The following is a 106,612-nucleotide window of genomic DNA, read 5'->3' on the forward strand; positions in this document are numbered from 1 at the left end:
ATTAAAATCAAAACTATGCTAAGAAATATATCCGACTAAGTGAATACAATAAGCTCATACCAAGTGCTTCATGGTCAAAAGAATTGCAAGAATGACGGATCCCATTACAAAAGGAGGCCATGAAAACTACAAAACAAAAAACCTGCTGCAGTTAGCAAAGAATTGATAAGTAAAACACAAAGCTTCAGTAGATGAAGCAAATAAATGCATATCTGGTTCAAGTATTAGAAGAAGGATAGGGCACATATATGTAAATAAGGTTAAGTGAATTCTTAGGTATGTAATAATCAGTTATTAAAGGGCATAACGGAAGTTAAAAGCATGGTTGCTGTGCAGATTGTTACTGGCAAAGCGATGGTGCCAAAAAAACTCATCGAGCATAGTGTACAAAATAATCTATAAGGGATCCAACAGCTTTTCTTCCAGTTTCCCACTTATTGGTTTCACTTTCATGTCCTGACATCTGACACTCCATTTTCAAAACCTAGAATATGGTCGATTTTCTTAGAGACTGGATTGTATATCCAATGTAGAGGGCGCTTGGACTAGTCTCAGTTCAGGCATACCAAGACATAAAACATTATAGCATGTGGTAATCTCTATAAGAAAAACAGAAGTTGTCACCTAATTCCCACTAGAGAGAGAGAGAGAGGGAGAAAATATCTTGAATCACTTCACAAGGTAATCGTATCAGACTATTAGTACTTCAGATGACAGATGAAACATGATGCATAACATGCATTAGTTGCATAGCATTCTGATTGTTGATCATGGGGAGATACATCCGACAAGATGACAATATTTAATGTTCTGCTAAAGTGCAGAAGCAAAATTATATAATTTATCATATTCGCAAAAGATTATAGATCATTATTTAAGAAAAATAATATTGACAACAACAGTTGGTTGTGAAGGGGGTAAATTAACAAATAATTGCAATACTGCTTAAGAAATTCAAACTCAAACCCAAATATGACATGAAGGTTATACCACTTGGGCATGCAAGCAAAGCATACCCCATCGGCTCCAGCTATAATACTCTTTATCAACGGCACAATCTTGCTACTTCGTTCTATATCATATCCCAAAAAGTATTTTGCTTGAGATAAGGCAATCACAATGGCTGAAGCAGTTGTAAAGCCAGAAATGACAGAGTGGCTGATGAAGCGGATAATCCATCCAAGCCTGGACAAGCAGAGAATCTAAAGTAAATGAAACCAAAATACAACATCAAGGTAGCAACTAACAATATCCTATAGCTTACAATACTTTTCACACTCCAAAGTCGCTTTTCTCGGCACAAAAAGGATCCCCCACCATAGAGTATGAAATTCATTTTTTATAACTCTACGACTAGTACAAGGTAGAGCTAAAGTGTAGTAGCATGACAGATAAAGCACCAACAACATGATCAACAAGTTTTCGGCTTTCACTTTTATAGAGCTCAAAACACAATGCATCCAATTTCTGATCGCATAAGTACATGTCCATGCTGTATCCATGAGCATGCACTTAAAGAGGGGAAAAGCAGACGTACCTCAAGAGCCCCAAAATGCATTCCATGACCCCAACCATAAATGCCAGTAATATAGCCAGTTCTGTGTATAATGCGTCAGATGAATCAACAATGCTAGTTAAGACATTAGAGACCAGGAGAGAAACCAATGCTACTGGACCAACGGCCAGCTGACGAGATGAGCCAAATATGGCATACACAAATAAAGGTATAAAACCAGAGTCTTCCTTGCAAAATCAAACAATCAGAATCAAAACATGCAGATAAATCAACAAGAGAATTTGTACAGTGGTCGCCCTATTCACTAGCGGTTTGGAACTTACAGAGTCCGTATATTGGTTCAAGTCCAGCCAATTTTGCATAAGACATTGCCTGGAATTCCACAACAAACGGTCAACAGAAGAAACATACCGCATTCAGTATGTGGATGAAATATTTAATCTCAAACCGGTCTCATTCCAAATCACGAATTAGAAATACCTAAAACATGTCACATTCAGTATTTACTATAACGTAATTTTGATTTAAAATTTTAACAGATGCATCTACGGTTTACAACCGTATAACCAATTTGTTCATAACACAATATGCATTCAAAGTAAATGTAATTCTTTTAAACCAATATTATATCGTTTCTTTAAACAAAAAATTGCACCTAAATTAATTAATTATAATGCCATAAAACAGTATCATATTTCTGTCTAATCACCACGTCTTTAATTGCCTGGCCGCTAAGAAAATCAAATCATAATAACCACAAAATCTCACGACAACGGATAGTAGTGGACAATTTGCACACGGGACCGATTTATTACGAGTACGCCTAATTGCTACAGAGAATTACAAATCCGTCTGGTCATAAATAGTGATTACATATACAGACAAAATGAGAAAAAAGAATGTGATTGGAGAGAGCTTTCGTGTTTGGCTTCCCAGAAAATGAAGGAAAATGTAAGAAATTTATGCCTTAGATCTCAAGATTTTCCATTTGTTTAAAAATCAGATTACGATAAAATAGCACTAATTACAATTTACAATTCAACCTGATTCCAGCTTAATTGGTTGCTTGTGTTTCAAAAAGCAGCGTTAAAATCGGTTAATTAACGTCAGAAGATTAGAAACCACAAAAAAAAGAGTATTTTCTGTTTGGTTGCTGAGAAAATTAAATATTCAGGCGACGAACAGGCCTTGAATTATCAGCTTAAGAACCAGGAACTTCCAATTCGGTTTAAAACAAATACAAAAAATTATAAAGAATAAAAAGGAACGAATTGCCGGAATTGAGGAGAGCAGCAAACGCTTCGAATTTTCCTTTCCTTTTCTTTCATTTTCTCGGCAACCAAACAGAGAACGAAAATTAAAAATTCTTACCTGAGGAACGAGCATGACGCCGACGGTGATGCCGGACATGAGATCGACCTGCAAATACTCGCGCCATTTGTAGGTCCGAATCCAGCGGGAGCAAGGCAAGAAGAGCGCCAGCCATTCGACCCAGGTCATGCTCTGGACCTTCGATTTCCATTTCGACAGCGCCGCCCACGGCGACGACGAGGAGCTCGACGACGTCGTGTCGGGGTGCTGGAGGGGGATGATTCGAACGGGTCGGGCGGAGGTCGGCATGGAGGATCCGGCCGCGAAGTCCGTGTAGCTTGGAGATGCGTAGGTTATCTCCATGCGCACCACCGGCGCATGTGAGTTATTTATTCCGCGGTTTTGTGCATGCGCGGCGCTCGGTGGCCGAGAGAAAATGATGATGTGATGGGAATTAGTGGTCCACTTAGTGCGATTAACATGGTATTTAACAAAAACGGGAGATTTATTAATCGTTATTTTGTGGGGGTTAAGATTAAATGACTTCTATACACGCGAACTTTCAATCAGCCGCCGCTTTAGAAAATAAGTAATTAAAAAAAATTTTAAAATGAAGAGAAAATAAATCGTTGCGTTGATTTGACAAAAATTAAAGAAATGTCAATTTGATTGCGGACATCATCAGCTTTTAAATTTGGAGAAATTTTTTTTAAGTACTGGTATTTAAGCGGTATTTTATATAATTTTTTTTATTTTTTGGTCAAACAAAAATTTTCGTTAAATTAAATGTTAAATTAATTATTAATGAGGTGACAAAAGGCATTTGCATATATTTCCTCTGTTTATTTTAAGATACGTGCACCACCCGCTTATTCTTTATTTTTTTATTATTTCCTTTTATTTACATTATTTTGTTGAATTCTTTTTATGTACTTGAAATATGTACTTTTACCAAAACGTCCAGTACTGGGTGACAAGTTTTTGCCGCCAGAAAGGAAATTTCCAAGCAAGGTAAACGTATCAGAATAGGGTTGGAGATGGATCATGTAACAGAAAACGACAAAACTATCTATCGTACCGACTTTGGGTTAAGTCTCACAAAAATTTGAGATCAAGTTCGCCATCATCATAACAGTGGCAATTACAAGTTTACATTTTAGCGAATAGTAAGAATAAATTGCGTATTATAAAGTTAGTGATTATGAGAGATGAGAAAGATCTACAAAAAAAACGACAAAACAATAAATTATTTTGAAACTTTAAAATTGTCAACTATTATTGAAATACTTAAAAAATTTACGTGTACTGATATAAGTAAATTATGAATAATGAGCACACATATTGTAAGACCTACTCCAACCCTGGGCTAAATGCCAAATATTTAGCCCAAAATTCCCCCCAAACACCCCCCAACCCAAGCTAAAATATTGGGCTAAAAGGGGAATGCTAAAGTTGGGCCAAATTCCCCCCCCAAATTCCCCCGGGCTAAATGCGAAATGTTTATCGGAATTTAAATTTTTTTAGATTAAAATGTTCATAAAATTAATTTACAATAATCTACATATTTATTTTTTAAAAAAAAATTGATTTAAGAAAAAAATTTAGGCTAATTTCATTCTTTAATAATTCCGGGCTAAAATTTTAGGGTAGAAGGGTTGGAGCATAAAAGATGTTTCTGGGCTAAAAGCTAAATTTTCCGGGCTAAAAAATTTGGCTTTTAGCCCAAGGGTTGGAGATGGTGCTATCGTACCACTCAATTGTTTCCCCCGTGGAAAGGTGGGGTGAAGGGGACGTACTAAGCTGTGATAATAATTACGAAGTTTCTTAAATCAATGGAACATAGGGGGATTCAACCAATAATATATTTAAAAAATAACCAAATAAAAATTGAAAATACAGAAATGGAAAGGGTGTGGGTTTTGGATGAATGTGGACGAGAGTACGTATAAGTTCAAGACCGCATGATTGAGGAGGAGGCGTAGGTGATTGAATCCACGTGACTCAGGTGTAGGCGTTGGGACAGCTCAGAGCTCACCATGTTGTGTATCGGGGCTCGCCTGATTTACCAGTTTTCAGATACTTTGGTTATGTGTTAATAATGGTCATTTAAAAAAAAAAAATTTATTAAGCGTTTTTTATATTTGTTTTTCTCTGGCAATTGCTTCATTGAAAAGTGCTTCTATGGAACCAGATCCTCTCTGGATTCAAAGAAATTGAGTTCAATGATTAAATGATTCGGACCATTAAAATTTGATCTAACGGCTATAATTATTATCATTTTTAGAGAATCTACTTATTGTAACCGTTGGATCAAATTTCAATGACCTGGATCATTTAATGAGTAGGCTCAATTCTTTTGAATCTGGAGAGGATCCGGTTCCGTGCTTCTATGCCCAAAAGCACAGGCAAGGAAGGAGAAATTCTCGTGTTTAGAACTTAAGAGGGGGAAATTGTGTGTCCGCTGAGAGGACTACGTCATCTATACGCTCAAACGCAACCAAACAGAGCCCTTGTATATTAGAGTTGGTTAAAGCGAGTTCATGCTAAAACTCATTCTATGTAAAGATTCGTTTAGAAGTGTTTTTAAAATAACTGAAAGTAATTTTGTGGAAGTATTTTTGGGTTCGAAAATCACTTGGAAGTGCATTTTAGAAAAACACAGTTCTGTATTTTTTTCCGTAAGTGTTTTTTCCATAAAGTACTTCAAGTGTTTTTTCAAGATTCACTTGCAGATTGGTTTCAAAATAACTTTCATCAAAAGCGCTTTCAGTTATTTTAAAAGCACTTATGAACACACCCAGAGGCGGATCCACAGTGAGGTCAATGGGGTCGCACGACCCCTTGGAAGCCATGGAAACAACCTTAGAGACCCCTTGGAGCTGCTGGTGCGACCTTTTTGGAGCTGCTGGTGAGACCCCTTGGCTGCACACCAAGTTTCGACGAAAGGTCTGAAAGAACCCCTGCCATGCTACTTGTCTTCCCGATTGTCCATACTGCAGGAAACCTCAAGGTAATTCTTGTTGAACAATCACCAACACGAGTATTGTGTTTTTCATGATTTGTTATTTTCATTTTTATTGTTGGGAAGGCGGCCATGCCAAAGGAGCTAGAGCTATGGATCAGGAAAAGTGGGAAATTGGCACGTCTAGCTCTCACGATCCTTATGCTGGAAAAGAATGCAATGGAGGCTTGAATTTGGAAACTGGTTATGAAGACCATGATGATAAATCTGTCGAAATCTTGGATGATCTGTGCCCGAGAAAATCAAGGGATAAATCACTAGTAATGCCCAAGTTGGAAGAAACTGATAAACATGATGATGTTTCTAATGAGGATATTAGTAGAGATTCTGATGAAGTACAAGACGATCCAACAATACCTGAGGAAGAAGCAACAATACCTGAGGAAGAAGAAACAGATTATGAAGATGATGAGTCGGTCGAAATCTTGGATGACTTTTCACCCTGCCCGAGAAAACAAGGGAGAAATCTCCATTACCATGTCTTCGGTGACACAAGAAAATGAGAACATGTTCGAGTAGTAAAGCAAGCAGAATGCAACACAAGACAGCTGATTTGTCTCTGCATCCCATGAGCCTTCTCCAATCAAAGTTGTATTGGGATCGAATGGCCTTCGATACCAGACGATATGCATGCCATTTCTGTTAAAAAAAATTTGCGCGCTACGCGCTATCCTTATTTACCTCCCAAACATTATTTCCTGAATCCACCACTGAACACACCCTAAGACCTCCAACACGAGAGAGGTCAACTAGTGAGTTATTCTTTTGTAGGCGGTTGAAAAACATGCGAGTTTCTCAAGAAGTAGTGATATACAGTAACTTGAAATTGCTGGGTCTCACTATAAGGTGCATGCGACCCCGCCATACAAATGATGTTTTCCCAGTGTTACCAGAATCCCAACTTGTTCTTGACGCCTACCAAACATCTACATATTTTCAGTTTATTACTGCCTTCGATTCGGGATCGATTCTAGCGTACAAAGTTGAACACAACAACAAATAGAAATATCCTCACTTTTATGAGTGCGACTGTGCGTGCTCCGGCTTGTGGCTGAACTCGTAATCTAGATGAACAAAGGCGCGCTCGATTTCAGGCAGGAGCTCAAGCTTCTCCTGCAGCGTTTCCCCTATGTCATGAGCCTCTTGTAAGGGCATGTCTGCCGGCAGGACAATGTCAACCTCGACGAAGTAGTGCGAGCCAAAGGTGTAAGCCCGGACTGTATCGATATGGCGTATTGCCTTGTGATGGTTCCAGCAAAGGTACGTCAATTTTTGTAGATATTCGGGAGCAGCTGATCTTCCAACTAGCGAGTTCACATTTTCCAGCACAGTCAACGACCATGTGCGAATGGTGTACAAGGCCAGCTGCAAAAACCCAAGGTCACAACCCCAATAGCAAAATAATGGACATAGCATCAATTGAAATTTGAGTTTAACACAAATCATATGATAATCAACACCCAGGAGATGTCGGTTATTTGTGAACAAATGTTTGACAACCTCTCATCTAATATCTCGTTTGACTGCTATGTACTTCATAAGATTTACCATCCCTCTACTAAATTTGAAAGTTTCGACACTCTTAACATAGAGTTCCCTATAGTTATTTGTGGGAAGGAAGGGTAGACGAATGAAGAGAGCAGGAAGCCACTTACAATGATGGCTCCAACGGGGTCCATCCAATCATCAAAATAATTAGCAAGGAGCACAGCAACGAGACCAATGATGTTAGTTATAACATCAAAGAAGTGATCCTGGGCATAAGCTTTAACAATTTCGTTCTTGAAACTGCGGCAGTAAAGCATCAGAAGGAATTTTACCAAAGTCACCGAGAGCATAATGCCCACGACCCATCGCTCTTGATCCTTGGTCAAGCTGAACTCATGCTCCTAGTCAAACATATAAATTTCAAAGCCAAGAGAGTGTTTATTTGAACAATCGATTGAAAAGATCATTTATTCAAGCTTCCAAGTGAACAAATATCTTAATCTGATTAATAACAGCTCATAATAACTTACATCAGAAACTAGTGTGCGCAATGACTCCAGGATGATCTGCAGTCCCAGGGTTGCCATGACAGAGGCAAAAACAAGGATTCCCTGCATTTTTTTTTTTTCCCAAGCTTCAAATTTGAGTATGATAGACATTTCACCAACTCCTCAAAAACAGATGAGAAAAAATATGACCTACAAGAATTCAAGCTAAGTATATCAACTGCTATATGTAGAACAAGCCATCTACCTCCATATCTTTAAAGCAATGGCAGATAAACAAACCAAGCTATGGAAAAACAATCCATCTACCTAGAGAACCTGCTTGGTGTAAAGCTAAGGAAGAGTGCTTGTTGAGCCACACGACAAGTAGGGTTTTTGACAAACCACCCAACGAACTTAACAGGGATTAACCCGTTAGACTTGCTAGTTGGCACAAACACACACTTACAATGTATGATCAACTTCTAAGTCCTAACATATGACAACAATTCATCACATACAATATCCAAAGGCACTATAGAGTGGCAGGTAAAATGAAAATATTTCTCCTTGAAAATATAGCCTAACTTACAGAAAACAAAGAAAGACAAAAGAAACCATTATAAGCTCTGATGGAAGAAAGCAAAGCGGCCAAGATATGCCAATGAAAACTCCATATGGGAAACAAGTAAGACAATGGTCAAGCATATAGACAACGATATGAGGCAGCATGAATCAAGAAGGTATGGGAAATGGTTAGAACTTTGCTGTTAGTGCTTAGATAGAATACATTAAACATGGATTAAGAATAACTGTCTAGCTATTAGTAAAAGTGGGATAAAAGCACTACCATGTACAAGTTATACAGATAACTTTCATCTTCACTCGAAAAAGAGAAGAGAAGATAGAAATTGTATCCAATCTCAACAGTCGAGGGCGCCCAGTATGGGTGAACCCCAAACTCATTAATGGTTTAGACTGGAGAGCCACATGACTATTTAAGTTGCACGACTAAGCTAGCAACCATGCTTTGGTGATTAAACCTATGATATTATATAACACTATAACAGTAATGTATATCCCCACAAAGAGCAGAAAGACAAAGAAAGGTCGTGGTGTATAACTTTGAAGGCCACATTAAACACAGAAAACATCATAATACAGTTTGAAACTACGGCTATAGCTATCATCAAGAATAGTACAGACACGTACCAACGGCTGCATTCTTTTCTTCCCAATAGGATACTGATATGGGCTAGGGGTTTGCATGGAGAATGCAGTAAACCACAAGATGAAGCCGGACAAAAGATCAAGCAATGAGTCCAATGTGGATGCGATGATGGCCAATGAACCACTTCTGACAGATGCATAAACTTTAGCTGCAAAAAGAACCATGTTTGCAATATTGGATATTCTGATGGCAAAAGTCTCGCTTTTTGCCAACTTTTCCTTCTCTTCCTGCAACAAAACTCGTTACATTTCAGTTTAAGTAATTCGAGTATACTGAGAAGAAGACAGAAAACATGATGCTATACAAACCTTTGACATTCCAGGAATAAAACCACGCTCCGCCAAGGCATCCATTTCAGTAAAGCCCTCGAGCATTTCTACCTGTTGTTGGTAATACTCCGCCACAGTATCCTCCGTCCCTAAGGCCATCAAGCAGAACAATTAAAATGGTACCTCATATGTTAATTGCATATATGGTTTTAATATAAAGAATAACTACAAACAGTCTACGCATTTGCATAAATCCCTTTGCCCCTTTCACCCTCCACATAAACGGAACATATGAAACCCCGTTCGCCCTCCACAAAGATGATAAAACCATAAACCAGGTCAGCAGCAAGTACTCAATACTCCCAACCACAATCTGAAAATGCTTTATTTACCCGAAGATCGACAACATACATACAAACAGGTATAAATAAGTGAACTTACACTCTCACAGTCAGTCTCAATGATCTAGCAATACCAAGGACAGCATACTGAAATTCAAGTAAACCCCATAAATTCTAAAGTCCTCAACTCCATCATTCCCCCCCCCCCCCCCAATGTTTATAATTCACCTCTCCTTCGAGCTTTTCGATTACGAATTTATGCATAGCAAATTGAACCCTCCATCTGAAATCATATATTCATATACAGAAAAGCAAAAGCTAAACTCCCATCACAAAAATTAATACGAATTTTTTAATAAACCAAAAACAAAAAACTGAGCTTCCAAAAACGAAAAATTCTCGGAGACCAGAACACTCAACGCAATATTCCCATTTCAGACCATACAAAGTAAAAAATAAAATTAAAAAAAACACAAATCACAATAAAAAAAAATTCCGGAGAAGGTGCGGAAAATTACCTAAAACCCCAAGGCAGTCATGGATTCCGCGCGGAGGCTTCTTCTCCTTGTGCTCCGATGACACCTCGAAGCCGTCGAAGTTCAACCGCCACGACCCGTCGACAATGCTCGACTCCTGCAACAGCGAGCTCTCCTCGTCGTAGCAGGGCGTCACAGGATCCACCATTATCCCGGTCACCGTGAGTTAGAGAGAGAAAGAGAGGGAGAGAGAGAAGGCTGGGTTAGAGAGAGAGTGCGGGAGGAGCAGGGGAGCATTCGAGGGGCAGGAACTGAAAACTCGATGAGAATCCGAGGGGTTTTTGGGAAACGGGAATTTATATTATAGCTCTGTTGTGGACCTTGTGGTCTGCATACTCGGAGAGTTAAGCGCCAGAGGAAAAGTATGTGAGTTACGAAAACTGAAAGTTCTGATCGCCATCTGATGCCACGTGGACGGTGACGAGGTGTTATGTCAAAAGGTTGATAGAAATGGAAGGGGGATCTCTTCCATCAAAGCTTACGGATCAAGTAATCCGAATTTTTAAAATTTGATTTAACTGTTAAAATTATTATAATTTTTAAATTACCTATCTTTTTAACCGTTAAATCAAATTTTAAGAATCCGAATCACTTGATCTGTGAACTTTGATAGAAAAGTGGGCTTTGATAGAAAAGATCCAGAAAGGATCTGTACCCGATAGAAATAGACGGTGTCTCTGTGTCTGTGTCTGGGCCAGAGATTCTGGTTCACGTTGAATTCGGGTCATAGTCAATGCGGGTCCCAATTCTGGATAGGATTCTAGATTTGGGTTATTAGTGAGGCGGAGGCGCAGGTAGACCTGCGCTTGAGGATCGTCGGATGGCTATCAGGTAGCGATTAACCAATGAAGGCGCACTTGATCAGAAACTCGCAGAGTTGAAGTATGCTGAGTCAGAGTTGGTAGGCTGTTTGGTTTCGTGAGAATTGGGAATGAGAGATCGCAACATGTGCGGATTCGTTGGCCCACTTGCTGATGCATATCTAAACCAACGTTATTTTTCCACTGTGCGTGCGTGGCAACATGTCATTTTAACAATGTCTTTTTTGGAAAGTACTTTTAAAGAAAGTGTTTTCACAAACATCTTAGACCATCTCCAACCCTTAGGCTAAAAGCCAAATTTTTTAGTCCGGAAAATTTAGCTTTTAGCCTAGAAACATCTTTTCTGCTCCAACCCTACTGCCTTAAAATTTTAGCCCAGAATTATTAAAGAATGAACTTAGGCTAATTTTTTTCTTAAATCAATTTAAAATAAATAAATAAATATGTAGATTATTGTAAATTAATTTTATGAACATTTTAATCTAAAAAAAATTAAATTCCGATAAACATTTGGCATTTAGCCCGGGGGGAAAGTTGGGGGGTATTTGGCCCAGAAATAACATTTGGCATTTAGCCTAAAATTTTAACATGGGTTGGAGAGTGTTTGGGGGGGTAATTTGGCTTTTAGCCCAGGTTAGAAAGTGTTTTCACAAACATCTTAGACCATCTCCAACCCTTAGGCTAAAAGCCAAATTTTTTAGTCCGGAAAATTTAGCTTTTAGCCTAGAAACATCTTTTCTGCTCCAACCCTACTGCCTTAAAATTTTAGCCCAGAATTATTAAAGAATGAACTTAGGCTAATTTTTTTCTTAAATCAATTTAAAATAAATAAATAAATATGTAGATTATTGTAAATTAATTTTATGAACATTTTAATCTAAAAAAAATTAAATTCCGATAAACATTTGGCATTTAGCCCGGGGGGAAAGTTGGGGGGTATTTGGCCCAGAAATAACATTTGGCATTTAGCCTAAAATTTTAACATGGGTTGGAGAGTGTTTGGGGGGGTAATTTGGCTTTTAGCCCAGGTTTGGAGATGGTCTTAAGGTGGTTTTTATAAAAAAAAAAACATTAGTTATGTATTTCTTGCAGAAATCTTTTAAAGTGTTTTTTAATATTCATTTGCATTTTTATTAGAGACTGATTCTAATATTTTCATTAAAAACGTTTTTAATCATTTTAAAACACTTCTAAATGAGCCCAAAATTTTTATAAAATATATATATATGTATGTATGTATAGAGAAGAGAGAAGTTTGAGAGAAATGTGAGAGAGAGAGAGAGAATGTGAGTTTTTTTATTTTTAATTTTTTAAATTAGAGATACTATGATGACATGTAGATTAGATTTGAAAAAAAAAAGATATTTGGTATGTGTAAAATTACATTATTACTCATATTTTATTTTGTTATAGAATATCATATTGTTTTTCATCTTTATTTTTTTGTCGATAAAAATAATTTTGTTAATGGGTAATTTATATTTTGATGAATGGTGACCTCACTTGCATAGAACCATGTAGTTGAATTTTATGTACAACTAGTCGCTTTGTAGTTTGTCTATTTCGTATTACATCAAGCGCTAATTGATAGTGAAAAGTTTGAATAATTTGTTCCTCAATAATTTTGTTACGAGAAATGTGCAGACCAAAAAGCACTTTTGTTAGCTGAGCTAAACTCAAATATGCTCAGACATAAAGTCTTAAACTTGAACTTGTCTAGTAAAGTGGAGATTTGGGTGTCAATATATTAAATTGTATGGTCACTAATTTATGATACAACTTAGAAAAAATGCAAATAACATGACGTGTAAATTAGGAATACCATTAAACTTTAGTATTAAGAGAGAGAACCCTAGATAGCCATGGAGGGGGGTTTTGCCAATGATAAGAGAGAGAATCGACATAGAGAGGGTAGATGTAAGATAATTGTTGTTAGAGTAAATGTAAAAATGTAGAAAATAATTCAAATAATAACTTTGAGGTACGACTTGAATCGTTTCCTTAAAATTTTATTTGCCCCCACTCGAATGAGTTTGCTAAAGGGTTCTTGACAAATCACTTCCAGAATACAACAAAATATGAAATATTTGATTAGCAAAACCGAATTGTATTTCCTTATAAATAATTAGAAAGAAATTGTATAAATATGATGAAAAGATAAGAGAGAGCAAATAAATTGTATAGATAACAAATTACTTAATTGTGTGTAAAACATTATGCCACAACATATAATTATAGAAATTAAAGCACCCATTCATTTTGGTTGAAGGTATACAACTTTTATTAAGAATGTTGACCCAAAAAAACATGTCCAACTTCAGAAATTAATATTGACTGGTTGCATCCTTTTAATTTTACTCATACTGTTTGAGTATAACAATCTCAAAAGGTACAAGAGTAAAAGGGTGGATTATACAACCTTTATAAAGGTTGCCACACACATGCTACGCACGCAGCACCATTATATATATTTATTTATGACACACCCTGACCGAAGTTGAGGCGTCGTCACCCGAAGGTGACGTAACCAAAACTATAAGTGATGAAAGAATGTGAATAATTTAAAACTGAAACTATAACTTATTTAACTAATAAAGTGAGTGCACAGTATTAGGTAGAACCCATAGAGTACAAATATTTAGAGCCTAGATGACAAAAGAGTGTGCAGTCTAAGCTAATTAAAGTGCTTAATACACAACTGGGTAAAGACCCTACATTTATTTAGATATGTCAAAATCTGACGGAGTTTCCTCGTATGCCACAGAGAATTCAGCTATCTAAGACTTGGAGAGGCGAAAAACAGAAGGGTGAGTGGGCACAAAAACAAAGGTTTATCAAACATATTTATTTTCCGAACATCCTAACCCCTCACTATAAATCATGTATAGTTTCCAGAAAATCATACTGCGTATAAGTATGAAAACAACTGTAAATAACAATGATGCCAGAAATACTCCAAACTACAATATCTCAATAATAGCATAATGAAAATAGGTTGCTCATTAGTCTACGCTAGCACACGAGTTCATGCAGATAGTTTCTAACTTGAACAAGACTTTGATGTAATATATAAGTACGCTTTAGTGCTACAATCACGTGAAGACTAGCGATAATTGCGGTCACCTACGAGTCAGAGTTGCTTAATGCAACCTGTACAATAAGACTGACACCTACTTGAATCCAAGGCAAGCGTGCGATACAAAGGTGAATATACACGTGAAATACTAGCCCTGGCTTCGGGTGAGCACTAACACTAGGGTGCAGCAATGATGAGTTGACTACATGCATAAATATAAACATGCCATAACCATTCAATAATTTTAGTCAACATAATAAACGTACTTGTGCATCCCGTACGATTATTTTGGCATTTCACAGCAATATAACATTTCTTATAACATATTTAATCATGGCATAATAGGCGTAATATCAATCTAAAAACAACAGTGGCATGATATGCATAAATCAATTCAAAAGCATTTGTGGAAACTATAAGGTTTATATATATATATATATATATATATATATGAAAACAAAAAGCCTATTCACTGATACGTGGTCGGATCATAGGCTCCTTGCCTTACTTGACCTTGTGTGTCCTTGGGATAATTTTCACTATATTTGAAATAACTAAACTAATAAATTAAATAGGACATATTAAAAAAAGGCTAGGTAAATCTCCCATACTTTGCTCAAACGAAAGGTTTGAATATACGATAATGATCTACACGAAATTACGAACCCGTATGCGTTATGCACTTGCCGCCCAGAGGCCGGACACGCCCTCACACGCCGGTTAGCCCACGGCCACACGCACCCCCCATGTGCAAGGCATGCAGCTGACAGAGACCGACAGACGTTAGGAATATTCCGTTAAATAGTAACGGTATTACTTGACACCGTTAGAATATTCCGTCAAAGTTAACGGAATATTCTTCGTCTTCTCCGGTGAGCCACATCGTTTGGTTCGCCGGAAATTGGGAAAATTTTCAAAGCTTCATATCTTCTTCATTTCTCCACCATTTTTCGTTACAAGTTCGATTCAGGTCTAATCTGCGCTCATGCGATCGTAACGACGAGTACTATTTAATTACGCTACTAGGAAAATAAAATAAACGCTAAATACTACATCCACATCACATTGCTAACCAGGGCAGAAATGTCAATTTACACACTCAGGGATAAATTACATAGAAAATTAGGGACATGTCGTCACATATATATATATATTATATTTATTATTGAAATCTTTGGAAAGAGATCCTCTCTAAATCTCTTCCACCAAAACCCGTTGATCAAGTGATCTAGGCATTTGAAATTTGATCAAATGGCTAAAAACAGAGGGCACTTTTAAAAGTTATAATAATTTTAGCCGTTGGATCAAATTTCAAAGGTCTAGATCACTTGATCCGTGGGCTTTGGTGGAAGAGATCCGGAGATGATCTCTTTTCGAAATCTCTAACAACTGCACACCAACTAATCATGTTTGTAGTTTGTACCAACTAATATAGGCAAGATTCATATAAAAACTTTAAATCAATTCTTAAAGGGAAGATTAATATATAAAAAAATATTCTTAAAGGAAAGGAGAATATAAAAAAAAATATTCTTAAAGGAAAGGAGACTCCAAATTCGAATCTCCTTTCCACACACAATGAAAATTAACAAAAAAAATAGGGCTGGCAGCAGAGGGAAGGGGGTTGAGTGAGGAAAAAAATAGGACCAGTATAATAACATAAACGACTGATACCATATAAAAACTTTAAATCAATTCTTAAAGGGAAGACTAATAAAAAAAAATATTCTTAAAGGAAAGGAGAATCCAAATTCGAATCCCCTTTCCACACACAATTAGAGAAAATTAACAAAAAAAAAATAGGGTTGGCAGCAGAGGGAAGGGGGCGAGAGAGGAAAAAAAATAGGGCCAGTATAATTACCTAAACGACTGATACCATATAAAAACTTTGAATCAATTCTTAAGAGAAGTCTCAACGAAACATTCATGTTACTGTTTACTTTTAACGTTAAGGACATTTAACTCTAAAAAGTCACTTTTGATACTATTCACTTACAACATTTTTTTGTCATTTTGGTTAAAATTCATAGTTTCAAGTCATTTTCGTTAGTTTTCCTATTATTTTAAGGGGAGGATTAATAAAAAAAAAATTCTTAAAGGAAAGGAGAATAAAAAAAAAATCTTAAATGAAAGGAGAAACCAAATTCGAATCCCCTTTCCCCACACAATTAGAGAAAATTAACAAAAAATTATAGTGCTGTAAAATATAATAATCTCCGAAACTTTTAGCGGTAATTTAAAGTTATCATCTATTTGCATTTTTTGCAGCCACCAAAAGTGTAACCGCGGCAATAAGTTCGTTGATATTATGTCATAAACACAGCACTCACAGAGACAATAATTCCCCAACAAAACACTATCATAGTCTATCATAGTATAAACAAAGAGGGAAGATAATTTAACCTCAAAGATTTCACCTTAATTAAATCATCATCCGAATTATCCTCACCATCAACTATCAACTGAGTAATGTTATTCATATCATATTTTTGTACCATATTTTCATACCATGTGGTATGAAAATTTAAAAATCTGATTAATTCAAATGATCTGGATGCCCACGGCAAATCGTAGGTGATAAAAATATAGTATAAAAACATTGTATAAATAGCATTAATCTCGCAAACTTCGGTTTTTTCCTCCCAACATCATCAGATGGTCCAACTACTCCACTCTTCCGCTGCCAAAAACATCAAGGTTCTGATCCAACACTCAAAACCCTCAGTCCAATTCCTCTGAAAATCCCCCGAAAATCATGTCCTCCTTGTTCCTGAGCCTGTTTATAATCTCCCATTCCCTCTGTGTTTTGGTTAATTCAGCCGGCGAAGTCAACGACTCTCTGACGTTGTTATGGCCGCTGCCGGCCGAGTTCACCTTCGGGAACAAGACCCTCTCCGTCGACCCGGCGCTCTCGCTGGTTGTTGGCGGGAACGGCGGCGGCTCCGGCATTCTGAAGCTGGGTTTTGATCGGTACAGAGAAATTATATTCAAGAACAATCATGGGGTTTTAGCTTTGAATACACTGAGGGGAAGTAGACAGAGTTATGATATTAGTAAGCTGAGAATTGTGGTTGAATCGGCCGACGAAGATGTGAGTTGGGTTTTTGCTGAAATTTGTAATTTGTTTCTGTTTTTGGGGAAATGATTGTGGGTTTTTGGTTTTGATTGTGTGTTTTGTGTTTTTTGCAGCTTCAACTTGGTGTGGATGAGAGCTATACTTTGTTTGTGGTGAAGAATGATGGCAAATCGATTGTTGGCGAGGCGACGATCGAGGTAAATTGATGATTGGATGTTGTGGTTTTTCAATTGTTTCGTGTTTGATGGCAATTTGAATCGGAAAAAGATGATAATTTGTTGAGCATTTGAAAGATTAAATGGTTAATGCTGCATTACTGTGTCCCGAAAAGCTTAAGCTTGAACGGGGAGCAATGTATATAAAGCAGAACACGTACATGCTGTCCCCGCTTGCATTGACTGCACTGCATGGGGTTAACAGATGACTAGGGTTTTGAACCGTGGAATTGGAACTCTTGTACCATGTTAGACCGTTGTGTATTGCAGTTCTGTAGTATTTCCTGTGGCTTTGACGAGTATAGGTTGCATTAAGATCATAATTAATTAATCATGACTTACATTTTAGATTAATTGAATACCAAAATAATGGTATGGTTGTGCTGCAGCTCCGCGGATGTTGATTTTTGTTCCCATTTTGGTTGCAGGCGAACACTGTGTATGGTGCTCTGCGGGCTTTGGAGGTATGCGTGCTTTTTGCTAATTTCATTATGAATTAGGCATGTTCATGTACACGCTCAAGTACATAAACAAGAGTGTTATCTTTCATTGTGAATTGGACATGTTCATGTACATAAATAAGAGCGTTGTCTTTCACTGTGAACTGGACTGCAACATGACTTCCAATTAGGAAAGCGAGGGAGTGGTAGTGAAAAGCTAATCCATTATCATCCAATTAAAGGATAGAAGTAGAATTTGCACAGATGATAATCACGTTTCCTCCTCATGCTCTTTCGCACTGTGGTGCACGAGGGGTCACTTAGCTGAACCTTTGTTGGGTTTGTAACTGCCAGTAAATGTTACTGGGGATGCTGTTGATTGTCCTGCAATAAGAGTAAACAGTTATGCATCCATTGCCATAACTTGTTCCTCTCACTGGTGTCTCCTTATATCAGCTTAGCAATGTCATGTCTTAGCTTCCATTCCTATAACGTTGGAGCTTTTTCTATGGTTAGATGGGTGTAATTACCGTACTTGAAGCCCTGAATAGCCGATGAGACCCACCCACATGATAGGTGCTCAAGCTGTGCCATTTAGAAATGGTAGAATGATGTCATATGCTCCTCTGCTAGGTCTGGTGGTTGAGAAAAGACTTGCTTGAATTGATACGATATATGATATGTAGTGCTTGAGTTATAGAAAAACTAGAAGACATAGCTGGTCTGATAATTTGTATGCATGATAGGATGCTTAAAAATTCTCTCATTTTTTGTAAATAGGCATGGCTTTGTCTTGTTCGGTCTCTTCCTTATTCATTCTTCTCTTCTGCCATTTTCTAGACATTCAGCCAGTTGTGTACTTTTGATTATGGGAGTAAATCTGTACAAGTAAATAAGGCACCCTGGTACATAAAGGATAGTCCAAGGTTTGCATACCGAGGGCTTTTGATTGGTAAGCCGCAATTTTTCACGTGAAAGAAGGATTTCTATGCAAAGTTCATGAATTAGTTTGTCCTATAATATTTCTGAGTGCCAATCTTGTTGACACTTTTCCAGATACATCAAGGCACTATTTACCAATTGAAGTGATTAAGCAAGTGATCCAGTCAATGTCGTATGCTAAACTTGTAAGATTTGCTACTTGGAAGGATTTTTCATTTGTTTTACATCCCGATCTGCTTCTCTAATTTTTTGACATGTGATACTGATGTTGGGAATTACATTAAGTAGAATGTTCTTCATTGGCACGTCATAGATAGAGAGTCTTTTCCTCTAGAAGTACCTTCATATCCAAAATTGTGGAATGGTGCGTACACAAAATGGGAGCGCTACACGGTTGAGGATGCAATTGAAATTGTCAAGTAAGGTTTCTTTACTGTAGATTATGCAATCCTCATTAACTTTTGAACTCTAAATGCTTTTAAGGAAAAGAAAAGAAACCCTTTATCATGCTTATCTTATGTGCAGTTCTTGCTTTCTTATTGTTACATATACTAATTTTGTGTTCTTTCCATATTTTGACATGTTAATGTGAAGCTTTGCCAAAACAAGAGGTGTGCAGACAATTGTTGTTTCCTTACTGGGCCACAAAACAAGCTTACATTCTTCATTATTCCATTTTGTTTATATAGCCTGGCTGTGGGACATTATATTGCATAAGGGGTAAAAGGATTTTGCATATTTTACATGATCATTTTCGATGTTTTGTGGCAGGCATCAATGTTATGGCAGAAGTAGATGTCCCTGGTCATGCAGAGTCATGGTAAAAACCTTTCTTAATATCAACTGTTGTCAAGTAGCTATTTTTTCTGATCTAGAATTAGATAGTTAATTAGCGTGGTCTCACCAAATGAAAGGACCTTAGCTTACTTGCCTTTGATTTCTTCAGTGATTATTGCCTCATGGCTTTCTAGGAACTTTGGGAGAAGATACTTCCCTTTCAATATTTTAGTCAATTTTTTTCTGTATAAAAGGGTAAACCTTTTCCTATGGAGGTCATACTGTAATCTTGATTCTTGAATAACTCCCTCTGCTAAAGGTTAAAATGATTTTGAGAGAACAATAATGTGTGTACTTCATACCGCCATCTAGTTTCATCTTATGGAGAAAATTTTCTCTCATTTACTACTTTGTCTGGCTGATCTGAAGCTTTTTGTCTTTGGTAATTTATTTTTTTGCCTTTAGGCTTTACCACATGGTGTTCACTTTCTGGGAACTTAAAATTAGAATTAGCAAAAAGATTCGAACTTTCTACCTTGCACTCTCCTTGAAGAATTATGCTTTTCGGTTATCTGTTGAAAACTACTTATTCTTGAAAGATCTACCTGTTCTTGATCCTCATGTGCAGGGGCACTGGGTATCCTGATCTTTGGCCTTCCCCTTCCTGCAGAGAGCCACTTGATGTTTCGAAGGACTTAAGTTTAGATGTGATTTCTGGAATTCTGACAGGTTAACATCGTGATAACATCTCTCTCTCTCTCTATCTCTCTGTAAGTACTTTGGAAAGTTTTGCCTTTATCTTGCATAAACCTATGAAAGTTTAATTTCTATTGTACAGATATGAGAAAGATTTTTCCCTTCGAGCTGTTCCACTTGGGCGGTGATGAAGTTAATACAAGTAAGTTAAAAGTGACATTTGTTCTAAGCTAAGTTTCTGCAATCATGTTGTTTACAAAGAACTAATATGAAGTGAACTAGTGCTTTCTTCTTTTACAATCCATGAATACAAGGGAATAATAAGTTTAATTAAACAGAAACGAAACAATTAATGTTTGTTATCCTTCCAAGAGTTTGGAGTACAAAATGTTCATATCACCTACATTGAGATACTGTTACTTGTAAGTGGGCGGATGACATTCTGCCTTTTGAAAAATATGATGGATATGTGAGAGAAGGGATTAATATTCTAGGAACTGTAACGCAAACTTGTGTGGTAATATATTTTCAATGTTAGGGCATTAGTGTTGTGGCTTTTAAAAAATTCTTTGCTGTTACATTGATTTCACCTTTAGGGTATTTCATTTTGGGAAATGATTTCCGGCACCCTTTCTCCCCTTGATCACCCCTGTAATTATATGTCATGTGCTTAATCTCTCTCTCTCCCCTCCCCCCTCTCTCCATCTGTTTATACCATCTGATGTTATTTCACTATTGGCAGCTTGTTGGAACACCACTCAACATGTGAAGCAATGGTACGTACTTTGTTTGTCTTTATTCATCATCTTTCAGATCTTATACGATTGATTACTATTTGCATGTAACTCTTGTACCTTTCAAACCATGATAACTTGAAATCACAACAAAATACTCGAACAACTTCGTCTTACAGTCACACAATCTCAAACTGGCTAAAGTTTCTATTGAGCATGTACTGATTTAATTACAACCATCATGGCAACCTCAGATGATTTGTTTAGCCATACTTGATTTGTGTTTGATATGTTTATTGGACTTTATATCTGTAGGCTTGAAGAGCGAAACATGACTACTAAAGATGCATATCAGTATTTTGTTATTAAAGCACAAGAAATAGCAATTTCAAAGAAGTGGACCCCAGTAAACTGGTATGTCCAAAATCATGTCCTTGACTTGTTACCATCCTTTTAAATTTGTTTCTTTTTTCTTTGCATTGGCTTGCATGGAAAATTTGAAGCCAGTGTTTTTTTCTCTCTCGTAAGTACTTGCCAAAGGCGAATTTGAACCACATTGTTGCTAGCCCATTGTGAGGCTTAGCCTACCCCCTTCCCTTTAGTGTAGATAAATAAAGGGGTTAAAATCCAATGAGTGTTCTTTGTTTTTGTTTCTCAATACCGTAATGAATCACGTAACAAATGTAATTTTCTCTACGCAGGGAAGAAACCTTCAATACCTTCCCATCGAAGCTCAATCCCAAGACCGTAGTGCATAACTGGTGCTTTTCTTCCCCATGCACATTTTCTGTGATGGCATTGAGTGACGCTCTAACCGTTTAAAGCACTTTCTTCTAAATCCAATAGGTTGGGCTCAGGGGTTTGTCCGAAGGCGGTTGCCAAAGGTTTCAGATGTATTTTCAGCAATCAGGGTGTTTGGTATCTTGACCATCTAGATGTCCCTTGGGATGTTACGTACGATGCTGAACCACTTGAAGGAATTACTGATATTTCTCAGCAAAAGCTTGTTATCGGAGGAGAAGTATGCATGTGGGGGGAGACAGCTGATACATCAGATGTTCAGCAAACAATTTGGCCTCGAGCTGCAGCTGCTGCAGGTAAGTAGTGAAATTTGTTACACCATAGATTTCATTTGATGCCTGTCTTACCATTTTTTTTAATCTGATTTGAATCATTTGAAGACTGTCAAATTTGATTTAATGGCATTTCGTTTTCCTTGTAGAACGCTTGTGGAGCAGGAGGGGGGTAACATCTCGTGGAAATAGTTATGCAACAGCATTTTCTCGGCTACAATACTTTAGATGTCTCTTAAACAGACGTGGAGTTCAAGCCGCTCCAGTAACAAACTTCTATGCTCGAAGTCCGCCAACTTGGTCTGGATCATGCTACGATCAATAATACTTCCAATTGTTATAGGATGGTTCTATTCACACACCCATTTTTACTTTCCCACGCCCTTGTTATGTGTTGGCCATTGGTCTTCAATTCATTCGATCTAACGCCCGGAAATTGAAAGGGGTGTGTGAGAAGTAGAAATGGGTGTGTGGATAACACTACCCTTGTTATATTAAGTGATTTCACGAGTGGTAAGATTCCCTTCCAATGTTCTACTAATAAACGAACCGTTACAGAATTCAGTGTTTCTCTTGCTTGAACATGCATTGCCTACTTATTGTATGATAGCTATTGTTGTGAGTTTGATCAGCCAGATTTGAAGGTTTAGAATCACAGAATACGGTCATTGTATTTGGCAAAATGTGTCGTCGTTGAGTATAAATTACTAATATGATTGAATTTCCTACTTCTTCCTGTCTAGCATTTCTGTGTTTTCGTGTAGTGACAGTCCGATCACGATGGCATCGGGTCGAATTATATTAGTCATATGATATCTGTGATGTATACCAAATTCTCATCACACACGGGTTTCTGAAGGTCATATATACTGAGCTTAAGAAATGTGTGAATTTTGGGGACTTTTTAGGTTCATGTCTTCATGATGTCGCTTTCCTCATTGCATTGAATGTGAAAATTAGCAAAGAGTAGCAATCGTCCGTATTTGAATCTCTCGTTTCCCACTTATAGAAAAGCGTTCGTGAATCTATAGAAAAGCCGAATATCCTCTTCACTAGGATATTGGATCACGTGCAAAAAAATTTTAGGGCTTTTTGAATCTCTCGTTTCCCACTTGTAGAAAAACGTTCGTGAAATTACGGCAATATGTTTTCAATCATTACATTTTGTGGTTGTGATCGATAAGATTATAATTGTGGTCGCTAATTTCTGAGAGCGAACATGTTAGACACAATAATTGTTATCAAATAAGTCCAAGCCCAATATATTATAAGTTTATAAAATATAACCATCACATTAGTCCAATTTAATTGGATTAATCTAGTTCAGGCCGAGCCAACAAACATAGCTCTATCGACTACTCTCATTCCTCATGTCGTTTTGTATATTAAAAGAAAAAAGTGGTCAACTATTCACAACAATTGTTAGGCATCCGAGTCCCACATAAATAAAATGACCTACAATAATTCATACACGCGTAAGCGACTGATACTAACACAACTTTTTGAATAATCGTTTCTAAACAGATCATTTTGAATGTGCAATTTCAATTTGGTAGGTAACAATGGCTTTCAAACTTCGACCCATATTTTGAATCTAACTTTTATGATATTACCAAATACCAATGAAAGTGGTTTCCATTCTAACTTGGAATGCAAGGATTTGATCATCTGAATCTTACACTAGTCAGTTATCTGTTGATAGTGCAGTGGTCAAAATTCAAACACTACCAATTTTGGGAGTCGTTTTTTTTTTACTACCAATAACCAATTCTTTTGGACCAACCAAGTACCAATTTTAGAATTCTAAATCTTCACCATAAAAATATAACCAAAACAAGAAGAAAAACACAAAATCAAATATGGAATCCTCATTGATTAATTAATAATTGTAACATGAATATTATATATTGTACGTTGTAGGAGATGATCGTGATTCAATTGGTTAAAAATACTCACTGTGCATTCGATTTTTAAATTCAATTTCCTCCTTGTATCCTTTCATGCACCCAAACTCCCGCGTTCAACTTTCTCTCTCAATTGGTTAAGAATATTCACTTTGTACTCGACTTTCGGATGCGATTTCCTCAAATTGTTTATATCATTCCTCCACCTTGAGCTCCCGCATTCAAGTTTCTCCTTTAGTTGGTTAAGAATATTTTTATTTTTTTAAAGGGAGACAACTTGTGGCAAGCCACGGTTATCCACATATTCCGGGGCTGGGAAGACTCACTCACAGAGGCCACAAGTCTGGCTTTTACACCAGCAACGAGTTTCAAACCCGAAACCTTCAATTTTTAGTTTGGTTAAGAATATTTTAGTTGCATCCAAATTTTGAGTTCATTTCTCCGTTCACATACTATTTATTTCCCTTCTACATCTGAATTCTCGAGTTCAATTTTCAACTCCAACACTTGTATCAACAAATAATATTTGTATGGTCTTTTCAAAAAGAGATATTATTGTAGAATTTTTCAGGTTGAGGGCCGAGAGCCCACTCCAACAATATCGATACTGTTCCCACATAACCACCTGCACAATCCTCAGGTGTGGGGTTTTATAACAAAAGGTCTCGATGTTAGTTAGAGTGGGGTAATTCTATACAAATGGGTTCTCTTCTTCCCTCCTGGCCAATGTGGGACAATTGGAGGTTCCAACACTCCCCCGCTCGTGAGACCCCATTTATGGGTCACACGTGAAATTCCACACATCGGCAACCACTTGGAGCCATGTCGAGACTCATCCAATCGCACGGGGTCATTGGGGACCCACCCAAACACGTGGTATCTTTGGCCTACGTGGACAATTACACAGGACCAATGGAGATCCACCCAATCACGTGGTAGTATGAGACCGCCCCCTGACTCTGACACCATGTTGAATTTTTTATATGAGTTAATGGGTATACATTGGATGGGTATAGAAAATGGGTCTCAGTCTCTGAAACAGTTAAATAAACAAAACAAGGAAGCAAATTGAAACCCACTGCCTTTTTTTCCACTGTGAATCCTTCTTCTTCCCCCTTTTCCCTCCTGTGCTTTTGCCTCCCTCTCTCTCCTCCTCTACTTCTCTATCTCTTCACTCCCAAGGCTTCTCACTCCTCCACGGCTCGGCTCTGCTCTGCTGCTCCTCCTCTCTGACATCTCAATCCGTAAGTCTCAAATCCAATCTCTATCTCTAAGTTTTGCATCACATAGAACCCTAGAAACTCAAAAATTGCATCGTTTTCGATTCGTTTTGATTCAGTTTCTTCTTCCCGACGAAAAACTCAGGAGTCTGCTTAAGATTGGGATTTCCATTCTACTTGACGAATTTTACCGGCGAAAATTCTCTGTATTTTTGGCGCCTATTGATCTGATTTACCGCTAATTATACATGGAAATTTTGATTTGGTGTTGATTAATAAGATTAGTACGATTTTGTGTTCTTCTTCTTCAGAGTGTGTTTGTAGCTGATGCTTGATCTGATTTGGTGTTGATTAATAAATCAAAACCCCACGCTATACTTCGGAGCGTACTGAAGCTAAATGAAATTAAATTAGGAGGTTTTTCGGATTTCTGGGTTTTTTTCACTAAGAATTTCAATTGGGCATGGTGAGTAAGGAGGATGCCTCCGCTACTTCACGGCCACCGGCCCAGCTTTCGAGCTCTCGGAAGATGTTCTGGCGCTCAGCGTCGTGGTCTGCTTCACGGACCAACCCTGAGACTGAGGAAAGAGACATAGCAGATCCAAATGTCATTGTAGGAAACAGTGTCCAAAACCATCGTAGGTTTCCTGTACCTTTAACCCCTCGGTCCCAGCAGAATAGCAAGGCTAAGTCTGGTTTGCCCCCCTTGCAATTGCCCATTGCTCGGCGTAGCTTAGATGAGTGGCCCAAGGCGGGTTCAGACGACATTGGTGAGTGGCCACAACCTCCTACCCCGAGTGGCAGAAGTGGTGGGGAGAGGTTGAAGCTTGATTTGTCAACGATTCAGCGAAACCCGGAAAAGAATTGTGGGCTTGTGAGGAGGGATAAGATTGCTTTCTTTGATAAAGAGTGTTCCAAAGTGGCTGAACACATTTATGTTGGCGGAGATGCTGTTGCAAGGGACAGGGACATACTTAAGCAGAATGGGATCACACATGTTCTGAATTGTGTGGGTTTTGTTTGTCCCGAGTATTTCAAGGCGGATTTTGTGTATAGAACTCTATGGTTGCAAGATAGTCCGACTGAAGATATTACAAGTATTCTATATGATGTTTTTGATTACTTTGAAGATGTGAGGGAACAAGGTGGAAGAGTTTTGGTTCATTGTTGTCAAGGTGTGTCTCGGTCCACATCATTGGTGATTGCGTATCTTATGTGGAGGGAAGGACAGAGTTTTGATGATGCATTTCAATATGTGAAGGCAGCAAGAGGTATTGCTGATCCAAATATGGGTTTTGCTTGTCAGTTATTGCAGTGCCAAAAGAGGGTACATGCTTTCCCTCTTAGCCCGAGTTCATTATTGCGGGTGTACAGAATTGCCCCCCATTCACCATATGATCCCTTGCATCTTGTTCCAAAAATGTTGAATGATCCTTCGCCATCTGCCCTGGATTCTAGAGGTGCATTTATTGTTCATATACCTTCTGCCATATATGTTTGGATTGGTAAGAATTGTGAGGCCATCATGGAAAAGGATGCAAGAGGGGCAGTTTGTCAGATCGTTCGGTATGAGAGAGTGCAAGGTCCAATAACAATAATCAAGGAAGGGGAAGAACCAGCTTATTTTTGGGATGCTTTTTCAAACATTTTACCTTTGATGGATAGGTCTGGCAATGAAGGGGAGGCTGGGGAGTCAATAGTTAAGATTCGCCCGGGTGAAAGGAAATCGGACATATATAATATTGATTTTGAAATTTTCCAGAAAGCTATTAGTGGTGGTATTGTACCTCCATTTGCATCCTCAGAGAACGAACACGAAACCCATCTTCCTGCTAGAGAGAGCAGCTGGAGTGCCCTCAGGCGTAAGTTTGCCTCTGGCAATATGAAGGACTTTGTGTCAGCACCAAGGATATCCCTCTCCAGGGTCTATTCAGATTCTATGATGTTAGTTCATTCAGCTAACAATTCATCATCACCTTTATCAGCGTCCTCTTCGTCTTCAGCATCCTCTTCTTCTTCACCTCCATATCTTTCACCAGATTCCATCTCTTCTGAATCAAGCACTAATTCAAAGTACTTTTCAGAATCCTCTACAGATTCACCATCTGCAGCTTCATGCTCTCTTCCAGTATTTTCAACATCGTCAGATGATTCTCACATTTCTCTCCTCTCAGCTAAATCATCAGATCAGCCCATGTCTAACACTCTAGAAAATGTTGTTTCCAGTTGTAGTTCACAGCCCTATTCTAGATCAACCTCATTACCATCTAAAAAAATTTCTTCGTCACTTGCAGAGCGCAGAGGTAGTTTGTCTCTTAAATTACCTGTAATGAGTGATGAGATGAGGCTGATGAGTACGACATCAAAATTTCTTCCCAGTAAAGAAGATGGTGTTAGGATAAATGACAGTACTTGTTCTGTAGGCCATGTAGATAATATTGACAATGCTGTAGAGTCGAAGGATGATGTTCAAAATGAAGGGGGAGATTCAACACATCAATGCAACAAATCACCACATTGGGGTGATAGTATTGGCTTATGCCAGATGGAGGCTTCTTTTATTAAACATTCCACTGAGGCTTGGAAACCTTTGGGTGAAGGTACAAAATTCTCTGCCTCAAAGAAGATTGTGGAAAGTTGTCCAGCACAATGCAATTTTATGCAACCTTTTGTGTGCCACTGGCCCAGTTTAGAGAAGATAACAGCATTTGGTGTGAGAGAATTAGATTCTAAAGCTGCTTACACTATTTTCTCACCAAACACAGGCTTTGGAAAAAGTGAAGACAGGGTTTTGTACCTCTGGGTGGGGAAATTTTTCGACAATGATAAGTTTTCCATTCAATTAGATAGTGGCAGAGAGAGAACTGATGTAGAAAAGACTGACTGGGATCAAGTTGGTTTTCATGTTCTTATCCAAATGGGTCTGCCAAAGGATACAATCATTAAGGTATGCAATATTTACCTCTTCTTTTATGTGATTTCATCTATTTTTTGGTGCTTTTGTCTTTAGGATTAATGTGGCTTCTTGTAAATTTGGTATGTTTGCTATAAGATTTCTGTTGCCATCTACTGTATGTATCCTAGCTATTTTGGGTCTCAGTCGCTCTTACTTTTGATTAGTGGGTTACATGACAGCTGTTAGGTTTTTCCTTCTCTTCTAAATCTGATTTTTCGGCATGGTTCAGTTGCAGTTTCTTACATATTGCGTTAGGTCATCTCTTTTTAGGTTTAAGTTAAGATCCTTTCTCTGCTGCAATCTGATTTTCAAACATGGTTTCATTCTTTCCCTTTTATGCTTTAACATAATTTACGCTCAACCAAAAGATCTATGGTGCTCTTATTGTCTCTGACTTTCTTTTGATTATTAGCCTGATGTCATTAGTTCATTACTCAGCAGTGACTAATTATGTTTCTTCGATAATCCGTTCATTTTTGGCTCATTTGGGGTCTAATGTATTTATTCGATTTGCTTGTGTTCATTCATTCAAAGTATTATTTTCTGTTGGATTAAAGCCTGTGAATGCATGCACTTGTGAATTGTTGTGAAAACTATGGTGTTTCTAACTGTGAACACTGATTGCTGTATGAACAGATTGTTAAAGAAAATGAAGAACCAGTGGAGTTTCTTGAATTATTGAGCCGGTTGTAGTGCCAGTGCAATTAAGGAGAGAATCTTTATAGTCCTCTTGCCCAAATCAATTTTCTGTTTCTCCAGCTGACTTAATTTGCAGTCCAACATTTTCCAGGCATCAGTATAACACCGGCGGCTAAAACATTAAGGTAATGAAGTAGTTGGTTACCATTATTCTCCTTCATATCTAAGACATGCTAGTCAACTATTTTTCCAGTACCGCAATTGGGATAGTTGCTTCGTCTAGAAGGCCTTGTGTGGCATGTCACTAGTGAACCAACCATCTTAGTATGACTGTTTTGCTGCACTAAATGCAAGGTTTTACTAAACGGCCCATGCACGCACCCTTTGCCCACTTCACTTGATTTTATTCCAGCTGCAGTAGTTGTCCCTCGAAGAGTCTATTAATGCCCATTTCTTGAAAAATCTCCCACGGGGAGTGAACTTTGATTTGACGCTAGCTTCTGCTACTGCTAGATCAAAACGGAAACAAAACTAAAGGAAGATTTTGCATGTTTGGCGTAAACAAAACTAATAGAAGAAAAAGTTGATAACCAACGGAGAAATCCAAACATATGAAAAAGGCTCCATTTCAAAGTAGTTTGTGATATTTTCTTGATGTCATATTCCTCCGATCCAAGTGAAGGTGAAGTTTTTATAATATAAGAGTTGTGTGTAGCTGGGTCCATAGGAATTCCAGATAAGGACCGTTGATTGTTGTTTTCGTTTACGAGTGCTTACCTTTCTGGTTTCTTTTTGTAATTCCGAATACTGACATGGAATGCTGTGTGCAGGACGCCGCTCTCTCTACACTCTTAACTGCCTCGTTGCTAATCTCGACTGGTTGTACAGTGACTTAACACCCGCCCTGGTAACTCGTAATCAGATTTTTCTTGTATATTCACTAATACAAGGATCAAATCCTGAATGCCTTCAACGGCAATCTAGCAATTTAAATTAAACGTTCCATTCGGCATGCTCTCTCTCTCTCTCTCTCTCTCTCTCTCTCTCTCTCTCTCTCCAAAGAAAGAAATGGTTGTAAGTTGTAACCATTTGATTCTGCTGCATTATATAATTTTTCCTGAATAAAAGATAGAGCCACCTTAACTACTTGAACTCGTCATTCCTCGAACCAAATAGAGGTTCTGTGTTGCTAGACCTCACCTTCTAAAGCAGCTTAAGGACGCATACAAACACCTTTGTTATAAGGGAGACCTTGCCGAAGCCTGGGATGTCTGTTGCCGGAGCTGACTCCTTTCGATTTTTACCAACGGCAATCCGAAGTCCGAGGAACCTTAGACGGATTTTCTCCAGGCCATTGAGTGAAACTATATCCTACAATACGACATAATAATAATGTCTTAACACAATGGCTATTTTAAAGTGTAAATAACAGCTCGTATAATTTTAATATTGAAAACATACTAGCTTTAGCAACAAATTTAAACGACCGAAACCGTCAAACAATTAATATTTTTACTACTCAATAAATAAATTTGATCAAAGAAAGGGTAACTGTCTACATAATCTTCTAACTCAAATATTGGAAACATTAATGCTAGTTTGTAATATATAACATTTCACCCAAAAAAAGATTATGAATGTTATATAGTTCTCTCCTTTCTCTCTCTCTCTATAATAACAATAATTATCATTTTTTTTTTAATAAACGATATTATCTACATCAAAAGGAAGGAGGTGGGCTTAGCCTCACAATATGCTAGCAATAATATGATGTACAATAACTATCATTCTGTACACAATATATAATCCACATCGTAATACAAGCAAGGGCCGACCCATAACTGGTGCGACCAAAGAGGGCCCAGAAAAATAAAGGGCCTCTTTTATATATCCAAAGCCCATTCAGTCAATATTAAGTTCTTTTTTCTTGCCTTATGACCAAAGATTTTTAGTTCATAGTCTTGTATGTTCGAATGAAGGGAGTCCACATCCCTTTTAAGCCATTTAGCCGTTTGCTTGGTTCTTGATTGATTTTAATGATAACATACCCATTAAACTAACCATAACCAGATGCAAATGAGACTAGGAAAACAAGTGAATATAACTTGAATACATACTAGAGAATGCATTACGTAATAGATCTACAAATGTAAATACAAACACAAGGAAGTCGGGCAAGATTTCACCTTGTCTGTCAAGGTTGAACTTCTTGCAGCCACTTCTCTTTGAGTTTACAGAGGTTTGTATGCTGGAAAGGGATGGATGGTAAACAGGTTTACACAAGGGAATCAATATTACGCCACTGAGGGACATATTAGAGCTTTTAACTAGAGAAATATAGGTTTTCTAAGGAGATCTAAACAAGAGATAGCTTGTTGCTAAAAAATATGAGATATGGGCTGATTATAGCTTTTGGATGCAAATCTGGCTTGAGAGTAGAATTTGTATGTTTGTTTGTTTGATTGGTTGAGTGCCCTTGTCTCTGGGGCCTCTTCCTCCTTTTATAGACCAATTAGCCCGATTGTTGTGACCTTACTCTTGCCCGAAAGCATTTGGAGGGTAGTGACTCATCATCTTTTTACTTGTATTGCCAATAAAAAGTGTTTTTTAGCTGATTGTGAGTTAGTCTTCATCACTTAGCATTTAAATCATAGACACATGGTCTATGCATTAATGGGGAGGCGCTAATTTATCTCTGGGCTTGGTGCTGGGCTTCGAGCAAGTCTTCTTTTAATTGGCATCTCTGGACTTCTTCACACTTGCAGCCCAATGTTCAAATATTAAACCAAGCAAAATGTGTTTGATACCATGTTTCCTGGCCTTCAACATTAAGCTTCTGAAGAATTTGAATTTATGTTCCATACCAAATCTGGCTTGCAACCTGCTTTCACTTGATGAAAAGCAGCTGCATCCTGGAGAAAACAAGTCTTTGCTGCTCCAGCCATATCTGACTTTTGCCGGTCATCAAAACGGTGTCTTGCCATTGCTGAGCAACAAGTATTCAAAAACAGACTTTGAATCCGATTATTCCCTTCCAAAAAAAAAAAAAAAAAACATGCAATATGCATGTATGTCAATATGAAGAAGATTACATTTGTTGAGAAGGTTGTAAATGTATGCCCAGACTGTAATGGTGTCATGAACAATAGGATGTATCATGTCAAATTAACATAACAGCAGCAACCATTAGTATTGGAGGAGTGTATGTATTTAAGCATCCATTATACTCCATCACCGATGATCTACAGATCCGACCCCTAACCCATAACTTCCTTGTCAGCTTAAGTAGTTGCTGTTATTACTTATGCAGATGATTGGACATGGTACGTCCTGTCGTCCATGGGATCGTTGCAGTCTCGGCATGCATTTCCAACCTTCCAACCAATGTATTTTTTTTTTCAATATTGTCATACATGCATGTTGTATATGTAGAGTGGTTTTCTTTTCAATGGAATAATCTGATTCGAAGTCAGTTTCCGAATATCGTTTCTCAGCAACGACAAAGCACGGTTTTAAGGATCGACATAAATCGAATGTGGCTGGAGCAGCACATACTTGTTTACTTCTGGTCATTAAGCGAATAAAGGTCGCAAGACAGATTTTGTATGGAGCCCACATCTAGATTCTGGAGATGCCCAATGTCTAAGGCCAGGAATCCAAACATGGTATCAAACCATATTTTTTCAGCTTCTGCAAAGATCATCTTGTTAGCATTTTTGTCAACGAATAGTTTGATGTTGCACCCAAAAGGTTAAGCTTTGAGTCGAATACAGCTGATGCTTGCTCCACAACTTAGGGCTGAAAAATTATGAATACAAAATTGAAACATAAACATGAAGGAAGCACAAAGATTGGGCTATTGCATAATGAATATAAACATGAACACAGAGAAATCAAGCTGTTGCATTGTAATTTTGTTTCTACGAGTAGTAGTGGAGAACAAGACAAAATTCCGCAAAAGCACATAAAATACAAACTTAAACGCAAAAGTTACATCATTGTATTTTCTTGAGATTTTGATTGATAAAAAGAGTTCTATTAATAGATTATAATTTTTTTTTTTACTTTTTAATTTCTTTGTAGTTATGCACATTCTGCGTGTGCTCCATCTAGTGCAATATTACTAAGGGAGTCATAACGAAACACTCCTGATACTGTTCATTTTTAACGTTAAGAACATTTTTACTATAAAAAGTCACTCATGATACTATTCACTTACAACACATTTTTGTCATTTTGGTTAAAACTCAAAGTTTTCAAACACTTTTCATTAGTTTTCCTTATTACTAAATCATACGATGAAACACAAGTATATTATTAGAAGTTGCTTATGAGCTCTTATTACAAAAATTATGTGGAATAATTGGGAATTCTTAGCATTATCTCGTCTATGTTGCAGTCAATATATTTGAAGTTTAGTTTTGGTGAGATACATCTTCTCATTAAACCTTGGTGAACCCTAGGATACTTTGCTGGAGCTAAAAACCAAATCATAATCTAACAATATCGAAGTTGTGTTTGTAGTCTTTCCTCGTTTCTTAATTTCGTTAGGGATGAGTTTATGATGACTATTTTGGAGTGTGAATAACAAGCTCCCTTAATTTATTATCGAAGAGACACAGCATCTGAGCAACGAAAGGGTAACTGTCTAGATATTCTAGTAACTCAAAGGTTGGACACATTAATGCTACTGTAGGAGTTGGAATTGCTCAAGCATCCTTAATCCTTAATGAAGCAAAGCTTAGTTCTCTCTTGTCCTCGCTTGTTTTTGAAAGAGGTCATGGCGTCGTCAACACCCTTCTTAAGGGTTCTAAAGTGTATGTGTGTTTGTCACAAGATCCCGTCATTGCATTAAACCCAAAGGAACTCGAAGTTAAGAGAGCTTGGCTTCCCTAATGATTTTGTGTTTGGAGTGTCTACTGCAGCAGCACAGATAGAAGGATCAGCAAAATCAGCAGGAAAAGGACCGGGTGTTTGGGACACGTTTGTTAACAATTCCATGTAAACCTTCTCCTAGCACATGCTACTGTCTCTAGACTCTACAGAAACAAGTACCAGAAAACACAAGGTGGACAAATTGTAGTATGTAGGACAATACGTCGAGCCCTTTTCAGACTCAGCAGAAGACAAAGCTGCATCAAAGAGAATTTTGGACTTTGAACGTGGATTGTATGGAGCCATTAGTATATGGTACATGGAGTCGTTTACAAAATTAAAAAAAAAAAAAAAGCTTTCCAGTTGCTTCTTTTTGAACTTCACACATCTATCATAGAACGGGGAGGTGAACAAGCAAAAGCCTAGATGCTTTTGTTGAGAGTATCAAGTCCACGTCGGGGAGAGGAGGGACCTTGCATATGCTTATAAGTAGTTGGGCTACTCCCTATATTGCAATTAGTTTTACGATTGAATCTCAACTTTCTAGTGTGATTTTGATTATGAACGTCAAGCTTTGAAAACAAATAGTTCTATAATTAATTTGGTAACCCTCTGCCTTCTTGTCCATAATCGAGGTCCTTCAGTTCTGAATCTTCTGATCAAATCAAATGAGTCATTTATTAATTAACACTCCGCCATCGTAACCGTTTCGTTCTGAAAAAGCCGTGCTCGCATGAGCTTGAAGTTGAAATGGTTTAATTCCAAAGCCTATAAATTGATAGGTCTGTCTAAGGCTTAGAAATTATATCGCATGCCCTTATATATCCTCCTCTACCGTCCTTATATTGTATCAATGGCAACCACCAATACCACCAGTGTGAGTTTGAAGCTTTTGATCGATACGAAGGGTCACAAGGTTCTGTTTGCTGAAGCGATAAAGGAAGTTGTAGATTTTCTTTTCACTCTCTTGACTTTTCCCGTTGCCACTGTCATTATGCTCCTCTCGAAGAATGACATAGTTGGTTGCTTAGGCCAACTTTGTGAGAGTGTTGAAAACCTTAGTGATGCATACTTGCAACCCAATTTTGACAAAGACGCCCTTCTCAAACCCAATGGCACAGTTGCTGGTGCTAATATCTTTCATTTACTGACCAGCAGCAATGACTGTAATCCAAAACAGTTGTACATTTGTACCGGTTGCAATCGCTGTATTTGTGATGTGTCTGGAACAACATGTCCACAGTGCCCACATGGTGGTTCTGGTAATTATAGAGCCATTTCCACCCCCGTGACTTATGTTGACCCGCAAGCACGTACTAGTACCAACGCAGCAACAACGTTGTCCGTTGAGCAGTGGCGAAGCCAGGATTTCTCGGGGGGAGGGGCGAATTTAAAACAGTGCAAGGTTAAAAAAAAATAGCAACAACTAAATCTTTGTATATAATAATGTCTTCCATAATTAATCAATAAAAACAAATTACAATTGTTGTCGACGAGGTTTCATGTCATGAAAACATCGCATTTGAATGAGGGTTTTAGTTAGTTGAATTGGGGTTCATTATGTTAATGTATATATAATGTATCAGTCATATTTTATGTACTTCAAAAAAAAAATTTATATTCAATAATCAATTAGGAGTGGATGTGCAGTGTGCAGTGTGCTCGCAGTTCAATAATAAAAAAAATTCAATAATCAATTAGGGTTTGAAATAAATTAAAAATTTTACCTTAATTGGAATTTGGAGTGGCTGTGCTGCTGTGCAGTGTGCTTGCAGTTGCAGACTGATGTGTCTGCCAATGGAAAGTGAAATCTGCAACAAGATAGAAGGTTTTGTCGTGTGGGGGGGGGGAAGGGGGGGAAAGTTGGGGTGGGGGTGGGGACTGACAGTATGGGAATGGGGAAAAGGGTTAAGGGTTAAGGGTTTTGTAATTTGAAATAGAATGGGGATGGGGACGGGGACTGACAGGATGGGAATGGGGAAAAGGGTTAAGGGTTAAGGGTTTTGTAATTTGAAATAGAATGGGGATGGGGACGAGGACCAGTGGTCCCCTGTTTATATATATTTTTTTATTTCATTCAACCAAAACGACGCCGTTTACCAAAAAATTTTAAGATTTTAAAATTAAAAAAAATTCCCTCCGGTCATCTTCCCCGAGAGCTATCTGTTTCTGGTTTCAAAACCCAGTGCTCCCCAGTTTCCGGCCGAACCAGGGGGGTTCAAGCGTTGCTCCTGTCTTTATTTTCCGGCGAGCGGAGGGGCGAACGCCCCCCTTCGCTCCTACGTAGCTTCGCCTATGCCGTTGAGGGAGGGTATGTGAAGGGTGTTGGTACATATATGATCATGGACAATTTAGAGGTGAATCGCATGTCTACTATTTCTAGTATTACTGTGCTTAAGATGTTCAATATTAAGGAAGTCGGTGTTCCTGAAGAGAAGATGGTTAATCTTGGCATGGTGGAGGTCTGAATTCCTATATATTTCTTTTGGAAAATGCAAGAGAAATCATGTTTTTAGACTATATTTGTTGACTACATGATATAACGGTTGATGGTTGGATTTATTTTTTAAATTTGAAAAAGAAAGTCAACATCAACCGTCATATGATGTGTTATACAAAATCAAATTCAACTGGCTAGTGTCTTTAGCATCACCCATTTCTTTCTCTTCACTTTTTCTTTAGTTTTTTTTTTCCCCTATCAACTACTTTTCTTTAGTCATGTCTTATTTTATTCTTTCGTAAATGATTATACTCGGCTCTACCATATGCTGATAAGTTTACATGCGCCCACCTCTTTTTTGTTGTATTTTTAGGGATTGAAGCTTTTGAAGGCGTCATTGGAGTCCAACACTGTTATCTTATCACCAATGTGTTTCTTGGTAAAAAGAAGACATAAATATTTGAGATTGTTGTTGCTATAGAAAATTAGCAACGGTGTTTTTGTGAGGTTTCTTTACTTTGATTTAAATACCTTAAATAAAATGAGCGTCCTTAATTGGACTAGTTAAGCTAGAAGAGTGGGTTTACATTTAAGGTTGCACATGATTCTCCAACATATTACTGACCTAAAATTTTTGTATAGTAAGAAAATTTTACGTAAATGTTTTGAATAATTTAGAGCAACTTCAATCCCTAACAATTGTTTTAGTTAATCAGGTTACTTAAGTGTTTGGCACATTGAAAGCCTAACCATTATTGAACTTCGATCTAACAACCATGTCTTCAGGTTCTAGAACCTAGAGGTCGGTCGTGATCGCTCGAACACAAAAGTCAGCCACGCGTTTGACACCACTATCACATCTATCTTACTTGCCGACTGAGCTCGGTCGCGAATTGGCACATCCGCATTCACTAGAAATGATGTAGCTAGCTCATAAATACTCGGCCTTTAGGGTCAACAATAAATATATTAGTAGAACAATCAGTTTTATTTGACTATGTGTATTAGTTTGATGAAACTCAACCACTGTGTATCAGTGATATATTGATAAATTGGTGGATTCAAATTTTTTTTTTTTTAGTATATTTGAATTGGGTAAATATTCTGGTTGGTTTTGGTATTATCCATACGGATCCCATTTTTTCGGTGTTTTTCGTCAGATGTTTTGATTTTATGAAGTAAATGTCGGGTTACTAAAGCAAAAAGTTTTGGTGAGTAATTGGTCGATCGTTTCGGTTTTTATAGTAGAAAATGATAGACCTAAATGGGGACTATGTAGCTAGCAACACCAAATCATAATAGCAATCTTCTGATGATGCCAAATATTGTTTTTGGACTAGTAGCTTTGGAGGTTGACATACTGTATCAGTGAGTGGAGGAAGATGTTACTACTACTAGTTGCCAAAACTATACCTTGTTGGAGAGGTTGACACAGGTCCTCTATGCATACTTGTTTTTGTGATAGCTATCAGATGATAATTAATTGGAGTTAATTACAAGTTATCATGTCTGTTTTGGGAATAAGATCATATGTTAATTGTAAATGGGGACTTGTAGTGAGTGCTCAGATCGAGACGCATGCCAGCTAAAACCAACGCATGACCCTAATGAAACAGTGTTATTAATTCAACAATGCTATTCTTACCACATTAATATACCACATTAGTATACTACATTATGTGGCATCTGATGTGACTGTCCACATCATCTAAATTAATTATAATTTAATTTAAATTAAAAACTATTTAATAAACTAATAATAAATAATAAATCTGAAATTAAATGTTAATTGGCATAGGAAGAGTCTTCTGATTGCCTAAAAAACCCGTAGAATTCACACGTCTACTTCATCTCCTTCGCCACGCCGTCAATCTCAAATTGCTCCAACCTAATCGAGTAGTCGAACTCGTCGTCAACCTCCACAATCTTGACGTCGGCGGCTGGCTGTCTCGTTCTTCCAGGTCGAGTATCGCACGCAGCGGTAGTGTCTCGAGCAGAGCCTCCACAATCTTGACGTCGGCGGCTGGCTGTCTCGTTCTTCCAGGTCGAGTCTCGCACGCAGCGGCAGTGTCTCGAGCAGAGCCTCCTGAAGAAATCTGAGGTCATCAAGCTCAATTCAGACTCTAGAGTACGAGACCAAGGCGTGTCGAGCTTGAGCAGCGCAAGGTCGCGATCAGGGACAGCTTCGAGGAAACCGCCTTGACGATGTCATCTTGTCGTCGCACAACGCGAGGTCACAATCTGGGGCTTCTTCAAGTGACCGTGGAATTCGCGGGTTGGGATTGAACGATGGGTCAGATCCAGTACTCCGAGAAGTATGATGAATTTACGAGTACATGTGCGCTCGTTTCTGCTTCGTTTTCTTTACGAGTACACCACCATGTTTCCTCCACGAGTACACCACCATGTTTCCTCCAAATATCCGCCGAAAGGCACTAGTTTCGGCTTAAAGGTAATGTTTTTGAAATCTTGTTATTGAACACTGGGCTCTAGTTGAATCTTAACCTTAATTAGGTTCTGTATATTGTCAATTTTAACTTTTAATTAGGATTTAATAATCTGGCTTTTGTAAGACATTTCAATTGGATATTCCCATCATTTAATTGGATCTCTTTCGCTGGAATATGCTTGAATGATGTTGTGGTCTCTTAGAATGCATAGAATCTCCCCCTTCCCCACTGTTTGTTTTTATAACAGAGTGTCAATTATCTTATGTATTTTCTTTTTAGATTTGTTTTATTTTGATGCATGAGCATGGACTAATTGTAGAAGGGAAGGTTTGATAAACACAAGTGCTACTGGATCATATGTTTGTTATCTGCAGGCAAGGCAAACCACACAAGTTGGTGATTTAATGAAGCTGTCGTCAAAACAGTTTATTTCCACAATTTGGGATTCCCTAAATGTGCCGTTTACAAATGGGGAAGATAGCAAAATTCTGATTAGACTTGGAGGAAACATGGTGGTTTTAGGTTGCAGGTAATTCTTTATCCCAGCTGGATACATCCTTCCATTGTTATGCATTCTGTTGAGCTTTTGGATTGGATTTGTATATAACCATTGTGGAGTTGTGGAATCAAATTTGTAGTCCTCGGTTGCGTTTGCTGTGTTTATATTTTGTGAACTCTCAGCTTCTTTTGTTGGTAATTTTGGTAATCATAATTGTTTAGAACATTAGTCATAGTGAATAAGCATGTTCCTTAGTTTTCCCTCAATTTCTCAGTGACAATGCTTTGTTTTTCTCAGTCACACTGATTCATAGTCTCACAATCAGCATGATCATTCGTTTTCCATCAATTTTATCAGTGACAATGCTTTGTTTTTTGAATTACTAGCTCATTTCACTTTTGTGTTGTATTGCATTGAAATAGTTTGGACATTTATGCTTCTGCAATTACAAGGCCGTACCTTTCTGAAGCTTGGGAGGTTAGGGAGAAGAGGAAGATAGAGAAGCCATTGATGAATTGGAGGTTTCCTGCATTGGAGAATGAAATTGACATGAAAGACAATCTTAAATGGTGGGCTTATACTGTTGCTTCTACAGTTAGATGACGAACATTATGGTTCTAAGATTTTTTGTACTTTTTTCTGGTTTGGATTTTGCTTCAATTTTTTTGACACTATTTGTATACAGTAGATGATCTACCAGGTCAATCAATATTGTTCTACAACTTGTAAATGTGAATAAAAAGTATAAACATTTCCATGATCAGATTATGAATATTTGTGCTTAACTTCGTCTGCATTCTTCCTGAGCTATAAGCGTTGCTGCAAGATTGCAAGATTGAATCTTGGAAGAAATTGGTTTCTGGTTTATAGCTTTAGAAAGCGGTGTTATGATATAGGCATTTCGTTTTTCAATTTCGTTGATTAAACATATGCTCCTTTTAAGAATTTGATTAAACTCCGCTTTCAGTACAACAAGAATTAGAAGAGCAACACGTCTGCATACTGGTTGCTGTTACAAAATATTTGAAATGCATTGAAGTCTATGTTTAGAAGACATAGGATCCAAAACCACAAAAACTCAAACTGCATAAAGAAATTGCTTTCATTATTGCTTCCATTGCTTAGTTGAGCTCTTGGTCATCATTTCCTCTTGAAGTAGAGCTATGCATATTGTACATACTATAACCTCCATTCCAGTATGGATATTGTTGACCCTAAATAAAGAGAAAAAAAAAAACCATAAGAACTACAGATAGAGCATTATACTATGTGATGTAAATAAATATTTAATTAATTTCAACAAAAGGATTATATGCATCCTCTCAATGTTTACCTGGACATAATTTCCATGCATAGTAGGATAACTTATATTTCCAATCTCAGACTCTTTGTACAACGGGTTTGGATGACTACCTTGACTGAGTCCCAATAACAAAGCCATGTTTTCCTACAATAGGTAATATTTTTTCAATAGCTAACACAAAAGCAATTCAAAATCACTATCAATAGAACAAAATGCACAACTTACATTAGTATGGGGAAAAATAGGATATTGGTTTGCAGGCATTCAATTACATCATCTTTTTCAATACTTTCATTAGAAGTTTCTATTGTATGAACCCCATCGCTTTCTGTTTCATTACAAGAGCTCACTTCAGCTACATCATCTTCTTCAGTAAATTCATTAGAAGAACTCCCTGTTCCTAAAACATAAAACATAATTATACAAGTTTATATATTACACCATACTATCAATGTAAATACACTAGCCATATGTGCAAGTCTCTTAATTCTAGTGTATGCACTGCAATGGCTGAAAAAACAAACCTAACAACAAAATTAAGTATTTTAGATAGAAAAATTAAATTATACAAAATTAGAAAGTGAAGAGTCCTTGTCGTAGGAGTTCGACGGTGCACCGAATCAAGCAAAGAGAGTAGCTAAAACAGAAAGTTTCCATGCGGAAAAATAAAATGATGAGAAGTTCGTACGAGGCGAATACAGAATTCATGGAACCTCTTTGTTGACAATCACTAAGGAGGGCATTGGATAAGCTCATTAACAGCCTATAGGTATAGACTAATATCTCATAAGACATAGAAAAAATTGTAACTTGCTTAAAATTATTATGCAGTAGAAATTTCAAGGAAAAGAAGAATTTAAACACAGGCAATGGAACACAAAGATCAAATAATTAGATACCAAGATTTTGAAAGAGTTGCACAACAAGGTGACAATATGACCGAGTAGCAGAAAAAAACAAAAAAAGGAAATCTCAATTGCTTACAAATTTATAAATATTGCACTTCTTAAAAGTTTTTAAAAGTTATATCCCACTTCGTTGAAGTTTTTAGAGATAAAAATATGTATGTGCTTGTTTGTATGCATGGGGTATATACATTTATATCGAGTGGGTTTCATTCAAACCGTTCTGTTTACTCTATTAATCTCAGAATTACAGACCTCCAGTAAATGGTATATACAAATTTTCCAAGCCTTTCATAAAAGAAAAATGAAACTAAAACTCCAATTTCTTGAATCAAATTAACAGATACGTAGAACCTAAATGCCAATAAATAATAAAAATAATTACCTTCATATACGGGGCTGCTAATAATCATTACGTGGTTAGTGTCCTCCAATTTTTCAGGTTCGTCTTCAACCGCCAGTGTCATTGTTCTTCAGGAGGCTCTGCTCGAGACACTACCGCTGCGTGCGAGACTCGACCTGGAAGAACGAGACAGCCAGCCGCCGACGTCAAGATTGTGGAGGTTGACGACGAGTTCGACTACTCGATTAGGTTGGAGCAATTTGAGATTGACGGCGTGGCGAAGGAGATGAAGTAGACTTGTGAATTCTACGGGTTTTTAGGCAATCAGAAGACTCTTCCTATGCCAATTAACATTTAATTTCAGATTTATTATTTATTATTAGTTTATTAAATAGTTTTTAATTTAAATTAAATTATAATTAATTTAGATGATGTGGACAGCCACATCAGATGCCACATAATGTGGTATACTAATGTGGTATATTAATGTGGTAAGAATAGCATTATTCTTATTAATTTCCCAAACCCTAGTTAATCGTAAATTACCCGTCTGTTCCGGTTCCCTTTATGTTTTTACATAATTTCCAAACGTTTACAATTCTCCTCTTCTTAATATATATACCTTGTCAGATCTGCTTGCCCTCCTCACTGCATATGTGAAAATGGCTAACTCCGAGTCGACTGTTAGTTTGAAACTCCTAGTTGATTTAAAGCGTCACAAAGTTTTGTTTGCCGAAGCAGGCAAAGACTTTGTGGATTTTCTTTTCACTCTTCTATCGTTGCCTGTAGGGACTGTGATTAGGCTCCTCGCCAAGCATGGCATGGTTGGTAGCTTAGGGAAACTCTACGAGAGTGTTGAGACTCTGAGTGACACATACATGCAACCCAACCTTGACAAGGACACTCTGCTGAAACCCAAGCCAGCGATTGGAGGTACCGATGTCCTTCACTTGTTGGCCGGCGATGAAGCAACTAGAAAGGTCTACATGTGTCGCAACTACCACCGCTATGTAGCTGATGATTCTCGAGCCATTTGTCCCTTGTGCAACTCCGCTATGTCAACAGAAGTGCCTCATGTAGCACCGCATGTTGCTTCTGGAAGTTCCTCCGGCGAGGGTGGTGGTTATGTGAAAGGTCTTGTCACATACATGATAATGGATAACTTGGAAGTGAAGCCCATGTCTACCATTTCAGGCATTACAGTGCTGAACAAGTTCAATGTTAAGGAGGTTGGGGCCCTTGAAGAGAAGGTGGTTCATCTTGGCATGCAAGAGGTTTGACACTTTCAACAAAATTTTCTATCAACTTTGTGATGTCAATTTATCAAATAATTAATCTGGATATTTTTAGTATGCCAATAAAAAACGATCAATGTTGTGTTTCTTTTTGTAGGGTATAAGTCTGCTGAAGGCATCTCTCCAGTCAAACTATGTTCTCACCAGTGTTTTTCTGGGTAAGAAAGTGGCGTGAAAATTTGGCTTTTCACCTGAAGTGGGAACTGAAGATTGCTTTTGAAGTTGGTTTTGAGTTGATTTGTTTTCCTGCATTGTTACTTTGAATCTAGTTGATGTAATTGCACTCATGGATTAATTTGGATTTCATCAACGATCTTTTTGGACTTTATCACTACTGGTTTTTTGCATCTTTGTTAATTAAGTTGGAATCTTCTAACTTAAATTGGGAAGGGGTCAAATATAAACAAGAAATCGGTTGTAAGAGCCCTAATCAACAACAAAACCAACAAAGAATTTGTTTCACTTTTTTTTTTAGTACAACGATATATTTTACATTAAGGAGATGAAAAGTTCGGCTAAGTCTTACAATGGGCAATCTAATTTGATATCGAATTTGTTTCAATTTTGAAATCAAAGAATGAAATATGTTAATTTGACTAGATAAACTAAATTTCGAGTTTTGTAATCATGCCTTTAATACAAATTAACCCTAGCTAGTTTTAGTTTTTACGTCTCTTAGTCATTGTTCTTGTGGAAAATGGATTCTCTCCGGATCCATTCCTCCTAATGCACCAAATTAGAAGATTAATGTCATTAAAATTTGATCCAATGGTTGAAGTTATTTTAACTTTTAAAGTAGATCTCTGTTTGTAACCGTTGGATCAAATTTCAATGACATATATTCGTTAATTTGGTGGATTAGGAGGAAGGGATCCAGAGAGGATCCCTTTCCGTTCTTGTGCAACAAACAAGTAAACTGCATTCTTTTGTTCCCTTGATCACTCATTGCACATGCAAGGGTTTTATTTCATTTTTTATTCTCTAAACAAATGTTACATATCACATTTTGTAGACAATATTTTTACCTCTTTTCTGATAAAAGGCTAGTGATTAATTGGTACAAAAGTAGAGAATGGAAAAGGATTTTCTTCGGATCTCTTTCTCTCAATCCACCAAATTAGGAAATTCGTATCATTGAAAATTGATTCAACGGTTGAAGTTATTATAACTTTTAATGTAGGCCCCTATTTGTAACCGTTGGATCAAATTTCAATGACACGGATTCCCTAATTTGGTATAGTAGGAGAAAGAGATCTAGAGAAGATCCCTTTCCCTTTAGAATTACACCCTCTATCATGCCCAACAAATAAAGAATTTGGATTTCATTGGGATCCAAATTGTGGGATCTTAGGAATTTTCGCATCTTAGCCATTTATCGTGCATTGTATGATCATAAATTATTTAATTTTTTTATTTAAAATTAAACACAAATAGCACCTGATAAAAATTGACTGCACGATGAACGGTTAGGATATGGGGATCTCTAAGATCCCCACAACGTGGATCTAGAGATGATCATCTTCCACAAATAAATAGCAAATCCTATCAAAAAAAGAAAAAAAAAAGGGAAGAGGATCCTCTTCAAATCCACTTTGTGGGATCTCTAGCCCGTTCATCGTACATAGTGAGGCCAGTTTTTGTCAGATACTATTTGTGTTTAATTTTAAGTAAAAAATCAAATAATTTCCGATTATACGATATACCATGGATGACTAAAATGTGAAGATATTTAGAATCCTCGTAATTTGAATCAAGAAGGAATCCAAATCCAAAAATAAGGGCATGGGAAATTATTTATCGTTAGTTCATTTTTGATTGAACGTGTCCTAAGAAAATACTTAGGCCCTGTTTGGCACATTGTATAAGGCACCAGATAGTCATAATAATACGGTGTACGGTGTTTGGTGGCTGTTTGGATTAAATAGGCACTGGATTAAATAGTCCGGGCCTACCTTTTTTATCCGGTGTTTACCTGCTTGCTTATACTGTCCAAATTCACGGTATAATTTAGTCGGCCTTGCTCTCACTCTCTGCTCCCGAACTCGACCCCCTCTCTCTTGCCTTCTCTTGGCGTCATCGTCCTCCCCATCACCTTCTCTCGCCATCGTCGTCCTCACTGTTGCCTTATCTCACCGTTGCTTTCTCTCGCCATCTTTGCTCTCCTAGTCCTCGTTGCCTTCCTCATCACCTACTAGCCGTCCTCCCCTGCAACTGGGTTTTCTGCAGTCGGGTTTTCTGCGGCGGAGAGATGATGTCAATTTGCTGTTTGAATTTATTTGGGATTCTTCTGCAGTCGGGGAAGAAGAAGAAGAAGAAGAAGAGAGAGAGAGGGAGGGAGTTTGGGGGTGCGGCGGAGAGATATGGGGAACAATTATTTGGGATTCTTCTATGGTCGGGGAAGAAGAAGGGAGAGAGAGGGAGGGAGTTTGGGGAGTGCGGAGAGATCTGGAACAAGATTTCAGTTTTTTATTTTTTTATTTTAAGTTTAATTTTATTTTAAGTGTGATTCCTCCTATCCGATATAATACCAAACACAGTATAAATAATATGGTCATTAATCCGATACTGCACCAAACGCCCGATTAATTTTGTCAGTACTATCCGGTGACTATTTATCCTATCTAACAAAAATAGTCAGTACAGTCCGAGCTGCCAAATAAGGCCTAAATGTTTACAGGATAGGTGTACTTTGTACCATCCGGCATTCGGTGCGTATAGGCACATTTTTTATTAATTTATTAAATCTGATAAATAAAAATAAGAGGAACGTGAGAGGATAGAAGTATTAAATCAGCTGTAATGATTTAATTGAACTAAAAAAAAAATTTATATGCATTCGAAAAGGAGTTTGATTATATAGTTCCTGTTCCCGTATTATTCATTTTCATTTTGTCTTTAGTTTAGGTTCTTTATTCAATCTTTCACCAAATTTATATGCGTGAAAATGCTAGTATTTTTTCACTTGAATATTCTCGATTTCTTTTTTTATATTCTATGATATTATTTTATGATCAAAACTATCTTTTTTTTATATCATGCTTTGAATTCACGTTCATAAAAAATAACCAAAATAGAATTATTAGATTAACATTGTCAAGATTAATTGAGTTTTCTATTTATTGAAAATCGCTATATGACTAAATAATTTTGGATACACTTTTTTTTTTTATAATAATCTTTAATAAGTGATCTAAAAAGTAGACCATTTTGTTAAAAAAGAAAAAAAGACCATTTTAATTGTTTTTATTTTACTTTTTTTTTTTAGTTCAAGTACAATATTTATTGAATGAGAGAAAATAGGTACAAGAAAAGATAATAGAATGCTAACAGCGGATCTCAATAAAAAATTTATCAAAAATTTTAGTCTTGCATGAAATTTGAACGCAAACAAAGGAAAAAAAGATTATTCCGCATCAAATTGTTAAATGAAAAAGAGAACTAAAAATGTATAGGGTTGGTTCCTCCTGGTAGCATTTATCAATGATCGTTTTCGTGTCCAATGAGTAAACATATAGGCAACAAAAACATCATTTCGCTGAAAATTGAGAAGATCTTCCATCAGTCATCAAGGGCCGTGATCTACGAGTAGGTCTGTGTTCTCAGATCATAGACCTTTGACTTAATTGGCCTTAACAACAGGTAAGGCTACCGCCATTTTCTGTGATTATCTCCTTCAGATTTCTTCACAAGAAATACAACATAGAAAGTAAAAAGACGACAGGAAATCTGAATCCACTGTACTATTGAAATTTTTTTTGTCATATTAATTGCATATTATAGAACAGGTTTAGGATTAGGGATTTGGAATTCTTTTTCTTTCAAGTTATGAAAAGGGAAGAACCCCGGAATTCAAACCTGCAATTCATCAGAACCCAATATTTGTTTACCATTAGAACTTGCCAAAAGAAAATTCCATGATGGATAGGGTGAAGAAGATAAAATCGAAGAGGACATGTTCCGAAGGTACGGATGTAAAAGAATACGAAGAAGTGGGCAAGTTCTTTTTGCGTCTAAGCTTATGGGGCGTGAAGAGAAATCAAACCGGCAAAGGAAGAGAGGAGGAGGAGGAGGAGGGGGGGGGGGGTGTGGTGTGGTTTATGGATATCTCCCGTCCTTTAAAATTTTAGCAAATATTTGACCCTCTCGCTACACTTAGACATGTGTAAATTAAAAATCTTAACTGATTATCTATGAATTTAAATGTATTTCTTTTTAAAAAAATTAATTTTAATTTTGATTATATGCGATTTCAAAATTAAAAAATGATAATTGATTACATCTTAATTTTAAAGTTCACTAAAATTCTATCAAATTCTAGGGGTTGTTTTATTGGCATTTTATATTTTGTTGATTATATCCCAGGTACTAAAAACACCTTACATCTACTTTTTAAATTACAAAATATCTTAATACATCGCACATTCTTTCCTAAGCTACCCTCACACCCTAAACTCCTCACATACACCCCACATCAAACCTGCGTATTGTCTTCACAAACTTGTTTCCTCCAGTTTTCTTTTCAATTTTCATATTAGTAACATATTTAATTCTTCAATCGTTCTTTTAGTCGAAATGAGTTTTCATTAAAGTAAAGACAAAAGGACAAGTCTCACCCAAACTGACTCGAGGGCAAAATGGTTTAATTCTTGTAGTTGTATGTATATAATATTGAAGTGGTGGAGTTTCACATTGAGTTTTCAAACTTTTACGGAAAATCTGTTCATTCTTTTCTGGAAAAATAGTCATATTGCTTATGTGAGAGCGTAGAAGTAAATTATAAGCATTACTCTAAAAAGAACTTGAGGTGTATTTAAAATCTTCTTTTTAATTTTTAGAATATTTTAAAGCTTAAATAGTCATTTTATGAGCAATTTAATATTAAATTATTATGTGAAATGTAGTAAACAAAATATGAGGGGTTAATAAAAAATCCAATTCTAATTGCACTACAAATTCTCTTCCATTTGAATATCAATACAACACTGCATCATTACAGTACAGTGATCGGTACCCACAAAGGGTTATTACTTTTTCATTTTTCTCCGTGATATTTTCTATCAATCACATCCCACCTTGGGCACAATAAAATAAGAAAACTTCAGCAAAGCAAGGGTAATCAATCGTCATCACACAACCCCTCGTCAATGGCAACTTCCAATTTCAGTGTGAGCATCCAGCTTTTCATCGACACAAACCGTAAGAAAGTTTTGTTCGCAGAAGCCGGCAAAGACTTTGTCGACCTTCTATTCGGCCTCCTCTCTCTGAGCAATGGCGACGTCATTAAGTTGCTGTCCGGGCACGGCATGGTTCGATGTCTAGATAAAATTTACGGCAGCCTCGAAAACTTGAGCCCGAAATACACTCTCCCTAATCTCGACAAGAATATCTTGCTACTGCACCCTTGTGTGGAGGAAGGGTATGTGAGGGACTTCACATACATGGTCATGGATGATCTGGAAGTAAAGCCTTTGTCTACAGTTTCCATCCTCGACGTGCTTAACAAGTCCGATGTAAAGGATGTTGGTAAGCTTGATGTGGTGGTGGTTCATCTTGGCTGGCAAGAGGTCTGGATTTATAATTAGGGTTTTCTCATCTTCTCCTTTTATGTTTCTCTTAACTTTATGAATTATTTGATAATTAATGTCTTTGTTTTTGTGAATTAGGGTTTGGAATTGCTGAGAGGGTCGTTGTTATCGAACTCAAATCTCACTGGTTTGTTCCTTGGTGAAGAGGTTTGACAGTTTAACTAGTTTTCGAAGCGTCAATCTGAGAATCTGAGACTTATGTGAATGTGATGTTTGTTTTTTGTATTGGTGGCATCATGCTTTCCTTTCCATATGTGGTTGGATTTGCAGGTCCTACCGACTCTCCTCCTTGTCAAATTAATGGGTAATGATGTATTAAGTAATTTGAGTTTCAGACTTCTTTTTTTTGTCTGCGAAAAGTTTGAGATCTTTATTAGTTGCTTCTTTTTACTTTCGAACTATGTAAAAAAAATTCTGAGATTAAGGTCTTGTAAAAGATTTGTTGAGCCTGTAAAAGATTTCAATGGGTGTTCTTATTACGCTATTGCTTTCTAACTTTTTAGGAATAAGTGCAAAGGCCAATGCTATTTACTTTTTAGACAGCACTGGTTGACAATATAATTAGTAATTTTTAGGCACTAGCCTATAATACTTACAAATATGTAGTAATTGTTTTTTAAAGAAGAGTTTTAAATAAAGGAAAACTAATGAAAAAGGTTTGAAAACTTTGAGTTTTAATGATAAGGACAAAATAAAGGGTAAAATGAATAGTACCATGATTGACTTTTTAGTGTAAAAATATGGTTTTTCGTTAAAGTAAACAGTACCGGATACTTTTCGTTAAAGTTCCCAATTAACACTTTTGGTACTGTCTATATTTAACAAAAAACTACATTTTAATCTTTTTCTTGTACTATTCATTACATTTTTATTTGTTATTTTTTCATTAAAATTAAATTTTTTCTGAACTTTTTTTTAGTTTTTCTTTTTTTCAATCATAATAGTTCTTGGATGTCAATACATATTTGACTGTCAGATGGTGATTGTATGAAGTGCATGGAAATGTTGTGGTCAAATCTCATTGAATAAATGATAATATTGCAGAGGGGTGACGTTTGGTTATAAAATAAAGGGGTGTGTTATCTATACATTCTAAATTACTTGTCACACTACTTTTGTTAATTTTTATCTGTTGATTTTTTATTTTCTTTAATTCATTCCATCCGACGATCGAAAATTAAAAGGATGTGTGAGAAGTAAAATAGGATGTGTGGATATCACCTCTCTAAAATCAATTGAATATATGGACTCAACTACTTACACCAACAGATTCTTTTAGTTTTTTCTATGTAAGACTGTATACTCTTAACATAATCTCACATATGACGAAATTTTAATCCTAATATATGCACGTGTGGCATTCACAAACTGAACAAGCAACTCTTGTACTATAAAATAAGTTGAGGATATGCCATAAAAATCAATACAGTATTTCAACTATTTATAAACATATACAAAGTTTATTTTTATCTAATGTGGATTCATATTTTCAACATATCTTTTCATGTGTGATAAATACTTTAGTCTAACAACAGACAACAAAAAATTAATGGTGTGTAACATGTGGTTGTTAGACTTCATACTCTCAATATGTCCCATCACGTATGTCAAATACTCAGGCACTCCAATAGCTTAACATCTTTGGTAAGTATGGTGATCACTGTGACCAGTGTATATGTGACACACACTTCTTTTGACTTTTCGCATTCTTATTAATTTTTGTTCATGAATTTTTTTTCAATTTATTTAATTTGGTGTTTAAGAATTAAGATGTGTGATAAATAAAAAATTGTGTGAATATAACCACCCATTCACATATTCTTGTTAACGAAAATGACGAACACCTTGTTCTCCACTTTCGAAATGTAGCCGGAAGCCACGACAGAGCAAGGTAGAGGGTAGAGTAGGATCGTTGAGTGAAGGCTGGACTTTAGAGAGAGAGAGAGATAAGGGTCAATGAGAGAGTGGGTGACTGAGTGCGTGACTGTTGTTGAGCAAGAATGAGGATCCTCTCGGGATCACTCTTTGTGAAGATTCCGATGATTCTCAAATTATATCTGTTCATTGTAAATCGTGTGGTCAGAAATTATTTTAAATAATTTTATTTAAAATTAAATATAATTAGTATCTGACGAAATTAATCTCACGATGTACAATAGACGAATATGATTTGAAGATCTTCGAAATCCTCATAAAAAGAATCCGGAGTAGATGCTCATTCGTTGAGGAGGAACCCTAGAGAGGGACGTTACTGCTACGTAGCAGTAAAGAATAACGGTAGTTTTAAAAGTGGGCCTAGAGTTGAGCCCGCTTAAGTTTCATTTTTGGTGAAAGAGTCCATTGAAGCAAAAGGGTAGTTAGTTACAAATACAGAGAGAACCGACTTGCAGAGCAATTATATTTTCATCAACTTCTTCTCCACTCCAAAAAAAAACTCTACACCCCCCTTACTCTGCTGCAAGCTTCCCTTCCTCTCTTGGTAAAACTCTATCTCTCTCTCTCTCTCTCTGTGAAGTTTTAGTTTAATTCTTCATGCTTTTTTATTCAAAAAAAGAAGAAGGAAATATTGACGAAGCTAGTTTCCCGAACTAATAAATTGATCTGCATTATTTATCATATCATTAGGCTGCTTAGTTCAGAAAAAAAAGGTCACTGATTTCTTCAAACAAATAAGAATATATATATATATGTGAGTATTTGATCACTCATATATTTCATGCATTTATACCATCAATTTCTAAAGTTTTTGTGATGTTTTTGTGTTAAAATTGTATCATTTTATCTTACCTTGTGTTAATGTGCAGTTAATTTTGTTTTAGGATCAAAGAAATAAAAAAAGAAAACAAAAGAAATAAAATAAGCAAAGGGGAGTGCAGCACTGGCAGGAAGAAAAAGAAAAGAAAAAAAATATATATAAGAAGATGGAAGTGGAACAAAAAGCAGGAGAGGGAGTGAAGAAAAATAGAAGAATTAGAGGGTAGTGGAAGGCAGAAAGCAGAGAGCACAGCAGAAAAGAAAAGGAAAAGAATAAGAAATGGGGGACACGGACAGAAGATGACAGAGAGGAGAGAGGAGCACGGAAGAAAAAGAATAAACTGAATAATAAGAGAGACAGGGGGGTGTCAGGAGAGAACCGACTAAGAAGGAAATATAAGAGGAAGAGAGACTGACGCGACAAGGGAGACGACGCAGAGAAGAGGAAGCAGGAAGAGACTGCAGCAGGCAGAGGAAAAGAAGTCAGGAGCAAACCAAAAACGGGTGTTTCCTTCTTGTTATTTTTTTATGGATAATTTCTTATGTATGAACATAATTATGTGTAACTAATTTTATTATGCTAGAGTGAGGCCATGAGCCGCAACATGAATACGTAGATTTATTTTCAATTGCTTAAGTATTGTTACATGCTTGCTTTGATATTTTCAATCACCGAATTAAACTATCTATGTACCTTGATGCTTGATCATCATTAGGATGCTTATAAAAGTTATCGGATGCAATTTTGAACGAATGTCACGTTAAAATTGGTTGTGCTTCTTGTGATTGAGGATTGTATTCTCCTAAGGTAAATATCATGCTCTTAGGGATTATATGGTTTAACAAAAGGATTTTCACCAAGATTAATGAATCACTCATGTTTATATTTAATCCAAATGTCATGGATAAGTTGCATGTAGTGGTATGCGTTTTAGCTTGAATGTCACAAGTAAAACATACACAAGGAAAATCCAACCTTCAAAGCATGTGTGTTTTCAATTATTTAAGCAATTGGAATAGCTACGTAGGAGTGTTGTTGGTAAAGGTTGAACTCTAGCATATTGTTAATCTATTTTTCTTAAATCATTTATTTTATCTTGAATTTCCTTATTTACTTGTCTTGTTTAAAGTTGAATCATTATTCTTATAAATCAATTCCCATTTTAAATATTTGTTCACATCCAGTAATATTTAGTTTCGTCAAATTAGTGTAATTTTTAGAGTTAAATAAGTTAAATACACAAAAACTCGTAAATTGTTTATATCAGTCCCTGAGGAGATCGACCTTGCTTGAGCCATTCTATACTACAAACACTTGTTCTCTTGCAAGAATTTTTTATGGTTTAACCCTTTGTTTTACAAGTGGTAAAAACGCTATCAGTATTCTCTTAAATTAGTTGTTTTTTGTTGGGTTTAAGATGCATGCAATGTATAATATAAAGTGCGACCTCAAGCCAACAAGGCTTCTCGTTTTGTAAGGGTCGGGGAAAGTCTATCGTACACAGCCTTACCTTTCTTTGCAAAGTGGCTGTTTTCACGACTCGAACTCGGAGTCTTTTTTGTCACAAAGGAGCAACCTTTTCGGTTCCTCCAAGAGTTGAGCCCCTTTAGGTTTGTATAATCTGTACCAGCAAAAAAAAAATTAAAAGAATTACATTGTATTTCGGTTAATCTCTCATAAGTAAGAGTGTATGACTAAATGTGCTTCCTTTACCATTGGATTGTAGCAATAGCTCGGTTTATTTATGAATTTAAATATTTAGTTTATGCCTACAGGTCTTAATATTCTGAAATTCGATTTTAACTGCATCAATGGCAACCACCACTGTGAGCTTGAAGCTCTTGATTGATACAAAGGGCCACAGAGTTCTGTTTGCCGAAGCCGGCAAGGACTTTGTGGATTTCCTTTTCACCCTTCTGTCTCTGCCGGTTGGAACTGTCATTAGGCTCCTCTCTAAGGACAACATGGTTGGTAGCTTAGGCCGACTTTACGACAGTGTCGAAAATCTAAATGACACATACATGCTGCCCAATCTCAACAAGGACACTCTGCTGAAACCCACGTCCCCCATTGGCTGCGCTAATGTCCCACATTTGCTGACAAGTGATAGATCAACGGTAAAAAAGGTGTACATGTGTGGGAGCTACCACCGGTACGTGGCTGATGACCCTAGGGCCGTTTGTCCACAGTGCAGATCTGCTATATCTACCGAGGTGCCTTATGTTGCTGCTCCGGCTACCGCTAAAGGATCCTCTGGTGGCGGAGCAGGTTTTGTGAAAGATGTTGTGACATACATGATTATGGATAATTTGGAAGTGAAGCCGATGTCCACCATATCATGTATTGCTTTGCTCAACAAGTTCAACGTTAAGGAGGTTGGCGCCCTTGAAGAGAAGGTTGTTCATATGGGCATGGATGAGGTGTGAAATCCTAAATTTCTCTGCCATTTTTTAATGTGATTTTTCTACGCATCTTGAATTCAACATTTTAGCGTATTGTTTCTGTTTTCATTGCCTTTCGTATTGAATGCATTGACATAAGCAGTCTGATTTTGTTCTTGAAAGACAGAGAAAACGGAATTTGTATCTCATAGGATTGGTTTTTATGTTTTTTTATTGGAAAAGTTTGATGAAACTATGCCTTTCCAAACATACGTATTAATAGAAAACGCTACTTTTCGTCTTTTAAGCAAATAGTTTCTAAATCATTTCCACCTACGTTGAGAGAACTGCTTTACATTCCTGTTTCGATCTTTTAGCCTTTTCGTTTCTTTGCTTTTATGATTTGAATTGGGAGGCATGTCATAAGGTTAATGGATGTCTTGATCTCAATCAAGTAATGCACTTTCTACTCTACACACCTGATCAACAACGATAACCATCATACGTTTTTCTGTAGGCGTGTAATCTAGCTAATGTGCCGCAGTTCTTGTGTTTTTTTCATCGAAAGTAGTGTTCTTTTCGCAAAATGATCATTTTCTTTTGAATAATTCTCAGGGGCTGAAACTGCTGAAGGCATCATTGGAATCAAACAATGTTCTCTCCAATGTCTTCCTTTGTGAGAAAGAGGAGTAAACACGTCAACTTTGCGCGTGGTCCAGAGCGTATATGGCGTTTTGGAGCTTAAACGAAGTAGTAGTGACGAAATATCCAGCTAAACCTTTTATATAATCAGTTGTAGATCGACTTAATCAACGTTACCGTGCTTCTTTTCACGGGGCGTTTTCTGTTAAGGTGGATAACCTTAGTTTGGCTAAAACCGCATTAGAAATTGCTGAAGTTGTGTGGCTATAACTCTCCACTATTGCATATCTAGGCAGGTTCTTTGACTGATTTGTTACGCCTTTTCTTCTGTTGGATGAATCGTTTCTTCTTGTTTGTTACCTTCATACAAATATGCTGAAACTTAGAAACGTGCTAACTTCCAAATTTTGTTCGAGTTAGAAGATAGAACGTGAATTAATTAAGGGTTAAGTTCCTTTGTAGCTACTTCATGTTCTACCTTTGACTCGAACAAAATTTAGAGTTGGCATCCATTCTTCATTCAACATACGAAATGATCCTAGACGCCCAACGATGCTCTGTTATCGATTGAATTCTTCACAAAGAAGTTTCTTGTAAAATAATATGTTTCTATTCTAAAAGCTACTTGATATTTGTTATACATAATATGAGATAATATTAAACTTATTACCCTTGAGAGCAAGGGTGGATGTATATTTGGAGGTTCTTTAAAAGTTTGGTGTGGGTCCCATTTGTGCCACTTGGTGCTTAATGTAATGTCTATTTCTATCTAAGAAACTTGGACTTCTAACATTCAGACCTCAAAGTTTGAATCTTAAATCAGTCACTGTCTCAGAATATGAACAAATCTCATATTAGATCCTTAACCATTGATGTTGTGTATCGCTGTGGTTAAGTTCGTATACAAACTGTCAAAACATTCGCCTCTTACATGTCAGAAACTTAGAGAAGCCACGTAAAATCAATGACGTCGTTAGTTTTGACAAAATTTATTGAGAGATTTGACGATGAAGAGAAAATACGCAAAAGATTGATCAAAAGGGAAAAGTGGATTATTAATTATGACTTCCAGGGGCAAAGTAGAATTTTACTATAGTTTCAGGGAACTATTATAATTAAGCCTTATCACCACAAAAACCCTAAATACCAATTTGTATAAAATCGGCCCAATCGAGGCCCAACAACATATTGAAAGTAAGGACCCCAAACCCAAAAGCCCAATAGCGAAAGAAGGGCACTTGGAGTAAATAAAAGAAAGTAGCTATATAAAGAGTTGAGATTCATCTTCCCCACTAGAAAAACCCTACACCTCGGCCGCAGCTGCTCTTCGTTTACAGGTACTTCTTCCGAACTCCCCTCCTTTTACCGCTGTCTGTTAACCCTAGGGAAATTTTCTAACCAGATACCTCCAGTGACGAAGCTTAAACGAGTTAGATTTGCACTTAAGACTCTGTATTTACCCTAATTTTTTTGTTAATTAGTTTTGTAGATTTTGTCTCGTTTGTTGTGAGTCTGTGGTTTCTGTGCCTTTTGGTTAATTTTGTACTTCTTGTTTGTTTACGAAATGGTTGTCAGGTAGGATCGTTTCCCGCAGAGCTTGGAGCAATGGCCCCTGTTAAAGGTACCTCCTTTCCCATACAACAGATATACATATATATTGTTCAGTAGCCAGAAGGGGAAAAAGAATTAATGGGTTTAATTGATGTAGTCGATTATATTGTGGAAAATGGATTTTGGGAAAAATGAATTAATTGGTTCTAATGGCTGTATTTGATTGCTTTGTGAAAATTTGTTTATTTGATTCCGTGAACCCTTATTTTGCGGCTTGTATACTTCGTGTCGTTTAACTTTGGTAGACAATCTACTCGTAGGTGTATGTCTTTTCCGATTTGTGTATAAAATGGGCAATTTTGCAAGTCAGTGGCATAATTGAATGCCATTTTGTGTCGTTATCTTCAATGTATGAGGTGAAATTTTGTTTTGTTTTGAGCTTCTATTATTCAAGTGTTGCGTAACTTTTCTTTTGCGTGTTATTACTTGTTTGTGAAACTTGCGGAATAGGATTTGTTCACCTCTTAATTAATGCCAGAACGGAATTGTAACCATGTTTTTTCGTTAAATTGTAGTTCCAGTCCACGAACATCTAAGTTATAGGCTATAGGCGTACAATTTCACATGATTTGTTATGCATCCTTAATTGTAATATGTTTCTGCATGCAGTTGACAGCAAGAAGAAAGATCCCAAGGCCCAGGCCTTGAAGACTGCCAAGGCTGTGAAATCAGGCCCTGCTTTCAAGAAGAAGGCCAAGAAGATCAGGACATCGGTCACATTCCACAGGCCAAGGACATTGAAGAAGGAAAGGAACCCCAAGTATCCCCGCATCAGTGCAACACCAAGAAACAAGTTGGACCACTATCAAATTCTCAAGTATCCATTGACCACTGAGTCTGCAATGAAAAAGATTGAGGACAACAACACACTGGTATTCATTGTTGACATCCGAGCTGATAAGAAGAAGATCAAGGATGCAGTGAAGAAGATGTACGACATTCAGACCAAGAAAGTGAACACCTTGATCAGGTATCCGGTCAATATTTTTGTATGCATATCTGTTTCATCGATGTTTTTTGTTTGCACACCTGTGTTATCGTAAGTTCGTAAACAAATTTTCCTTCTGGAACCAAGAAGTTAACTTTTTGCAGCTTAATTGAGGATTTCGCCAAGCTTAATCTACCATATGACTTGTGTTGTGCAGGCCTGATGGAACGAAGAAGGCTTACGTCAGGTTGACACCGGACTATGACGCCTTGGATGTTGCCAACAAGATTGGAATCATTTAAGTTAATGTTGTATCGTCTTTTATCCGGTTTCAAGAGATTCCATTGTTGCTATGACAGTTTTGTTACTAGTTGCACTGTATCAGTACTCCTGCATTAGTTTGGTTTTCTTTAATTTGTATTGGGAGCTATATTTGCTTTTTATGGCAATGCGATGCGTTTAAAATTTAGTTCAATGTGCCAATACTTAATCCAGTCTTTTACAATATGCTTATTTGCTTTCGTGTGTGTTACTGCAACCGAAGTTGAAGTCTTTTGTGATGAGCAATTCTACTTCGACAAATTCACAGTTTTGGTACATATCTTGTTTTGATTTCTTGTGTCATAAAATTACCATGCCAAGTTAAACATGTTTGAACGGTTTTGCTAGTCTGTCTAGAAAAATTTCTATCGACATTAACGGATGTTTCTTTCTTGATCGATGGTGGGAGAGAGATTCAAACTCGGAACTTGTTCTGGGAGGAGAGGTCGCATTCGAATAACGTTGAGACGTTAACAAATCTTTTCATATATGAATGATTATATTTCTTCACAAGAAACAAGGATTCTCCCCTTGTCCTACCCTCTCAAAATACAAAATTAAAGAAAAATTGGAAAGGAAAAAGAGAAGAAAGCAAAAGAAAACTGTTGAATAAGCAGATACACAAGTACCGACTAGAGTTTGGCCTTTTATCAGTATTGACGTGAGCTGTTCCTCTATCGAATTGTTAATCGTAGACTTTGAAAAGCTTGAAGGAATCGACGATGGTGTGTAACTTGTCTTTCATCTTGTCCCACCTCCTCTCGTTAGCCCCTGTCGTCAACGTGTAGAAGTTGCCTGCATTGCAATGCAAGTCATAACCACCAAACACAAAATACTGATACCTGCTATCTAGCTATGAAGTAGAATAAGAAGCATTATACTATACAGGTTGCATTTCACAGTTCCGTACCATTGCCGATAGCTACTGTGCTGAGAGCGTGGCGAGTAAAGTTTGGAGCCTTAGCAATGAACTCAAACGTGTAATATGTTTTCCCATCGATGTCGTGCTGCACCATAGAAACAAAAGCAACAAATCAACATAAAGCACATATCACAGCAGATTCAGTTCCATCTAAGAAGGTAGCTAGTGCATCTGCATCGCTGTTTTATGCAACACCGATCGATGAATCCAGCAGCCTTATCAAACAGAATGCCGTACGATACTACTGAATGCCTAGGTAGGACGTTTGAATCGTTGATTTGCAGTTTTGTCGTAATTTTACATATGTACTATCAGTAAAGTTCATTGTTTTGACTCAAGCTTAACTAGCTGAGTCTCCCTCTTACTGAAAGCACGGAGACGTTGAACTGAACGCCTTATGTGGCTATGCCAATGTTTGACGCACAAAAAAACATGTAACAAACCTCTACTGCCTCAATCAGCTTTGTTTTCTGGGTAGGAGGAGACAGAACCTTCTTGATCAAAGTTTCAGCCACCTGTTGCGGGGACCCGAATTCTTTGATGTCTTGCTTGACGGTTGGGAACAGAGTCACACTTGCAGTCTCTAACGGCTCAATGACATCCTTGAATACCTTGTCTTGACCTTCAATGGTTACTTCCTGTCCGCACCTCGGGCGAAAAACCCATCAAAAAAATTGGCGCAATAGCAAAGGATCAAGCACATGAGCCCGAGGCTGATGAAACACAAAAAACTCTCACCTGCCATCCAAAAGGGTAGACAAATTCGTATCCATCTTTCTTGTCCGTGACAGGCAGAAATCCCTTGATATTTTCTGCAGCAACTGAGCCATATCAAAAGTGTTCTTTTAGGATATCGGTCAATATTAATCAAGGGAAAGCAACGCACTTCACATTACGCACATTGTTGCTACTTAAAACACTGTCTAGGATTCAATGTGACATCTAGAAAACTTAGTACTACAACGCTAAACTTAAAAGGTAGAGTGCAGAACAATCGAAACCGTTATAATTCCTTACATGATACAGAATGTTGGTTAGTTAGAAGAGCCAAAGAAGCAATTGTTCCTGCTGCTAGCACTTGGCGTCTCCCGGATATATCTGCCAAAGATAAACACCCAACCAGATGGAAACCCAAAAGCGAAAATTGATGAGTCTAGCCAATTGTCATATTCTAGAGGCGGTCTAGTGGCTCACTACTGAATTAACATCGCTAACATTCATTACTTTTTGTATTTCATTTTGTTAAGTTTTCGACGCGGGATTTTAACATTCTCCAGCACCAATATCATTAATCAACCAGAAATTGATGAGTGATTACAAATGTACAATAGGGCAGTAAAAACTAACAATGCAGGTTGATTTCTACAAAGAGAGTAAAATTAGAAAGCAAGAAAGGACCTTGAGAAGGAGAGCATGTAGAAGTTGCTGAAGCCTGCTCTGCTCTTACCAAAAAAGAATTGCTTTTTCTACAGCAATGGAATGTGCTTTGCTTGTGTAACTGATTGCCACCCAGGTGAAAAAAAGAAAGTAAATTTAAACACAGGCATTGAATTTTGGCGAGTTACAGCAGAAAAAGGAGAGAGAGAGAGATACCTTGGTGAAGGAGTTGAGGACAGGGGTCCTGTGGAGGGAGGGTGAGTTCTGCAGGGTCGCCATTGTTAGTGGTTTTTGGTGTTTGTGAACAAAAGTGGACTCCGTGTGTGTGTGTGTGTGGATTCTTGTGGCGATGACCTTATCTAGTTCCTTCTTTGTTTAGACGACTTATCCGTTATGCTTGTTAGAGGAGACACTTATATTGGTTGTTGGTCGTTATGCCTTTTCTTGCCACGTCAAAAAGAAAAAAACCTTATTAATCGAAAAACTTAAAGTTAGATCGTTTGATCACGTGACTAGTTAAACACTCTCATAAGTGGAATTTTTGTTTATTGGTAACTATACCTATATGAAGCTGGAAGAACTCAAATATAACGAGCTCGCTTCTTTGTGAAAATAGTTTGATCAATTAATCTACTCAAATTTTATTTATTTATTTGAGTGGTAAAACTTAAGTAGGGCAATTAACTTCACTTGGTTTGACTTTGCTCTCTCACACACACACAATCCTCTTGTATTTTTGTTCATTGGGCCCTATAAGTCTTGCCTTTAGCAACATAACTAGTTGTTGGATAGTTGAATAAGCATGATTACGTGACGCTCTTACCAATAGTTGTTTTTTGCTAGAAATAGATAACATGAAAAAACAATTTTGATATCAGTCAAAATATAATATATCATTCGTGTGTTAGCTCAAGTGAAGATGGAGATTAGAAAAATGAGTTCAAGATTAGAACAATAAAATGGTCCAAAATTCCTTCCAAACGTGAAAAAACAAGAAATTCTTGAGTGGAGCTATCATGCTTATAAAGGATGAAACCAATATACAAAGAGTTACACTACATTAAATGTAGAGTCGCATATAGCAATCGTACCTTAGAATTCGACCTTAAAAAACCCTAATTAAGTCTAAATATTTTCTTCTTCCTTTTCTTGTTAAAAATATTGTGTTAAGCGAGTCTAAGCTAATCTTATTTTGGTTAATCCATTAATAAAATGTAGTGAGACTGATCTACTCAAATTTTATTTATATATATAGGTGTTTGAACATTAGTCCTTGCAAAAGATTAAAATTTAAAAAAAAAAAAATTGGTGCTAGATTACATATTCAATTTAATCCCTTGAAGTGTACTTTTATCAAAATTTATATTCAATTTTTGTTATTTAATGTGTATTTTTATTTAATCTCTCAGCATTAAATTTAATTTTATTAATATGCACATATTTAGTTCTTTAATTATAAATGAACATAAATGAGAAAATATTAAAAGAAATTTGTATTACAAAAATATATAAATACATAAATGTGCAGAAATGACTGTGGCGAAATACATAAAATTGACTTTTTTGTACCGAAATATTTGTACCTACATAATTGTATCGAAATATATTATAATGAACCTAAATGTATGTACTGAAATGTATTATATTAAATTAATTTACCTAAATGTCAATACTGAAATGTATGTACCAAAATATACGTACCGAAATTGACACACCCCGATCCTAGAATCAAGGCGTGTTGGCCGTCACGTGAGCGTGACGTAACCAAAAGTGCGATGCGGAAGCAAAAGATAAGAGAAGTACGAAGGAATAAAAACCAACTACTAGCAATAATATTCAACTAGCATGCTAGAGTAAGTTTAAGTGTGAAACACACAAATTCAAAGCATAAGTACTAGGTGTAGTCAAGTAGGACCATAACTAAATTACAACACCCGCAGGTGAGTCCTACATTTATGTAGTCTGTCAGTACGCCGTGGGAATCCTCGTGGGCCACCAAAGCTGCTAACTAGAACCTGAAGGGGCGCAAAACAAAATTGAGTGGGTCAGTAAAACCAAAATTTTTCAAAAACATTTCATTTAAAACATTTCTAACCTCTCGTTGTAAAACCTGTATACTTTCCCAGAAAATAACATAATACGCATATACTTCTTCAAACATCTCAAATCACCAATCTTTATCAAAACCCAGAAAATATGTCATGCCATAAATGTCAATAACAGAATATGGATGCATCAATATAACAGGTGACATAATGAATCAACCGGAGACCTTGCAGTTGGTCCTGTATGGTTAATTCCATAGATCAATATCCAAACCAACCGAAGTCACCACGGTGGCATGTCGGAACCCTCTCATGGTCTGTACGACATGCACCTACTTGGATCCAAGGTGAGCGTATGGTGCAGGGTGAATAATATAAGAACTAACACCAAGGGTGCAGGTTATGAGCTTTCAACACAATTCACATCATCAATGATTCACATGAATAACATAAAACTCACCTGATACTCACATGTGCGTCCACAACACCAATTCACACACACATATATATATATATATATATATGCATCAATTATCAACTCATATAATTCACAATATGCATGCATGGCATTTTAAAACATACTTTCATATAAATTCAATTTCTGGGAAAATCAATAGTATATAGGTATAAATAGAAAACAACTGTCCACTCATTGATAAGTCGAAGGGTCGTAACCTCCGTGACGTCCTTGAATCCGCTCGTCCTCGGGATAGGTATCACCTATATGCAAAACAACTAAAACAACGTTATTTAAAGCACATAACCGACAATTCGTAATAACTTCTCATACGATGCTCAATTTGGGTATATGAATATACCACAGTGACCTACTCGACGTCACGGACGTCGAGGTATTTTTAGAAAAAAATTTTGAGGCCGCACGCGGTGGGAGGGGCATGGACCTACGCGCTCCACGCGCGTCATCTTCTTCCTCCAGTTGCCGGACTGGTTTTTTCGGTCATCGGAAAACTGGAGATTTTTCAATCTCCTTGTTCTCCGTCATTTCTCTACCATTTTTCACGCATTTTATATCAAAATGAAGCCCTAAGCATGTAGAATCACGATGTACTAGTTTAAGGCTCTAAAAACTACGAAATCTCACCGGAGAAATTCCAAGAAAACCGGCCAACTTCGAACTCAACGATCCTGACGTCCAAAACCTTCAAACTAAGCACTCCGAGCTTCCTTAGAACCTCACTAAGCTCACTGTAAGCTTAGAATTCCCTGAAATTCAACAATTCACGTGTGCATGAACAGTGATTTCAAAATGGGTCACGGGTTCGACGAGATTTCTAAGGTTTCCAGTTCTAAAAGTAACACCATTCAAATCAGGAGGTTAAAAGGATGAAGAATCTCACCTTATTGGCGTCGATCCGTGGTGATTCGAGGGTTTTGTGCTTTGGTCCATACAATTCGAAGGGAGAGAGAGAGAGAGTGAGCTGCAAGGAAAGAGAGAAAGGGCACGGGGAAGGAAAGGTTTGTCGCGTGTGTGTGTGTGGTCCACCAAAAAACAAGTCACTCTTAATTCCCTAACCACACAAATATACATACATCCTTTAATCCAACTTAAATTTTCCAAAACTTAGGAAAATATACATTATTCAAAACATGCCATACACATACCTTAGTAACCGTCAAGGGTACTTTCGTCATTTCACAACCTCGATAAATAGAATCTCGGGACGGGATGTGACAGAAATATAGTATATTGAATTAATGTACCTAAAAGCCAATACTCAAATGAGAGGTATTAGGTTCGAATATCGTGAATGACAAATTCGATACCAAATTAAGTTGTCTATTGTGTGGCATAGCCGAACTCTCCCTCGCCTTAGTGTAAAATATATCATTGTACTAAAAAAAAAAAAAATCAAATGTGTGTACTAAAATGTACGTACCGAAATGCATGTATATGTTTGTATCAATGTATTAATGTACCTATATATTTGTATTAATGTACCTATATGTTTGTATCGATGGATATACCGAAATATTTAAATGCATTAATGTACCTAAATGAAGAACATACAAAATTGTTCTCAGACTATATATTATAAAAAAAATTAGTTGCCTAAATGTAGACATGAAAATATATTATGATAAATGAAATGAAAATTAAATTTAAATGTACTTAATACATTAAAATAGGAATAAAAAGATAAATAAAACATCAAAATATAACTAATAAATGAGATAATTAAATGTACTAGGGACTAAAATTGGATTTTAATCTTACACAAGGTTATAGTCTAAAACTTATCTTTTTTAAGGATTAAAATGAAGTTTTCTATTTAAGGGGGAAAACTAAGTAGGGCAATTAACTTCACTTGGTTTGACTTTGCTCTCTCTCTCACACACACACAACCCTTTTGTATTTTGGTTCATTGGGCCCTATAAGTCTTGCCTTTAGCAACAAAATTGGTTGTTCGATGGTTGAATAAACATGATTACCTGACGTTCTTATCAATAGTTGTTTGATCAATTACATAGTGAGACTGATCTGCTCAAATTTTATTTATTTATTTGAGTGGGAAAACTTAAGTATGGTAATTAACTTCACTTGGTTTGACTTTGTTCTCTCTCACACACACAACCCTATTGTATTTTGGTTCATTGGGCCCTATAAGTCTTGCCTTTAGCAACATAACTGGTTGTTGGATAGTTGAATAGGCATGATTGCATGACGCTCTTACTAATAGTTGTTTTTTTGCTATAAATAGTTAACATGAAAAAACAATTTTGATATCAGTCAAAATATAATATATCATTCGTGTGTTAGCTCAAGTGAAATTCTTTCAAACGTGCTCATAAAGGATGAAACCAAGCCAAAATTCCTTCCAAACGTGAAAAAACAAGAAATTCTTGAGTGCAGTTATCATGCTTATAAAGGATGAAACCAATATACAAAGAGTTACACTACATTAAAAAACCCTAATTAAGTCTAAATATTTTCTTCTTCCTTTTCTTGTTAAAAATATTGTGTTAAGCGAGTCTGAGCTAATCTCATTTTAGTTAATCCATTAATAACACGTTACAAACCGAGGGTTATGTTATGTGGGTTGTGATAAGTGAATTATGACTAGATGGACAATCACGTGGTTTCTTGTGTAAGGAACAATTATCATTGCTCTTTTCTTTCATAAATCAATAAATCATGTCTATTTTTTTTCCTTTATCTTCAACAAAAGGTTTCCCTTTTTACTGTCACACCATCGCAATAGATTGTGATTACATTTGCGTTCTGATCAGTTTAAATATGGTTTCTTGATTAATCAATAACATATATGAACTTATGAAGATAATTTAAATATGTCAATTAGCATTACAGTTTATTAATATATATTTTTACTTATAAGTGTAATATCTTATATTTGATTCTTGTAAACGACAAGTTTGTAACCAAACTATTAGCATGGTCCTTATTCCGTAAACCGATCGTTGGTTTGGTTGTCGAACCCCAAACAGTCAAACACGCGAGCGCCCAGCAAGAAAGGAATGCATGGTTTGTATTGCCTTGCACCTACTTTCTCACTAGAAATTAGGTGCTTCAATTAGTTTGGAAACTTTATATAAACTTGTCGTTGTCATGGGTGTCGGTTGCTTGTACTTTTATACATTAGAGTAGCTAGATGTGATGTGAGATGTGATGTGAGGTTACATTGCTTAAGTCTTATTAACAAACTCCATTAAGTGACAATTATAGCCAAAAGTCTTTGTATAAAATTTTCTTAGGATTCAGTAAACACAAAAACTATTATTTCATCGTAATTTGCGCAATTTAATACTAAGCTGACATGATTGAATTCTTTGTGAAAAGTTAGTTTGATTTGATAAATCTAAATTTAGTTGATACAAGCGAGCAACTTACAGTAATTTAATTGAGTGCTACACAAAAAGAGTTGCAATCCAAGAATAGTTTGGATAAACTACTCGAAACCACCATAACATGAAAAAATAAATATACTTAATCATGGTAGTCTTGACAATTGTTAATATTGATAAAAAAAACACTTTAATACACAAAGTATATGCCTTTGTTAAATAACTGTTTATTTCATGTACAATAAACAATAGTGCGCATGATAAGTACAGGAAGAGGACTGCTATAAAATTTGTAGATTTATAATTTTATATGGAGAAAGAGAGATTACTTATCAATTTATGCTTTGAAAAATATTAAAGTGATTAGTTGCCTGCATTTTAAGTTAACGGGACAAGAGCCAGTTTATTATTATTTATGCGTTCAAATCAAATTAAACACGCTGAAAATTAGTTAAATTAGCAGGACAAATTAAAGAATTAGGAAATTAAGAACATGAAAGATCAATTGCTAAAACAATGTAACATTTAACTTGTCCATGAACATATTTCCTCCAACCATTTTGTCTCTTTGACACAAAAGAAGGAAAGAATGGAAATTAAAATCAATAAAAATAAAGGAGAATAACAGCTTAGCAACATAACTACAAATGGATTAACAAATGGTACCAGCTGGGAAAGCAAATGAAAAAACAATTGAGAAAAAACAGATGAGATGGACTGTCACAAAAACAAAAGCTCATCCCTTTCCAATTTTTCTCAATCATGAGTTTTTTTCTCTGTCCCGCTCCTTACACGCCCAATAAATTATAAGATATATCGCATCCACTGCTATTGTGGCAAGGGCCATCTCTTAGATTTTGGTGGTCTGTACCAAATTTATAAAAAGGTTTTATCTTAATTTAAAAAAAATATAAAAAATATATGGATGTTAGAAATTAACAACTTAAATTAAAACAAATTTTAGGTATAGTGATATTCATCTTCATTTGTAAGTGAGTCTTAGGTTTGATTATCAAATTTCTCGTCAAAAACAAATTTGAACCCCATTATTGCTAGTTGATTGTGAGGTTTAGCTCACTCTCCCACCCCTTAATGTAGTTCGTTTAGAAAAAAAAAAAGAGCTACAAACATAACCATGACTAAATAATTAAAAGCAGTTCAATCTTAAATAACCAAATAAGAAAAAAAAAACTCTAAAAACTCTAACTTTAAAGTTTCACTTGAATATATATCATTATTATATAACAAAATAAGAAAAAAAAAATCTTTTTAGGGTGTTATTTGGCACTCCAAATTTTTATATTGAAAAAGGGACAAATTTACTTATAAAGAGTGCGCAGTAAAATTTTAAAATACTAATAACAATATTTTTTTAAATATATATATATATATATATATATATATTACGTTATTACATATAAATATAAATATTAGGTGACAATTTTTTTTTGAAGACCCTTTCAAATTTGGCACTTGTACGAGTGTTTCGCTTCCTCCAAATTCCTCAGATTCTAGCGCTACATTCTAATTACATGTGAAAGAAAATTTACATTTCAATGTGAATCCAATGCATTATTAGATGACGAGTAATGCTAGAGAGACTCAATTTGAAGATTAAATTTTGAAAATCAAAGGACAAGAAAGTTGCTGATTGATTTATTACTTAACCGTTGATAGATGTGCTTATTTTTATTGGTCACACATCATTTAATTTACAATTTTAATTTTCAAGTTTAATCTCTCTAGCATTACCTTAGAGCAAGTCCACCAGGAAAAAAAATGTCCCAGCCCTCAATCCAAAAAACAAGCTGGCCCTCAATCCATTTGCTCCAGCCCGTGGAGTTGCCTGGCACCCAGCCCATGCCAGGCAACAGCCCAGCACGTTTTGGACTGACGAAGAAGCTGACCTGTTTCTCAGGCGCGTGCAACACAAGCACGCAAGGCGCGAGTGGGTTTCAAGCTTTCCTGAAAATGTGTTAGCCCACTTGGGCTCAGCGACGTGGCGTTATAATAGCCGTTGGATTTCCAACGGTAAAAAAAATTTAAATTTTACTTTTAAACTGGACCGTCTGATCAAAGATCAACGGTCCAGATTAATTAACTTAATTAAAATTTATTAAAAAATACAGAAAAATTATTAAAAAATACAGAAAATTAAAAAAAAATTATTTTTTTCTTTCTATAGTTTATTTGATGAGTTTATGTAATTTTATTTTAGTGTGTTTTTTTTAAGTTTATTTGATGAGTATGTAATTTTATTTCAGTGTGTTTTTTTTTTAAGTTTATTTGAAATTTTATCCAAAATTGGTTAAAAATCATATCCGAAATAAACTTAAAAAAAAAAAAAACAAACCAAATAAATGCGCTGGGTGCCAGCGCATTTTTTTAGGGATGGAGATGCTTTGGTCTATTACTGTTCACTAGGGTCTATTATTGTTTACTTGAGTGAATAAATACGCTGGGTGCTGATACAAAGTCCTTAAGGGTGGACTTGCTCTTATATAAGAACACAACATAACAACGAACAAGTTCCATTAAACTGCAAATATAACCCCCAAAAAACTTTTAAAATAAGGAAAACTAATGAAAATGGCTTGAAAACTTTAAGTTTTAATGATAAGGACAAAATAAAGGGTAAAATAAATAGTACCATGATTGACTTTTTAGTGTAAAAATATGATTTTTCGTTAAGGTAAACAATACCGGATGCTTTTCGTTAAAGTTCCCTTTAAAATATTTCAAATTCAATTAAATAGTATCGAAAACCAACCATATCACCGAACCAACGCGTGTCGGCCTCCCGCATCCCAACCCCAAGGACTCTACCGTAACTTCCACCACCCTCACAGCTGTTCACACATTTACCAACACAATCACTCCGCTCCAATATTACAAAAATACTCCCAAGTGTCATCGGCGGTCGACCGTTAAACCCCCAAGAATTACTGAAATATACAAAAATTCATTTGCTGCATTTTCCGTTTTATTTTGAATTTTAATTTAATTTAATTTCGGGTTTTAATTTTGCGAGTTTGGGAGTCAATATCTCCTTCCTTGCTTGTCTTTCTCCGCCTTGTTTGACCGAGTCGCCAACCCATCGCCGACTCGTTGAAGAATCGTCCCCTTCCTCCTTCGTCTTCTTCCTCCCTCTCTTCCCCTCTCTGCTTTTCCGAAAAGCGGAAGCACAATTGCAGTAGCAGAAGCAATCGAGAACCGCAGAGAAGCCAAAAGCGTCGAGATTTTTCCTCTAAATTTAGCGGATCTGTGCTAAATTTAGGGGAGAGAGAAAAAATAGGTGAAATTAGGTTTAGGGTTTTTGGCAGGGAGGAGAGAGGGTAGGAGGAGCGAGGGAGCCGTAAATTCGCCGGCTCCGCCAAGATGATGATATCTCGGGGGCTGTTCGGGTGGTCCCCGCCCCACGTACAGCCCTTGACACCGGTCTCAGAGGTGTCGGAGCCGCCCGAGTCGCCGTCGCCGTACATGGAGCAGAGTATCGACGCGTCGGCACAACCGATGGAGCAGGAGGAGGAGATGGATGAGCAGGAGGAGATGGAGCCGCCGCCAGCTGCCGTGCCCTTCTCAAGGCTGTTCACCTGCGCGGACCGGCTCGATTGGGTTCTGATGACTGTTGGGTCGATCGCCGCGGCGGCTCACGGGACGGCTCTGGTGGTGTACTTGCACTACTTCGCTAAGATTATTCATGTACTATGGATCGGCCATAACCCAAAAGGGGAGCCGCCACAAATGAACGACGAACAGTTCCAGAAGTTTATGGATGTGAGTTATATCGGTTTCTCAGAACCCCATCTTTTTTGTTTTCCGTTTAGTTGATGAAGTAAAAGAACTGAACTTGTGTTATTGGGTTATCTTTCTGATAAATTAAGCTGAAAATTGATGGTTTAAGTGTGAGATATAGTATTCAAATTTATTTTTTTGGGGTAGAAATAGCATTCAGTTCAATTTTGTAGGTAAAGTTTTGTTTTTTGTTAGCTTAAGCTGGAAATGGGCCTGCTTCAAGTTTAGGATTAGTAATTGCAGGTAGCTGTTTCAATCTTTGTAGTGGCTGGGTGGTGTTTGAGTTGCCATACATGAAGAAAATTTGCATTCTTTAGTAATCTGGTTTATTGATCTATTTAGTTTGAGCATCATGGATCACAATTTCATAGTAAATTGCTATTTGTTAGGGAGTTTAATGGTATTGTGCTTTTACAAGTTAACTTGCTAAAACCAACAACGTAAGAAAAGTTGTGACCGAGAATTTCTGTTTTCTGCTTATTTTCCTTGTGGAACTTATAGAGTCTGCAATGTATAGATTTAATTCTTTAAGTAGCTCCTAACTAAATGAAACAACTTTGTGTATAAATCATGATTGTAGTTGTAGATAATGAAAGTTCTGCTTAGATATCTATCCTTCATTATGATAATGAAACATGGTTATTTAGTGGTTCAGCGGAAGTCATCTCAAAGGATGTGAGATCACATTTGAGGGGCATAGGTTCATCCGTTCCTTGTTTCATCCATTAGTTGTTTTACTACTGACAGATGTTCATGAGCAAGAGAGTTATTATAGACTGCATTATTAAGAATAGATTGATGCTGGAAAAAAGTATGTACTTGGTTTGTTTCTAATGTGTTTTTCATTGTATAAAATGTATTTTTTATACAAGAGATGTGGAAGGGGGGAGTAGAACTTGGGTCCTCGGGTGCAGGGGTGAATGTTGTTAACCAATTGAGTTACAAGCCCCTTGTGAAAAGTATAAAATTTGAAATAAAATAATGTATTTTGCATAAAGAATAGGTTGAGGCTTAAGATTTTTGTTTTTCTGTTTTTTCTCCTTGTGTCTAGAACCAAAGGCCTTTTTTTTTGTTGCTGACACATTTTTGTTTTCAGCATTATACTATCTTTTTAATCAGTATCTGTAACTGAAGATGGAAGTTGAACATATGAGAATTTATTCAATGACTGGTTTATTTGTCTGCCTGCAGCTTTCTTTGTCCATCATGTATATTGCCGTTGGTGTTTTTGCAGCTGGTTGGATTGGTAATGTTGGTTTTTCATTAGCAGAACTAGTCTTTACCACATTTCTGTTCTTCCGGTAGACAATCCTTTGCATACATGTTTACTAACTTGTTCTATATGTAATAGAGGTCTCATGCTGGATTCTGACGGGAGAACGGCAGACTGCTGTCATCAGGTCAAAATATGTTCAAGTATTACTTAACCAGGATATGAGTTTTTTTGATACCTATGGGAACAATGGGGACATTGTGAGCCAAGTATTGAGTGATGTGTTGCTCATTCAGTCTGCTCTTAGTGAAAAAGTATGTCTAAAGCAAATATATTGCCTCATTCGCACCCACCCTTCAAACACACACAACTTCTTTTCCTTTGACAATTAAAAGTATCCTTCCTAATTTGATCCTTTGGTGTACATGTCTTGTCTAATCTTTCCATTTTCTCTGTAATGCAGGTTGGAAATTATATTCATAACATGGCTACATTTTTCAGTGGTCTGATTATTGGATTCATCAACTGTTGGCAGATCGCGGCTATAACTTTAGCCACCGGTCCTTTTATTGTGGCTGCTGGAGGAATATCAAATATATTTCTTCATAGGCTTGCTGAAAATATTCAAGATGCATATGCTGAAGCAGCTAGCATAGCTGAACAGGTTTGCTATCGTTTTATGCTAAAGATAAAATTACCTTACACACTACGGTACTGGATATAATTCTTTCTTTACGATGTCATAATATTGTATATTTGTGGCAAATAATCACACAAGCTGTTTTTTTATTTTTTATTTTTTATAAATATTTTTATTTTATCAGCACTGCTGAGTCTTGATTTATGACAGTTGTCATTTGGGTGAACTGGTTTGTACCATTGGTCCTTTAACTGTCCTTACTTCTCTACCTTATGCAGGCAGTCTCTTACATTAGGACGTTATATGCATTTACGAATGAAACATTGGCCAAGTATTCGTATGCTACATCACTGCAAGCAACTCTCAGATATGGTATATTGATAAGTCTTGTGCAAGGACTTGGTCTTGGATTCACTTATGGCCTTGCCATTTGTTCTTGTGCCTTGCAACTGTGGGTTGGAAGGTTCCTGGTTAATAGTCATAAAGCTCATGGTGGTGAAATTATAACAGCGCTTTTTGCTGTAATATTAAGTGGCCTGTAAGCATCTAGTTATTTTACTTTTAATATCATTTTTTGGGATCATGCATGCCATTTATTCCATCCACTTATGTGTTAATTCTAACTCTTACAGTGGGCTGAATCAAGCGGCAACAAACTTCTACTCATTTGATCAAGGTCGAATTGCTGCTTATAGACTTTTTGAGATGATAAGTCGATCATCCTCTACTGTTAATCACGAGGGAAGTTCCCTAGCGACTGTACAAGGAAATATTGAGTTTCGAAATGTATATTTCAGTTATCTATCTCGTCCTGAGATCCCTATATTGAGTGGTTTTTACCTCACCGTGCCTGCTAAGAAAGCTGTGGCACTCGTTGGCAGAAATGGTTCGGGAAAGAGCAGTATTATCCCCCTCATGGAGCGGTTTTATGATCCAACATTAGGTATGAGTTATATTTCACTCCAATTGCGTGGTGTTAGCTATCTCATTTAAGGTTCCACTGAAGCCCGTAGCAAGAATTTCTGCTTGGCAGATTCTGATGGTTTTTCCATTTTGTGTTGCAGGAGAAGTTCTTTTGGATGGAGAAAATATCAAAAACCTGAGACTGGAGTGGCTTCGAAGTCAGATAGGGCTAGTCACACAGGAACCTGCTTTGCTGAGTTTAAGTATAAGAGATAATATTGCATATGGGCGGGATGCTACAATGGATCAAATTGAAGAAGCTGCTAAAATAGCTCATGCGCATACATTTATTACCTCACTTGAGGGAGGATACGATACACAGGTGAATGTTGGAAGGAAAAATTATACTCAGAAATATCTATTTTTTTGGTTGTTAATATGTTTCTTTGCTGTCTTGTTTCTGAAGATCCTTCGTTTTGTTCTATGTATTTCAGGTTGGAAGAGCAGGCTTAGCATTGACGGAAGAGCAAAAAATAAAACTTTCAATTGCCAGAGCAGTACTTCTGAACCCCTCAATTCTTTTGCTTGATGAGGTCACTGGTGGACTAGATTTTGAAGCTGAAAAAGCTGTTCAAGAAGCTCTAGATCTTCTTATGTTAGGGCGTTCAACTATAATTATAGCTCGGCGGCTTAGTCTTATAAGGAATGCTGATTACATAGCTGTGATGGAGGAAGGTCAACTAGTTGAAATGGGTACCCATGATGAGTTATTAACCCTGGATGGCCTCTATGCGGAGCTTCTCAAAAATGAAGAAGCTGCAAAACTTCCTAGGAGGTATGGTACAAGAGCAGTTGTTCTTTCTTTAACTTGGTTGAGGATTGTTTATGATTATCATGGCAATATCCGTACAGGGGTGTATGTAGCTGCACAATAGTCTCTATATTGATTCATTGAAATAGAATTTCGTTTTTCTTCTTAACAAGGTTCAATTTTATGGTTTTGTTCATGCAGGATGCCAGTGAGGAACTACAAGGAAACTGCAACTTTCCAAATTGAAAAGGACTCTTCGGCAAGTAATAGCTTCCAAGAACCATCATCTCCGGAAATGATGAAATCACCCTCCCTTCAGAGAACTACTGGCATGTTCCGGATGGGTGATAACACTTTTAACTCACAGGAGTCACCAAAAGCTAAGAGCCCACCAGCAGAGAAAGTGTTGGAAAATGGTCAGGCCGTGGATTCAACAGATAAGGAACCATCAATAAAAAGGCAGGATAGTTTTGAAAGGAGACTACCAGAGTTACCCAAGATTGATGTCCAGTCTGCGAATTTCCAAACGTCAAATGGTTCGGACCCTGAATCCCCCGTGTCACCCCTTTTGATATCTGATCCAAAAAATGAGCGTTCCCATTCACAATCCTTTAGCCGCCCTCATAGTCATTCAGATGACTTTCCCATGAAAGCGAATGAAGTAAAAAGTACAAATTATAAGAAGGCACCATCATTTTGGAGACTTGCACAACTTAGTTTTGCTGAGTGGCTGTATGCTGTGTTAGGAAGCATTGGTGCTGCTATCTTTGGTTCCTTCAATCCTCTTCTTGCTTATGTAATCGCACTGATAGTAACATCGTACTATAGAGTTGATGAAGGTCGTCACTTGAGACAGGAAGTGGACAAATGGTGCTTGATCATTGCTTGTATGGGTATAGTGACAGTCGTTGCCAATTTCTTGCAGCATTTCTACTTTGGTATTATGGGTGAGAAAATGACTGAACGGGTTCGTAGAATGATGTTTTCAGGTACATGACTTTTAATATTTTTCTAGTTTTCTTGAGATTGAATTGAACTGTGCCATCATGTTATCTTACAATTTGCAATCTTGTGACAGCAATGCTGCGAAATGAAGCGGGATGGTTTGATGAAGAGGAAAACAGTGCTGATACCTTATCCATGCGCTTGGCCAACGATGCTACATTTGTACGAGCTGCTTTCAGCAATCGGCTGTCAATATTTATACAGGATAGTGCTGCTATTATTGTGGCTCTTCTTATTGGGATGCTGCTACAATGGCGATTAGCACTTGTGGCTTTGGCAACCCTACCAGTTCTCACTCTTTCTGCCATTGCACAGGTTTTCATCATGTCTTGCTTTATAATGTGTATTTGTTTCTACTGAGAGAGAGTTGTGATGCAATTTTCTCTTAATTTATTAATTAATTTGTGGATGACATTTAGAGTTAGAAATATAGTTCTGTCTCTTATAGTAGAGTTTTGTTCTCTGGTTGATCATGTTTGCCCCCTGGTTCCCCAGACGTGAACGTCACCCATGTGTTCGTGTGCACAAATTGATATGGGGAAATCAATTCAAACTTTTCCTTTATAAATTTGAGTTACGAATTTTCAATGCTTATCATTACTGCCTCAGTCAAGGGAATGGATTCAAAGGAACTCCTGTTATAAGGTTTCATTACGGATGTTGTACCATCTACATTTGGTGGTTTTGAAAGTCAAACTTCTAACCACCTTCAGGGCATCTTTTAAAAATTTATATTAAGTGGTGATATGTCGGCTTCTCTTTTATGAAAATGACCTTGTTTGCTGAAGTAGAGTTACAAATCTAGGTATTTATGGCTTGTGCTTGTTAGATAATGACATCTGATTGGGTTCTTGAACTTGTGTCCTGCTATATCTGCTCCTATATATTATTTCATTTGTCCAAATTATTTATGATCTTTGATCTATGATACCTGTCTTCATTGTGTGCATGTGGTCCAATGTCCTAGTGGATAGGGTGTTGGGTTTCTACTCATGCGTCCCGGGTTTGAAACTCCCCCTCCACTTAATTATTGTAATAGTTTCGAACTCTCCCCCTCCCCCTAATAATAGTAAATTTGAAAACAAAATACCCATCTTCTTTGTTCTTTTGATTTAAATTCAATGAACTGCTATTGGGTCTTTTACCCACAAAAACCTTATATCATTCAATTTGAATATTGCAGAAATTATGGCTTGCTGGTTTTTCAAGGGGAATTCAGGAGATGCACAGGAAGGCATCTTTGGTTCTCGAGGATGCGGTTAGAAACATTTACACTGTTGTAGCATTCTGTGCTGGTAACAAGGTAATGGAGCTCTACAGGTTGCAGCTGAAGAAAATATTCAAGCAGAGTTTCTTTCATGGAATGGCCATTGGATTTGCATTTGGCTTTTCGCAGTTCCTTCTTTTTGCCTGCAATGCCCTTCTCCTCTGGTACACTGCACGCATGGTGAAAAATGAGCATATGGATCTACCTACTGCTATCAAGGAGTATATGGTTTTCTCTTTTGCTACATTTGCACTTGTAGAACCTTTTGGGTTGGCTCCTTACATCCTGAAACGCCGAAAATCTCTCATTTCAGTTTTTGAAATCATAGATCGAGTGCCGAAGATTGAGCCAGATGAAAACTCAGCGATGAAGCCACCTAATGTTTATGGAAGCCTTGAGTTGAAAAATGTTGACTTCTGTTATCCAACTCGCCCAGAACTGTTGGTACTGAGCAATTTCAGTCTCAAAGTAAATGGGGGGCAAACTGTAGCTGTGGTGGGAGTTTCAGGGTCAGGAAAGAGCACTATAATTTCTTTGATTGAGAGATTTTATGATCCAGTTGCTGGTCAAGTCTTACTGGATGGTCGAGATCTGAAAGTTTATAATTTGAGATGGTTGAGGAACCACCTAGGTCTTGTTCAGCAGGAGCCCATTATATTCTCAACAACCATTCGGGAAAATATTATATATGCAAGGCACAATGCTAGTGAGGCCGAGATGAAAGAGGCAGCCAGAATAGCAAATGCTCACCATTTCATCAGCAGCTTGCCTCATGGTTATGATACGCATGTGGGGATGAGAGGTGTTGACTTGACCCCGGGACAGAAACAGAGGATTGCAATAGCACGTGTCGTGCTAAAGAATGCCCCCATCTTATTATTGGATGAAGCAAGCTCGTCCATTGAATCCGAATCAAGTCGAGTGGTTCAGGAGGCTCTTGATACATTAATCATGGGGAACAAAACAACCATTTTGATAGCCCATAGAGCTGCAATGATGAGGCATGTTGACAACATTGTAGTTCTCAACGGAGGGAGAATCGTGGAAGAAGGGTCCCATGATAATTTAATGTCAAAGAATGGTCTCTATGTCCGTTTGATGCAACCGCACTATGGCAAGGGTTTGCGTCAGCATAGACTCGTCTAGGAATGGGGCCTTTGATTGTTGAGAATGCACGTTTGGTTCACCTGTATAGTTCTCATTCTCTCATTTTGGATTGCTGGAGATATATGCACCCATTGATGGCCTCATCGTAGAATATGCGTTGGTGGGATTCCAGCGTCGGCTGGGGAGAATGAGAACGAGACTTGGGGGGTTGTAACGAATGTTTATAGCGGAATGAGGCACGGCATGCAGAGGCGGATTCGTAGTCATATTGTTCAGATCTAGGCTTTTAGGAGTAGGGTTTTTTATTGGTGTTTGGATTTTCTTTTGAGGATGTGCTGTACAACCTGGGCTAAATTCTTTAGGAGGCGAAAGCGTCGTTAGGGTTGGTGTTTGTGCTGAGGCTACAATGGTATATTGATGGTTTGGTATCAAATCAAGGTCTCTACTGAGGTGTGGGGGGTTTTTCCCTTAAATTTTAGTTAATTTACTTGACTCTCACTCTTTGTTGTAACTTTGTGAATATATAGATAATTCAATGCTATTCATTTTTCCCCGCTTGTTTCCACAATTTGTAAATTTGTGCCTAAAATTTTATATTATCGGAAAGGATAGCGCTTCGGACACTCCCGTTTTCTTCTTCTGCACTCCTGCACTTCTGGTGCTAGTTTAACCTCCTTGATAGCAAGTAGACAGAGAAGAATGTAGCAATATATCGGTGAAATTGCACTTCAGATGTCCAGCATTCTGAAAGAGTCTGCTACCACTTTAAGCTGGTTGCGGTATCTTTTCCACCGTCTTTCGTTTGCTCCGACAATTAGGGTGTAATATCTCCCTGTGGAAAAAAGAGGGGGATGTTTTACCATCTGACACTTTTAAAATGTTAAGTTGTCAGACTGTTAATGATTGAATTCAAACTATTTTTGTTTGAATGTGAATGCGCAATCTAGATTTGACAGTCTAACAACATCGTTGAGACGGTGGATACTTACCGTTTCCAATGGCAATGGTTGCGAATGAAGTGGTAGCGAAGTTTGGAGATGCAAGTCCATACTCAATGGTGTAATAATTTTTCCCATCTATGCTTTTCTGCATTGAATAGATAGTCAATCATCAAGTGTTAAAGAGTTGGATAACGCAAGAGTTCTTGTATCCAAAAAGCATATATGCACAGAATAAAAACCTCCTCGACGCCAAATATGGTTGCATACTGGTTTGGTGCAGCAAGTTTATGCCTCACCAGATCGGTCACAACCTGCTCAGAACGAAAATTTTGTAAGGGTTACGTGATAAGAGAAATAGATACATAATTTTGTACAACTGGTGATCCGACATATCTCCTCACTTTTTACCTGTTCCATTGGACCCAAATCATGGATGTCTGTTTTATTTGTGGGTAAAAATCTCACTCTAACATTATACAGCTGCATGTATCTGTCCTTGAATGCAGAGTCATGTGCCCTAAACTCAAAGTCCTAATATATGGAGGAATACAGAAATCATTTCAACTGAAAAAGATTTTATTTTCTTTTCTGTATGAGAAAATTTAGGGTTCTTACCCTCCAATCGTTGGGGTAGTAATAAGAATACCCATCTACTTTGTCAACGAAAGCTCGAAACTTTTACGGTATTTCTTCACATTCAAGAAATTTAGTTAAAGAATATATATAATTCAATGAATATTAGTTCATATAAGTTTATATGATACCTTGAGCAAAGAGGGAATTTGCATGAAGTAGACTTGTGGTTAGTGCTCCAACCCCTAACAGAAGAGACCTCCTCTTGCAATGGCCTAAATTTTTCATCAAGGATAAGACATTGTTAAGGTTTGAGGTTATAACAAGCATAATGGTGAAAAATCAAATAGACATTCACAGGCCAACACGAACACAACTAATTTTTTGAAGGAGTCGCTAGGGTCCACCTTTTATCAACACAACCCGTTAAACCTTAATCTAAAAACTTTTGTATATGTTAATGTTGTGACAATGTGTGATTTTGTCAGATCTAATTCAAAATAGGGAAATGAAAAGAAAATGTCAAATACGAAAATGCTCATTGTAGCAGAAATTCCACATAAATCATGTGAAAATTATCCAAAGAAGCTTTTTTTTTTTTTTTTTTTTGTGTGAACCAAAAGTAGTGAAAGAAATCAATGTGTGTGCCTCTATAAAAAATATGCAAAGAAATTTATACCTGCATTAGTAACTGAGTACTGAGAGTTTGAAGAGAAAACTGAGATGGGTAATCTTACTTTCATCAATGGAGGCTGACTCTCCTGAGCACGTGATGGATTTGCACGAAAAATGAGCGGTGATAGCTCGTGGCAACTCAGTGCAGTGAAACTGGTGCAAAATCAAGTACATGTATAAGTTAGAATGAACTTTCTTGTTTTTAATTTCAATAAAATATCCCTCGTATCGTCAAAGTTTCTACCTTGTCGCGTATGGCAGTAGATACCCAGCAGCTCAATGAGAGTGATGATGAGATTGCCATGCTTGAATATTTGTCAGAACTCAGAAGTGGCTTTTGGTAAATAGGCACTGAGATTACAAGTAAAGAGTGGATGGTGGAGACTCAAAGCGTGGAGTTTGGCTTCTTGATTGGGGTTGAGTGGGGCCGGAGAGCTCTTTCAGGTGAGAGGCACGTGACTGAAAAGGGATAAGAAATTTTCTCAAATTCAATTTAGCCAGCACTAACTATACACCATTTTTCTTTCTACTACACAACTCTATTTTATCTCGTCTTACTTTCAGTTCGATTTATTTATATATCAAAAACAGCTTTTTAAAAAAGTTGCGGCCTTAATCGTGTTTGGTGAATGAAAAAGAAAAATATTTTTTCAAAAAGAAAAACTAATGAAAAGGGCTTGAAAACTTTGAGTTTTAATGATAAGGAAAAAATAAAGAGTAAAGTGAATAGTACCAGGTTTGACTTTTTAGTGTAAAAATGTGGTTTTTCGTTAAAGTAAACAGTGCCGTGGGCTTTTCGTTAAAACTCATTTTTCAAAATTGTGAGTCCAAAATGCAGAAAGTAGAAGCTTCTTTACACATGCTTCTTAAACAAGTTTTTTTTTTTTCTTTGGAAGTTGGTGAACGATAGCAATTAATGAAACTCTGATATTGACAATCCTATCCCTATCTTTTTTTTTCCTAAAAGTACTTTTAGCATGACAATTTACCAAACACTTACCTGTTTTTTTCACAGCTATTTATTCTCATAACATAACATAAGCAATTTTGATAAAAAAGCACAGAACTCCAAACTAGCCCTAAAAATGGCTTTGAAAATCAGCTTTTCTTTTTCAAATTTGCCCTCATCAATCTTTATTTTATTTTACTACAAAAATAAAAATGGGCCAGTGAGCCCAGCCCATATTTTAGCTGTATCAGCCCAATTAGCCATGGGTGCCTAGGTTGCTAGCCCATGATACGAATCTTTACTAATTCTAATGGGAAATCTGATACAACTTGCAAGTTACAAGTACAAACGAGGATAAAAGAGGAAACCTGCTCCTACTGGGAAAGGGAAACCCTAATACTGATAGACTAATAGGAATAGGATTGTCCCTTGCGAGCCAAGAAACTGCAAGCTATATATACTAGGACTTGCTAATATTCATATTGCACCATCCTAACTGAGTCGAGCACTCTTGAAGTTTTCATATCAGCTGCAGCAAGTTAATATGGAGTTGGTCAGCGGAGGAAATTCCCATGGGAGGTGGCCACCGGCAAGAAGAATCGATGAATCATCGACAGAGTGGACGCTGGAGCACCACAAGCTATTCATTGATGCTGCGGTCGGGCTGGGATTGAACGATTTCAAAGACGATGCAACACCGGCGGCAACAAGAATTCTGATCGTGGAGCTCATGAGCAAGACCAACACCCGGGACACGAAGAAGATACGTTTTTTGCGCCCCGTTCTCATCAACCACATGAGAGAATTTCAGCGCATGCAGAAAAAGACTGATGATTCGCTGTCGGCCGACCGAATGATGAGAGACTTTGAAGGCCTTAACGTTAACAGTGATGGTAATAATAACGGGGGCAGGATGAAGGAGTATTTTTCTCCATGGACGTTGGAGGTTCAAAAAAAGCTGGTGGAGGCAGTGATCCAATTGGGTGGGCTTGGGAAGGCAATTAGGCCGGGCGGCCCATGCGGTATTCTGAGACTGATGGATGAGGAGCGCCGCCGGGGCCTCACAGAGCAGATGGTAAAGAGGCGTCTTTGGAAGTTGATGGATTTGCAGAAGAAGACTCGTCGAGCCACAGCCACGCTGGATGGGACTCATGCCGCGTCTAATATGGTGGATATCAGTAGAGATCTTGTCCGCCGGCATTATGCAACTAAAGGCTGTCTTCTACATTAAGCGTCCAATTATGTAACGAGAGAGATATATTAATTAATAAGTGTAATATAAATAGATATTTGATATGAATATTTTCACTATGAAATTCTCTTTTGGGGTGACTAGTTACCCTTCAAAAACTCGGTCTTTGTAGTCTTTCATGAATTTTGGTTACAGAAAATTCCTATAAAAAAATGTTTACACAAGATAATATAAACAAAATAGAGTTTTTAAACCACTAAAATACTTTATATTTCAAACATTAGAAATAATGTTTCTTGAGCCTGTTCGGGAAGCAGCAAAAGAATTTTAGAGAATAAAAGCAGAAGCAAAAGAATCCAGTTGGAGTTGGTCAGCACAACTTAAAGAAAGGAAGATCAAAGTTCTGGAAGAGGTTTAAAAGATTTCAAGAAAGCCACATCACATTTTAGATTTTTGAAACAGCTGCATGCGTTTCTGTGATTCCTTCAACAAAACCCCAAACTTCCTCTTTTTTTCTTTTCCAAGCAGCATACATACCTGTTCTGCAATCTCTTTCCATACAAACTGACCAAAATTGAAAATTTGAAATTGAGGCAAAACGCAGTGATTGAAAGGTCCGAAATGCATTTTACTCTGTTAATTTTATTTTCTGGATTTGGATTATTTTTATGTTTCATCAACCCATCCATTCAGCTTTGTATTTGCTTCTTTTGTCCCTCAAGATAGTTTTTTCATTGGTTGTGGTGAAACAAGATAATAAGTTTTATTGATACTCTAACCAAGTGAGAGACAAATTTTTAATTTGCCAAGCGTTTCTTTCACCAACAACTTAAGAAGTTTTAAACAGAAATTTCAATTTGTTACCTCAAAGAAAAATTTAAGAGACCCCTACCATTTTTCTGTTCTTAAAACATGTCCTTCAACTCTAGGTTTGCTCAAAAAATTACATGAGCATTGCAGGTGCTTCGTTTTAAGAGAAATGATTGTTTTTCCCGTCTCAATAATACATTGTGCATGCCTCTTAAAACAAATCAAAATTCGTTTACAAATTCATGCGGTTTCTTTCACTTCATTATTTTATTTTATTTTATTTATATTTTTTTATACAAGTGTTCTCAGAGGAGCGAGAATCTAGTTCTGGATCTTGGGTATAAAGTGACACTCTTAACCAACTGAGAGTCAAATCCTTATAATTTGCCAGGCAATTTCTTTCACCAACAAAATAAGAAGAGGTTAATTTTTTTTTTCTTTCTATTATGATATTTTTGGTGTTTGGAATCATTTTAATTACTAGAAGGAATAGGATTCCTTTTATTAAAATAATTACAAGCCAATTTGGATATCCCCAAACCGGGTTGGCGTCAGTCAACGACTCAACATCCAAGTTAAAATACGATTACTGTTTATTCTTTTCTTAAAGGATTTCCTTTTGTACAAAGATTAGGATTTTATTTTCTATTGTAAATAAATTAAGAATGTGTTTTCCTTGCCATCCCAAGGTTGTATCACTATAAATATTGGGTTATAAAAGTTCGTCTACATTATGTTTTAGTAAATTTCAAAGTAATTTAGTCTAAATTCCATGATACTTCAAAATCCTTGTCCAAACAAACCATAAGAAAATTTTATAGTACAATGTAGATTTGAGTTGGGACTTGGGAACTTAGAGTTCGTTTGGAAATATTTTTAAAATGGCTAAAAGCGTTTTTAATGAAAATACTTTTGAAACCAATACCTAGTAAAAACGTAAGTGAGTCCTGGAAAAGCACTTGAAGTGCTTTTGGGACCCAAAAACATGTGCTTTAAAAACGCTTTCAGTTATTTTAAAAGAAATACCAAATGAACGTTTAGTTAAAACATATTATTAATGTCATTTACAGAAAGATAGTCCATTTTCCAAAGTTATACACAACATTATAATTTAAGTTTGGACTTAAACCTAGAATTTGAGACAGGGGTGGGTGAAACGTTTGAGTCTATTTTCATTAGTGGAAAAGTTGTGTCAAAATATCGTCAAGGAACACAAGATTTATTAGTTAATCTTGAAAGAATAGATAAGAGAGAAGACCACTTAAACCAAATAATTAAGGGTAGGCACGTGGTGAACAGTAATCACTAGAATAATGCCATGCTTCTGTCAAGCACCAGCTTCTTACCAGCTCAATCCAAACTAATTTAATGAAGTTGGAAAACTGAAATCACTTGCAGTAATCATATTTTATTACTGTAATCTGCTTAATATATTGTTTCTTAACCTTCTCTGGAAGCAGCAAAGCCTTTGAAAATAAAGTAGCAACATCGAAGACAGTTGAGGCTTGGAGCTGGTCAAACACAACAGAGAATCTACTGACTGAGTTACTTATAAAAGATAAAAAAGAACAGAGAATCTTGTGGATGCAGCCTTAATAGTTGGGAAGATCTTAAGTTCTGGAAGAGGTTTCGATGGTTTCAAGAAAAGCCCGCATCACACTTTTGATTTATGAAACTTAGAACTTGAATCTGGGAATTATTTGTATTTTTTATTATATTTTTTATTTAGACAGCCACTTGCTGCACCTTGGAAACCGCAGCTTTTCCATGATTCCTTCAACATACCCCACACTCCCACTTTTTTCTTTTCCAAGCATCGTACATTTTATCTTATTGATTTTTCCCCAAGTGGATTGAAGAACAGGTACGCTCTTCTTTCGTTTAAACATTTCTCGTTTTATGCAGACGTAGTCCACTCAGGCACGAGTTTTTACAATATCGGTCTTATATTTCTCCATTTTGTACAAGACAATGGGTTGTCCAAATGGGATTTTCTTGATTTGCACTTTTTTCTGTGTTTCATCCATCCCATCCATTTCTGTGAATGCTTCTTTTGTTCGTCAAGATAGTTTTTTCATTGATTGTGGGGGAAGCAAGGCATTGAAGCTTGAGGATGGCAGGATTTTTGAGCCTGATTCTGGAAACCCAAATTTGAATTTATCTTCCCAAAGCCACATTGCAGTTTCAGATCTTGAATCCAATCCGTCAAACCATTCAATATCTCTCTACAATTCTGCCCAAGTTTTTGAAGAGACTTCATTTTATACCATTCACACCAAGCAGATTGGCCGCTATTGGCTCAGATTGCATTTTTATCCTTTCGAAAACGCGAAATTCAATTTGAAATCTGCGGTGTTTTCGGTTATGGTCAATGGGATTACACTGCTTCATGGGTTTTCTTTCGCAAAAGAGCGCAAAATCTCTCAACTTGTAAAGGAATATGTGTTTGAAGTGAGTGGAAAGGGTTCTGGAAAATCGTTGGTGCTGAGATTGTCACCTTGGAATAACTCAGTTGCATTCATCAATGGAATAGAAGTTGTTTCTGTGCCGAATGGGCAGTTTTCTAGCTCCCAAGTAATTTCTGTTCCTTTGGGAAAACCTCTAGTTGATGTTCCTAAAGATGCCGCTCTTGAGACAGCGTATCGGATAAACATGGGAGGCCAGCACATAAGTAGCCCCAAGAATGACACAATGTGGAGGACATGGGAGCCTGATCATGCTTTTCTTCTCAACGCTGCAGCGGCACGAACCATCAGAGCTGATCCGGGATCCATCAACTACCCTGATGGAGTTTCACTCGACATTGCACCCAATTGGGTTTATGCCACAGCTCAAGAAATGGCAGATGCAAAGGTCAGCAGTCAGAAGTTCAACATATCATGGGCATTCGAAGTCGAAAAGGGCTTCGGTTATCTGATCAGATTGCATTTTTGCGACATTGTGAGTGTGGCTCTCAACCGTTTAATCTTCAATGTGTATATCAACAACCAATCTGCTTTAGACTCTTTTGATATCTCAAGCCGGACAAAGAAATTATCATCAGCTTATTTCGTAGATTTTGTGACGAATGTATCCATGCACGAAAATCGGATTTTGGTTCAAGTAGGTCCTCCTACGCTGAGGGATCTCCCTTCAAATGCAATTTTGAATGGATTGGAGATTATGAAAATGAGTGATCATAGAGACAGCCTTGATGGGAACCTTCCGGCGAATAACAATGCAGGTTTGAAATCCGGGGCAGGCAATAAAAACTGGATGCTGCTGGCAATTTGTGCTTCTTCATCAGGATTTGTAGTTTTGGTGCTCATATCAGCTGCTTTCTTCTTGTACTGGCGGCAAATCCATCAGAGAAAGCTAAGGCCTCGGTGCTCTGCATGGTTGTCTTTTCCTAGCCATGCGGGGAATTCCGATTCAAAAGTTTCCGTTGGCAGTTATGATTATTCCACAGCACATTCACCTGGTTTACGCCGGATTCTAGCATTCAAGGAGATTCGCGAAGCAACGAGGAATTTTGACAAGAGCTTGGTCTTGGGAGTGGGGGGATTCGGCATGGTTTACAAAGGAGTGCTAGAAAATGGGAACGTGGTTGCAGTAAAGCGCGGAAACCCGCGTTCCCAACAAGGCCTTACAGAATTCAGGACAGAAATCGACATGCTGTCAAAGCTCAGGCACAGGCATTTGGTTTCTCTGATAGGCTACTGCGAAGAGCTCAACGAAATGATCCTTGTTTACGAGTACATGGCCAAAGGTCCTCTTCGAAAGCACTTGTATGGTTCGAATCTTCCTCCGCTTACTTGGAAACAAAGGCTTGAAATCTGCATTGGAGCAGCAAAGGGCCTGCATTACCTTCACAATGGGGCAGCAGAGAGCATAATTCACCGCGACATTAAGACAACAAACATACTTCTCGATGAAACCCTCACTGCGAAAGTGGCTGATTTTGGATTGTCAAAGTTAGGTCCTACTTTGGATCAAACACATGTGAGCACTGCAGTGAAGGGGAGCTTTGGATATCTTGATCCAGATTACTATCGCCGGCAGCAGCTAACGGAGAAGTCAGATGTGTACTCTTTCGGAGTAGTTTTATTAGAAGTCTTGTGTGCTAGGCCACCTATAAACCCTGCCCTCCCCAGAGAGCAAGTTAACATAGCAGAATGGGCAATGAGTTGGCAAAAGAAGGGAAGATTAGAGAAAATTATAGACCCCCGTCTTCGAGGACATGTGAATCTTGAATCATTGCGGAAGTTCGGAGAAACAGCTGAGAAGTGTTTGGCTGAATACGGAGTTGATAGGCCAACAATGGGGGATGTTTTGTGGAATTTGGAGTATGCTCTTCAACTACAAGAGGCTTCTACACAGAGCTTTTCGTCCGAAAACAGTGCGAACTACATTCCGGATATGCCAGAATGGCTTCAAGAAATTCGAAATGGCAATGGTGGTGGTGGTGGTGAGGGAATTAGCGATCAAGAATCTGATGCAACTTCAAGTGCAGTTTTTTCAGAGTTATTGGATCCAAGGGGGAGATAGTTATGGAAAGTGTAGCCTCTCATTGATTACATACATACTTAATTATAGCAATATATTGTTTCTCCTTTTTTAATTTCATGACTTGTATTATGGTTTCAAGGTCAAAGTGCAAGGGAAATATGGAGATCTGGCATAACATGACGAGTGTAGACCTTCAAAATATTGATGTTTTTTCTGTGTATGAACTTGATCACACTCCCAATTCAATTAATATTGGGCCAGCACAGGTCCAATGTGAAATTCTTCAGTAAAGATACGAAGATTGTTACATGATACTACGAGTTTACTTACATGTAAAACTTTGATACTAGCGTATTTATTAAACAATTCATTAAATTATAATCTGTAGTTGCTATGTATCCACATATCATAACAACATGAAATTTTATACACTAGTTTTTTTCTTTTATTTTTTATTCTCAAACAACGAATGCATTAGAAAATGTAAGGTGTTAATGCGAGACCTTTCCGAAAAGAAAAAAATAATTTAAGGTGTCAATTTTAACTAGAGTAATAGTTTAGGAAATCAATCAGATTTTCTTGATTCGCTAAGCTTTTACCGCTAACCGGATATACAGGTTCCACAGCCGATGTTTCAGGTGTTTATAGGGAAATCCATGCAAGTTATTAAGCAGAAGAACACTGGGGGTTTCTAAGCTCTTGAGCAATTTAGGAGAGAACAAATAAGAAAGCCAGCCATTTACCAAAATGCCGATCAACAGAATTGCAGTTGGAACGACGGGGCAGGCAAAGCCACCCTGATGCAATTCGGGCTGCGTTTGGTGAGTTTTTCTCCATGCTTATTTTTGTTTTTGCTGGTGAAGGCTCTGGCATGGGTTTCAGTAAGTCCCCAATTTAACAATTTCTATGTAGATATTTTTCGAGTTCGGCTCACTTGGATTGACATATTATACATAAGAGCTTACGATTTTAGGATTCAATAGTTGTTGGAGCGAGATTTCCAAGAAGAAATACCTTCATAGATTTGTTGACCGTAATCCTCACGTTCGCCGAATCTTTCTCTCTGATATCCCAGAATAGTCTTCCTCCGTAACTTGCCCGAACGGGGATACCTGCAAAAGATACTCCGACGCTCAAGTCAGCTGATTGGTTTTGCTCTTCTCTGGATTCTCTCGAAGGGCCCAATGACAAGAATCTCTTATGATATCTAGGTTTAAAATTAAAGAAGCTAGTTTCACCCTTAATAACCGTCAAGTCGAAGAGATAGAGAAAATCCCTAAAACCTAAGGATACACCTAGCTTCAGACCCAAATGTCAGAAAGGTCGACATAATCAAGTAAGAGTTCAGGTTCAGTTGCATAGGGTGAGTATTGGTGAAGAATAAGATGAGATGAATCATGGGGTGGAGCGGGAAACTAATGATCCCTAAGTGATCTGGAGACAAAAAGGTAGACCTGGTTGGGATACCGAGGCCCGAATACATGTCGCCTCTGGCAGGAAATGGGCTAAGGTGTATGTCATTTGGAGCATGACCTAGGTCACGAGCCTTGACAATTTCGAAGTGTGGTGGAGTACCACCATATTTAGACCAGGGTGTACGTCTCGTCATGATAAACGGGTGGGAAACTTAATGGCCAAAATTGGTTAGATAAGACAGAAGAGGAATTTGTGCTCGTAAACATAAGTGGAATGTGTTTGTACCATACTTAGGGCATCCGTGTTTAGATCTCGTATAAATACTCGGGGGACTCAAATGTAATTATGTAATAAAAGAATAGGCAAATATGTAATAAAGGAAGGGGGAAATATGTAATAAGTGAGGAGCCCTTATTCTATAAAAGGGACTCCTCACCCTCACAATTGGAAAGGCCTCACTCTCATATTCAGAGCTCTCATCCTCACAGAGGAGGCTCTCTCTCCCTCACAATCCTCTCACAAACAAAGAAATACAATATTAGTGTGGACGTAGCCCAAACATTGGGGTGAACCACGATACATCTTGTGTTATTTACTTTCTTGCAAATTCACGGTCAGATTTACGTTGTTCCAAGACCCCTCCGGTTTTGTGCATCAACATTTGGCGCCGTTTGTGGGAAATCGACACGAAAAGCTATGTCGGTTCTCTTTCATTTTTTCACCTCCACCGTGAATCTGCAAAAACCCAACAACCCAAAGCTTTCCCAGAAAACAAATCACAAAAACCAAGAACACCACACACTCTCTCTTTACTTTCTCTCTCATCAGCAAATTCCAATCCTTTTCACTCATTCTTAAAAAAGCTTCTGCATTTTTCACAATCTGCAAATCCTCCATTTCTCCAGTCTTCAAGGTCACTCCAAATTATTCAAAAACTTGTTTTGGGTACTTTTTCTTACCTGGGTTTTTCTCAGAGCTTCCTATTATTTTCTCGGCATCCAAACAGGTTTTGCATGTAGAGAGAAGCTTGGTTAAAAGCATATATCTTTGATCTGAAGGAAATAGTGCTTCATTTAATGTGATCAATCTTAGCCCGTGAACCAGTGATTGAAATTCTATGTTTGGCATTGAAGATTTCCCTAAAGATTTCGTGTCAGAGCTCAAGAATTACTCACATTCATAAAGAAAGGAACAAAGTTGGAGTGGGAAGAATGCTGGAGGCAGAGCTCTGTGGTTCTCGGATTCTATCGCCTTTTCGCGAAGAAAGCGGGGATGAGGAACTTTCAGTTCTTCCCAGGCACACAAAGGTTATTGTCACTGGAAACAATTAAACAAAGTCTATTTTGGTAGGTCTTCAAGGCGTGGTCAAGAAAGCTGTTGGCCTTGGGGGTTGGCACTGGCTGAGTTTTGGGTGAGGAGCAGACTTGTAAAATGGAGAGAAAGCAGGTCACCATGTGGTGCAGCCAAAGCCGCTGATGGTTCCGAGATCTTGGAGTTTGAGGCTACCCGAGGCGCTGTCGCCGTTGAAGAAGGGTCCAGAGATTCGAACTGGATTTCTCAAGAACATTAAACCCTCCAACTTTATCAAACCTGCCCCATTTTGTTTCTTATTAAAAAGTCCCTTGAAATATGTGAAGGCAAAAGATTAAGGTTGTCCGAGAGAAAAAAAAAAATATGGCAGTTCAGGCACAAAGTTTGTACCTTTCTGAAGATTGGTCGTCGGCGGCGGTGGCACAGCTCCACTCTGTTTCGGCCATTGACGACATTTTTTTTTCGGCATTCCGAGCCCTCAATCCCTTGCCGTTCCTCTTCCAGTTAATTATTTCCAATATCTCACCCAAAAAAAGAAGCACAAAAGCAAAAATTCCCCCTCCCCCTAAAAAAAAGAAAAAAAAAGATCAATTGTCTGATCCGCCGTCTACAACACTGATTCAATCTCCTGGAGATCTCCCATTTGTTTCGCTCCAAAATAAAAGCCTTTGGTTTTTTCTGCATGCAACATCAGCATCATCGTAATCCGTTCGATCTTCTATGTGATTAGGAAATTTGAATTGATGGGTTTCTTGTCAGATTAGACGGTCAACATTTTTTTTTCAACCTTTTCTTTCGCTTTTACCTCCAAATCTCCTTCTTCTTTCCCGATTTGAACCTCCAAATTGCGTCTCCGAGATTCGACTGTCTCTGCGGATTAAAGGTTTCGTGCTGAAGGTGAAGGTGCAGGCTGACATGTTGCTGCCCTCACAGCTCACCAATGTCTCACGGAATCTGCTGGGATCAAGCTGGACGGATGCGGCCAGCAAAAGAACATATTGATTACCGCTGCCTTTGGGGGCGTGGGTCAGTATGCAGCCCTTTTACAGCTGGAGTATACTGATCTTTACAACTAACAAGCAGAAGAGGAAAAAAAAACAAAGAAGATGCCCACACTTTCATCATGCATGTTCCCATTTTCGAAGAAAGCAAAAGAAAAGCAGAAAAGAAAAGAGGAAAGTAAAAGCAGAAAGCAAAAGAAGATAAAAAGAATAAGACATAATTGCGGTGGTGATGGCATGCAGAAAAGGGAATTATGGGCGTGACCCATTGAGCTGAGGATCATATTTATTTTTGAATGATGTGATTTATTTTTTGTATCTTTCGGAGACATCTGTATAAACCCCATCAGAGGTTAATAATAAAAAAAATAAAAAAAAAAAGGGCAAGCCCAAAATAATGGGCTGGAACGTTATGTGGAGGGCGAAGGCCCATATACCCAAAAGAGTCAGGCCCTCTATTATCACCAACCAGGTGATCAAAAGTACGTCCAGTACTCTAAAAATTATTCGGCAGCCTGCCGCTATTATCACCAAACCAGGTAATCAAAAGTACGCCCAGTACTCTAAAAATTATTCGGCAACCTGCTGCTATTACCACCAACCAGGTGATCAAAAGTACACCCAGTACTCTAAAATTATTCGGCAGCCTGCTGCTATTATCACAAACCAGGTGATCAAAAGTACGTCCAGTACTCCAAAATTATACATGAGCATCACTCATGTCAATCATACATAAACATTCATGAGCATCACTCATGTCAATCATACATAAACATTCATGACCATCATTCATATCAACATTCATGAGCATCACTCATGTCAACATCCATGAGCATCACTCATGTCAACATTCATGAGCATCACTCATGTCAATCAACATAAACATTCATAAGCATCACTCATGTCAATCAGCTTCAAAAGCTTCATTTACAGAGCTTTAGCTTCGAAAGCTTCATTTACAGAGCTTCAGCTTTCAAAGCTTCATTTCCAAAAGCTCCAGCTTCAAAGCTTCACTTGCAAAGCTTCACCTATAAAGCTTTAGTGCAGGGTGTACAAATACCACCTCCGAACAACCGCCACTTTGGCCCATACATGGATTCAATTTGAAGTCTCCAACCAACAGACTCTATTGACTGAAGACTTGGGGGACTACAATATGTACCATATATTGGGCTTCATGAAAAATACTTGGGAGACTCTAGCCCATTATTTATGTACTGATGAGCGAACCCTTATTCTATAAAAGGGACTCCCTCACTTTCATTAGAGAGCACCCATTACTTATGTATTGAGGAGCGAGCCCTTATTCTATAAAAGGGATTCCCTCACCATCATTAGAGAGTATCACCGCCTGCTGAGCAACTGGCTCGCCGTGAGCATCACTCCTAACCCATCACTTATGTATTGAGGAGCGAGCTCTTATTCTATAAAAGGGACTCCCTCACCTTCAACACCACAAGCCAAACCAACCAAGGCAACATAAGCCACAAGCCGAGCAGTCTCGCAACATGTGCTACTTCTAGTTAAGCATCATTTCAGATTGAGCACCGCCTCATATCGAGTATTCAGATCTAGACGACATGTAGTTACTTCGGCCCACATATGGACTGAATTTCAAGTCTTCAGCTAAAAGACTCTCTTGACTGAAGACTTGGGGACTATTGTTTGTACCATACTTAGGGCCTCCATATTTAGATCTCGTATAAAGGGGGACTCAAATGTAATTATGTAATAAAGGAAGGGGCAAATATGTAATAAGTGAGGATCCCTTATTCTATAAAAGGGACTCATCACCCTCACAATTGGAAATGCCTCAATCTCACCTTCAGAGGCATCACTCTCATATTCAGAGCTCTCATCCTCACAGAGGAGGCTCTCTCTCCCTCACAATCATTTCACAAATAGAGAAATACAATATTAGTGTGGACGTAGCCCAAACATTGGGGTGAACCACGATACATCTTGTGTTATTTACTTTCTTGCAGATTCACGGTCGGATTTACGTTGTTTCAAGACCCCTCCGGTTTTATGCATCAACAAAATGTTTCAAATATTCTCACAAGAGGGGTTTGAAATGGAAAAATACCTGTAAACTAAGATGTCACTCTGAAGCGAGAAATCACAGGCTTGGAGAAGAAACTAAGCAGAGGAAGTGAAGAAAAGCAGGGATGGAGAAACACAAGGTAATGACACACACACACACACACACACACACACACACACACACACACACACATATATATATATATATATATACATGCGTGCATAGAGATGTACACAAATATATGAACAATACGTACAAAGATCCACATGTCAGTATGCAGAGATATGCACACGTATGTTGCTGGTAGGTTTGCCTATATATGCCTATGAATCCAAACATATATATGTATATATATAAAGGCAAGTGTCAGAATTGGTGTGTATACATATAAAAAAGCATGCAAAAGTTTGGCAAGGACATGATGTCCATAAAAGTACGCATATATATATATATATATATATATTGGTGTGTATACATATAGAAAAGCATGCAAAAGTCTGGCAAGGACGTGATATTCGCAAAAGTACGCATATATATATATGTGTGTGTATAAAGGCAAGTGTCGGTATTGGTGTCTATATGTATGCACGCAAGTGTGTGAACGTGTTTTAGACTTCTGCGCTGCAGCTATAGCTGCTGCTTTTGTCAGTTCGACAAGATGGGACAATGATTTATATAATAGATACGCATACGTGTAACCTTTCAGACAGCCTACGCAGTTATATTTCATCGGTCCTCTTTCGTCGTGTTAGTCCATTTTCGTAATGCCAGTCCACTTTCATAATGTCAGTCATTGTTCGTAATGTCAGTCCACTTTCGTAATGTCAGTCTCCTTTCGTAATGTCAGTCCACTTTCGTAATGTTAATCATTGTTCATCATGTCAGTCCACCTTCGTAATGCCTTCATAAATCATCGTTCATAAATCTTCATACGTAAATTCTCGTTCGTAAATCTTCGTTCGTAAATGTCAGTCTGCTTTCGTGGAAGGTGTCAGCCCACATTTTATGTGAAGATGTGAGGTGACTTTCATAAAGTAAGCAAAGGAACCTGTTTGGCTTTCGTGAGTTAGGCACACAAAATAATGATTTTAGTAAATTTACCTTCAGTAAATTTACCCGTAGAAAAAACAACTTCCACAAATTTGGTCTTAGTAAGAAATGCTTAAAGTTTTAGCTAGGTTAAAAAAGCATAGTTTCAAGGCCACATGTGATCGAAAAACTTAGTTTTTCCCTATTTTACATACGTAAAAAAGGGAAAAAATGGGCATTGTGGGAGGATAAAATCTGGTTTTGACTCATGGGCCAATCCAAGTCACCCAGGGATGGTGTTATGCAAGGTAAACTGTAAGGAAAGCCCACGAGGAATAGGCACACGTGTCCAGGTAATCGCCTCCACTAAGGAGGATCATTAAGGAAGTGGGAAAGGAAAATATGACGTGGTGCTTGTTCTCGAAGCATGCGGTCATATTACGGAGGACCACTAAGGAAGTGGAAATGGGAAGAGAGATCATGATACTTGTTCTCCAGGCATGCAATCCTATAAATATGGAGATGAGCTAAATAACAAGGTACGTAAGGAGAACCCAAGAGAATCCAGAGAAGAGAAAAACCAATCAGCTGATTTGACCGTCAGAGTATTTTTTACAGGTACCCCCGCCCAGGCAAGTTACGGAGGAAGACTATTCTGGGATATCAGAGAGAAAGATTCGACGAACGTGAGGATTACGGTTAACAAATCTGTGGAGGTATTTCTTCTTGTAAGAAATCTTTATCAGAAAGGAGCTCAGGATGCTGCGACGTCCAAAGTACGCCGCGCACGAAAGAAGAGTTGGCCGAGGTCAAGCGAGCGAGGGCCACTGAGCGCGAGATGAATATGCAGCAAATACGTAAGGAGATGGCTTCCAACTTCAGATTTGGTTGGGTGCAAAGCCAGCAATGCCTGGAACATTGATATGTAGCTGATCCTGACGTGTATGATCACCATATAAGGATTGACTTGGGTGTATATGAGTGGTACGAATGGATGGATCCTAAAGATTGGAGACCCTCAGACCAACCTGCTTCTTCTGCTCTTATCCTAAGCAACGGGTTTGTTACTACTTCCGGACCTATCTCAAGTTTAGGCTTTAGAAGCTTTCAATTTGGCCATCGTTTCGGCGCTCAGTAGCTCACGTAATCGCGTGGTCTGTTCTTTTAGGCTAAACCCCCATTTGTGTTAGTGATCCGTTCTCATGGGCTAAAACCCCATATGTGTTTCTAATCTGTATTTTACTTACTATCTCAGTTGTATCTTCGCGCAATTGTCGTCACAAATTGGGCCTTCGCCTTTCCACTGCCTAACTATTCCTATATGTTCCTTTTGATTTTCAATTTTAACTGAATGTGATCAATATCCTTAATCCTTAAATTTGAGTTTTCAAACCAAAGATTAACTTATCTTAATAAGATATGATCACCTTAGATTTTGAATTTTCGTTTCTATCAACCTCGAATTGCCTCTATATAAAAGGGTGTTTGAGAGCCATTCAGTAGTACCTGGATTTCATGGCTAACAATTGAAAAGTGAAGCTCCACTTCCGGCTCTACGCTGATGTTCCCAAAAAAGGAAGCTCCCGGAGGGGTTCCAAAGGTTTTAGAAATGTAATCGAGCTATGTTCTAATTCCTCTTCTCGTTCGCCGATGAGGGCTTCTTATTCTTTTGAAGTCCCTAACACTTTTCGTGAATCCACATACCAGTCTTGAATAAGATCGGGTAGAGAACAAGCTCTAGACTTCATTGTCAGCGGAATGATCTCTCCGAGGCTAAATCATACCACTCGGGCTCTTAATCCGGTTACCGACATAATGGTCTATCCGGGAGGGAGTTACACAACTCGGGCTCCTGACTCTATCGCTCGTTCTCCCGACCTTTACATAGGAGATGAAGCGGGTCCTTCTTGCGCACCTTCCCGTCACCACCTATGCTGTCCCAAATGCTTCGACTACTCCTTACTATTGAACGAGCGTGAAACTTTGAAGAGATACTTGCAACGCGCTGAACACCAGGTGGATCGTCTCAGGAGGGAATTAATGGTTGCGGATCATGTCGTGTCTGCTGCTCACTCAAGTGGCATACATGATGGTTTTAAGTAAAGCATTCAATATTTCCGCTCCAAGGCGAAAGCGGCATTTCCCTCCGTAAACTGGGATAATCTATCTACCCCATTAGACTAGGTGTCATTTTGCTTGTAATAAGTTGGCCCCTTAGGTCCAACCACTACTGGGATATCTAATAGTGATGTTGTCCTTGTTTTCCCTTTTTTTGCTAGTAGGTTTACTTCTCATTCTTGTCTTTTATCGTACTATGTGTCCAACATCCAAGAGGTTTTCTCTTTTACGGTAGGAGAACAACGTCCCACTACTTAAGCTTTTTACCTTCGCACGTGTCATGCCTCATTTTCCTCTGCAAACACGCGACGTGTTCGAGGAGGCAAATCATATTAAATTCACCCTTTTGTTATCGATCTCAGAAACCATTCAACCTTGAATTAATTCTTACCTATTCGATCTTAGATTTTTCGATCTTGGATGGGTCTTTGCCCATTGGCTTTCCTTTCCTGCTCGATCTTAGATTTTCGATCTTGATTGGGTCTTTGCCCATTCGATCTTAGATTCTCGATCTTGATTGGGTCTCTGCCCATCCGATCTTGGGTTTTCTTTTCCCATTCGGTATTCAATTTCTGATCTTGATTGGGTCTCTGCCCCTGATCTTGGGTTTTCTTTTCCCACTCGATCTTATGTTTTTTATCTTGATTCGATCCTCATCCCTTAGTTTATACTCTTTAGCTTTAGACTTTATTCTAAGATTCGAATGAAATGTAACTTTATTTATCAAACAATAGGGAGATGTCAACATACATCCAGGGATACACCCTTTGACATGCAAGGAAAACAGAAAGGGGTTTACCCTTCAACATTACTGGAAACAGAAATTTAAATGTGGAAAACATAAACACGAAAAGTTAAATGTGGTACTTTCTCAAATGAATTGTGTTCCACGGGCGCGGCACATATTGACCTGTTTCAACATGCCTGAGTTTATAAGCTCAATTTCCGAAGGCTTCGGTCACCTCATATGGTCATTCCCATATGCGTCCAAGCTTCCATGCATTCAAATCTTTTATGTTTTCCATGACCTTTCTCAATACCCATTCTCCTACCCTGAATCTTCTCGACTTAACCCGCTTGTTGAAGTAAGCGGCAACTTGGTTCTGGTAGTTCGCAAGTCGTAGTGCGGCGATCTCTCTTTGTTCCTCGACTAAGTCGAGGTTATGGGCTAGCTACTGATCATTCTCATCATTTTCCACAACTAATGTTCTGACCGTAGGTAGACCAACCTCTGTGAGGATAACCGCTTCAGTACCATTAGCGAGAGAGAATAGGCTTTCACCAGTTGGTTTTCGTTTTATGGTACGATAAGCCCATAGTACATTAAGGAGTTCCTCATGCCACTTTCCTTTACACTATTCCAACTTTTTCTTTAAACAATAAAAAATTGTTCGATTCGTCTTCTCTGCTTAGCCATTGCCCTGGGGATAACTCCTGGAAGAGAATTGTAATGTGATATCTTTCTCGATGCAATAGCTTCTAAACTTTCGATTGTCGAACTGCGTACCATTATCCATCACAATCACCCTTGTTATGCCAAACCGGCATATAATGTTCCGCCATATGAATCTTACAACGTCATTTTGCGTAACAGAAACATACGATTCTGCTTCTACCCACTTAATGAAGTAGTCTATGGCGAGAAGGACGAACCTGTTACTTTTGGGCGTCTTCGGCAATGGGCCTACGATGTCCATGCCCCATTTTACGAATGGTCAGGGTCCTACGATTGGATTGATTTCCTTGGCGGGTTGTTTAACAATTGGGGCATATTTCGGGCATTTGTCACACTTTCTTACATACTGTTTCACGTCTCGAGCCATGTACAGCCAGAAGTAACCTTGAGTTAATGCTCGATGCGCTAAACTTCTTCCTCCTGAGTGATTCCCACACATTCCTTCATGTAATTCTCTCAGAACCCATTCGGATTGCCTTGAATTTAAACACCTTAGGTAAGGTCCTGAGAATGACCTCTTATAGAGTGTGTCGCTAAGGATTGCATATCTTACTGCTTTTATTCGGAGTTTTCTCGCTTCCATAAGATCTTCCGGCTGGATCCCTTTTGTCAAGTAGTTTACGATTGGCGTCATCCAACAATCATTATCTTCAGCTTGAGCTTGCTCTGGCAACGGGTTGTTAAGTCTTGACCTTTGCCCGTCGATTTGCATCATGTCCGATTGCACTGCTCTGATACTTAGGGAATGCAGATATTCTACTTTGGCTACCCGTAGGTTCTCTTGTGTGGCTGACGCACGCTAGCTGATCCGCTCTTTCATTCATCTCTCTAAGTATTTGCTTCAGCTTGAAATACTTGAATCCATTCGCCAGCCCTTTAACCAGTTGCTGATATGCTTCCATCCTCGCATTTTTAGTCGTATACTCTTCAGTTGCTTAGCCGACGATGAGTTGTGAATCACTATGCACGGTAAGACGGCTTATCTTCAATTGTTTCGCAAGTTCAAGGCCTAGTACCAGGGCTTCGTATTCCACCACGTTGTTTGATGCAAGAAAATCCAACCGAACCGAACACTCTAAGTCTATACCCTCAAGAGAAATTAAAATGATCCCTAGCCCAGCTCCTGCTTGATTGGATGACCCATCCACATAAAGCTCTCATTTGATCTCACTAGGGTCGACTTTTGCAATTTCTTCGCATTCACCCTGCAAACTTTCACGAGGATAACACTCTACAAGAAAGTCAGCAATTACCTATCCTTTGTCTGCGCTTCGAGGCCGATACTTTATGTCAAAGGAACTAAGTTCGATGACCCATTTCGTAATTCTTCTTGATAAGTCCGGTTTAGATAAAATAGCCTTCGTCGGTTGATTAGTTAACACCACAATGGTGTGTGCCTCGAAGTACTGACAGAGCTTTTTCTTTGTGGTTACTAAGGCCAACACCATCTTTTCAGTGGGCGAATACCTCTTCTCTGCATCGATTAAACTTTTGCTCACTTAAAATATGGGTTGTTGGACCGAGCCTTCTTCTCTGAATAACGCATCACTTACTGCCCTTTCGCTTACAGCCAGGTACATGTACAACGGCTCCCTTTGTTTGGGAATGGTCAATAACAATGGGCTTGTGAGATACTTCTTCAGTTGTTTGAAAGCTTCCCTTTGCTCATGCCCCTACACATCTCCTTTCTTGTTTCTTATGGCTTGAAAAAAGGTTTGCATCGATCGGATGATCATGAAATGAAACGAGTAAGGGCAGCGATTCGCCCGGTTAACACTTGAATGTCTCTGGGTGTTACCGGGTCCGTCATGTTACACAAGGCTTCAACTTTTGCTGGGTTTGGTTCAATACCTCGTTTGTTCACTATGTGCCCCAAGAACTACCTAGATGATACACCGAATGCGCATTTTGCTGAGTTTAGCTGCATGTGATATCTTCTGAACACGCCGAAAGTGTTGTGTAGATGATCAATGTGTTGGCACCTTTCTCGGCTTTTGACGACCAAATCGTCAATGTAAACCTCCATTGTATTTCCGATTTGATTTTTAAACATTTTATTCACTGACCTCTGATAAATCGAGCCGGCATTCTTGAGTCCGAAAGGCATAACGGTGTAACAATACAATCCACACTCAGTGATAAAAGCAGTTTTCTCTTGATCTTCAACAGCCATATGAATTTGGTTATAACCGGAATAAGCATCTAAGAAAGACAATAGTGCGTACCCGGCCGTAGCATCCACCGTCTGGTCAATTTTTGGAATTGGAAAATAATCTTTCCGGCATGCTCTGTTCAGGTTGGTATAATCCACACACATACGCCATTTTCCTTTTTCTTTCTTGCCCACTACCACGACATTCGAAACCCAAGTTGGGCACCAGACATCACGAATGAATCCAACTTTGAGAAGCCTATCAACTTCTGCACTGATAATCTGATTTCGTTCTGGCGTAAATCTCCTATGCTTTTGTCGATGTGGAGGAGAACTCGGATCAACATTCAACTGATGGCATGCCACTTCCGGGTCAATTTCTGGCATGTCCCTATGGGACCATGCAAAAACATCAGCATTGCTCCTCAGAAGTTTCAGCAACTCTTCGACTTCCGTATCAGATAGGAGGGAGCCCACAGTGCTTCTACAGTCGGGGGTTCCTGATCGTCATTTTCTTGATCCTGCTGTGGTGGGTCCTCTGCTAACTGCTATAATGGTTTATTCCATGCAAGTCTGAGCTCTATTGCACTTCCCTGGTTGTCTTGATGTTTGTTGCCATGCCGTAGCATTTTCTAGCTTCCAGCTGATCCCCTTTGATGTCGATTGTCGTTTGACTATCCGTCGACAAACACCTTATTCCTTAACATCTGGTTGATGCTTCTTCATCCATTCGATGAATCCAATCATTTCCCATGATGTCATTATACGCACTCGGTGCATCAATTATGACAAAAGTGACGAAAAGAATCTTACCTACTGCAGTGACAGGAAGGGTCACGTCTCTAATGGGTCGGGCCTTAGTTCCTTCAAACGCATAGATGGGAGTCAGATTTGGCCTTATCTCTTTCTCGTCTAATTCCATTCTTCTAAATGTGCTCCAAAATAGAACGTATGTGTTGTTTTCTTCATCTATCATTATCCTTTTCACTCTTGAATTGGTAATACGTAGCGTCACGACCAATGCGTCATTGTGAGGGAATTGAATTCCTCCGAGGTATTTTAGGCTAAAAGAGATGACTCTGAGATTTTCTAATACTTTGGATGCTTCAGGGGCTGATGTTATGTTGTGAACATGTCTAGACTTCTCGGCTTCCCCTTTTTGCGACCGATAACGTGCTTCGCATTCTTCAAGGGGTTGGGGTCCCCCATGTATGACATTAATATCCAACAACCTTTCATCAGCTCCAATGTTTCCTGTCATTGTTTTTCAGGGGGTTGGGGTCCACCATGTATGACATTAATATCCAACAATCTTTCGTCCGCTCCAATGTTTCCTGTCATTGTTTTAAGTCTTCTGTCGTTCTTACGTTCGTCCCTTGATTCTACGCGATACTGTGACAACATCCTTTTCTTCAGCATAGCTTCCACTTGGTTCCTTAGGCTTCGACAATCATTGGTGGCATGACCAAAGTCGTTGTGATAAGCACACATCTTGTTCCTGTCTCTCTCCTCTAGCGGTGTTCGAATCGGTGTTGGTGCACGAAAGATTCCCTTTCCCTTATTCTTGTGGAAAATTTTGCCTAGGCTCACTGTGAGCTAGGTGTTTAGGCGATCAAGTCTAGATCTTTCATTGAACCCATCCTTCGGGTCACGTGAGAATCTTCTTTCTTGCCTAGGTTGAGTGTAGGTTTCAAGGTAGGCACGGTAGTACCCGCTGGAGATGCAGCATTAGTCGCGGTGGCCCGCTTTGATTGGATAAGCTACTCTTCCTCTAATCTGATGATTCCATCAGCTCGAGCCATCACCTCCCTCATGTCCAGTGACAATGTTTCGATTAACGACCTACACATCTTCGTTCCAGGCAATACCCCTTCTCAGATTGCCAAAGATTGAGTGTGAGAATCACATTCTTCTAGAGTGGACATCTCCTCCGTTAACCTAGTTATGTAGCTTTTAAGGCTCTCGCCAACATTTTGTTTGGTGTTGAACAAGATCGTAACATCTTTTCTTAGCCTCCGATTGCAGACATATTAAGATATGAATGTTTCGCAAAGCTCTGTGAAGCTTCCGATAGACCTCAGTTTCAGTTATCTGAACTAAGTTAAAGATGATCCCGAAAGGCTTGAGGGGAACAATTTGCACATGACGGCCTCGTCGTCTCCTTCAAACGCCATCTTCTGTTGAAAGTGGTAAATGTGTTCAACAGGATCAGTCGTGCCTTCAAACAGTCTAAACTTTGGTTAGGTGAACTTGGCAAGTTTTTTAGCTTTTAGTTAGTCTTCTGTGAACGGCGATTTGCGAATTCCTCTGGCCGCTTCTAAGGCAAGCTCTGTCGGGGTTTGTGGCTTATATCCCTTCACAATCTTCTCAATTTGTTCTCGCAAATCAACATCCATTACCTTTTTCGATCCTTCTCCCCTGTGATCCCCTTCGCCCTGATTTTTCGTTACTTCAATACGGTTACTAGATGGCACGCTACTAGAGCTGCCCTCCTTATCTTCCTTTTCTGCACACTGTCTTTTGGTGCTGATTACATCTTCTACCACGTTTCTTGCTTTAGCCTTCTTCAACGCCTCCTCTGCTGTCTTTTTGTTTCACGCAATTCCCTCGTTAACCTTCTAAATTGTTCCATGGCAAGACTGGGTTCACTATTTTGAGATTGAGAACTAGTATGTACTGATCGAGTCCCTGCATCTTCAGAAAGATTCGGAACTTCTTGTGCGGATCCAGTCATGTTTCTAGTTTGATTTTGTTTCGGTTCCCACAGACGGCGCCAACTGTTGGAGCGAGATTTCCTACAAGAAGAAATACCTCCATAGATTTTTTGATCGTAATCCTCACGTTCGCCAAATCTTTCTATCTGATATCCCAGAATAGTCTTCCTCCATAACTTGCCCGGGCAGGGGTACCTACAAAAGATACTTCGACGCTCAAGTCAGCTGTTTGGTTTTTCTCTTCTTTGGATTCTCTCGGGTTCTCCTTACGTACCTTGTTCTTTGGCTTCTCTCCATATTTATAGGATTGCATGCCTGGAGAACAAGTATCACGATCTCTCTTCCCTTTTCCACTTCCTTATTGGTCCTCCGTAATATGACCGCATGCTTCAGGAACAAGCACCACGTCATATTTTCCTTTCCCACTTCCTCAATGATCATCCGTAGTGGAGGCAGTTACCTGGACACGTGCGATTGTTCCTCGTGGGTTTTCCTTACGGTTTACCTTGCATAACACCATCCCTGGGTGACTTGGATTGGCCCATGAGTCGAAACCGGATTTTATCCTCCCACAATAGTCATCTATATTTGTCAGCCTCTTCCTGTTGCGGTAATATATGATAGAGATTAACATGATATATGTTATTTGTTCATTTCTTAAAAATTTACGTTTATAGTTTCCATAGTTGCCTCGTCTACTTTCGCTAACCTCTTTTTATGAGTGTGTAATATGTGACGGGAAAACTCTAGCTTGATATATATTGTTTAATTAAGATTTCCGTGTGGTGTTATTTATATCTTTTTCTAATTCAATTGAATAATGAAGGGAAGTTTAAATAATGAGGTGTGCTATCCACACATCCCTTTTTACTTTTCACACACGCTTTGTTAATTTATGTTATTTGATATTTTTCAATTCATCCGATCTGACGGCTGAAAATTGGAAAGCTGTGTGAGAAGTAAAAAAGAATATATAGATATCACACCCCTAAATAATTTTGGCAGACAAGCTTACTAACAATGCCTTGACCACAGTAGCACACCGTCGGGGCTCGTAACTGCCTCATTAGCTTATGCATTTGCACCTTTTGTGGCGGTCTCAGTGGGTGCAAATATTTCTGGGGATCACATAAACTGAGCTGTCATGTTTGGTGCATTCATTGGTGGAAACATAACACTTCTGAGGGGCAATTGGTACTGGATTGCACAGTTGTTGGTTGTTTGCTGCTCAAGTTTGCCACTGGTGGATGGGTAAGTTCTAAGGAGCTTATTGGTCAATACTTAATAGTTAATTGATTTTACAAGATGTGTTTGCAACTATCGTCTAGGCACGCTCAAATAACTCTGGATAACTCTCAATCGTTGATGCAATATGAGATTTACATGCTTCAATGGTTGCTAGTGAGCGATTGTTACATTTCTTTTAATTGTACGAATATCCTACTTGATGTTTTTGTTGATGAATTACCCGACTGCCTGCAGGAAACGACAGGGTTCTCACTATCGTCCGGCATGTCGGTATGGAATGCTCTAGTGTTTGAGATTGTGATGACCTTCGGCTTGGTCTACACAGTGTGTATGCCACAGCAGTGGGTCCAAAGAAGGGGACTGTAGGGATTGTAGCACCAATTGCAACTGTTGGTGCCAACATTTAGGTTGGGAGTGTGTTTGATGGTACATCCATGAACCCAGCAGCGTCGTTTGACTCTGCCCTGGTCAGTTAGTCATGGACGCACCACTGGGTCTATTGGGCTAGCCCACTAATTGGTGCTGCCACCGCAGTTCTTGTCTATGACAACATCTTCATCGGTAATGGGATCTATGAACAGGGTCCTAATGACTTTTAAAAACTAGTCCATGCTAGCTTGTTTAAGATGGATGCAATTGCTCAACTAAAGGCCTCTTGGGGCATAAATCGAATTTCATGTAATTTTTGGGGGGCTTAAATCAAATTTCATATATTTTTTGTTGTAGGGTTTGTTATTTTTCATTTTATGTTGTAAGTGGGAGTAGTGCTAGTTGGTTGATGTTGTCAAATCGTTTTATATAGTGGAATTGCCTTGTTTGCTTTGTGATCTTCTTGTACAGGTTCATTTGCTATAATTTTTTGAAGAGGAGGAGAAAAGGGGGGAATTAGGGTGTGGCTGATTGAAGCAAATCATGTGAAAAAGAGAAAAAAAACATGTGTCAAAACTAGAAACTAGTTGTTTTGGACAAGACGATATCCTAAATAACTATAACAGGTAGAGAGAATTCAAACTTGGTGTTATAGCACATACACATTACACTGACAAACTGATTCAATCCCTATTTACCATACGCACACGCTTTTAAATTATTTATACATACATAGAGTCGATCACATAACTAACAAGAAAGCATCATGTATAAGCGTATTATACTCTTTTCTCAGTCTTGATGCTGCTAATTATCAGTGGCTCAACCGTTCTCTTATATGCTCTGCCAAAGTGGTTTCATCCTCTTCAGTAGTAAACCCCACCAACTTTATCATTTTCAGATGGGCCAATTTTGTTTGGGCATTGACTTTCTTCCAGGGCAGAGCTGTCCTTGCCATGCAGTAGCTTTTAGGATCATTCTGCATTATACAGTCAAACACGAGATTAAAAAAAAAGGAGCCATATTTGAAATTTTGGAACTCAGATAGTGATTGAAATTGCAATATAAAAATCTTTTCAACAACATTACTTCACTTTATTATATAAGTTGGGTTTTATCTTCAAAGGAAAAAAACAAAAGGGCATTGATAACACATATTTTTTTATTGGACCACGTACAAAATTACTTGTAAAGTTTTGGGTGAAAGAAACTTACAGTTACATAGAGTTGCTCCAAAGCTGGACATAATTTAATGAAGGATATTAGAGGATCGATGCTGAATCTTTCTTCCCAGTTATCAATCCACCATAGCTCTTTCAGCTTGTAGAATATGAAGTTTGCTTGTAGAGGCAAAAGGGATGGCCAGATCAGTGTCTGCAAAAACATTTTCAAACTTTAAAAACAGACGTGCATCATTATTGTTGAAACATCGATAAAAAAACATTTTGGTAATTTTTTTTTAAGAACAACGTTTCCACCATATTATCGTTGATATATAATGCAGTCGTTATTTAAAAATTAGTTATGATTATATTTGTGTGTTTAATATAGCTTAATAGTTCGCAGCCATGACTAGAAAATGCAAAAATTACTAAAACACACCTGGAAAGTCCATTTGCATAGTGTGAGAACTTGAGCATTTTTAATGGTTAACAACATAGGATCAAAGTCGCTACTTTTGAATCCGCCGTAGCCGGGGCCTTGCCTGAAATCAAGCATGGCGTCTGCCAAGTTAAAATGATGTTCCCTCCAAATATGAGGGACAAAACCGCGGTATCGAAAAGATCGAAGTTTGGAAGTTTTGAGGTGGAGAGACTTGAGATTCTGGCAGTCAAAGATGGTCAAGCTAAGTAGCCTTGGACTGGACTCGATATGCAAAGATTGTAACCCCTCACATTCAATGATCTTCAATTTTTCAAGAAATTCGAAACTTGGAATCATAGAAGAAACTGCTTCATTGCCAAAAGAGCTCACTGATTTTAGGTAAAGAATTTTGACAAAGAAAGTAGAGGGAGAAGGCTGGTGAGAAATTAGGGTTTGGTCCCTTTGGTGATTCAGCTTCAAGTGCCAACCAAAATGCCTTGGATTTTCCAGATTCTCTGTCGAACACTCCAGACGGAGTTTATTGTTGGGTGCAACTGTAGCCAAAAGGAGATCGCCAAGTTTGCCAAAGTGCAGTTGCAGCTTTCTGGGATGCCCTAAGGGATCAAGCTGGTTAAAGTGAGAGACAAATTCAGAAACTGCATCAGCTGCATCATCATCTGTAGTGATCTGCTTCGCTAAAGTTGTATTCCATAGGCCTCTCCACCTACTTGAGATTAAACTGGTTTCTAATGCAGATTCTGAAGGGAGAAAAGAAATAATTCTGCAAATGATTTCATTTGGTAATTTGCCAAACAAATCATCTGCTATTTCCTTCTCCATACCTCTAGCTATTCGACTAAGTTTACTACAAGCCTAGAAAAGATGACAACAAGATCGCTTTATAATATTGATGCCATGAAGAAGGAAATAGATTCTGACTAGACTTATTTATCAGATAGAATAATACTAAATATTCATTGGGTAGCAAGAAATTAAAAGCATATATAGATTCTGATTTTAATTAACAATATGTATACATTAGTTGGTAAGCTCATAATTAAATCTTATGGGGCATTCCTAGTCATGGCGTAGCCATCTACGTAGATCAGAGCCATTTAAATGCAATACGAAAATGCAATGAAAGTCATTCCTACATTAGCACCTTAATATATAATTATATATATAACAGAAAGTTTTTTAATTTAATTTGCCAATTGTCTCCACAACAGTATGAATTTGACGCACATCATATTAGATTTATAAAAATTTAGGATATATATATTTTTTTTCAAAGTGAGACCCAAGGCACATTTTGTTAGCCTTAACTTGCCGACTCTTTTTTTTAGTACATCGATATTTTTACACTATGAGAGGGGGAGTTCGGCTAAGTCACAACTAGCTGACTCTTACATGTTAGATATAGTTTTTTTTCATTAAAATAAAACAAAAAGCTTATTGAATGTAATGTTCTTGAATTGGTTTTCTAAAGCTTTAAAAACGAGGATTAAAATAACCAGATTCGGAATTTCAAACTCAATTGGAGTATAAGATTTATGGACCTCGTTAATGATATAGACATGTCCGGCACAACTAACAGTTCGATTGAGGTTTTGTAAGAGTTCATCAATTTGTTTGAGGTTTTAGTAATACTCGATTGAGCAAAGCAACCTACACAAGCATCCCATCAAACAAGATAGCTATGTGTACACCTAACAGTTTGTAGACTTCGTACTAGGTAACTAACTAACTGTTTTCTTAGGTCAAATTACATATAAAAGCATCCCATAAAAGACAGTTTTGTTTTGATAGTCTGTTTAAGATTTCAATTCAGGACAGTGTTACCTTGCCGTTGTTAAGAACGATTTGTTATGGTTTCGAACACCTGGAGAAATTTCATCATAAAATTGTAGAATTATAATTTTGAGTAGAAATGTGAAGAAAGTTGGACCTTGTAAGTTCTAAAAAGTCTATTTTGCCACACACATGCTTACAGTATCATTTGAATGACAACAGTGAGAGTGAGACATTAACGAATATATCTTTACAATAATATTGTGTAAAAGTTGAATATCAAAATATATATACAAACCGCCACGAAACTTATGACCCAAGTTTCTACTAAACTACGTCAATAAACAAAGAAGATGGCTTACCTGCATTAGCTGTCGTATGAGTGTTTATCTTAATAAACAATAACGCGTTACGCATGTATTTTCTCTTGGCCAAAACCACAAGAACGTGTTACTGAAGTCATAGAAACTTTTTATAGATTTGTCAAAAGATGCAAATAAGTGCCGTGATAAGAAGTTTTAAGAGAATAACGGCACTCTAAAATGATTATCGTTGAAACATGTAGATAGATGAATAGGTCCATTTGTTTATATATTTATTCTATTTTATTAATTAATGAAATCCTCTTTGTCAATTGAAAGATGATGAAAAGACAACTTAGTACTCTATTACACACAAAAAAATGATGGGTAATAATGTAATTTCACAGGTTCAAATTTTACTGTTTTTTATTGAAGCCTCTC

General features: G+C 37.7%; 14 protein-coding genes and 2 pseudogenes across 19 annotated transcripts in view; 10 read left to right on the forward strand and 6 right to left on the reverse strand.

Annotated features, from left to right (window-relative positions):
• Positions 1–3,315, reverse strand: part of LOC126629561 (probable sulfate transporter 4.2) — a 7,911-nt gene extending 4,596 nt beyond the window's left edge. Inside the window, exons 1-5 of one of the 2 annotated variants that reach the window (XM_050299639.1) lie at positions 2,888–3,315; positions 1,840–1,888; positions 1,538–1,739; positions 1,017–1,185; positions 61–126 (exon numbers count right to left, since the gene is read on the reverse strand). In XM_050299639.1, the coding sequence (XP_050155596.1) occupies positions 61–126; positions 1,017–1,185; positions 1,538–1,739; positions 1,840–1,888; positions 2,888–3,190 (789 nt within the window). In that variant the 5' untranslated portion in view covers positions 3,191–3,315. Of the gene's footprint in view, positions 1–60; positions 127–1,016; positions 1,186–1,537; positions 1,744–1,839; positions 1,889–2,887 lie in introns of both variants that reach the window. The other variant, XM_050299640.1, reaches the window with a different exon arrangement.
• A 2,261-nt stretch (positions 3,316–5,576) lies between these two features.
• LOC126629453 (uncharacterized) lies at positions 5,577–6,541 on the reverse strand (annotated as a pseudogene).
• Positions 6,542–6,640: 99 nt separating this feature from the next.
• On the reverse strand, positions 6,641–10,530 carry LOC126629452 (metal tolerance protein 11-like). Its single transcript, XM_050299489.1, has 6 exons — positions 10,182–10,530; positions 9,362–9,471; positions 9,035–9,280; positions 7,868–7,948; positions 7,505–7,738; positions 6,641–7,214 (listed from the first exon to the last, which is right to left on the reverse strand). Exons 1-6 carry the CDS (start codon positions 10,345–10,347, stop codon positions 6,867–6,869), a joined length of 1,185 nt encoding a protein of 394 aa, XP_050155446.1. The 5' UTR covers positions 10,348–10,530; the 3' UTR covers positions 6,641–6,866.
• A 6,189-nt stretch (positions 10,531–16,719) lies between these two features.
• Positions 16,720–22,777, forward strand: LOC126629483 (beta-hexosaminidase 1-like). Its single transcript, XM_050299530.1, has 15 exons — positions 16,720–17,187; positions 17,286–17,369; positions 17,816–17,851; positions 18,668–18,779; positions 18,884–18,954; positions 19,058–19,188; positions 19,364–19,380; positions 19,541–19,589; positions 20,175–20,275; positions 20,385–20,444; positions 20,985–21,018; positions 21,292–21,390; positions 21,678–21,737; positions 21,823–22,073; positions 22,199–22,777. Exons 1-15 carry the CDS (start codon positions 16,852–16,854, stop codon positions 22,372–22,374), a joined length of 1,617 nt encoding a protein of 538 aa, XP_050155487.1. The 5' UTR covers positions 16,720–16,851; the 3' UTR covers positions 22,375–22,777.
• A 2,213-nt stretch (positions 22,778–24,990) lies between these two features.
• On the forward strand, positions 24,991–29,914 carry LOC126629709 (protein-tyrosine-phosphatase MKP1-like). Of its 2 annotated transcripts, none has more exons than XM_050299811.1 (4): positions 24,991–25,197; positions 25,293–28,120; positions 28,766–28,953; positions 29,599–29,914. In XM_050299811.1, the coding sequence occupies exons 2-3, from the start codon at positions 25,637–25,639 to the stop codon at positions 28,820–28,822; spliced, it is 2,541 nt and encodes an 846-aa protein (XP_050155768.1). In that variant the 5' UTR covers positions 24,991–25,197; positions 25,293–25,636; the 3' UTR covers positions 28,823–28,953; positions 29,599–29,914. The 2 variants fall into 2 exon arrangements, with proteins under 2 accessions (XP_050155768.1, XP_050155767.1); XM_050299810.1 differs by having other exon boundaries at positions 25,485–28,120.
• A 7,986-nt stretch (positions 29,915–37,900) lies between these two features.
• LOC126627745 (uncharacterized) lies at positions 37,901–39,795 on the forward strand. Its single transcript, XM_050297276.1, has 3 exons — positions 37,901–38,535; positions 38,908–39,062; positions 39,455–39,795. Exons 1-3 carry the CDS (start codon positions 38,401–38,403, stop codon positions 39,633–39,635), a joined length of 471 nt encoding a protein of 156 aa, XP_050153233.1. The 5' UTR covers positions 37,901–38,400; the 3' UTR covers positions 39,636–39,795.
• A 2,450-nt stretch (positions 39,796–42,245) lies between these two features.
• LOC126627959 (uncharacterized) lies at positions 42,246–43,053 on the forward strand. Its single transcript, XM_050297539.1, has 2 exons — positions 42,246–42,857; positions 42,976–43,053. The coding sequence occupies exons 1-2, from the start codon at positions 42,246–42,248 to the stop codon at positions 43,051–43,053; spliced, it is 690 nt and encodes a 229-aa protein (XP_050153496.1).
• A 4,903-nt stretch (positions 43,054–47,956) lies between these two features.
• LOC126629887 (uncharacterized) lies at positions 47,957–48,924 on the forward strand. The gene is made up of 2 exons (XM_050300034.1): positions 47,957–48,442; positions 48,542–48,924. The coding sequence occupies exons 1-2, from the start codon at positions 48,023–48,025 to the stop codon at positions 48,614–48,616; spliced, it is 495 nt and encodes a 164-aa protein (XP_050155991.1). The 5' UTR covers positions 47,957–48,022; the 3' UTR covers positions 48,617–48,924.
• Positions 48,925–51,427: 2,503 nt separating this feature from the next.
• LOC126627969 (uncharacterized) lies at positions 51,428–54,930 on the forward strand. Of its 2 annotated transcripts, none has more exons than XM_050297547.1 (3): positions 51,428–51,699; positions 52,994–53,638; positions 54,215–54,930. In XM_050297547.1, exons 2-3 carry the CDS (start codon positions 53,030–53,032, stop codon positions 54,290–54,292), a joined length of 687 nt encoding a protein of 228 aa, XP_050153504.1. In that variant the 5' UTR covers positions 51,428–51,699; positions 52,994–53,029; the 3' UTR covers positions 54,293–54,930. The 2 variants fall into 2 exon arrangements, with proteins under 2 accessions (XP_050153504.1, XP_050153503.1); XM_050297546.1 differs by having other exon boundaries at positions 51,433–51,721.
• A 538-nt stretch (positions 54,931–55,468) lies between these two features.
• Positions 55,469–57,249, forward strand: LOC126629610 (60S ribosomal protein L23a-1-like). The gene is made up of 4 exons (XM_050299688.1): positions 55,469–55,578; positions 55,817–55,862; positions 56,462–56,822; positions 56,998–57,249. Exons 2-4 carry the CDS (start codon positions 55,847–55,849, stop codon positions 57,080–57,082), a joined length of 462 nt encoding a protein of 153 aa, XP_050155645.1. The 5' UTR covers positions 55,469–55,578; positions 55,817–55,846; the 3' UTR covers positions 57,083–57,249.
• A 318-nt stretch (positions 57,250–57,567) lies between these two features.
• Positions 57,568–59,786, reverse strand: LOC126629609 (psbP-like protein 1, chloroplastic). Of its 2 annotated transcripts, XM_050299686.1 has the most exons (7): positions 59,617–59,786; positions 59,422–59,521; positions 59,041–59,121; positions 58,762–58,844; positions 58,467–58,661; positions 58,012–58,108; positions 57,568–57,896 (listed from the first exon to the last, which is right to left on the reverse strand). In XM_050299686.1, the coding sequence occupies exons 1-7, from the start codon at positions 59,677–59,679 to the stop codon at positions 57,787–57,789; spliced, it is 729 nt and encodes a 242-aa protein (XP_050155643.1). In that variant the 5' UTR covers positions 59,680–59,786; the 3' UTR covers positions 57,568–57,786. The 2 variants fall into 2 exon arrangements, with proteins under 2 accessions (XP_050155643.1, XP_050155644.1); XM_050299687.1 differs by lacking the exon at positions 59,041–59,121 and having other exon boundaries at positions 58,762–58,835.
• An 8,499-nt stretch (positions 59,787–68,285) lies between these two features.
• Positions 68,286–76,561, forward strand: LOC126628793 (ABC transporter B family member 20). The gene is made up of 11 exons (XM_050298629.1): positions 68,286–69,044; positions 70,254–70,308; positions 70,414–70,589; positions 70,739–70,939; positions 71,194–71,453; positions 71,548–71,858; positions 71,980–72,200; positions 72,313–72,653; positions 72,831–73,618; positions 73,708–73,949; positions 74,818–76,561. Exons 1-11 carry the CDS (start codon positions 68,646–68,648, stop codon positions 76,045–76,047), a joined length of 4,224 nt encoding a protein of 1,407 aa, XP_050154586.1. The 5' UTR covers positions 68,286–68,645; the 3' UTR covers positions 76,048–76,561.
• LOC126628794 (photosynthetic NDH subunit of lumenal location 1, chloroplastic-like) lies at positions 76,510–78,609 on the reverse strand. Of its 2 annotated transcripts, none has more exons than XM_050298630.1 (8): positions 78,442–78,609; positions 78,260–78,350; positions 77,714–77,797; positions 77,565–77,638; positions 77,358–77,480; positions 77,189–77,260; positions 76,998–77,094; positions 76,510–76,840 (listed from the first exon to the last, which is right to left on the reverse strand). In XM_050298630.1, exons 5-8 carry the CDS (start codon positions 77,433–77,435, stop codon positions 76,737–76,739), a joined length of 351 nt encoding a protein of 116 aa, XP_050154587.1. In that variant the 5' UTR covers positions 77,436–77,480; positions 77,565–77,638; positions 77,714–77,797; positions 78,260–78,350; positions 78,442–78,609; the 3' UTR covers positions 76,510–76,736. The 2 variants fall into 2 exon arrangements, with proteins under 2 accessions (XP_050154587.1, XP_050154588.1); XM_050298631.1 differs by having other exon boundaries at positions 78,202–78,350.
• Positions 78,610–82,604: 3,995 nt separating this feature from the next.
• LOC126627918 (receptor-like protein kinase THESEUS 1) lies at positions 82,605–85,886 on the forward strand. The gene has a single exon (XM_050297483.1). The coding sequence runs from the start codon at positions 83,120–83,122 to the stop codon at positions 85,673–85,675; it is 2,556 nt and encodes an 851-aa protein (XP_050153440.1). The 5' UTR covers positions 82,605–83,119; the 3' UTR covers positions 85,676–85,886.
• A 497-nt stretch (positions 85,887–86,383) lies between these two features.
• On the forward strand, positions 86,384–102,724 carry LOC126629778 (aquaporin TIP1-3-like; annotated as a pseudogene).
• A 336-nt stretch (positions 102,725–103,060) lies between these two features.
• Positions 103,061–105,030, reverse strand: LOC126629770 (F-box protein At2g39490-like). The gene is made up of 3 exons (XM_050299886.1): positions 104,097–105,030; positions 103,710–103,868; positions 103,061–103,473 (listed from the first exon to the last, which is right to left on the reverse strand). The coding sequence occupies exons 1-3, from the start codon at positions 104,916–104,918 to the stop codon at positions 103,309–103,311; spliced, it is 1,146 nt and encodes a 381-aa protein (XP_050155843.1). The 5' UTR covers positions 104,919–105,030; the 3' UTR covers positions 103,061–103,308.
• Positions 105,031–106,612: the final 1,582 nt, after the last annotated feature.

This window comes from Malus sylvestris, chromosome 7 (assembly GCF_916048215.2).
Source record: "Malus sylvestris chromosome 7, drMalSylv7.2, whole genome shotgun sequence".
In the NCBI taxonomy this organism is placed as follows: Eukaryota; Viridiplantae; Streptophyta; class Magnoliopsida; order Rosales; family Rosaceae; genus Malus; species Malus sylvestris.

Bases quoted from the DNA above. Each gene is read 5' to 3' on its own strand.
- LOC126629770 (XM_050299886.1), bottom strand. From the start codon at position 104,918: ATGGAGAAGGAAATAGCAGATGATTTGTTTGGCAAATTACCAAATGAA. The intron at 103,869-104,096 runs GTGTGTTTTAGT...ATGTTTTTGCAG, and splicing joins TATGCAAATGGACTTTCCAG to ACACTGATCTGGCCATCCCT. The intron at 103,474-103,709 runs GTAAGTTTCTTT...TGTATAATGCAG, and splicing joins TGGAGCAACTCTATGTAACT to AATGATCCTAAAAGCTACTG.
- LOC126627745 (XM_050297276.1), top strand. From the start codon at position 38,401: ATGATGAATTTACGAGTACATGTGCGCTCGTTTCTGCTTCGTTTTCTT. The intron at 38,536-38,907 runs GTAATGTTTTTG...TGTTATCTGCAG, and splicing joins GCACTAGTTTCGGCTTAAAG to GCAAGGCAAACCACACAAGT. The intron at 39,063-39,454 runs GTAATTCTTTAT...GCATTGAAATAG, and splicing joins ATGGTGGTTTTAGGTTGCAG to TTTGGACATTTATGCTTCTG.
- LOC126628794 (XM_050298630.1), bottom strand. From the start codon at position 77,435: ATGCAGCTGTATAATGTTAGAGTGAGATTTTTACCCACAAATAAAACA. The intron at 77,095-77,188 runs GTTTTTATTCTG...TATTCAATGCAG, and splicing joins CCATATTTGGCGTCGAGGAG to AAAAGCATAGATGGGAAAAA. The intron at 76,841-76,997 runs GTAAGTATCCAC...TTTTTTCCACAG, and splicing joins AACCATTGCCATTGGAAACG to GGAGATATTACACCCTAATT.
- LOC126629609 (XM_050299686.1), bottom strand. From the start codon at position 59,679: ATGGCGACCCTGCAGAACTCACCCTCCCTCCACAGGACCCCTGTCCTC. The intron at 59,522-59,616 runs GTATCTCTCTCT...GGTGGCAATCAG, and splicing joins TCCTCAACTCCTTCACCAAG to TTACACAAGCAAAGCACATT. The intron at 58,662-58,761 runs GTGAGAGTTTTT...AGGTGCGGACAG, and splicing joins TCTACCCTTTTGGATGGCAG to GAAGTAACCATTGAAGGTCA.
- LOC126629610 (XM_050299688.1), top strand. The intron at 56,823-56,997 runs GTATCCGGTCAA...TGTGTTGTGCAG, and splicing joins AAAGTGAACACCTTGATCAG to GCCTGATGGAACGAAGAAGG.
- LOC126629483 (XM_050299530.1), top strand. From the start codon at position 16,852: ATGTCCTCCTTGTTCCTGAGCCTGTTTATAATCTCCCATTCCCTCTGT. The intron at 18,955-19,057 runs GTAAGATTTGCT...TACATTAAGTAG, and splicing joins CAATGTCGTATGCTAAACTT to AATGTTCTTCATTGGCACGT. The intron at 21,738-21,822 runs GTGCTTTTCTTC...TAAATCCAATAG, and splicing joins AAGACCGTAGTGCATAACTG to GTTGGGCTCAGGGGTTTGTC.
- LOC126629452 (XM_050299489.1), bottom strand. From the start codon at position 10,347: ATGGTGGATCCTGTGACGCCCTGCTACGACGAGGAGAGCTCGCTGTTG. The intron at 9,472-10,181 runs GTAATTTTCCGC...TGATGGCCTTAG, and splicing joins TGACTGCCTTGGGGTTTTAG to GGACGGAGGATACTGTGGCG. The intron at 7,215-7,504 runs GTAAGTGGCTTC...GGGTTTTTGCAG, and splicing joins ACCCCGTTGGAGCCATCATT to CTGGCCTTGTACACCATTCG.
- LOC126627959 (XM_050297539.1), top strand. From the start codon at position 42,246: ATGGCTAACTCCGAGTCGACTGTTAGTTTGAAACTCCTAGTTGATTTA. The intron at 42,858-42,975 runs GTTTGACACTTT...TTCTTTTTGTAG, and splicing joins TTCATCTTGGCATGCAAGAG to GGTATAAGTCTGCTGAAGGC.
- LOC126629709 (XM_050299811.1), top strand. From the start codon at position 25,637: ATGGTGAGTAAGGAGGATGCCTCCGCTACTTCACGGCCACCGGCCCAG. The intron at 28,121-28,765 runs GTATGCAATATT...CTGTATGAACAG, and splicing joins CAAAGGATACAATCATTAAG to ATTGTTAAAGAAAATGAAGA.
- LOC126628793 (XM_050298629.1), top strand. From the start codon at position 68,646: ATGATGATATCTCGGGGGCTGTTCGGGTGGTCCCCGCCCCACGTACAG. The intron at 70,309-70,413 runs GTAATGTTGGTT...TATATGTAATAG, and splicing joins TTTTGCAGCTGGTTGGATTG to AGGTCTCATGCTGGATTCTG. The intron at 73,950-74,817 runs GTTTTCATCATG...TGAATATTGCAG, and splicing joins CTCTTTCTGCCATTGCACAG to AAATTATGGCTTGCTGGTTT.
- LOC126627969 (XM_050297547.1), top strand. From the start codon at position 53,030: ATGGCAACCACCACTGTGAGCTTGAAGCTCTTGATTGATACAAAGGGC. The intron at 53,639-54,214 runs GTGTGAAATCCT...AATAATTCTCAG, and splicing joins TTCATATGGGCATGGATGAG to GGGCTGAAACTGCTGAAGGC.
- LOC126627918 (XM_050297483.1), top strand. From the start codon at position 83,120: ATGGGTTGTCCAAATGGGATTTTCTTGATTTGCACTTTTTTCTGTGTT.
- LOC126629887 (XM_050300034.1), top strand. From the start codon at position 48,023: ATGGCAACTTCCAATTTCAGTGTGAGCATCCAGCTTTTCATCGACACA. The intron at 48,443-48,541 runs GTCTGGATTTAT...TTTGTGAATTAG, and splicing joins TTCATCTTGGCTGGCAAGAG to GGTTTGGAATTGCTGAGAGG.